The sequence below is a fragment of the Salvelinus fontinalis genome, chromosome 32, assembly GCF_029448725.1.
Source record: "Salvelinus fontinalis isolate EN_2023a chromosome 32, ASM2944872v1, whole genome shotgun sequence".
Taxonomy (NCBI): domain Eukaryota; kingdom Metazoa; phylum Chordata; class Actinopteri; order Salmoniformes; family Salmonidae; genus Salvelinus; species Salvelinus fontinalis.
Window position 1 is genome coordinate 18758492 of NC_074696.1, and position 144179 is coordinate 18902670.

The following is a 144179-nucleotide window of genomic DNA, read 5'->3' on the forward strand; positions in this document are numbered from 1 at the left end:
TCATGGACTCTGGGGAAAATGTGATGCCATGTGTTGGTACGGAAACAGCCATGCTCCAGAGCACTCAGTCAGAATATGTTTGGTTTAGTCAGCATCCCAAATAGCACCCTATTCCCTTTGTAGTGCCCTACTTTTAACCAGGGTTGATAGGGCTCTGGTCAAAAGTAGTGCACTATATAGGGAATATGGTGCCATTTAAGACATTCCCAGAGACTGACACCAAAAATTTCCAGCTGGTGGGCAAAGGTCAGAAAATGTACTTCTCTCATAGGAGGATTTAATTAGATTTTTTATTATATCAGTCACCTCAACATGACAAAACTTCTTGATTCCCTTTTGGTGCATAATTCAGAGGGATGTATGAGTGAAATGCATGATGAAGGGATGAAAGAAAGAAGAGGGGTGCTGCTGCTTACTCATTTACAGTTAATATGGGTGGAAGGTGGAAGTCTGTAAAACGTTGCCTTGGATCCCCACCCAGTGGCTGTTCAGGATCCAGCCCCTGCTGCCAAGCTATCAGGTCATGCTGAATGAAGGTCCTAACAGACCTAGGACCGGATCCATCCACAGATAGAGTAGTTAGAAGTAATAGACTCTGGTATAACTCTGTTAATAGACTATGTTAATTATGGATACTAATATACTAGGAACACAGTCTACATGGAGCTACTGGGCGGTTTACTTTCTCAAGCATATACTGGATGTGTCCGAAATGGCACCCTATTCCCTATATAGTGCACTCCTTTTGACAAGAGTCCTTGGGTTTTGGTCAAAAGTTGTGCACTATACAGGGAATAGGGTGCCATTTGGGATGTACTTCCTTTTCTTTGCCAAGGGCAGCTGTAACGGGTGTAATTCTGCCACTAGGAGGCGCCTAAAGTTCTGTAACCTAAGTCCCCATGTCATCCTCAAACTTGAGTAATCTTTTAGCTTCCAGCACTTTCAATTATATTATTTATAGAACACATGATTAATTGGTATACATGCAATCACTTTTATGAAAAATACTAATGTTTTGTTATTTAAATGTATATAGAACGACAAGTAATATTATGGTAGCTGAAAATTGCCTTAGAACAACAGGCTAGGCTTATACACTACGTAAGGTATAGAGCTAAAGGGTCTGACAACAACTGGACTGATTAACACATGGATCTCATGGTTCTGTATATAAAAGTCATTTAATTAAAACAGTGAATTAATTACTAGTAAATTGCCCTACCTAATGTCCTGTGACTAGTACAGTGGCCTCAAGTACTCTTATGTCAGTCAAATCTCTTATAATCAGCACCATTCAAACGTAATAGGTTCCATTGTAATAGAAAATAAACCACCATGTCTATTACAGAGATGGACAGCTTTTAATGGCTTTTGCTGGAGATTTTATCTCACAACAAAGCGACAAAAAACAGGGATACATTGTGATACATGTGATTAAACTTAACAAGCTTGTCTGAAATACGTCTTAGTTTATTTGACAAAAGCAAGGAGTGCAAACTCCAAAGTATCAATTTGCATACAGAAACTCTGTGGGAACATTTTAATTCCTTCTAAATCCTTTTTAATGCTTATTACGTTTCTAGTCCATGGTTTTCTATTGGATTTTCTGACCCTTTCAAGTTAGGGTTCATGTCAAAACAACAAAATAAATCTAAATTGTCATGTCACGTTATTGTATAATGGATGGGAATGTACCTGCAGGTGTGTCAGTATCACATATTACATTGATGTTGTAACGGCTCTCGTTGGTGGAAGGAAGAGTTGACCAAAGCGCAGCGTGGAAAGTGTTCATGATTCCTTTTATTCAAAAAACACTTCAACAAAATAACGAAAGCGAAAACGAAAGTGAACAGTTCTGTCAGGCACAGACACTAAACAGAAAACAAGATCCCACAAAACCCAAAAAGAAAATGACAACTTATATATGATCCCCAATCAGAGACAACGATAGACAGCTGCCTCTGATTGGGAACCACACTCGGACAAAAACAAAGAAATAGAAAACATAGACTTTCCCACCCGAGTCACACCCTGACCTAACCAAACATAGAGAATAATAAGGATCCCTAAGGTCAGGGTGTGACAGATGTGTTGACTTTGTGACCACAGTCATAAACCCTGCCTATTTCTACAATTTCTCTTCTTAAAATGTGATATTAAACCTACCACTAACCACACTGCTAACCTTATGACTAACCCTAACCTTAAATTAAGACCAAAAAGTGCATTTTTGTTCTCATTAATTGTCCGCCTCCTTCCCAACGCTAGCATCCTGTGACCCCATCTAAGGACAGGGAGATAGCCACAGCCAGATAGATTGATAGGCCTACTTATGACATCCTTTCTGATACCACGTCCTCAGCAATGGATGGTTTACCCTGGAGTCCTAATAGAGAACCAGCCCAACAGGTTTTACACTATTTATATCCCAACTGAATGGGATAGCAGTTTACCTTTGATGACTTCCATCAATATTTATTGATGCAGAATCAGTGCGCAACTATTATTTTTTGGAATGGTTGAATCATGTGGTTGAAAAATGCTATTTTGCTTCCGAGTGGCGCAGCGGTATAAGGCACTGCATCTCAGTGCAAGAGGCATCACTACAGTCCCTGGTTCAAATCCAGGCTGAATCACATCCGGCCGTGATTGGGAGTCCCATAGGGCAGAGCACAATTGGTCCAGGTTTAGCCGGGGTAGGCCGTCATTATAAATAATAATTTGTTCTTAACTGACTTGCCTAGTTAAATCAAAAAATTGAAAAAATTGAAAAAGCACAAGATGGGTAAAACGGAGTGTATGACAAAAAAATGCTCCTAGGTATAGTTTTAGGAGACACAACACCGAAATCAAGAAAAATATGCCTGTTTAGTCAGTGCATGACTTGGTCTGAAATTGGTGCCGGTACTCATTTTGTGTGCCGGTACTGTTTATACTGTATTTAGGTGCAGGAACTCTGCAATAGTTTTACGCCAATATGCTATTGGAAGCAGTAGACATTTTGAGGTGCCAGTACTCAGTTCCGGTGAGCTCCTGACCAAGTAAAGCACTGTGTATACTGATTATGCTGCCAAAACTAATATTTCCAGATACAATAAATTGTATGAGAGTTAACAAAACAGGTTATTACTTTTCTATTCTGAGTTTGTTTCAAACCAAAACTTTCAAGTTAGGGTTCATGTCAAAACAAAGAAATAAATCTGAATTGTCATGTCATGTTATTGTATAATGGACGGGAATGTACCTGCAGGTGTGTCAGTATGTATCACATATTAAATTGATGTGTTGACTTTGTGACCACAGTCATAAACCCTGCCTATTTCTACAATTTCTCTTCTTAAAATGTGATATTAAACCTACCACTAACCACACTGCTAACCTTATGACTAACCCTAACCTTAAATTAAGACCAAAAACGGCATTTTTGTTCTCATAAATTTGTATGATAATAGCCAATTTTGACCTTGTGGCTGTGCTATCACCTGGAAACCCAGATGAGAAGGGACAAGGTGATGATGCAAGCATATCTAACCAAAGAGGATCCAGAGGAAAATAAACATGTCATTTAATTTTTTTTAACTAGGCAAGTCAGTTAAGAACAAATACAGAATAAGTATTGATACACATTCAGTTCTTATTCCTGCTTAATAACAAGACTATCCAGACAAGGCAAAGTTAAATGATATCCAAAATATGCCATTGTGCGAAAACTTCATATAAAGCTAACCAAAGGTTTTTGTTGAAATACACTATGTTAAAAACACAAAATACTAAAAATACATTCATTATTTTGCTAACAAAAATGAAATGCTATATTGTGTGATAGCTGCCATGGTAAATGTATTCTACAATACACCGTCTTGAGAAAGGTACACAGCAAAAATACTGCTGGTGTAGGTTGATTCCAATTCGAGTGGTTGGATGCTATTTTCAACAGTGCATCACAGTTAACATCTATAGAAAAGGCAGTGCAAGTAGCTAGTTACTTCTGGTGCAGGAAAAAACATACAAATCAACATTTCAATGTCTATTCATTTACAGTCAATCCATGTGTCTCTTTGAATAAAAATCACTGAATCAAATTGTTGACCATTTAATACCGTTATTAGACTTTATTCTAATGCGTTTTTTGGTGGTTGTTCTCTTCATGCCTGTTCTTCTGGGTTTCCATGGTTTCCCAGCTGGAACCAAGAAAATGACATATCGTCATACAGGTTATTATTCAGTTGTACAACTGACTATGTATCCCCCTCTCCCTTTCCCTTATTAAGTCACAGTAAGGCGCAGAACGTTCGGTTTGCCTGCTGTGGGGGGGGGGGGGGGGGGGGGCAGTTGTAGTACTGCACCACTACTACAACTCAGCTTCCTGGACGTGTGAGCAGTTCTTCTATTCAGTATCCCCAGTCACATCATGACCTAAAACACAGCTACATGTAACTTCTACCTGTCTATAATCTGCCACATTTAAAGTATTACTGAGATAGAAAAAATATACTCAGTGTGTTAGCTTTCGCTAACGAGAAGCCTTGTAGCCATTACTGCAATTATGGGGAACATGCAAATGGTTGCTGGGCTGACAAATGTAATAAGTCTGTTGTTCACTATTTTCAACAACACCACCTTCCTCCCTTACCTCCCAGATCTATCTTCAGATAAACAAAAAATAGAGAATACTGGGTGTGCGTGCACGTCTGTGGGTGGGTGAGTGTGTGCGTGCACGTCTGTGGGTGGGTGAGTGTGTGCGTGCACGTCTGTGGGTGGGTGAGTGTGTGCGTGCGTGCACGTCTGTGGGTGGGTGGGTGTGTGCGTGCACGTCTGTACATGCGTACGTGTGTCATGACCATTATTATACCTTTAGCACAGACGTCCATGCAGCTTTGCCTGGATATAAAGTTGTTGCTGCCTCCTCCACAGCCTGAATAGATGAACCGCTCACACATCCTGGAAGCTGAGTTGTAGTAATACCGCAGAATAGACGCAGCACAGCCTCCTTTATCCAGGGGATCCAGGCAGAGCACAGGAGTAGCTGTCAATCACACAAAACAACTATAAGAACTCTGAAAGAGAAGGCTACTCTTCAGCTAACATTATCTCGTTTTAAACCAAGAAGCTCATTGCTGGTGTCTTAATTACATTAGTAGATGTAAAATTGAGCGAGGGCACTGGATGGAATCATTTCGGAATAATGGAGTCTAAAGAAAGGACAATAAGTACTCTGTAAATGTAGTCTACTCTACAGCTAGCATTGTCTAATTTTAGATCAAGAGATTTAGATCTCCAGCTTCTGTACATGAACAGATGCACAACTGAGAGAAGGCTGTATAGAGGGCCATTTGGAATCATTTCAGGGCAATTTTTGAGGAAAATTAAGGCACTCGCAAACTGTGAGACCCTTGAGTATCGTACTGATAGAGCAGGCTGTTAGAGTCAGGGTTGGTATTTTTGTACTGCTGTTCCTTCTATCTTGTTGAATTTCCTGATTACTTACAGATGTATGATCTTAATTTGAGCCAGCAGGAAAAAAATCCTACAGCAACAGGAAATGTCAATTATGGTATAGATTATAATTTAAGATGCAATATTTCACTTTTTGCGCGACCCAACTAAATTCACATAGAAATTTTAGTTATAAATCTGTTATAAATCTTCTCATTGAAAGCAAGTCTAAGAACCGGTAGATCTGTTTTATGCGCGCTAATTATATGCTTCTTAAGTTAGATTTTTGCTTATTTTACTTTCGGTTTTGTGCACCAGCTTCAAACAGCTGAAAATACAACATTTTTGGTTATGGAAAATATATTTCGCAGTGGTTTAGATAGTACAATGATTCTCTACACTATAATTTCTTATTTTGTCACATATCCTGAAATTAGGCAATCTATCTGAATTTTAGCAGCCAGGAAATGGTGGAGCGATTTCTGCATAGTGCACCTTTAATGGAAATGTTTGTAGGGGTTAATACATTTCGTAAAGGGAAAATCAAGTCTAAAATTTTAAAGTGGGAATTACAAACTTCAGAAGCCTTTTTAAACGTCAAATACACTACAAGTTTAAAAATTCTGGATGTGGGTGTTTACAATCAAATTGCCTAGCCGATTTCATGAAAGAGGTTCCTCTAATCTTGTTTCTACATACTTCTTCATGTAATTCTTGTGAGCAAAGTTAAATATGTTTCCGCAAAATTAATACAAAGTTAACAACACAACAGAGTGAGCACAGTAGAACACAGTAGAATATGGGTCTAACTAGCATTGTTCACGTGGAATGAGCCTATGTGCTCAACACCGATGTGTTTACGTGGAATGAGCCTATGTGCTCAACACTGATGTGTTTACGTGGAAATGTTTTCTCTATTGTGCAGTACAGCTGATAGAAAACAGCCTGACTGTTGACTTTGACCATTCTCCACATACTTTTGTGTGGTCTACAGTACTCCATGCAAGACATCTGGTTCTGGAAGCGGTTCTCGTTGCCCTGACAGCCGCCATAGACAAACTGCTCACACTGCATGGTGGTCATGTTGAAGAAGTAGCGCCAGTGCATGGCACGGCAGGGACCCTCCTCCTTCTGGAACCTGCAGATCTGGGGGATCTCTGGTGGGTGGAGAATGTGCAAAGACACACATTCTTATAAGAACTATTGAAAAATGAAACGTGTCATGGTGTATTGCCATTTTCCCTAAATAAATTGATATGTCCATTTGAAATCTTTAGTGCTTTAATAGGCCAGATTTCCACAAACATCATGATTTCAATGGTTACAATAGTTTTGATGGCATATCAAATAAATAAATAAATACATTATTTAAAACAGCAAACTTTTTAATGCAAAGGAAAATGACTGCAATTGCTAAACAAATACAGTCTTTCATTAAAATGCAAATAAACTTACTTGGTATCCTAAAACATGCTTTCTTACATTCCATAAAACTCATGAAGTTGTTGCCATTCCCTTGGCAGCCTCCATAGCTGAACACCTCACAGTGTTGAGTGATAGTATTGTAGTAGTAACGCTGGATATCTCCTCTGCAAGGCCCCTCGTCTACTTGAAGAAGACACACCTCTGGAATGAGAAGAAACACACAACATCAACACTATTGCTGGCTATGTAATTAGGGTCTCTATTCAATCTGTATCGCTGAAGCGTTACAGATAACACGCTTGACATGTAAAGGTAAATTCCTGTTAAACCGGCAGCGTTTACCATAATGAGGGAACGTTGCCTTTAACTGTCAATCAAACTGTAACGCTGAAATTCCACGATACGGTTTAAATTATGCCCCCTAGGTAAAGACATCTCTGCTGAAGTACAGATTCATGTCAACAACAACTTTATCACTACTAGAAAGGCTTGAGCCAACGCCCATTATATTGATTATCATGGGGTTGAACGGTATTTTGGTGCTTAACTCTCATAACGAATAAAATCAACAGTCACGGTAATCAAATGTTTCTTTACCTTGTTTCGGTGACAACGCAAAAACGTAACAAAGGGAGCATGAAAGGATCAGGAAAATCAATAAACTGAACTCCATTGTTGTAGATCGACTCTAAATTCAACTATCCTTCTCATTTTACGCACGAGATGTGCAGCCATTTATACTACTGTAAAGGTTTTCCCAAGGGGGCGGAGGGGCGGGCTATAGCTGATGACTCATTTGTAATTTTCATAAAAAATCGTAGTAGATCTTAAAACGACTGATTAATGTGATGATTTGAATCATAGACAATGTCACATTTATAGACAGCTAAAGTATTTATGCAAGACACCCATCTTGGGTAATAGCTATGGTCTAATCATTGCTGTGAAAATACACCAGAATAGATGTAGGCTAGTCTGGGAACGGAACTACTAGGGTAGTGATGATTAATAAATCATCTGTATCATGAAAATAATGATTTGTTAACAGGTTTATGACCATATGTGTCATGTTGTGGACTGCTGTCTTCGGAGTAGTTTAATTACATGATAATGTAGATTATTGTTGTTTCTTACATGTTTTAAGTGGTTTCTCTATATATATTCCAAAATCCGGCATTCTCCACATAAGAGATGTGTTTCCAACATATTATTATTATTATTTTTTTACTTGTTGAGGATAAAAGGCTGTGCGTGATTACGAAGTGCACATAAACATAACTTTTGCGGTTAAATTCACGTATCGGATAAAAATTACAATTTAAATGTGTTTCCATTACATTTTCAACTCTACTGATGGTTTTGTCACAATTTTTGGGGGAGTTACATAGAGAATATGCCCACTCTGGTATAAGCACGTGCGCTCTAGCCAACAACTCGCAACTACAGTGACAGTATAGCCTATTACTACATTATGAGATTGTTATGGACAAAATAGCGAGATTATTTTTATTTGTCAAACAGCAAAGCATCGATCATCATGTCACCAGAATAACGTCCTCGATATTTTTGGGAAATGAGCATTAAACTCATCACCATGCACTTTTACCACCCTGTGAAATTCATAATATATTTAATCTGTAGCCAATAAACGACATGCTTTCCCGCGTTGTAGTGGGAGGGACCACACAACATGTCATCACATGACTCCAAGTTTATTTCTATATGATGGTTATTAAATCAATATTTGTGCATAAAAGCGTTTCCACCGCAATTTCTTACATAATACATTTTACTGACACAAAAAGATCCCAATTTTTGTAGCATATTTTGTGCACATTTATAAAGTTTACTGACAAATTGCCTCTTTCCATCAGGCCTGTCATGATATTTTTTATCCGACAGGTACTTTACTCACACACAAAGTTTGCATTTGAAACCTAGTTGTTGTAGAGCACCAAACATGTTTCCAATTAATTTGCAGTGGAGATTCTTTTCGTTTCAAACTGGTCACCCTGTTTTGTTCTGTGCCTGAATCCAAAACATACAGGCAGCACAATTCAAATGTAGGCTAGACTCAGTGCTTGACCTGTATTTGATTGAATATTGAATAGGAGCCTTGGTCTAAGAAAAGAAAGGCTTATTTCGCAATCTCAATACATTTCAATTACATAGGTGGAAAGCTAGTAGAGGACATGAACCCCTGACTGTCCTCTTAATTAAACCTTGATTCCATCTCTCTCAGTATATTGTAGAGGAGGCTGTCATCCATTCCATAGAAATGACCTTCTCCACCCCATTCTAAACATGGGACAATACTCTTTCTCCCTTGACAGGAGGCTGTCATTCATTCCATAGAAATTACCTTCTCCAACCCATTCTCAACATGGGACAATACTCTTTCTCCCTTGACAGGATAATGTCTGACCAGTGACCACTATACTCCCACACACTTTTTCTCTCTGCACCTTTTCTCTGCACTGACATGAAACCTTTCTACATCTGAAAGGCACAGAACATGTAGGCTAATAGACACATAGGAACCCATCTCATGGATGCACCAGTTGCAGTATCGTTCCTACATCTACACTCTACACTGAAAAGACGTTATCTTGCTTCGTCCCAAAGCCATAGAAAATGTGACTTATAGTTACTTAGACAATACTAGCCTACACAGCTCATGGATGCAGCTATCGCAGTACCTCTATAATCTCAGTTCAAGCTCATCAATCCTTTATATCTCCTGGAGAACTGCTATAGTTGTCATATTCATAAATCAAATCAAATCTTATTTGTCACATGCTTCGTAAACAACAGGTTTAAACTAACAGTGAAATGCTTACTTTCAGGTCCTTTTCCAACAATGCAGATGGTCCTAATGATGATGTATCCTTCACCATGACATGTTGAAGGTAAATACAGATTAGCCTTCTTATCATGCTAACATGAACTGCTAACATGTCATTCCCCTTGACCCATATCTGCATTGGAACAGTGAAGAGAACCACAGGCAAAATATTGTACGTATCCACGTATTATTCATATTCTTCCACTCTCAATGCCATTTTTAGACATCTCAACAACACAACTTCCAACGTAACACCTGTACTTTGGAGAGTGGCCCTTTGCCCTCTGCTATGATTCTACAGTGTTGGAATAAAGGGCCTCGTTTTAATCAGATTAAGAGATTAGGATGTTTATGCAGATTACTTTATAACCTGGATTGCGGGAGAGGAGAGGGATTTCTCTGGCAGTTTTCAGGGGTGGAAGACTGGTCCTTAAAAGACGAGGTAAGTAATTTTGTTCCTTGTCTTTTATGAATTAATATATATTTGATGAATTAATATTATTCAATTCATTAATCTAGCAATCATAGGGAAGGGATCATCTAAATGTAGGATTGGGGACTATTTAAAAAATATAATATACCAATGAATATTCACAACCCCAATCAACAAAACAATTAATGAAGTACCACCTAATGTATGCAATTATGATTATCAAGCTTCTACGAGGCACATTTTAAAATATTTTTTGTGAGTGTGGCTCTACTTTAAGAATAATGTTTACCTTCCCTTCGGCAACAATGTATTTATTTTCTTTGACAGACAATGCCTGGGGTGATAAATATGGACGAGTTGACAGACGTGGATAAGGCTAAAATGGAAAGAGACCAAAAGAAGATTGAAGTCAAGCTTGAGAGATGGCTGGTAAATTCGACCAGCTTACTTTAATTGATAATTTTTCCAATTGTAAAAGTAATATCTACGTAGAAACAATAAGAGATCTGGATTGGTCATCAAATGAGACTGTAATGGCATTCTTGATATTAAAGTTGTGTGTGTTACCGGTAGACTATTCTTTTGTACGACAGACGTCTAAGTGCTGTACTGAGTTTATGGAGGCCGTTCAGGCCGGTGTAAAAGATGACACCCTGGTCAAAGGTATTGCAGAGGACAAGAACCCATTCAAGGAGTTGAAAGGTGGATGTGTCGTCTGCTGAAGAGGACAGGAAGAACAGATTAGACCTTCTCTAGTGCCCAAGGACATTCCCCCTACCCAGGAAACATTGTTGGATCACCATTAACCAACCAAGAAGAAACAAAAAACAAAAAAAACAAATGTACATTCCTGAATATATATATAAACCTCATGAACCCATGTAAATGAATCTCCCTGAATTGATGCAGTAAATAAGAGTAGTTTTTGGCAATGATTGTCAGAGCTTTGTTGGATGGTTTATTTGTCAGTAAAGTGCTTGTCTCCCACGTCTCTGAGTGTGCACCATCTGTTTCGTTATTAGATGAAACCACAGTCATTAAATGAGCTTGTTTACAACTACAAGTCACCCGGGCTGTTTTCTAAGATTAAATAGCTGTTGAGCTCATATATTGTAACTAATATACAGTAACAGTCAAAAGTTTGGACACACCTACTCATTACAGGGTTTCTCTTTATATTGACTATTTTCTACATTGTAGAATAATAGTGACGAAATTAAAACTATGAAATAACACATATGGAATCATTCAGTAACCAAAAAAGTGTTAAACAAATCAAAATATATTTTAGATTCTTCAAAGTAGCCACCCCTGGCCTTGATGACAGCTTTGCACACGCTTGGCATTCTCTCAACCAGCTTCAACTGGAATGGTTTTCCAACAGTCTTGAAGGAGTTCCCACAAATGCTGAGCACTTATTGGCTGCTTTTCCTTCACGCTGCGGTCCAACTCATCCCAAACCATCTCAATTGGGTTGAGGTTGGGTGATTGTGGAGGCCAGGTCATCTGATGCAGCACTCCATCACTCTCCTTCTTGGTCAAATAGCTCTTACACAGCCTGGAGGTGTGTTGGGTCATTGTCCTGTTGAAAAACAAATGACGGCCCCACTAAGCGCAAACCAGATGGGATGGAGTATCACTGCAGAATGCTGTGGTAGCCATGTTGGTTAAGTGTGCCTTGAATTCTAAATAAATCTCAGACAGTGTCACAAGTAAAGCACCCCTACATCATCACACCTCCTCCTCCATGCTTCAAGGTGGGAACCACACATGCAGAGATCATACGCTCACCTACTCTATGTCTCACAAAGAACACGGTGGTTGGAACCAAAAATCTCAAATTTGGACTCATCAGACCAAAGGACACATTTCCACCAATCTAATGTCCATTGCTTGTGTTTCTTGGCCCAAGCAAGTCTCTTCTTATTATTGGTGTCCTTTAGTAGTGGTTCCTTTGCAGCAATTCGACCATGAAGGCCTGATTCACACAGTCTCCTCTGAACAGTTGATGTTGAGATGTGTCTGTTACTTGAACTCTGTTGAAGCATTTATTTGGGCTGCAATTTCTGAGGCTGGTAACTCTAATGAACTTATCCTCTGCAGAAGAGGTAGCTCTGGGTCTTCCTTTCCTGTGGCGGTCCTCATGAGAGCCAGTTTCATCATAGCGCTTGAAGGTTTTATGCGACTGCACTTGAAGAAACTTTAAAAGTTCTTGAAATATTACGGATTTACTGAGCTTTATGTCATAAAGTAATGATGGACTGTTGTTTCTCTTTGTTTATTTGAGCTGTTCTTGCCAGAATATGGACTTGGTCTTTTACCAAATAGGGCTATCTTCTGTGTACCAACCCTATGTTGTCACAACACAACTGATTGTTTCAAACGCATTAAGGAAAGAAGTTCCACAAAAATGCATTCCAGGTGACTACCTCATGAAGCTGGTTGAGAGAATTCCGAGAGTGTACAAAGTTGTCATCAAGGCAAAGGGTGGCTACTTTGAATAATCTGTTTTGGTTACAACATGATTCCATAAGTGTTATTTCATAGTTTTAATGTCTTCACTATTATTCTACAATGTAGAAAATAGTAAAAATAAAGAAAAACCCTGTAATAAGTAGGTGTGTCCAAACTTTTCACTGGTACTGTATGTTGTAAAGGGATAGGCTAATATGAATTATTTAATGATGGTACTGAGACAGACAGCTTGTAGCACAGATACCTCTAAAGCAAACATTCAAACTTATCCATTGTTTGTTTTTTCAATGGAAAAATGTCAAAGGAAAAATAAGCAGCAAGTATGTTTTAGTCACCACCTGCCATTATAAAGTTCACCCTTGGTACACTACGCCTTGATACTTTGCCTGTCATGACCTATGCCAACTGCAATGATACCTGACACGACCATTGCGCATGAGCGAATCCTAGACGCACACACAACTGTCACTTGTACCAGAAATGGCTCTGATTGACGGAGCTCTGCGACTGAACTTGGCAGGTGGCCGTAATTTCTACAAATTAACCTTGGCTAGCAGTACAAGGAAGCTGATTGGAAATGTGTCATCTAAATCCAAAGCCGCCAGTGGTTCACAGACAACGGCTGATCATTTAAAGACTCTATAGACTAGAACATTTTGCACTAAAGGTGTCTCTCAAAAGCTATGAACGAGTGCTAGCCTAGCTAGCTATCAGAGCATAGCATGACAACAATGAAACACAGAAACAGAATACATAAATCATGATTCAATTTCACAAAGAAAGTTAACTAATATAGCTTTTGTGGATATGAATATTTGTGACATAACTCGCAAATGATAGTAACACTACATAAGTAGATGAAAGGTCACTAGCATAAAGGCCAATTCAGCTCGAGCTGTCCATAAACATGACGTTTTTTTATGTTGACAGAAACGACTCAGGTTCTATTCGTATTGTATGAATGACGTTTCAGTTATGTCCTACGACAATATTTCCCAATATTACAAGCTGCTCAACCTTAACAGAACTGCAAAAGCCTCACATTGTTTTGATACAGCCTTGTGGGAGAAAAAAATATCTACTGGCTGTCACGTGACATCTGTCTTGAACTTGAAGTGATACTTTTGCAAGATGGTAACATTCTACATCATCAATTTGATATAGATACTTTGTATTTGGTTAATGCAGTCGTTACTACACATATAATTAAGGAACAACTAGCAAATTGCCTGTACTTTACTCCCTGAGAAGAGAAAACAGTATAGCAATAATCTGCTTGATAAACCTGCTCTTCATATTAATCAGGCTTATTGTAAGCAACCCTGGTCCTGGTACTGAGGTGTTTGAGTTATAGTAAAGATTATCTATTATTGACAAGATAGTCGAGTGACCGCTCTAACAATGGAAATACATGTCCTCAAAGATGGAAGGCAGGCGAGAGGAGGCGAGAGCCCAACCATTATGAAACTTCAATTCGATTGAATAAGCATCATGTTCTATTCGATCGAATAAGCATCATGTTCTATTCGATCAAATAAGCCTGACGTAGCACATTAGCAATGACATTTTTTGTTAACATAATTTAACACACATTGACCTCCACTTCTTAGCCTTATTTTTGTGGACAGATTTTGGGCAGAGTATACCCTCTCGCTTCTTCTCTGGTTATATAGAGCCCACACTTTTAGCTTTAGACCTGGGAGACCAGTAAGTGGAATCCTGCCAATCATTCATGTTTATCATTAGTGACTCTTTAAATGACGAGTCAGGTGTGGGATACTGTACCTAGTTGGAGCAAGGCATAAGCTAAACCCTACAGTAGGCTACCTGCAGCCCTTCAAGGCTACATATTGCTAGACTAGACAGTCGCCGGGGGCAACAATCTCAAACTACAAACAGAGACCCTATAAAAAGAAACAAACAAAGACTGAGCGGTAAATGGAATACATTTTTTTTGTGACTCAAACCCCAAAGGATGCAGGGAGGTTGAAAATAAACAGACATGCAAAAGAATAGGAAGGATATTAAAGCAAAAAGGAAATGAGGAACAATATGAATACAACGCACCAGTGGGGAATATTGGAACTTCCGTTTATTAAAAGAATACAGTTGAAGGTTCCGTGCATTGTAAACTTGGTAATGGCACACAAAAGGGTTACGAGAAATTGTTGCGTGACTACAATGTCATAATCACATTGCATATCCAATCAGAGTGATTCAGACCTATCCCACCAGAATGTTCTAACCTCACTTAATTTTAGAGTAAAGTAGAACTTCTGAGTTTACTCAATTCCAAAACCTCAGCTCAATCATACCTAGCCTATGTTATATTTGTACAGCTCTATGCACAAGGACTACTTTGAACAATGTCCACAGAAAATTTGACAAAAATACATTGACTTGAAGAACAGTGCAGATACAAAATTTGGTAAAATAATGACGGTTATGTCTGCGATGTTAACATGCTAACCAGACCGGACACGTCGCGTGCGCGAGCGTCGCAAAATAAATGTAGAAATCCATGTTATTCAATTATTGCACCCACACTGCTCGCATGTGCCAACGAGCGTCTGCGATGCCAAAGGCTAAAATAGAACTCCTTTCTATTTCTGACGAACTGAAAGTCCTGCCTCTCCCATCTCCTCATTGGTTTATAGAAGCAGGTACCCACGTGCCGTCTTCTCATTGGTTATACCCACGTGGGTGATTGAAAGACGAACTGTTTTGCCGGTCGTCGTGGTAATACTATGAAAGTTTAGATGCCGATCACCATATAAGTTCAAAGATGAAAAAGCCTGGAAGGAGGAGAGATGACTAGAAAGGATTCGGTTGGCCATTTTATGTGTGGATTAATTGTCGTAGATGTGTGGATTAATTGGAGTAGAGGACCTTGTGCATTTCAGGTAAAATAACAACTCAATGTTTATATCCCAGGACAAATTAGCTAGCAACAGCAAGCTAGCTAAATAGGACAAATTAGCTAGCAAGTGCAAGCTAACTAGCTAAATTGCCATACATGTTTAATTCTTTTTGAACCTGTCCCCAAATTAATGTCATTGGCTCAGAGTTTGTTTTGATATTTTAACCTGCGTGTCGTGATCGCGTTTGGTGTAGGGGGACAAAATACATTTATGCACGATAGCGCACGATGGCGCACACGTGCAGCCGGTTTGGGTTCCGTGTTAGTGCTGTTTGTGCTGTCATTCTGTTACCAAATTGGACATTTTTAAAAGTAGTCCTTGTGCATAGAGTTGTATTGTTTGTTTCAATTTTCAATCATTGGTTTTTGTTTGACATACATTTTAAAGTGAACATTCTGAGTCTCAACTTCATTCTGTTACTGTGTAATTGCTCAGATGTTACAGCTAGGTGTGAAACACAACCGTGTCAGGGGAAAGTAGTGTTCTTGACAGTGCTCTTGACCCCGACTCACAATTCACAGCTCTGCGGTGTAAAATTGTTCTGGTATGCAACACTACCAGTTAACAATAATCATTGTACAGTGCATTGCATTGAGAAAGTATTCAGACCCCTTGACTTTCTCCCCATTTTGTTACGTTTTTCTAAAATAGACTGAATAAAAAATGTGCCTCATCAATTTACACACAATGCACCATAATGACAAAGCAAAAACAGGTTCTAGAAAAAAAACATAAAAACATTATTTACATAAGTTTTCAGACCCTTTGCTTTGAGACTCGAAATTTAGCTCAGGTGCATCCTGTTTCCATTGATCATCCTTGAAATTTGATTGGAGTCCATCTGTGGTAAATTCAATTGATTGGACATGATTCGGAAAGGCACACACCTGTCTCTATAAGGCACCACAGTTGACACTGCATGTCAGAGAAAAAAACCAAGCCATGAGGTCGAAGGAATTGTCCGTAGAGCTCCGAGACAGGATTGTGTTGAAGCCTAAATCTGGGGAAGGGTACCAAAAAATTTCTGCAGCATTGAAGGTCCCCAAAAACACAGCGGCCTCCTTTTTCTCCCCAATTTCGTGGTATCCAATTGGTAGATACAGTCTTGTCCCATCGCTGCAACTCCCGTACGGACTGGGTAGAGGCGAAGGTCGAGAGACATACATCCTCCGCAACACAACCCAGTCGCACAGCTTCTTGACAAAAGGCCCGCTTAACCCAGAAGCCAGCCGCACCAATGTGTCGGAGGAAACACTGTGCACCTGCAACCGTGTCAGTGTGCATTGCGCCCCCCCCTAACCCGGACGACGCTGGGCTAATTGTGTGCCGCCCCATTGGTCTTCCAGTCGCAGCCGGCTGCAACAGAGCCTGGACTCGAACCAGGATCTCTAGTGACACAGCTAGCACTGCAATGCAGTGCCTTAATCCACTGCGCCACTCAGGAGGCCCGCCATCATTCTTAAATGGAAGAAGCTTGGAACCACCAAGACTCTTCCTAGACCGGGCCGCCCAGGCAAACTGATCAATCGGGGGAGAAGGGGCTTGGTCAGGGAGGTGTCCAAGAACCCAATGGTCACTCTGACAGAGCTCCAGAGTTCTTCTGTGGAGATGGGAGAACCTTCCAGAAGGACAACCATCTCTGCAGCACTCCACCAATTAGGCCTTTATGGTAGAGTGGTCAAACGGAGGCCACTCCTCAGTAAAAGACACATGACAGCCTGCTTGGAGTTTGCCAAAATGCACCTAAAGGACTCTCAGACCATGAGAAACAAGATTCTCTGGTCTGATGAACCCAAGATTGAACTCTTAGGCCTGAATGCCAAGCGTCACGCCTGGAGGAAACCTGGCACCATCCCTACGGTGAAGCATGGTGGTGGCAGCATCATGTTGTGGGTATGTTTTTCAGCGGCAGGGACTGGAAGACTAGTCAGGATCAAGGGAAAGATGAGCGGAGCAAAGTACAGAGAGATCCTTGATAAAAACCTGCTCCAGAGCGCTCAGGACCACAGACTGGGGCGAAGGTTCACCTTCCAACAGGACAACGACCCTAAGCACACAGCCAAGACAAAGCAGGAGTGGCTTCTGGACAAGTCTCTGAATGTCCTTGAGTGGCCTAGCCAGAGGCCGAACTTGATCTAATAGTTCTGGAGACCTGAAAATAGCTGTGAACCTGATCGAACACCTCTGGGAAGACCAGAAAATAGCTGTGCAGCAACGCTCCCCATCCAACCTGACAGAGCTTGAGAGGATCTGCAGAGAAGAATGGGAGAAAATACCCAAATACAGGTGTTCCAAGCTTATAGCGTCATACCCAAGAAGACTCAAGGCTGTAATCACTGCCAAAGGTGCTTCAACAAATTACTGAGTAAAGGGTCTGAATACTTATTTAAATGTAATATTTCAGTTTTTATTAAACCTGGGGTATTGTGTGTAGGTTGATGAGAACAAAAACAACTATTTAATCAATTTCAGAATAAAGCTGTAACGTAACAAAATGTGGAAAAAGTCAAGGGGTCTGAATACTTTCCGAATACACTGTATATGATTTAGGGTCCCAGTAAAGATAAGCATTTCCCTTTCCAAGACCTAGCAGATCCTCCCATTTGCCTTCCTGAGGATTTGAACTTTTGGGAAATGAAGCATTTTTTGCAGCGGAAGAGGAGGACCAGTACTCTGCTCATAGCTGCTGTTTGTGATTTTGATTCGCCTATATTGTGTTTTATATCTGACAGGTTTATAACTCATGCGTCCTCTGAAGTGAGTGGAATGTGTTTAGTGTTATTGTTCTGAAGTCCAGAAAGAAAATGTGTAAATCTGGTTGTCCTGTTCTCGCAGGTTATACACCTTTGTTTTTTGGCTGGTAGAGGAGCCGTTACTGTGTATGTTGGAAAGTAAGAAGTTCAGATCCTATGGTCTTATAAAATAAGTGGTGTGCAGAACTTGGACGGAATCACGGAATTCAGACATTAAAACGGGATTCAACAACATTCAAAAATGTATTGAGCATACTGGGGAATCGAGTAAATGTATTTCAAATTAATTAATTTGCCCAAGTTTATCATATATGAACAGAATGCATCAGGGATTCGTATTTTCTGCAACTTTCTTAAGAGGCCATGAGAATGTCCCTGTCCATGTGTGTGCGGGGCACACGTCTACCACTTTGTGTAGCTGTTAGCGAATATGCTAGCTAATGAAAACAGTCTTCTGGAAGATGGAAAGGCTTCCTCAAAAACATTCTCAATTAAAGCTGCAATATGTCGCATTTTGGGCGACCTGACCAAATTCACCTAGAAATGTGAGTTATAGATCTGTCACTCTCATTGAAAGCAAGTCTAAGAAGTGGTAAATCTGTTCAATGTGCGCTATTTCTATGCTTCTCATTCTCAAGTTTCATTTTTGCGTCTTTTACTTTTGGTTTTGTACACCAGCTTCAAACAGCTGAAAATACAATATTTTTGTCACGTTCCTGACCTGTTTTCTGTTATTTTTGTAAGTGTTTAGTTGGTCAGGGCGTGAGTTGGGTGGGCATTCTATGTTTTGTGTTTCTATGTTTAGGTCATTGGTAATTAGCCTTATATGGTTCTCAATCAGGGACAGGTGTTTGACGTTTCCTCTGATTGAGAACCATAATAAGGTAGGCTGTTCACACTGTTTGTTTGTGGGTGATTGTCTTCCGTGTCTGTGTCTGTGCACCACACGGGACTGTTTCGTTTGTTCGTTCGTTTGTGTAGTCTGTACCTGTTCATGCGTTCTTCGTGTTATGTAAGTTCTCTCGTTCAGGTCTGTCTACATCGTTCATTTGTTTTGGAGTTTGTTGAAGTATTTTCGTGTTTCGTTTTTACTTTAATAAATTTCATTATGTCATATCACAACGCTGCGCTTTGGTCCAATCCCTACTCCTCGTCTTCGGACGAAGAACCGTTACAATTTTGGGTTATGGAAAATATATTTCACAAAGGTTTAGATGGTACAATGATTCTCTAAACTATACTTGCTTGTTTTGTCACATAAACTGAAATTAGGCTAACTATTATAATTTTAGTAACCAGGAACTGGCGGAGCGATTTCTGCATAGTGCACCTTTAAATGCTAACTACAAACTTCAGGATGTAATTGCATAATTTCACAAGGCTCTGCTTGCCTGTCAGTGGGTATTTGTTTTGCAAACTCTGACATCACATGTGCGCTACAAAAACACAGCTTAACAACAGCCTCTTGCTACAGTAGGTGTGTGCTTCAATTAGCAGGCCTGGACAAGTCCAGGGGGCTTGATTGGTGTCACACGTTTGCCCCAGCTAACACACCTGCCTCCAATAATGAACTAATCATGATCTTCAGTTAAAAATGCAATTATTTAAAATAAGCTGTGTTTGCTAGGGATGGGGGAAAAGTGTGACACCAATCAGGCCCCCGAGGACTGGAACTGCCCAGGTCTGACTGGTAACTACACCCAAAAATCTACATTTATCACATTTTTCTCAGACCTCAAAAGTGGTCTCCTGATGTGATTTAAGCATTATTGTGTTCTTAGAACATCCAAACGTAGTTGTTTTTCAATTAAAGAAGTGTGATTTAGAGAGTAAAAACCTGAAAAAACTGGGAATTTTTTTTAACCTGGAAAAATTAAATGGAAGAAGCTGTATTTGGGAAAAAACTAAATGGAATCAGGCAAAAAATGTAACAGTCTTTATAGGGCCCTAGTATTCCTTCTTGCACAATCTTTCGGAAATCTGGAAATAACTTTTTGGGGTGCATTTACCACTTGACAGGTTTTTTATTTGTCTTGAAATGCCTTCCAACACACACGGAAAGCCAGATCCTGTGCTTTCCTTTGGTTATGAACTTAATCAAATTGAATAAGTCTGAATTTCAAGAATGTATTACAAGCTCCATTATGAACAGTGACTCATGACCCCTGACAGTGGCTTATGCACTGAAGGAAGTTACATGAGATTAAATTTGTAATTTTCCCCCATTAACTTCATAATTATGGTGCTTTTAATTGCTTTTAATTTTCTCTACCACACAGCAATGCTTGAAAGCAGATTAATAGACGGGTTTGTCAAGGGTCTGTGGACTCTTTTGGACATTAAAAGTGACAGTGCATTTAAACACTGTGTTCTCTATACTAACTACTGTAATAGAATTAGGAGGAAGCACAGGTAATTGCATAAACTCTAGCTATTTTGCGAAGGCAGTATTCATTATTTAGAACATTTCCCCCCAAATGGACACCTATTTGTATGAGGACGTATGAGGATCTAGACGAAGCAAAACATCCATTTTCAACCTGAGTTTCAGGTGGCTTGTTGAAACCAATCACACATTGTAAATTAAATGCAGATAGGTTCAACACTTAAAGCTTATAATAGTTATACTTTAAGGCTCGAATCTCTTGTTTTTGTACTGTACTTTATGCACCTTTGAAAAAGAACACCATCCATCTCATCATGTTGTTTGTCATTGCCAATGAGGTCAGCATCTAAGCATGTAGGCAAATCATCTTCCCTGAAGAAGCTGTTGAGTTACCAGAGAAATGTGGGGTATTGGTAGTATCTTTTTAAGTAGTTTTCCAGCTGAAGACTATTTGGAAGAACAAATCAAAATTGTTCCTGGGTTACATCCCAAGTAGCACCATATTCCCTATATACTGCACTACTTTTGACCAGAGCCCCATGGGACCTAGACAAACATAGTGCACTATGTAGGGAATAGGGTGCCATTTGGGAGGGACCCGTGGTACCAAGGCTCTGTTGGAGCTCCCATTTCTCAAGAACGGGAGTGTTCCACTCCTCATCCCTTCACTCCCTAAGAAAAGTCTTCATTCATGATGCAAATATATTACTGTCGCTCTATTTGGAGGGTCTAATGTTGTGAACCGCTTCCATCTCATGCTACTCAATGCCTGCACAAATATCTGTACTGTATGTCCATGTAGCTGGTATACTCCAACTGGTACAGTTTGTATTAGGGTGACTCCATTGGGAAATTAGAATTTATGTTTGGCTAACATTGTTAGATGCAAACATAGGCTTGTTATTCTCAAACTATATGATTGTTGCTCTATTTGTCCGGAATGACAAGAATTTGGATTGGGTTTGGTGGAGCTAGGCTATATGCTCAGAGGCTTAACCTGTCTCTATCTGCAGTCTTGTGAAACTGCAATATTTCATAAAGGCTTGTTGACAGTGGAGAAAAAGCCTATTCATATTTTGAATGGTCTTTTATTCACCTGACTGTAATAAATATGTGGGAAGTAGCACGCACAAAACAGTTACAGAGTTTAATGGCTGTGATAGGAGAAAACTGGGGATGGATCAACAACATTGTAATTACTCCACAATACTAACCTAAATGACAGAGTGAAAATAAGGAAGCCTGTACAGAATACAAATATTCCAAAACATGCATCCTGTTTACATCAAGGCACTAAAGTAAAACTGCAGAAAATGTGGCAAAGCAATTCACTTTTTGTCCTGAATACAAAATGTTATGTTTGGAGCAAATCCAATAGATCACATTACTGAGTACCACTCTCCATATTTTCAAGCATAGTGGTGGCTGCAACACGTTATGGGTATGCTTGTAATCGTTAAGGATCGGAGAGTTTTTCAGGATAAAAAAATAAACGGAATGGAGCTAAGCACAGTGAAAATCCTAGAGGAAACCTGGTTCAGTCTGCTTTCCACCAGACACTGGGAGATGAAGTCACCTTTCAGCATGACAATAACCTAAAACATAGGGTAAAATCTACACTGGAGTTACTTACCAAGAAGAAAGTGAATGTTCCTGTGTGGACAAGTTACAGTTTTGACTTAAATCTACATGAAAATCTATAGCAAAACCTGAAAATGGTTACCTAGCAATGATCAACAACCAATGACAGAGCTTGAAGAATTTTGAAAATAATAATGGGCAAATGTTGCACAATTCTATGTCCATGTGTATGTCACCTTTCTCTCTTTCCTTGTCTGTGTCATAAATCATCGACCAGGAGATCAACCCCTATGTGGACCAATGGGTAGCATTGCCCACAAAGTCTTCAAACTCCTCGGAAAAGCCGGGTTTCTGGGTGTCAACAAACCAGTTGGTACAAACTACACACTTCCCTTTTTTCTCCCAATTTTTTCCTCTTCTCCTGTAATTACTCATTAAACATTTCTGGGTTCTGAGTTATTTCTTTGCCTGATTCTGATTAATTTATGGAAAATTATGCTTAACCTATTTCACCGTCTCGTTCCTTAAAAACGTTGTCAGTTAAATGCACTTCCATTTGAAGAGAAGAGGATGACTCATTTCAGACTACGTAGATGGTTTAATTAATTTTGTGTTTTCATGAACAATCACCGGAATCGGAGTGAGACAAGGAGCAACGGAAGTCTATTGTGCTTCTGTATGGTGAAGCCTCGTTCCCCGTGAAAGGATCTTGATAGATAGAGCAGTAGCAATCGATAATGGGTTCCTCATAGACCCCTGAGTGCCTGATGTGTCAAACTATGCACTGCTCTTCATCGGAAGTCAACAAAAGAAGCTCTCAAGGTCTAGCGTGAGAAAATTAAGTTTAGGAATTATTTCATTGCATACCAGACTCAAGATGAAATAGGCCTAAGATTACTCTTCATTTTCATAAAAAAAGTTAAAGGTGCACTATGCAGAAATCGCTCTGCCATTTCCCGCATTTTCATAAAATTGTAATAGTTCGCCTAATTTCAGTTTATGTGACAAAACAAGCAAGTATTGAGTCATTGTACCATCTAAACCGCTGTGAAATATATTTTCCATAACCCAAAATATTTTCAGCTGTTTGAAGCAGGTGTACAAAATCAAAAGTAAAAGACGCCAAAGGAAAAATAGAAATAACGCACATACAACAGATTTACCACTTCTTTCAATGAGAGTGATAGATCTATACCTCCCATTTCTATGTGAATTTGATCAGGTCACCCAAAAACGTACACATTACAGCTTTAAGGAGTGCTTAACATGTATTTCTGGCTTTGGCCCACTCCAATGAATATGTGAAAGTGAGAAGCTGCCATATTGTGGTATATACTGTATATATACTGTATATATTTTCCAACTGTAAATGTGTGTAGTCACATCCCACAACAGCATCTAGAATGGAGATGTCAGTCGCATCTCCATTCTAGATCCTGTCCTCTACCGCCTGCAGTGTCACTGAGAAAAAAAGATGAGACTGTTGGGACAACTTTGATTCAAATTTGTATGCATACTGAACAAAATATAAACGCAACAAGCAACAATTTCAAAGATTTTACTGAGTTACAGTTCACATAAGGAAATCAGTCAATTAAAATACATTAATTAGGCCCTAATCTATGGATATTAAATGACTGGGCAGGGATGCGACCATGTGTGGGCCTTGGAGGGCATAGGCCACACACTGTGGCCAGGCCCACACACTGGGGAGCCACGTCCTGTCACGTTCCTGACCTGTTTTCTGTTAGTTTTGTATGTGTTAGTTGGTCAGGACGTGAGTTTGGGTGGGCAGTCTATGTTGTCTGTTTCTATGTTTGTTTAAGGGTTGCCTGGTATGGCTCTCAATTAGAGGCAGGTGTTTGGCGTTTCCTCTAATTGAGAGTCATATTAAGGTAGGTTGTTTCACAGTGTTTGTTGTGGGTGGTTGTCTCCTGTGTTTGTGTATGTCGTTGCGCCACACGGGACTGTTTTCGGTTTGTTTCTATGTTCGTTCTTTTATGTAGTCAGTTTTCCCTGTTCATGCGTTCTTCGTGCTTCATGTAAGTTCGTCGTCCAGGTCTGTCTACGTCGTTTATTTGTTTTGTAAAACTTCAAGTGTTCGTTCATGTTTTCTGTTTTGTTTATTAAACATCATGTCATATTCAAACGCTGCGTTTTGGTCGAATCCCTGCTCCTCCTCTTCGGATGAAGAGGAGGAGGAGAACCGTTACACGCCCAGCCAATCAGAATGTTTTTCCCCACAAATTGGCTTTATTATAGACAGAAATTTCTCTTCAGCACCCAACCACCCAACCTCTCAGACAGTCCCGCAGATGAAGAAGACGGATGTGGAGGTCCTGGGCTGGCGTGGTTACACGTGGTCTGCGGTTGTACGTACTGCCAAATTCTCTAAAACGACATTGGAGGCAGCTTATGGTAGAGAAATTCTCTGGCAACAGCTCTGGTGGACATTCCTGCAGTCAGCATGCCAATTGCACGCTCCCTCAAAACTTGAAACATCTGTGGCATTGTGTTGTGTGACAAAACTGAACATTTTAGTGGCCTTTTATTTTTCCCAGCACAAGGAGCACCTGTGTAATGATCATGCTGATTAATCAGCTTCTTGATATACCACACCTGTCAGGTGGGTGGATTATATTGACAAAGGAAAAATGCTAACTAACAGGGATGTGAACAAATTTGTGCACAACATTTGAGAGAAATAAGCTTTTTGTGCAAATTGAACTTTTCTGGGATTTTGGATTTCAGCTCATGAAACACAGGTCCAACACTTTACATGTTGCGTTTATAATTTTGTTCAGTGTATATGATATGTATAAGACGTTTGAGGATTTAAAGTGATGATTCATTCCAAGATTTGCCAAGATGTTTTCAGACCTCAAAAGTGGGCGAGATTGGTTCAAGTCTCACTACACACCAATCTCTATCCAAATACAGTATATAATACACCAAATTAATAGAAACGAGAACTCATCTCGACATTAGTCGCACTAGATGTCAAAACATCTAACAAACGTTGATTTTGAAGTCATGGGCCCTGTGGGGAAATTGGCTCATAAATCTAGCTAGGTCAGAGGAGAGTGTTGACTACAAAGCCCTTCAGCATTAACAGCTGGATTAGAAAGAATGGGGACTAGGAAGGCTGTCCCAGACACACCATATTACCAGATGGTATATTAGATAACCCCTTTGTGGTTTAGCCTACACTGTAAGAGACACTGCTGAGATAAGACATATATTGCTAATAGCCCAAATGTGGCACTGGTAGGGATAAACAATACCACTGTTAGGCCTATTTGTGCTATTATTATAGCTATACAGTACCAGTCAAAAGTGTGGACACGCCTACTCATTCAAGGGTTTCTCTTTATTTGGACTATTTTCTACATTGTAGAATATTAGTGAAGAAACTATGAAATAACACATATGGAATCATGTAGTAACCAAAAAAGTGTTAAAACAAATCAAAATATATTTTAGATTTGAGATTATTTTAAAAGGTAAGAATGCCAAAACACTGTAGCCTAAGTGGTTAGTCAGTTTTATCTCTGTAGTTTTCCTCAGAATACTAAATTGTAAAATGTTGGTCTCCCGAAATGTGCCTCCAGACATTTGTCTGGTATGTATCGCCTAATCTACTCTAATGTAATAATTTCCAAATAGTTAGTAGTATCTTCTGTGTTACCCTGAATGGCTGTACAATAGAGATCAGGTCTGTCCCCAATATAAAGCTTGTCTATGCTAAAACATTTACTAAAGCGGCAAGCTCTCAAAGTGTGCTGTTATGAGTCTGGTTAGATTGATTGGAATGGAACTGCTGGGATGGAGAAATACCAGGTAGACTGGGAATGGTTTTCACAGAAGAGATAGCCACTGAGGGATTTAAAATGTCAAATACAGATGACACATCCTTATCTTCAGATGACGGCAAAGACTTAGCTGAGAACGATGAGGGACGTAGAGTGCACAAGTAATTTGGAATGCAAACATGACTGTGGTGAGAATGTGGAGTGTTACTACTCTGGGAGTCACCCAATGGAATGAGAGTTCTAGTGCTCAAAGGCAATACCAAGCTGGCAAGCTCCGACCTTAAAGCAGCTCCAACTATTTCAAAGCTTTTCATTTCTTGGAACATCTCTTGGAGCTGTAATACAGTACAAAACAAAACCTTGGCAGAAAGTATCAACGTATGAAACAATCACATTTCGGCTACTTATCTACCCAGCGGGCACGGCCCACTCTAGTTTTTATAAATGATATCCAAGTTTGGAAGCACAAAGCCAACCTTCACATTTCATAAGCTTAATTTTCTTCCATAAGGACATAAGGAAAGGCGGGATAACAGTGAAACGCTAGAACCAGAACAGGAAGTGTTGCACAGGCAACGGGGAGCAGAACATGGGTGACCTCTACCTCCCTGTGTGTGTGTGTGTGTGTGTGTGTGTGTGTGTGTGTGTGTGTGTGTGTGTGTGTGTGTGTGTGTGTGTGTGTGTGTGTGTGTGTGTGTGTGTGTGTGTGTGTGTGTGTGTGTGTGTGTGTGTGTGTTCATGATGTTATTCCACCCTCAGACAGGACAGTGGGATCCAAAATTCAGCCTCTGACATTGGCCAGTCTCCGACCAGACTGATGAGGCTTGGCAACCCGGCTGGGTTTTCCACTGACCAGCATTTTTCTGATAGTTCTGTTATGATTGTCCAATGTTATGTTACCCTGACTTTAGCTACTGTATCACTCCTCAGTGCCCTCTACTCTCTCTCTCAGTCATTTAGTAATAATATAATAATATTACACATACTATACCGGTAACTCGTTATTCTTATCCTAAATTAAGTAATTTTGAGCACACTTACTTTTTGGGAATCTAATTTACTTACTATAGCATTCTCATTGAAAGTCATGGGAACACTCTGGAGTCGCGGCCAATTAAACGGTTAGATTTGTTACATCTCTCTAACGCCACTCTAACATTGTTACTGCTCATTTTCCTGAAGAGGGGCTTATGATGCAGTTATGTATACCTTATGAAGGGCTTATGTAGACCTTATAAAGGGCTTATGAAGGCTTCATTAAGCCTTTAAAGTTGTTGTTTGTTGTAAGTGGGTCATTGTTGTGCTATAGTGGAATCCCGTCCTGTAACGACACACATGTAAGGGATATCTACGGCTGACATTGTTTGCTTTCCGTTGCTCCACTACCACGCCCAGCTATTTTGATAAAACTCTGTCGAACCTTCTGCATTTCCAACTGTCAATATTATCCTCAACGGGGTTCCAGGCCTGTCACACATTTATCTCCACACAGTTTTTCCCCTGACTGCAACATTCTGAAAGACATTTGGCAGGTGAATCTGACCATTCTGGCTGGAGAGGAGAGGATAAAACTCTCTGGTGTCAAAATGTTCTTGTAGTTATTCATCTTCGTCATCATTAGTGTCTTTTTGTGTCTTTTTATCTCGCGTCTGATGTTTAGTTGGGGTTTGTGATGTTATGAAATCACCTTATAGCTGTACTCAATGTGGGAAGAGTTTTAGCCATTCTAACAGGTGTCAGACTGTTGTCATTTTCCCATTGAATTACTGTCTGGTTCCATTCGGCAGATTAGAGCTAGTTGATTCATGTAAATTTCCCAATTTGATATTGTTTTTCTTTTTTTACATTAACGCATTTTGTTCAGATAGCTTGACAAATATATGGGCATCAGATCAGAACTGCAGAGAAATTCTCTATTGAAACATAAAATGGGTGCATTAACATAGATTAACTTTACTGAACATTTAAAAGATTGCTAGTTGGGCCTCCCGGGTGGCGCAGTGGTCTAGGGCACTGCATCGCAGTGCTAACTGCGCCAACAGAGTCTCTGGGTTCGCGCCCAGGCTCTGTCGCAGCCGGCCGCGACCGGGAGGTCCGTGGGGCTACGCACAATTGGCATAGAGTCGTCCGGGGTAGGGAGGGTTTGGCCGGTAGGGATATCCTTGTCTCATCGCGCTCCAGCGACTCCTGTGGCTGGCCGGGCGCAGTGCACGCCAGCCAAGGGGGCCAGGTACACGGTGTTTCCTCCGACACATTGGTGCGGCTGGCTTCCGGGTTGGAGGCGCGCTGTGTTAAGAAGCAGTACGGCTGGTTGGGTTGTGCTTCGGAGGACGCATGGCTTTCGACCTTCGTCTCTCCCGAGCCCGTACGGGAGTTGTAGCGAAGAGACAAGGTAGTAATTACTAGCGATTGGATACCACGAAAATTGGGGAGAAAATGGGATAAAAAAATAATAATAATAAATAAATAAAAAAAGATTGCTAGTTGGCCTTCAGCGCTCTCTGTCTTGTGTGGAAAGTGCCCACTCCTTTTAAGCTGTGTTAGGTAACAGATAATGAAGAGAAAAGAAAGGGGGAGGTGTGGAGTTCCCTCTGTGAGATAACCGACAGTTAGATGCTTTAACAAGGTGCAATATGCAGAAATTGCTCTGCCATTTCCTGGTTGCTAAAGTTCTAATAGTTTGCCTAATTTCCATTTACAGTGGGGAGAACAAGTATTTGATACACAGCCGATTTTGCAGGTTTTCCTACTTACAAAGCATGTAGAGGTCTGTCATTTTTATCATAGGTACACTTCAACTGTGAGAGACGGAATCCAAAACAAAAATCCAGAAAATCAGATTGTATGATTTTTAAGTAATTCATTTTAATTTTATTGCATGACATAAGTATTTGATCACCTACCAACCAGTAAGAATTCCGGCTCTCACAGACCTGTTAGTTTTTCTTTAAGAAGCCCTCCTGTTCTCCACTCATTACTTGTATTAACTGCACCTGTTTGAACTCGTTACATGTATAAAAGACACCTGTCCACACACTCAATCAAACAGACTCCAACCTCTCCACAATGGCCAAGACCAGAGAGCTGTGTAAGGACATCAGGGATAAAATTGTAGACCTGCACAAGGCTGGGATGGGCTACAGGACAATAGGCAAGCAGCTTGGTGAGAAGGCAACAACTGTTGGCACAATTATTAGAAAATGGAAGAAGTTCAAGATGACGGTCAATCACCCTCGGTCTGGGGCTCCATGCAAGATCTCACCTCATGGGGCATCAATGATCATGAGGAAGGTGAGGGATCAGCCCAGAACTACACGGCAGGACCTGGTCAATGACCTGAAAAGAGCTGGGACCACAGTCTCAAAGAAAACCATTAGTAACACACTACGCCATCATGGATTAAAATCCTGCAACGCACGCAAGGTCCCCCTGCTCAAGCCAGCGCATGTCCAGGCCCGTCTGAAGTTTGCCAATGACCATCTGGATGATCCAGAGGAGGAATGGGAGAAGGTCATGTGGTCTGATGAGACAAAAATAGAGCTTTTTGGTCTAAACTCCACTCGCCGTGTTTGGAGGAAGAAGAAGGATGAGTACAACCCCAAGAACACCATCCCAACCGTGAAGCATGGAGGTGGAAACATCATTCTTTGGGGATGCTTTTCTGCAAAGGGGACAGGACGACTGCACCGTATTGAGGGGAGGATGGAAGGGGCTATGTATCGTGAGATCTTGGCCAACAACCTCCTTCCCTCAGTAAGAGCATTGAAGATGGGTCGTGGCTGGGTGTTCCAGCATGACAACGACCCGAAACACACAGCCAGGGCAACTAAGGAGTGGCTCCGTAAGAAGCATCTCAAGGTCCTGGAGTGGCCTAGCCAGTCTCCAGACCTGAACCCAATAGAAAATCTTTGGAGGGAGCTGAAAGTCCGTATTGCCCAGCGACAGCCCCGAAACCTGAAGGATCTGGAGAAGGTCTGTATGGAGGAGTGGGCCAAAATCCCTGCTGCAGTGTGTGCAAACCTGGTCAAGAACTACAGGAAACGTATGATCTCTGTAATTGCAAACAAAGGTTTCTGTACCAAATATTAAGTTCTGCTTTTCTGATGTATCAAATACTTATGTCATGCAATAAAATGCAAATTATTTACTTAAAAATCATACAATGTGATTTTCTGGATTTTTGTTTTAGATTCCGTCTCTCACAGTTGAAGTGTACCTATGATAAAAATGACAGATCTCTACATGCTTTGTAAGTAGGAAAACCTGCAAAATCGGCAGTGTATCAAATACTTCTTCTCCCCACTGTATGTGACAAAACAAGCAATGTATAGTGTAGAGGATCATTGTACCATCTAAACCGCTATTAAATATATTTTCAATAACTAAAATATTGCATGTTCGGCAGTTTGAAGCTGGTGTACAAAACCTAAGGTAAAAGACAATTTTTTTAAACTTAAGAATGGGAAGCATAGAAAAAGCGTACATAGAACAGATCTACCGCTTCTTAGACTTGCCTTCAATGACATGACTCAATGACTCACATAGTGATGTGAATGTGAATTTGGTCAGAATCTTTAAAGCCCCGATGTTTTACCTGAAAGGGCAATTTACATAACTGTCATGATACACCAATGATCTTATACTATTCAAGAAAAACAGAAATCATTTTGAATGTATTCTATTTTCTGCGTCACTTTACAGCTACTTTCATTGAATATGTTCACATTTAAATACATTCCAAGCCTTGCTTATTAGGTTGCCGGTCACCCAGGTTACTAGGATATGCTAAAGTATATTTCATTGTTTGCATAGTGCAATTAAGTTACTTTAAGGTGATTTGGACAAGAAGCACGAAATATGCTAATTTAGCATTGGATTTGTGCCGCAAATGCTCAAATGTTAGCATTTGGAGACAGTGGCTCGGTGAACTAAAAGCAGGGCTTGCTGTCTTACAATGTCCATAGACTGCTTACAGGGTAAAGACAACAAATATGTATTTTCTAATGTGGGTGAACTATCCCTTTAAGAGGGTGTTTGTATGTTATGTGTCCTGGGTGAACGATCCCTTTAAGAGGGTGTTTGTGTATTATGTGTCCTGGGTGAACGATCCCTTTAAGAAGGTGTTTGTGTTTATGTGTGCTGTGCAGAGTATGGAGGCCTAGGCCTGGACTTCAGCTACAGTATTGCCGTGTCAGATAAGCTGTGCAACATCCGCCGTGGAGGCATCCCCATGGCCATCGGAGTCCAGACTGATATGGCCACACCTGCCCTGGCTGGGTAAGGTATATACTGCACCCATCTGGCACATAGGCATGCTGTTTTCTTTATGAGCAAATGAAGAATGTTTATTTTAATCTCTATGGTAATTAGCCTCTATTTATTACACACACATAAACATATATAAAGTCAAGCTTTTGTGAAGACACTATTACAGACGACCTACTCATCTGAGTTTCAACATGCAACACCAACAATCCAAAACTAGGGCTCAGTGACTTCTAGAAGTATTCTAATACAGATGTTTAAATACATAGATCATGTTATTCATAATGAGTCAATCAGCTATTCATTGTACATAGCAAAATAAGCTTAAAGGGATAGTGGGAGATTTTGGCAATTAAGCCCGCTTTTTACTAAGATAAACTAATGAATTCCATTTGTATATCTCCACGTGCAGTTTGAAGAAGTTGAAGGTAGTTTGTGAGCTACTGCGTTAGAGCAATGACTGGAAGTCTACCGGAACAGTTACTTGAACAGCTCTTCAACACCACTGTCTCTGTGTGTTGTGGTACTGTAGGTTTGGCTCTGAAGAGCTGAAGAAGGAGTTTCTGCTGCCCTCCATAATGGGAGACAAAGTGGCCTGTCTGGGAGTGAGTGAAGTGGGAGCCGGTTCCGATGTTGCTAGTAAATTGCCTTAATTTACTATCCCACTAGTCTTTTATTATGGTCTGACTTCCGCTTCCCCTAAAGCGGATTCTCAGTAAGAACTCAACCACTCAGGTCGGAAATGTTAGGAGCGTATAAGGAGGCGAAGTCAGGTGCAGGAAAGCAGAGTGAAATAAATAGGCGCACTTTAATTCCGTTCCATAAATGACATACATGAAAAATCTACGTGCCAAAATAACACGGAAACAATAATAAAGTATAGCGCCAGACAAAACACCATCTAACAATAAACAATTACACACAAAGACAAGTAGGGGAACAGAGGACTAAATACATTCAGTATGATTAGGGAATGTAAACCAGGTGTGTATGGAACAAGACAAAACAAATGGAAAGATGAAAAATGGAGCGGTGGTGGCTAGAAAGCCGGTGACGTCGATCGCCGAACGTCACCCGAACAAGGAGAGGAGCCGACTTTGGCGGAAGTCGTGACAGGAAAAGTGGGTGGATCACAGTTGTTTGGAAAAGGTTATTCTACAGAACTTGGCGTCATATTGGGTTTAGATCATACAGTGTCATGGATCCAAGATTATCTGTTTCAAATATTCTCTGTTTTTAAACTGTGGCTCCATGGATCAGGATAAAACTGGAACTGACAAACTGGAATCAGAATTACATCTATTAAGAGTACAGTCCAAAAGCAGTCTCTCTCTCTCTCTCTCTCTCTCTCTCTCTCTCTCTCTCTCTCTCTCTCTCTCTCTCTCTCTCTCTCTCTCTCTCTATCACAATTGAATCCATTTTAAATTCAAGGTATACCACAAGTGTCAACTGTGTGCGCAATTGGTTAACTGAAGTCAGGTGCAGGAGAGCAGAGATGAGTGAACAGGCACACTTTATTTGGCAGAAGGAAAACAGTCGGACTCAACTGCGTAACGACACTCCCGCCAAAGGCAAAAGCGAATAGCGCACGCGTCACAAAAATAATGTACAGCATATAATACCACGGGTTCCAAACAAGACCCGGCGAAAACCAGCATGAAGCGTCACACATGACACGTAACGAACAATTACACACACAGACATGGGGGGAACAGAGGGTAATATACACGTAGAGTGATGACGGCATGTAAAACAGGTGTGAGGAAAAACAAGACAAAACAAATGGAAAATGAAAGGTGCAGCGGCGATGGCTAGAAGACCGGTGACGTCGACTGCCGCCCGAACAAGGAGAGGAACCGACTTCGGCGGGAGTCGTGACAGTACCCTCTCCCTGAGCGCGCCGACACCGGCCTCGGGGACGACCCGGAGGGCGAGGTGCAGGGCGATCCGGCTGGAGACGGTGGAACTCCCACAGCATTGAAGGGTCCAACACGTCCTCCACTGGAACCCAGTACCTCTGCTCCGGACTGTACCCCTTCCACTCCACGAGGTACTGAAGGCCCCTCGCCTGATGCCTCGAATCCAGTATGGAACGAACGGAGTACGCCGGGGAACCATCCCGCACCTCAGACTCCTGGAGCGGGCCAGCCACCACCGGCCTGAGGAGAGACACATGGAACGAGAGGATAATACGGTAATCGGGAGGAAGCTGTAACCTGTAACTAACCTCGTTCACTCTCCTCAGGACTTTAAATGGCCCCACAAACCACGGACCCAGCTTCCGGCAGTGCAGGCGGAGGGGCAGGTTTCGGGTCAAGAGCCATATCCGGTCCCCCGGTGCGAACACCGGGGTATCACTGCAGTGGCGGTCTGCGCTGGTTTTCTGGCGCAGCACGGCCCGCTGGAGGTGAACATGGGCGGCCTCCAGTCGTCTACCGCAGGAGCCTCAGTCGGACTCTGATGCCAAGGCGCCAGAACCAGCTGGTACCCAGTACGCACTGGAAGGGGGAGAGGTTAGTGGAGGAGTGGCGGAGCAAGTTCTGAGCCATCTCGGCCCAGGGCACGAACGCCGCCCACTCCCCTGGCCGGTCCTGGCAATAGGACAGCAGAAACCTGCCCACAGGTTCACTGCCCACTGTTTCACTCTCTCCACCTGCCCATCACTCTCGGGTTGAAACCCCGAGGTAAGGCTGATCGAGACCCCCAGACGTTCCATGAACGCCTTCCAGACCCTCGAAGTGAACTGGGAACCTCGATCAGACACTATATCCTCAGGTACCCCGTAGTGCCGGAAGACGTGCGTAGACAAGGCCTCCGCAGTCTGTAGGGTCGTAGGGAGACCGGGCAGAGGGAGGAGACGGCAGGACTTAGAGAACCGATCCACAACGACCAGGATCGTGGTGTTTCCCGGTGAGGGGGGAGATCGGTAAGAAAATCCACCGACAGGTGCGACCAAGGCCGTTGTGGAACGGGTAAGGGGTATAGCTTCCCTCTGGGCGGGTGCCTAGGAGCCTTACACTGGGCGCACACCGAGCAGGAGGAGACATAAACCCTCACGTCCTTGGCCAAGGTAGGCCACCAGTACTTCCCACTCAAACAGCTCACCGTCCGATCGATCCCAGGATATCCAGAGGAGGGTGACGTGTGGGCCCAGTAGATCAACCGGTCACGGACAGTAGATGGAACGAACAGACGCCCAGCGGGACACTGGAGGGGAGCGGGCTCTGCACGTAACGCCTGCTCAATGTCCGCGTCCAGCTCCCACACTACCGGCGCTACCAGGCAGGAGGCCGGGAGTATGGGAGTATGATCCATGGGCCGCTCCTCTGTGTCATACAGCCGGGACAGTGCGTCTGCCTTCACATTTTGGGAACCTGGTTTATAGGAAAGAGTGAAAACAAAGCAGGTAAAAAACATGGCTCACCTTGCCTGACGAGGATTCAGTCTCCTCGCTGCCCGAATGTACTCCAGGTTGCAGTGGTTAGTCCAGATGAGAAAAGGGTGTTTATCCCCCTCAAGCCAATGTCTCCACGCCTTCAAAGCCTTGACCACAGCCAACAGCTCCCGGTCCCCCACATCATAGTTTCGCTCCGCCGGGCTGAGCTTCCTCAAGAAGAAGGCACAGGGGCGGAGCTTCGGTGGCGTACCCGAGCACTAAGAGAGCACGGCTCCTATCCCAGCCTCGGACGCGTCCACCTCCACTATGAACGCCAAAGAGGGATCCGGATGGGCCAGCACGGGAGCCAAGATAAACAGAGCTCTTAGGTGACCAAAAGCCCTGTCCGCCTCAACCTACCACCGCAAACGTACCGGTCCCCCCTTCAGCAGTGAGGTAATCGGAGCCGCTACCTGACCAAAACCCCGGATAAACCTCCGGTAGTAATTGGCAAACCCTAGAAACTGCTGCATCTCCTTTACTGTGGTGGGAGTCGGCCAATTACGCACGGCTGAAATGCAGTCACTCTCTATCTCCACCCCTGAGGTGGAAATGCGGTACCCTAGGAAGGAGACGGACTGATGGAAGACCAGGCATTTCTCAGGCTTGACGTGCAGGTCATGCTCCAACAGATTACATATTACCCTGCGCACCAGGGACACATGCTCGGCGCGTGTAGCAGAGTATATCAGAATGTCATCAATATACACCACTACACCCTGCCCGTGTAGCTGCCTGAAAATCTCGTCTACAAAGGCTTGGAAGACTGATGGAGCATTCATCAACCCATACGGCATGACAAGGTAATCATAATGGCCTGAGGTAGTACTGAAAGCCGTCTTCCACTCGTCTCCCTCCCGGATGCGCACCAGGTTGTAAGCGCTCCTGAGATCTAGTTTGGTGAAGAAGCGCGCCCCGTGCATTGGCTCAATCGCTGTGGCCATGAGAGGTAGCGGGTAACTCTACAGTGATCTGGTTTAGACCTCGATAGTCAATACACGGGCGCAGACCTCCCTCCCTCTTCTTCACAAAAAAAACAATTTGAGGAGGCGGGTGAGGCGCAGGACCGAATGTATCCCTGACGCAGGGATTCGGAGCAACATGTTTCCATAGCCGCCGTCTCCGCCTGTGACAGGGGATACACGTGACTCCTGGGAAGTGTGGCGTCTACCAGGAGATTTATCGCACAATCCCCCCGTCAATGGGGTGGTAATTGAGTCGCCTTCTTTTTGGAGAAGGCGAGAGCCAAATCGGCATATTCAGGGGGGATGCGCATGGTGGAGACCTGGTCTGGACTTTCCACCGCAGTAGCACCAACGGAAACCCCTAAACACCTCCCCAAGCACTCCCGCGACCACCCCGTGAGAGCCCTCTGTTGCCATGAAATGGTGGGGTCATGACGAGCTAACCAGGGAAGGCCAAGTACCACGGGAAATGCAGGAGAGACAATGAGGAAGAGACTGATTCTCTCCTCGTGACCCCCCTGCGTCACCATACCCAGGGGAGTGGTGGCCTCCCTAATCAACGAGGACCCTAATGGTCGACTGTCCAGAGCGTGAACTGGGAAGGGCCTAACCACTGGAACAATGGGGATCCCTAAACTATGGGCGAATGCTCTGTCAATAAAATTCCCAGCCGCACCTGAATCGACGAGCGCCTTATGCTGGGAATGCAGGGAAAACTCTTTTTACATGCACAAACAGGTGTACACTAGAGGGCTCTGGATGAAAGTGGTGCAGGCTCACCTGGGGTGACGCCAGAGTGCCCTGCCTGCTGCCTCGACCCCCAGAGGAACCAACCCGGCACCGACTGGCAGTGTGACCTCTGCGGCCACAGATGGTGCACGTGAAGGCCCCTCCTCCGGCCTCCCTGAGCGCAGCACATCCCAGCTCCATAGGCACCGGAGCGGTGGTGCTGGGACAGAGAACCAGCAGAGCCCTCTCTGGACGTCCGTGGGTGACCAGCAGGTTATCCAACCGAATTAACAGGTCCACCAGCTGGTCGAAGGTGAGGGTGGTATCCCTGCATCTTCGCGCAGGCTGCAGCGGTAGTGGTCGATAAGGGCCCTGTCATTCCATCCATCGACGGCGGCCAGGGTCCGAAATTCCAGGATGAACTCCTGGGCGCTCCTCGTCCCATGCCTCAGGTGGAAGAGGCGTTCACCATTCAGACATGGAGGGAACAGAGGATAATATACATGTAGAGTGATGAGGGGATGTAAAACAAGTGTGCGGAAAAACAAGACAAAACAAATGGAAAATGAAAGGTGGAGCGGCGATGGCTAGAAGACCGATGACGTCGACCGCCGAGCACCGCCCAAACAAGGAGAGGAGCCGACTTCGGCGTAAGTCGTGACAACAAGAAAATGTGGAATTACATTTTTGTAATATAGTACGTCTGTTTACTCCAATTTTCAGTGCTCTTGGCAGATGCCAGTGTCCTAAAACCAAGGGTTTACATTGTCATTTAACTCTGCTGTGTTATTCCATTAGGGAGCTAGCGCATAGCCTCTGGTGTCCCATCCAAGACCCACATGATGATGCTCCGTCTCTCTCTTCGTTATTTCCCTCGCAGGGGTTCACATCGCCCGCAAGATCGACAAGATGGGGATGTCTTCCGACACAGCCGAAGTCTTCTTCGATGACGTGCACGTGCCCTGCAAGAACCTCATTGGTCAGGAGGGGATGGGCTTCACATATCAGATGCTGCAGTTCCAGGAAGAGAGACTTTGGGCGGTGGGCAATAGTAAGCAAACCTCTCCAATTCAGTCCTGTTTCTTTCCTCCCTCCCCCACTCTGCCTCTCTCTCTGCTTCCTACCAATACTCTACTCTGTCTTTCCGTCTGTGGGGGTTTTCCGGTATTCCTTAAAGTGTTTCTAGTTCAAGGAGAGACGTTGTCAATTTGAAACTTAATCCAAACGTAATTTTTCATAATGGGTTCAAAGGGTTTCCGCATGTCAGCTAGTGTGACAAAAGAAGGAAGTTCATAGCCAGGGTAAACCAGTTCAGAAACATCAGAGTCAATACAGTTACACAACATTTGTTTTTTCACTGCAAAGTTGACTTACAGTTCATTCCACGAACATTCTGGACATTCAGATTGGTAATTTTGCTCAGGAAATGAAATCTAATTCATTTAGGTATCTAATCGGAAAAGAGTTCCCATTGTCGCACTTCATAGACGAAATACATGTGGTTTCCATGGTTTTTAAGAATGTGGCCAAGGTAATAACTGTAATTGAATGATCCCAGTGTTATTTGTCGATTTGCGCTTTTCTGTTTTCTTTTTAATACGCGTGACATCAGGTTACTGTCTACTAGAGGAGGCGCTGATGAGGGGCGGCAGGTACTGTAGCCTAGTGGTTAGAGCTTTGGGCCAGTAACTGAAAGGTTCGAATCCCAGAGTGAAAAGTTAGAATCCCAAGGTGAAAAATCTGTGCCCTTGAACAAGACACTTAACCCTAATTGCTCCTAGGTTGCATTGAATGGCGGATCCTGTCCATGACCCCGCTCTCCGACAGTGTCTCAGGGAGAGTGGGATGTGGAAAAAACACAATTCCAATTCACACATGCATATTAAACCACACTTGTATATGTGCGAAATAGGACAAATATAAGCACCCACCAAATTACTATTATTATTTAGACTGGGCTTGATAACAATCAGTCTGAGTAGCTTCTTATCCTTCTATTCATTGACTGTTACACTAAACACACACACACACACACACACACACACACACACACACACACACACACACACACACACACACACACACACACACACACACACACACACACACACACACACACACACACACACACACACACACACACACACAAACATATAGACACACACACACACAAACATATAGACACACAAACACACACACATATAGACTGACAGTTATATCTGTATATGCTCGTTGATTTGTAACATCCACCCACTTCTAAGTTAAAACTAGTTTCACACAAAGAGGGGAAAAAATAGGACATGAACTTCCTCACACACCAACTTAATCACAACCTCTGCGTGCTCCACCCTCTGTAATACAATTGACAAACAACATATATATAGACCCGTTTCCCGGCCGCATCATGAAAAATAGTGCGCGCAGTTTGGAATCAGAAAGCTCTTTGTTTACCTAGGAGTGGATACGATCACATGCAACTTCAAATGCAGCTCATGCAAGTTAACAAACATGTAATCAAACAGGTAATCATCGCAGATGTCATCAAAGCACTCAAATCTGTCCTCTAGGACCTCCAGACTTTCACAATTTTGTATTAGCCCTGAACTACTGTAGCTCACCTGATTAATCTAATCAGGGGTTTGATGATTAGTTGTCAAGTTGAATCAGGTGTGCTCGCTCTGGAATAGATCAAATCCATAGAATGGCTGGGGGTCCGCGCGGAGAGGATTGAGAACCACTGCATCAGAGGTTGATTACCTAGCAAGCTAGCAAGTAGTGCTGAGCAAATCACGTTGTTTGATTTCGATATTTTTAAAAAACATTAAATGCGCTATGCATTATTTGGGTTGAATGATGTAACAACACAGAATAAAACAATTAATAAAAGTCCCATGATGGCAGTGACTGCCCATTGCTGCTTATCACTTATTAACCACAGTTTATTCACAACTTTAAACTAATAAAATATTTCAGTTGTTGCGTATGTTACATTTGTTTTATTTGATGACTTTATTATTTAATTCTAAGTTATCATCTCTATAGAGCTGCTGTCTGACAAAATCAGGTTCATTAGTTCTTTAAAAAATGAAAAAAGGTCAAACGTCACTAACAGAGCTAGGTAAAGCCAGAATAATATACTTGTTGAACATAGCTATAAAGGGGAAAGGGGGATACTTAGTCAGTTGTACAACTGAATGCTTTCAACTGAAATGTGTCATCCCCATTTACCCCAACCCCTTCAGTCTTGTGCGTTTTCGTGGTCATCACTCACTCATTGTTAAGTTTGTCAAGGTCCTGACTTTAGCGTTAGCTATCCTGCTACAGAGCTTGTTGGTGCGGGAATGCACACATTAAGTTTCAAATTGTATTAGTCTTGTATACGGGATACACATGGTATACACCATTCAACGAAATGCTTACTTGCAGGTTGCTTCTCAACAATGCAACAACAATAAGAAATAATAAAATATAAGAATATGAACATAAAGTAAATGTCTCAGTTGAATAAACATTTTAGCACAAGTATAATACAAGGAGTCACAATTTATAGTCCAATATTTACACTTCTTTTGGGGAAGGGTGTTTAAATTGTGCAGTATTTAGCAATTATTTATCAATTCTGGTAGCAGCAGTTGTGATGTGTGTGTTTGTGTTTGTGTGTGTGTGTGTGTGTGTGTGTGTGTGTGTGTGTGTGTGTGTGTGTGTGTGTGTGTGTGTGTGTGTGTGTGTGTGTGTGTGTGTGTGTGTGTGTGTGTGTGTGTGTTAAGGTGCAGAGAATCAGAGCAGCTGGTCAGTCCAGTTCAAGTGTTCAGGAGTCTCATGGCTTGTATACTGAATAAAATGGAAGAAGTTCAAGATGACGGTCAATCACCCTTGGTCTGGGGCTCCATGCAAGATTTCACCTCATGGGGCATCAATGATCATGAGGAAGGTGAGGGATCAGCCCAGAACTACACGGCAGGACCTGGTCAATGACCTGAAAAGAGCTGGGACCACAGTCTCAAAGAAAACCATTAGTAACACATTACGCCATCATGGATTAAAATCCTGCAGCGCACGCAAGGTCCCCCTGCTCAAGCCAGCGCATGTCCAGGCCCGTCTGAAGTTTGCCAATGACCATCTGGATGATCCAGAGGATGAATGGGAGAAGGTCATGTGGTCTGATGAGACAAAAATAGAGCTTTTTGGTCTAAACTCCACTCGCCGTGTTTGGAGGAAGAAGAAGGATGAGTACAACCCCAAGAACACCATCCCAACCGTGAAGCACGAGGTGGAAACATCATTCTTTGGGGATGCTTTTCTGCAAAGGGGACAGGACGACTGCACCGTATTGAGGGGAGGATGGAAGGGGCTATGTATCGTGAGATCTTGGCCAACAACCTCCTTCCCTCAGTAAGAGCATTGAAGATGGGTCGTGGCTGGGTGTTCCAGCATGACAACGACCCGAAACACACAGCCAGGGCAACTAAGGAGTGGCTCCGTAAGAAGCATCTCAAGGTCCTGGAGTGGCCTAGCCAGTCTCCAGACCTGAACCCAATAGAAAATCTTTGGAGGGAGCTGAAAGTCCGTATTGCCCAGCGACAGCCCCGAAACCTGAAGGATCTGGAGAAGGTCTGTATGGAGGAGTGGGCCAAAATCCCTGCTGCAGTGTGTGCAAACCTGGTCAAGAACTACAGGAAACGTATGATCTCTGTAATTGCAAACAAAGGTTTCTGTACCAAATATTAAGTTCTGCTTTTCTGATGTATCAAATACTTATGTCATGCAATAAAATGCAAATTAATTACTTAAAAATCATACAATGTGATTTTCTGGATTTTTGTTTTAGATTCCGTCTCTCACAGTTGAAGTGTACCTATGATAAAAATGACAGATCTCTACATGCTTTGTAAGTAGGAAAACCTGCAAAATCGGCAGTGTATCAAATACTTCTTCTCCCCACTGTATGTGACAAAACAAGCAATGTATAGTGTAGAGGATCATTGTACCATCTAAACCACTATTAAATATATTTTCAATAACTAAAATATTGCATGTTCGGCAGTTTGAAGCTGGTGTACAAAACCTAAGGTAAAAGACAATTTTATTAAACTTAAGAACGGGAAGCATAGAAAAAGCGTACATAGAACAGATCTACCGCTTCTTAGACTCACATTGTGATGTGAATGTGAATTTGGTCAGAATCTTTAAAGCCCTGATGTTTTACCTGAAAGGGCAATTTACATAACTGTCATGATACACCAATGATCTTATACTCTTCAAGAAAAACAGAAATCCTTTTGAATGTATTCTATTTTCTGCATCACTTTACAGCTACTTTCATTGAATATGTTCACATTTAAATACATTCCAAGCCTTGCTTATTAGGTTGCCGGTCACCCAGGTTACTAGGATATGCTAAAGTATATTTCATTGTTTGCATAGTGCAATTAAGTTACTTTAAGGTGATTTGGACAAGAAACACGAAATATGCTAATCTAGCATTGGATTTGTGCCGCAAATGCTCAAATGTTAGCATTTGGAGACAGTGGCTCGGTGAACTAAAAGCAGGGCTTGCTGTCTTACAATGTCCATAGACTGCTTACAGGGTAAAGACAACAAATATGTATTTTCTAATGTGGGTGAACTATCCCTTTAAGAGGGTGTTTGTATGTTATGTGTCCTGGGTGAACGATCCCTTTAAGAGGGTGTTTGTGTGTTATGTGTCCTGGGTGAACGATCCCTTTAAGAGGGTGTTTGTGTTTATGTGTCCTGGGTGAACGATCCCTTTAAGAGGGTGTTTGTGTGTTATGTGTCCTGGGTGAACGATCCCTTTAAGAGGGTGTTTGTGTGTTATGTGTCCTGGGTGAACAATCCCTTTAAGAGGGTGTTTGTATGTTATGTGTCCGGGCTGAACTATTCCTATAAGAGGGTGTTTGTGTTTATGTGTGCTGTGCAGAGTATGGAGGCCTAGGCCTGTATATACTGCACCCATCTGGCACATAGGCATGCTGTTTTCTTTATGAGCAAATGAAGAATGTTTATTTTAATCTCTATGGTAATTAGCCTCTATTTATTACACACACATAAACATATATAAAGTCAAGCTTTTGTGAAGACAATATTACAGACGACCTACTCATCTGAGTTTCAACATGCAACACCAACAATCCAAAACTAGGGCTCAGTGACTTCTAGAAGTATTCTAATACAGATGTTTAAATACATAGATCATGTTATTCATAATGAGTCAATCAGCTATTCATTGTACATAGCAAAATAAGCTTAAAGGGATAGTGGGAGATTTTGGCAATTAAGCCCGCTTTTTACTAAGATAAACTAATGAATTCCATTTGTATATCTCCACGTGCAGTTTGAAGAAGTTGAAGGTAGTTTGTGAGATTCTGCATTAGAGCAATGACTGGAAGTCTACCGGAACAGTTACTTGAACAGCTCTTCAACACCACTGTCTCTGTGTGTTGTGGTACTGTAGGTTTGGCTCTGAAGAGCTGAAGAAGGAGTTTCTGCTGCCCTCCATAATGGGAGACAAAGTGGCCTGTCTGGGAGTGAGTGAAGTGGGAGCCGGTTCCGATGTTGCTAGTAAATTGCCTTAATTTACTATCCCACTAGTCTTTTATTATGGCCTGACTTCCGCTTCCCCTAAAGCGGATTCTCAGTAAGAACTCAACCACTCAGGTCGGAAATGTTAGGAGCGTATAAGGAGGCGAAGTCAGGTGCAGGAAAGCAGAGTCAAATAAATAGGCGCACTTTAATTCCATTCCATAAATGACATACATGAAAAATCTACGTGCCAAAATAACACGGAAACAATAATAAAGTATAGCGCCAGACAAAACACCATCTAACAATAAACAATTACAAACAAAGACAAGTAGGGGAACAGAGGACTAAATACATTCAGTATGATTAGGGAATGTAAACCAGGTGTGTATGGAACAAGACAAAACAAATGGAAAGATGAAAAATGGAGCGGTGGTGGCTAGAAAGCCGGTGACGTCGATCGCCGAACGTCACCCGAACAAGGAGAGGAGCCGACTTTGGCGGAAGTCGTGACAGGAAAAGTGGGTGGATCACAGTTGTTTGGAAAAGGTTATTCTATAGAACTTGGCGTCATATTGGGTTTAGATCATACAGTGTCATGGATCCAAGATGATCTGTTTCTAATATTCTCTGTTTTTAAACTGTGGCTCCATGGATCAGGATAAAACTGGAACTGACAAACTGGAATTAGAATTACATCTATTAAGAGTACAGTCCAAAAGCAGCCTATTGATTAACAGATTAGCCATCTCCCATGGTGCTCTCTCTCTCTCTCTCTCTCTCTCTCTCTCTCTCTCTCTCTCTCTCTCTCTCTCTCTCTCTCTCAGGCCAGTGACCAACAAAATCACAATTGAATCCATTTTAAATTCAAGGTATACCACAAGTGTCAACAGTGTGCGCAATTGGTTAACTGAAGTCAGGTGCAGGAGAGCAGAGATGAGTGAACAGGCACACTTTATTTGGCAGAAGGAAAACAGTCGGACTCAACTGCGTAACGACACTCCCGCCAAAGGCAAAAGCAGGCCCCTCGCATGCCCCTCGCCTGATGCCTCGAATCCAGTATGGAGCGAACGGAGTACGCCGGGGAACCTCCCGCACCTCAGACTCCTGGAGCGGGCCAGCCACCACCGGCCTGAGGAGAGACACATGAAACGAGAGGATAATACGGTAATCGGGAGGAAGCTGTAACCTGTAACTAACCTCGTTCACTCTCCTCAGGACTTTAAATGGCCCCACAAACCACGGACCCAGCTTCCGGCAGTGCAGGCGGAGGGGCAGGTTTCGGGTCAAGAGCCATATCCGGTCCCCCGGTGCGAACACCGGGGTATCACTGCGGTGGCGGTCTGCGCTGGTTTTCGTGGTGTTTCCCGGTGAGGGGGGAGATCGGTAAGAAAATCCACCGACAGGTGCGACCAAGGCCGTTGTGGAACGGGTAAGGGGTATAGCTTCCCTCTGGGCGGGTGCCTAGGAGCCTTACACTGGGCGCACACCGAGCAGGAGGAGACATAAACCCTCACGTCCTTGGCCAAGGTAGGCCACCAGTACTTCCCACTCAAACAGCTCACCGTCCGACCGATCCCAGGATATCCAGAGGAGGGTGACGTGTGGGCCCAGTAGATCAACCGGTCACGGACAGTAGATGGAACGAACAGACGCCCAGCGGGACACTGGAGGGGAGCGGGCTCTGCACGTAACGCCTGCTCAATGTCCGCGTCCAGCTCCCACACTACCGGCGCTACCAGGCAGGAGGCCGGGAGTATGGGAGTATGATCCATGGGCCGCTCCTCTGTGTCATACAGCCGGGACAGTGCGTCTGCCTTCACATTTTGGGAACCTGGTCTGTAGGAAAGAGTGAAAACAAAGCAGGTAAAAAAACATGGCTCACCTTGCCTGACGAGGATTCAGTCTCCTCGCTGCCCGAATGTACTCCAGGTTGCAGTGGTTAGTCCAGATGAGAAAAGGGTGTTTAGCCCCCTCAAGCCAATGTCTCCACGCCTTCAAAGCCTTGACCACAGCCAACAGCTCCCGATCCCCCACATCATAGTTTCGCTCCGCCGGGCTAAGCTTCCTCAAGAAGAAGGCACAGGGGCGGAGCTTCGGTGGCGTGCCTGTGTGCTGAGAGAGCACGGCTCCTATCCCAGCCTCGGACACGTCCACCTCCACTATGAACGCCAAAGAGGGATCCGGATGGGCCAGCACGGGAGCCAAGATAAACAGAGCTCTTAGGTGACCAAAAGCCCTGTCCGCCTCAACCTACCACCGCAAACGTACCGGTCCCCCCTTCAGCAGTGAGGTAATCGGAGCCGCTACCTGACCAAAACCCCGGATAAACCTCCGGTAGTAATTGGCAAACCCTAGAAACTGCTGCATCTCCTTTACCATGGTGGGAGTCGGCCAATTACGCATGGCTGAAATGCAGTCACTCTCTATGTCCACCCCTGAGGTGGAAATGCGGTACCCTAGAAAGGAGACGGACTGATGGAAGACCAGGCATTTCTCAGGCTTGACGTGCAGGTCATGCTCCAACAGATTACCAATTACCCTGCGCACCAGGGACACATGCTCGGCGCGTGTAGCAGAGTATATCAGAATGTCATCAATATACACCACTACACCCTGCCCGTGTAGCTGCCTGAAAATCTCGTCTACAAAGGCTTGGAAGACTGATGGAGCATTCATCAACCCATACGGCATGACAAGGTAATCATAATGGCCTGAGGTAGTACTGAAAGCCGTCTTCCACTCGTCTCCCTCCCGGATGCGCACCAGGTTGTAAGCGCTCCTGAGATCTAGTTTGGTGAAGAAGCGCGCCCCGTGCATTGGCTCAATCGCTGTGGCTATGAGAGGTAGCGGGTAACTCTACAGTGATCTGGTTTAGACCTCGATAGTCAATACACGGGCGCAGACCTTCCTCCTTCTTCTTCACAAAAAAAAATATTTGAGGAGGCGGGTGAAGCGGAGGACCGAACGTATCCCTGACGCAGGGATTCGGAGACACATGTTTCCATAGCCGCCGTCTCCGCCTGGGGATACAGGGGATACACGTGACTCCTGGGAAGTGTGGCGTCTACCAGGAGATTTATCGCACAATCCCCCCGTCAATGGGGTGGTAATTGAGTCGCCTTCTTTTTGGAGAAGGCGGGAGCCAAATCGGCTTATTCAAGGGGGATGCGCATGGTGGAGACCAGGTCTGGACTTTCCACCGCAGTAGCACCAACGGAAACCCCTAAACACCTCCCCAAGCACTCCCGCGACCACTTCGTGAGAGCCCTCTGTTGCCATGAAATGGTGGGGTCATGACGAGCTAACCAGGGAAGGCCAAGTACCACGGGAAACGCAGGAGAGACAATGAGGAAGAGACTGATTCTCTCCTCGTGACCCCCCTGTGTCACCATACCCAGGGGAGTGGTGGCCTCCCTAATCAACCAGGACCCTAATGGTCGACTGTCCAGAGCGTGAACTGGGAAGGGCCTAACCACTGGAACAATGGGGATCCCTAAACTATGGGCGAATGCTCTGTCAATAAAATTCCCAGTCGCACCTGAATCGACGAGCGCCTTGTGCTGGGAATGCAGGGAAAACTCAGGAAATTTTACATGCACAAACAGGTGTACAACAGAGGGCTCTGGATGAAAGTGGTGCAGGCTCACCTGGGGTGACGCCAGAGTGCCCTGCCTGCTGCCTCGACCCCCAGAGGAACCAACCCGGCACCGACTGGCAGTGTGACATTGTCATTTAACTCTGCTGTGTTATTCCATTAGGGAGCTAGCGCATAGCTTCTGGTGTCCCATCCAAGACCCACATGATGATGCTCCGTCTCTCTCTTCGTTATTTCCCTCGCAGGGGTTCACATCGCCCGCAAGATCGACAAGATGGGGATGTCTTCCGACACAGCTGAAGTCTTCTTCGATGACGTGCACGTGCCCTGCAAGAACCTCATTGGTCAGGAGGGGATGGGCTTCACATATCAGATGCTGCAGTTCCAGGAAGAGAGACTTTGGGCGGTGGGCAATAGTAAGCAAACCTCTCCAATTCAGTCCTGTTTCTTTCCTCCCTCCCCCACTCTGCCTCTCTCTCTGCTTCCTACCAATACTCTACTCTGTCTTTCCGTCTGTGGGGGTTTTCCGGTATTCCTTAAAGTGTTTCTAGTTCAAGGAGAGACGTTGTCAATTTGAAACTTAATCCAAACGTAATTTTTCATAATGGGTTCAAAGGGTTTCCGCATGTCAGCTAGTGTGACAAAAGAAGGAAGTTCATAGCCAGGGTAAACCAGTTCAGAAACATCAGAGTCAATACAGTTACACAACATTTGTTTTTTCACTGCAAAGTTGACTTACAGTTCATTCCACGAACATTCTGGACATTCAGATTGGTAATTTTGCTCAGGAAATGAAATCTAATTCATTTAGGTATCTAATCGGAAAAGAGTTCCCATTGTCGCACTTCATAGACGAAATACATGTGGTTTCCATGGTTTTTAAGAATGTGGCCAAGGTAATAACTGTAATTGAATGATCCCAGTGTTATTTGTCGATTTGCGCTTTTCTGTTTTCTTTTTAATACGCGTGACATCAGGTTACTGTCTACTAGAGGAGGCGCTGATGAGGGGCGGCAGGTACTGTAGCCTAGTGGTTAGAGCTTTGGGCCAGTAACTGAAAGGTTCGAATCCCAGAGTGAAAAGTTAGAATCCCAAGGTGAAAAATCTGTGCCCTTGAACAAGACACTTAACCCTAATTGCTCCTAGGTTGCATTGAATGGCGGATCCTGTCCATGACCCCGCTCTCCGACAGTGTCTCAGGGAGAGTGGGATGTGGAAAAAACACAATTCCAATTCACACATGCATATTAAACCACACTTGTATATGTGCGAAATAGGACAAATATAAGCACCCACCAAATTACTATTATTATTTAGACTGGGCTTGATAACAATCAGTCTGAGTAGCTTCTTATCCTTCTATTCATTGACTGTTACACTAAACACACACACACACACACACACACACACACACACACACACACACACACACACACACACACACACACACACACACACACACACACACACACACACACACACACACACACACACACACACACACACACACACACACACACACACACACAAACATATAGACACACACACACACAAACATATAGACACACAAACACACACACATATAGACTGACAGTTATATCTGTATATGCTCGTTGATTTGTAACATCCACCCACTTCTAAGTTAAAACTAGTTTCACACAAAGAGGGGAAAAAATAGGACATGAACTTCCTCACACACCAACTTAATCACAACCTCTGCGTGCTCCACCCTCTGTAATACAATTGACAAACAACATATATATAGACCCGTTTCCCGGCCGCATCATGAAAAATAGTGCGCGCAGTTTGGAATCAGAAAGCTCTTTGTTTACCTAGGAGTGGATACGATCACATGCAACTTCAAATGCAGCTCATGCAAGTTAACAAACATGTAATCAAACAGGTAATCATCGCAGATGTCATCAAAGCACTCAAATCTGTCCTCTAGGACCTCCAGACTTTCACAATTTTGTATTAGCCCTGAACTACTGTAGCTCACCTGATTAATCTAATCAGGGGTTTGATGATTAGTTGTCAAGTTGAATCAGGTGTGCTCGCTCTGGAATAGATCAAATCCATAGAATGGCTGGGGGTCCGCGCGGAGAGGATTGAGAACCACTGCATCAGAGGTTGATTACCTAGCAAGCTAGCAAGTAGTGCTGAGCAAATCACGTTGTTTGATTTCGATATTTTTAAAAAACATTAAATGCGCTATGCATTATTTGGGTTGAATGATGTAACAACACAGAATAAAACAATTAATAAAAGTCCCATGATGGCAGTGACTGCCCATTGCTGCTTATCACTTATTAACCACAGTTTATTCACAACTTTAAACTAATAAAATATTTCAGTTGTTGCGTATGTTACATTTGTTTTATTTGATGACTTTATTATTTAATTCTAAGTTATCATCTCTATAGAGCTGCTGTCTGACAAAATCAGGTTCATTAGTTCTTTAAAAAATGAAAAAACGTCAAACGTCACTAACAGAGCTAGGTAAAGCCAGAATAATATACTTGTTGAACATAGCTATAAAGGGGAAAGGGGGATACTTAGTCAGTTGTACAACTGAATGCTTTCAACTGAAATGTGTCATCCCCATTTACCCCAACCCCTTCAGTCTTGTGCGTTTTCGTGGTCATCACTCACTCATTGTTAAGTTTGTCAAGGTCCTGACTTTAGCGTTAGCTATCCTGCTACAGAGCTTGTTGGTGCGGGAATGCACACATTAAGTTTCAAATTGTATTAGTCTTGTATACGGGATACACATGGTATACACCATTCAACGAAATGCTTACTTGCAGGTTGCTTCTCAACAATGCAACAACAATAAGAAATAATAAAATATAAGAATATGAACATAAAGTAAATGTCTCAGTTGAATAAACATTTTAGCACAAGTATAATACAAGGAGTCACAATTTATAGTCCAATATTTACACTTCTTTTGGGGAAGGGTGTTTAAATTGTGCAGTATTTAGCAATTATTTATCAATTCTGGTAGCAGCAGTTGTGGTGTTTGTGTTTGTGTTTGTGTGTGTGTGTGTGTGTGTGTGTGTGTGTGTGTGTGTGTGTGTGTGTGTGTGTGTGTGTGTGTGTGTGTGTGTGTGTGTATGTGTGTTAAGGTGCAGAGAATCAGAGCAGCTGGTCAGTCCAGTTCAAGTGTTCAGGAGTCTCATGGCTTGTATACTGAATAAAAATATGAATGCAACATTCAACAATTTCAAAGATTTTACTGAGTTACAGTTCATATAAGGAAATCAGCCAATTGAAATAAATAAATTAGGCCCTAATCTACTGATTTCACTTGGAATACAGACATGCATGTGTGGTTCACAGATACCTAAAACTAAAAAGGTAGGGGTGTGGATAAGAAAACCAGTCAGTATCTGGTGTGACCACCATTTGCCTCATCTCTTTCGCATAGAGTTGATCAGGCCTGTGGAATGTTGTCCCAATCCTATTAATTGACCTTGCGAAGTAGCTGGCTATTGGCGGAACTGGAATACGCTGTCGTACACGTCAATCCAGAGCATTTCAAACATACTCAATGGGTGACATGTCTGGTGAGTATGCTGAGCATGTCTGGTGAGCATGGCTTGAATATTTTCCAGGTATTTTACATGTTCCATCCCGAGAATAAATCATTTTCTCCCAGGTAACCCGGTATTTCCCTCCAAAACCGGAAGTGTCATTCAAAAGCTTATAAAGCATATAAATAGGCCTGTGTCTGTATTTGAATAGAGGTTTGATCGAAAATTCAAGCCTGATGCTACCTGAGTCTGATCATCCGTACATTAAATACATTTTACGAGTCCTACATTAAATACATTTAATGAGCCCAAGCCCAAATTATTGTGCCATTATCCAATAGGATAGAATAAATGATACAGGTTACATATGACAGAAAAACATAAAAGTTCATAGATGTAGCTAACTATATGCTCGGGTAAATAAATGAAACTAGCTCCAATAGGCTAATCTTTTTGAGTGTGAACTGTATTACTGAACTATATTGTATCATACTGTATTATATGGACTGGAATTAAGCACATCATTCAGACCATGATAAAGCGAGATGTCACATACGATTCTGGTGCAGCAGATGTGCAAAGCTGTCATCAAGGCAAAGGATGGATACTTTGAAGAATCTCAAATATAAAATACATGTTGATTTGTTTAACACTTTTTTGGTTAATACATGATTCCATATGTGTTCCTTCATAGTGTTAGAAAAACCCTGGAATGAGTAGGTGTGTCCAAACTTTTAACTGGTACCGTATGTCTATATATCAATCTAGAACAGGATGATCTATTTTGGATGCAATTTGAATGGAGTTGAGAGAGAGAGACAAAGACTGCGAGAGAGTGCACTGATTTAAAGCAACGTTAATCAAGTGATTAAAACAAAACAAAAGATTTTCTTTACAAATAAAGTCAGATGGAGATGGGTAAATTAGACACGCATTCTGTCTTTATATTACTGTAGCATAGGCCTACCTGTCACAAGAAAAAAGTGACCATGATAAGATGACAGACATTGTGAATTGTGCTCCATACTGAGATGGGCTTTCTGTCTCCACCCTGAGCGTTGAGGATTCATCATGCAGAGGCCATATAGAAACCAGATTTAGACATTGCATATAATTTAACAGTTCCATTTCACGCCATGCTATTCATATAAATCATTTATTATAATTTACCGGTTTCTCGTGGTTATTTATTTAAAAGGGAGTGATTTTGGGAGGTAAATCCCGGGAAATCTTGGTAACCAGGTTTCCGCCATTCAACCGTGGTATGCAAGCCATGGAAGAACTGGGACATTTTTAGCTTCCAGGAATTGTGTACAGATCCTTGCGACTTGGGGCTGTGCATTATCATGCTGAAACATGAGGTGATGGCGGTGGATGAATGGCACAACAATGGGCCTCAGGATCTCGTCACAGTATCTCTGTGCATTCAAATTGCCATAGCTAAAATACAATTGGGTTCATTTTCCGTATCTTGTCTGCCCATACCATATCCGCACCGCCACCATGGAGCACTCTGTTCACAAAATTGACATCTGCCATTTGCCTGGTACAGTTGAAACCGGGATTCATCCGTGAAGAGCACACTTCTTCAGAGTGCCAGTCGCCATCGAAGGTGAGCATTTGCCCACTGAAGCTGGTTACGACACCTAACTGCAGTCAGGTCAAGACCCTGGTGAAGACGGTTTCTGACAGTTTGTGCAGAAATTCTTTGGTTGTGCAAACCCACAGTTTCATCAGCTGTCCGGGTGGCTGGTCTCAGATGATCCCGCAGGTGAAGAAGCCAGATGTGGAGGTCCTGGACTGCAGTTTTTACATGTGGTCTGCGGTTGTGAGGCCAGTTGGACGTACTGCCAAATTCTCTAAAACGACGTTGAAGGCGGCTTATGGTAGAGAAATTAACATTCAATTCTAAGGCAACAGCTCTGGTGGACATTCCTGCAGTCAGCATGCCAATTACATGCACCCTCAAAACTTGAGTCATCTTTGGCATTGTGTTGTGTGACAAAACTGCACATTTTAGAGTGGCCTTTTATTTTCCCCAGCACAAGTTGCACCTGTGTAATGATCATGCTGTTTAATCAGATTCTTGATATGCCACGTCTGTCAGGTGGATGGATTATCTTGGCAAAGGAGAAATGCTCACTAACAAGGATGTAAGCAAATTTGTGCACACAATTTGTGAGAAATAAGCTTTTTGTTCAGTGTAGATAGAAACTGTCTCTGAGCCTGTTGGTATCAGACCTCATGCTCTGATACCATCTGCCCGACAGTAAGAGAGAGAACAGCTCGTGGCTGGGATGTGTGTTTTGTCCTTCATGATGCTGTGGGCCTTCTTCAGGCATTGTTTCGAGAACATTTCCTGAATAGGTGGGAGCATGGTCCCAGTGATGTACTGGGACGTATTAACCACCCGCTGGAGGGCCTTGCAGTCATAGACGGACCAATTCCCGTACCAGGTCGTGATGCAACTGTAATCCTCTCAAACCTGACGTTTGCTTGTAAACAAAAAATGTCTCTATTTTACTGTTCATTTCCCCTTCAGTTGTAACCATGAGGGACAACATCATCCAGGACACCATTCAGTACACCAGACAGAGGAAGATCTGCAAGATGTCTGTTCTCTACCACCAGTCAGTCCACTTCAGACTGGCTGAGCTGGAGACAGAGATCGAGCTGCTGCGTTCCCTCCTCCATCGCTCCACAGGTGGGTCTATTCAAGATAAGGTAATGACTACATCTCTAATGGCACCTCATTCCCTATGTAGTGCACTACTTTTGACCAGGACCCATAGGGCTATGGTCAAATGTAGTGCACTACATAGGGAAATTGTGAAATGTAGTGCACTACATAGGGAATAGGGTGCTATTTTGGACTATGACTGATTTCCATGGGGAAATTTTGTTTGCGGTTGGGCCTTTTAATGCATACACACAGATTGTCACAAACCAGATAAATATATTCACAAGTGCAGGGTATATACGATTCAAAATGATGTAAGCCAAGGTTCATCAACTAGATCCCGGCGCGGGATGATTTTTTCTTGAGCGGATGGTCAGGGGGCCGGAACATAATTACAAATAATTAGTAGACTGCAAATTGACCACATGAAGCCCAAACAGATATAATATTTGACTAAAACATAATAATTTCAAACCTTGATTACATTTGTATATGATCACATATATTTCTCTATTATGCGTGGGAATACTTTGGAACAGATTTCCAAAATTAAAATCACTTGGAGCTGATTTGCTGGTGTTTTTAGTCTTTTATGTCCAACAACTAAAACTTGGGGGGCCAAATACATTCACCCGTGGACCAAATTCAGCTCGTGGGTCGCCAGTTGGGGAACCCTGTCGTAAGCTGTAAACTTTAGGCTAGCTGGACCTACTAGTGTTTGCAATGGTTCAGTAACACAACACGTAATCTAATGGTCAAGAGACTGGACACATAGAGTACTGTTAGGGCCATGGCCTTTGGTGGGGTTTGAATAATGCGCAACCAATTTTGCAGACAGTAGTTTCAATGCACTAGTGCAGCTGTTAATTGCCTCATCGGGTATAGAAATCACTGTTGAGTCAGAGGCATCTGTTTGGCAGACACAGACTGAGGCCATTGGCCACGTACCGATTCTCCTATTCCGTCCGTCTACACTGATCTGACAGGCCTCGATTGGTGAGGGTGAGCACTAAGGACTTAGGAAAGGAAACCACCAAAGATGTTAGATACAGCCACAAACTTACAGCAACATCAATGAATTACAACTACATGTACAAGCTGCATTTTTGGCACCAACCTCTCCTTGTCTCCCCCCAGCTCTGTACATCAAGGGCAACGATGTGACTAAGCTGGCGTCCATGGCTAAGCGGAAGGCAGGCCATCTGTCCAGGTAGGTGGGGGACAGCTGCCTGCAGTACTGGGGAGGAATGGGCTTCACCAGCAATGTCCTCGTCAGCAGGTTTTACAGGTGAGCGGAGAAGAAGAAAATCTAAAAGAAGGTTCAGGACGGCAGCTTAATTCCCTGACGCATTTTGGAGCAAACTCTTTGTCAAAGAACTGAATAAACTCTGCGACACTTTATGTGGAGGTTACAAGTTCTGCTTATAAACCTGTCATAAGCCATTACTAAATGTTTTGTTTGCTAACCATTCATGAAGTTCATATTATTTATATTATATAATTTGTTCATGGATGTATTAACAAGTGCTACATGCATAAACTATGATAAGTTGTTTATTAGCTGATATGCAAATTAAGTGTTAGCAAACTCCAAAAGGGTTTTATGGAGCCACTGTCGAATGCTGTTCTTTCATTGGTCAGATGATGCAGTAAAGGTCTGTTTACTTCTCACAGTAGTCCACTACTGTATCGTTGTTACTACTGTACACTGATGTGGCAAATCAAGGCAATGAGACATGGGCTGTGTTTCAGAGCTTAGATGTTGCTAACGCCTGGATAGGTACTTTAAGTATAAACTAACCACATCTATGTTATAGCAATTTGTCAGTCGATGACAGTCGATTACGTGGCACGCAACCCTATAGGCCCTGGTAAAAAGTAGTGCACTAGGTAATAGTGTGCCATTTGAGACATTCAATGATAGGCATCTGGGGGTCAAGGGTCACTGTCACTGTTAGTTGAAAAGATCTCCGTTTCATCACTTCCACAAAACCTTTCTATGTACAAACACTGTTCATGTGCAATATGCAGATAGATAATGTACGGAGGAAATTCATATTTGGGCTAAACCAGTTGAGCAACCAACTCTCTGTTATTATCTATGCATTGTCACTTTAATAACTCTACCTACATGTACATATTACCTCAATTACCTCAACACCGGTGCCCCTGCACATTGACTCTGTACCAGAACCCCCTGTATATAGCCCCGCTATTGTTATTTACTGGTGCTCTTTAATTATTTGTTATTCTTATTTCTTACTTTTTTTTGGTGGTATTTTCTTAAAACTGCATTGTTGGTTAAGGGCTTGTAAGTAAGCATTTCACTGTAAGGTCTACTACACCTGTTGTATTCGGCGCATGTGACAAATACAATTTGATTTGATTTTTTTTTTTTGTCAATACAGTTACGCATCAGTGATGTTGACTTTACTACAGTAGTTCATTCCATGAACATTCTGGGTCGGATTGGTAATTTTGCTCAGGAAATGAAACTTTAATAATTTAAGCATCTAATCAGAAATAGTCCCCATTGTCGTACTTCATGGACAAAACTAGTACGTGGTTTCCATGTTTTTTAAGAATGTGGCCGAGGCTATAACTGTCATTGAACGACCCCAGTGTTAATTTGTTTTTCTTTTCTTTTTTATTCGCAGAGATGCCAGGTTATTGTTCATTGGAGGAGGTGCTGATGAGGTAATGCTGTCAATCATCTGCAAGTACATGGACACCCAACCCAAGGGCCCAGCCAAGAATTGATGTCACAGTGCCAGTGTCTCTTTCCCTTGTGCTACACGTCAATCCAGAACATTAGGCAGATTGGATTATGCTGAGCCGCTGGGCACAAGTCTATGGCCCGTGACATAAACGGGCAAAAGCAGTGAGGGAGGAGCACTCTTCTCAAATTGAACAGTAATCTCCCCCACTCTGTCATTTTGACAACAAGGCAGCATGGTACGTTGTCCAGAAACATCTCTTTCCATTAAATAAATGTTAGAATTTTCAAACAAGGCAGATAAAGTGTTTTTATCAACAGCAATCACTTTTGCATGTGAAAACACAGAATCCTACTCATTACTCCACGTGGTAATTACGTGGCTTTTGTTTCGAGCCGACTTCGCCGTGGGCTTTGAAACCGGGCACCTGGCTCACGCCGGGAGGCAGCCCGGTTCCAAAACGAATGGAATCAACTTTCACCCAGTGTAAAACACACCTACCCAGGACAGATGAATCAAATCCCCTCATTGTTCCTTTTCTTTCACTTATCTATAATGACTGGATAGGTGGTAGCGATACCTCAACTTAGTTTACGCCATTTTACTTACACCTATCCAGTCCGTGAAGGGGAGTGAACAAGGTCAGAAGGAACATAAACATTTTCTGGAATTTAATGCAGCCTTGGAAATCAAAGAACTGAAGGGCAATTCATAAACTCTTAAGTTAATCCATTTAACCACTCGTCACGGCTATTGGGCAGTTTTGCATTTACCATATGATAATGCATGTACTGGACTACAGGGCCAGCCAGAAACATTTTTTTAAATATCTCCTCCATAGTTCCATCCTGGGGAAAGATGCATAAGATTCTTTAGTATAACTTCGGTTCCATTCATTGCCTTACAACAATTGAAAACAGCCCATCCTACAGTAGATGTGAATTTATAATTATTGTGTGTTCTTTTCAATGTAAAGTGGAAAGGATTTGTAATCCATGTCAAAATCAACTTTTGTCAGCACAGATTCTGTCCAATTTTTGTAGATAGTCTCAGGAATGCAATGAATAGTATGTACCGTTATTTGTATAAAATAAACTAAACACTGCACCTCAACTGAGCCTGAATATGTTGACTTCTACAAAATGAAAGTGGGGAACTGAATCTTACTCGCTGGGTCAAATTCAAAACACACATCTTGTTTATTTACATATAAAACACATTTACATGAATGTTGTTCATGGGAGAACAGTGTGTCGTGGTGGAGATGAATGTTCGCTGTAGACCGGATAAGAAACGTTTTGAAGGGAGAGTGTACCCTTAAAATTTATTCCTCAAAACAAATATACAAGGTGTGTTTTTATAGTGGAACTCTACAGTTGAGCACTATTGATCAACTGTCAAGTGTCACACTGGATCAAGCAGTCTCTTCGAGATCATGACATCGATCACACTTGCATACAAATAGCATTATGAATCATGCACTGGAGAGTTCCTCAGTGACTCAGCCTAGAGAGCTTAGTCGCATTTATATATACAGTGCATTCATAAAGTATTCAGAACCCTTGACTTTTCCCACTGTGTAATGTTACAGCCTTAATCTAAAATGGCTTAAATTATTTTTTCCCCCTCATCAATCTATACACAATACCCATAATGACAAAGTGAAAATACATTTTTGCTAATTTATTACAAATTAAAAACAGAAAAAACTTATTTATTCAGACCTTCTGCTATGAGGCTCAAAATTGAGCTCAGGTGCATCCTGTTTCCATTGATCATCAAGATGTTTCTACAACTTGATTGGAGTCCACCTGTGGTAAATTCAATTGATTGGACATGATTCTGGAAAGGCACACACTTGTCTATATAAGGTCCCACAGTTGACAGTGCATGTTAGAGCAAAAAGCAAGGAAGGAATTGTCCTTATAGCTCTGAGACAGGATTGTTTCAAGGCACAGATCCTGGGAATGGTACCAAAAAAATGTCTGCAGCATTGAATGTCCAAGAACACAATGGCCTCCATCATTCTTAAATAGAAGAAGTTCCAACCACCAAGACTCTTCTTAGAGCTGGCAGCCTGGTCAAACTGAGCAATTATGGGAGTGGGGCCTTGGTCAGGGAGGTGATGAAGAACTCAATGGTCACTGACAGAGCTCCAGAGTTTCTCTGTGGAGATGGGGGAACCTTCCAGAAGAACCACCATCTCTGCAGCACCCCACCAATCAGGCCTTTATGGTAGAGTGGCCAGACGAAAACCACAACTCAGTAAAACGCACAAGACAGCCCACTTGGAGTTTGCCAAAAAGCACCTAAAGGACTCTGACCACGAAACAAGATGTTCTGGTCTGATGAACCCAAGATTGAACTGTTTGGCCTGAATGCCAAGCATCACATCTGGAGAAAACCCTGGCAGCAGCAGGGACTGGGAGACTAGTCAGGATTGAGGGTAAGATGAACAGAAGAGAACCTTGATGAAAACCTGCTCAGGATCTCAGACTGGGGCAAAGGTACACAGCCTAGACAACGCAGGAGTGGCTTCGGGACAAGTCTCTGAATGTCCTTGAGTGGCCTAGCCAGAGGCCGAACTTGATCTAATAGTTCTGGAGACCTGAAAATAGCTGTGCAGCGTTGCTCCCCATTCAACCTGACAAGAGATTGAGAGGATCTGCAGAGAAGAATGTGAGAAACTCCCCAAATACAGGTGTGCCAAGCTTGTAGAGTCATACCAAGGAAGACTCCAAGCTGTAATCACTGCCAAAGGTGCTTCAACAAAGTACTGAGTAAAGGGTCTGAATATGTAAATGTAATCTGTTTTTATTGAATTTGCAAAGATTTCTAAACCTGTTGTTTCTTTGTCAGTATGGGATAGTGTTTAGATTGATGAAAAACAATTGAATCTATTTTAGAATGCTGTAATGTAACAATGTGGAAAAGGTCAAGGGGTCTGAATACTTTCCCAAATGCACTGTATGTTACTGCTTAGCCTTACCAGATCGCTGATGAACTAGATCACTCAGTTACAAATTAACCTAGAATATACCTCATCGTTAATGGACATCGTTACAATCATGAGCTTATGGCGGTGTCTATTCATTCCATCAGGGCTGTCTAAAATGAATGACAGCCATGCATTATTACCCCCTATTGTCACACTGTTAGTTAAGGGCTCCTAAGTAAGCATTTGACGGTAAGGTCTACACTTGTATTCGGCACGTGTGACAATTTGATTTTAACATTTGATTTGATCATCATCATCCTGGTCTTCTGATCCAGTGGCGGACTTATGGCACAGACAGTGGAAGGAGGCAGGGAGGGAAAAGCTGGGGCATCCTGTAACGTATCACCTCAGTTTGATAAACCAGTAGAGGATGGTAAAGACGAAGAGGCAGAAGAGCAGCATGTAGCACAGGAGCTTGGTCTGGCTTCCCCTGGAAAGCTGCTTCACTCTCCCTATGGTGGCCCCCAGCAAACCACCTGTTGAGTCAAAGTCTGAGTCCTGTCAGCAGAAAAAGAACAAACCAATAAATCCAGTGATATGTTTTGCCGTCCTGATATGAATTGCACTGTGAAATAGCCGATCTGTTGTGCAATATCGTGAAATGATGCCAACTCAACTTATTTTTTCATTTGTGCAATCTGGCAGAAGAGGGTACAGAAAGTGAGATGTGTGTGAATAGGTCTTGAGCTGTTGTGTAGTTATGCAGAGTAGTCATTGTCTGTCTCACTTCCTTACCATATCATCCAACATTTTGTTCTGGTACTTCACTTCGGTTCCAATATCTATTGACAGCTGTAGGACAAACATGGAATAGGTTAATCAGAGGACTTGATAACAATATGAGATAGCCAGACCTCTAAACCCCATATTATATAATTTCCTGGAGCCCTGCCCACATTGACATGCTTACATGTTTCAAGGCGCTGACTTTGGCTCTCAGACCCTCTTGTAAGTGTTCATTTTCCTCTTCATACGCGCTGTACCCGCTGGCCACATAATTTCCAGGTCCTCCTTCGCCTGTTTGACATGATGTACAAAACCATTGATCTACGTTAGCTAAATAAACTAGAAATAGCTAGCTAACGTTACCTATGAAGGCCTGTCAGGTAGCATCAGTGTGGGTAACTGTGTTAAGTACGTACACACGCTTACGCAATAAAATGTAACTTAAACGTTAAGTAGGTAAAAGACAGTTCACTAGTTAACTATAATGCAACCATGATAACAATTACCAAAACAAGTTGGTCAGTAAGTGTAGTAGCTAGCTAGCCCGTTATTTATACATACGTGAACTAGCCAGCCTGCTAACTAGCCCGAATGAGCGTTCTCCATTGAAAACGATAGACTAAAACAGAAACTTACCCAAACCTGCGCGTCTCATTTTGATATATTCTATCAAAGATATCCTATCTTTAAGGTGATAGCTAATGTCAGAGATTTTATCCGAGCAGCTGTAGCTATTTTTGTTGGTAGCTGACAAGCTAACACTAATTCAGCAAGATAGGAAACGCCACGACATCGTACGGAAGCCGATAAGGCAAATACTAAAATCACATCGCAGAGGATTCAATTATATTTTCACTTCATCACCGCACCCGAGTGCAATAATACCGAATTGAAATTAATTGCCCTCAATTAACAGTCACAGGGAGTGCAATGGATGTCATGACATAAACAAATGGATACATTAGAGAATAAATGTCAAATCTACAATGGGGAATTTTATTTTAGGAGTCTACAAAACCCAAAAAGTAATTGATAATCTGTGCAACCATGATGATTATAATCTGTGGATTGACTGCATTGTTTGAATGGAATGTTGGCACATTGGCAGTTAAAAAACATTTATGGAATCATTCTTCTAAAACTGGTTGGCTAGCTAGCTAACAAACATACATTGTAGATAAATTCTTGAAATTCATTATTTTACCCAATATTTTATCACAACACTGGTAAACCATGGCTGACCAACTCCCTGACCAAAATTGCTGACCTTTATCCCATCAAGAAGGTTCTACTATTCTTCTAAATCATACATCTTTGGGGCAGCAATATCAAAGAGGGTAGGAAACTATGTTAAGTTTTTTGGCAATATGATCTGTTACTGTTCACATCGATCACACCAACAACATCATTGCATTTTGGTACATCAGAAGTACATTCCTATCCAATGGAACGTTGTGTTTGTCTTGCAGCATTGCATTGCAGAGGCAGTTGCAGTGCGTTCTGTGTGGTGCATATGTTGGATTTATCGAACGTACAGTATGTGTCAAAACTATATGCATAGACGGCTTGACAGAAATAGTAGCAGAAGGTGAATGTTGAACTTTTGTTGCACACATTTCCAGATGATGCTGCGTACAATTTAGCTCTAACACTAAAGGTGTGATCGAGGCCTAACGCCTTGATCACACCAATAGTGTCCTTGCACAAAATAGTATCTGGGCGTGATGATGCCGCAACATGATATGCAACTGAAGTGTTAGTCATGATGACGCAGCTATATTATCTGTAATTGAGGTGTAAGGTTTGATGACTGATGAGGAAGAAATTGACCAGATTAGTGAGTCATAGTGGTTTAACCTCTCATTCGCTCCTATAATCTTCTCTTCATTAATGTCACATTTTGAGTTTCACTATCCAATTATGGGGCTCCCCCTTTCGTTAGTAAGGGATGACAGGAGTTAGAGAGTGTGCATGTCATGGAGGTAACCTTAAAGGGAGAGATGGCACTCATTAGGCCAGATGTACACTGAGTATACAAAACATTAGCAATACCTTCCTAATATTGACTTGCACCCTCCACTTTTGCCTTCAGAACAGCCTCAATTCATCAGTGCATGGACTCTACAAGGTGTCGAAAGCGTTCCACACGTATGCCGGCCCATGTTGACTCCAATGCTTCCCACAGTTGTGTCAAGTTGGCTGGATGTCCTTTGGGTGGTGGACCATTCTTGATACACACAGGAAACAGTTGAGCGTGAAAAACCCAGCAGTGTTGCAGTTCTTCACACACACAAACCGGTGCGCCTGGCACCTACTATCATACCCCGTTCAAAGGCACCCATTCACCTTCTGAATGGCACACATACGCAATCCATGTCTCAATTGTCTGAAGGCTTAAGAGTCCTTCATTAACCTGTCTCCTCCCCTTCGTCTACACTAATTGAAGGGGATTTAATAAGTGACATCAATCATAGCTTTCATCTGGAGTCACCGGGTCAGTCTATGTCATGGAAAGAGCAGGTGTTCCTAATGTTTTGTATTCTCACTGTATATTAAGGACAATTAGGGCTGATGAAGAAGACAGTTATCTTTCCTCATTATAGGCCTTTTATCCAGAGTATTGAGGTAGTGAATTAGTGATGTAAAAGTTGCTTCCACTAGACTTATGCTATGTTGTGAAGAGTACAGTGGCGATTTTAGTATATACACCTTGGTGGGAAACTCAACATTTGTTTTTTAGATGCATGCCAGCAAAGCCACAACACAAAACTAAACATTACATTAATTGCACTATAACGATGACAAATGGTGCCCACAAACTGTTAGAGCCTACATGAAGCTGTCCCAACAGCAGAGCTTTCTTTTCAGCACCATGGAGTGAATCTCATGGAAACCCTCAATTATGCAAAAAAAAAGGATTCTAGGTGTAGAGATGAAAATAATGTTTAATAGGTTGATCACTGTTGCAGATGTGGAGATTTCCTAAGCCTACGAATGCCAATCACTGTTGGAGATGTGGAGATTTCCTAAGCCTACGAATGCCAATCACTGTTGCAGATGTGGAGGTTTCCTAAGCCTACGAATGCCAATCACTGTTGCAGATGTGGAGATTTCCTAAGCCTACGAATGCCAATCACTGTTGCAGATGTGGAGATTTCCTAAGCCTACGAATGCCAATCACTGTTGGAGATGTGGAGATTTCCTAAGTCTACGAATGCCAATCACTTTTGGAGATGTGGAGGTTTCCTAAGCCTACGAATGCCAATCACTGTTGCAGGTGTGGAGGTTTCCTAAGCCTACGAATGCCAATCACTTTTGGAGATGTGGAGGTTTCCTAAGCCTACGAATGCCAATCACTGTTGCAGATGTGGAGGTTTCCTAAGCCTATGAATGCCAATCACTGTTGGAGACGTGGAGGTTTCCTAAGCCTATGAATGCCAATCACTGTTGGAGACGTGGAGGTTTCCTAAGCCTATGAATGCCAATCACTGTTGGAGACGTGGAGGTTTCCTAAGCCTATGAATGCCAATCACTGTTGGAGACGTGGAGGTTTCCTAAGCCTATGAATGCCAATCACTGTTGGAGACGTGGAGGTTTCCTAAGCCTATGAATGCCAATCACTGTTGCAGATGTGGAGGTTGTGGGATGTAGCGTATGTGAGGCGATGAACAGGGAGCTTGTGGGGGAAGTTATTATAATGAGATACAGACAGTAGTGTTACATCCTGAAGGTTCTAATTAGGCCCAGGAGCTGACAGAGGAGATGGGAAGTGCTGGTGAAAGAGGTTTAGAGAACCTACGTGACTCAAATGACAGACCTATCCATTAAAACATAGCTATTTCACTATAAATTCAATTTAAAAAAAAATCTGCATTGATGGTGTTTGTCAATGGCTTGAATGAAGATATTAACTTCCATTACCTTTCAGTAAGTTGGTTAACGTGACATGATCACATCAAACTGACGACAAATTGATGACCGACACCCCCTGTTTATATGATCGGCGTTGTAATATTGAATGCTCACAGACAGGGGCCCTCTCATGGTCTTGCTGCAAGAGCTTGAAATGGAACCTGACAATAGCAGCATGGACCGACTCTATACTACTCCTCATTAACACAGTAAGAATACACTATTCCTTTATACACAATTATTACTACACTATTACAGAAAGCTGTACCTCACAAGTGTATTCACTCACTCTCATTAATAGTTTGGAAGCTGCTTGCCAAGAGTTGTAGAGACTACAGACTACACTTCACATAAGGAGTTCCCAGAAAGAGGCATTTTGGGGGTGCAGTCGTTTTGAAGTGTCAAAGGTATTATATTCTTTACTTCTTCTATTGGTTTAGCAGGTGGGCTAACTAACAGAAAATGTGTTTCTCAGTGTGTGACATGCAGGATGAGCCTGAGATTTGTGATATCTCTAAACTTTAATGTTCTCATATTCATATTTTCAAACATCTCCTTCAATGAGATTCTAGACACTGTTTCATCATCCATTACCTATTCCATCTCCTAATAATCCACCATAAATAATTTCTCAGCCTTACCGTTGTCAATATCACTGGAGACAGGTTATGATATTCATTTATTCAAATGCAATGGCTAATAAATACATCTTAAATCTAATTTTAAGGGGCGGCAGGGTAGGCTAGTGGTTAGCGCATTGGACTAGTAACCGAAAGGTTGCAAGTTCGGATCCCCGAGCTGACAAGGTACAAATCTGTCGTTCTGCCCCTGAACAAGGCAGTTAACCCAGGCCATCATTGAAAATAAGAATTTGTTCTTAACTGACTTGCCTAGTAAAATAAAAAATAATGCATTTTAATTGCCATCCACATAGCTCCTCTTTTGCCACACTATGCCTATAGAGTCAGAGGGAGGGAAGAGCCCATTCATTTAACTGTGTATGCGTTCTCATTATATTTATGGATCTGATTAGATTAGCCCCATCTGAAGCATTTTACAAAGCCCCTTTCAACTCTTGGCCTCTAAAAGCTGTCAGGACAGAGGACACTGTTAATCTCCGCAGCATCTCTTCTCTCGCTTCGGGTGAATTGATTGACTGGTGGTCACACATCTTTTAGCTATATGGATCAGAGCAAACTATTCCCTAAGGGGGAGATTATAGAAGCTTTTTAAAAAGTCTGAAATCTTTTGGGACCAACGTTGATTTGTGTTTGTTTCATGTCCTTAGATGTGTCAATCGGTTCCCTACCACCAGTAGATGCTTGCCTATTTTTGCTAACGCTTGCATATATTTAGTAGGTTACATGCAAAAAAACAAGAATATTAAAATCTGTTGAATATGTAAATACTTTAGCCATCTCAGTTTTTCTCTGGCTGCTCAGGATGTTACAGTTTATTATCTGATTCATCCTGGTTAGCCTCATTTATTTTTGGAATGGAGAGATCTCTCATGAATCAGTCAGAGAACAGCGAGAAGAGATGAAAAGAAAGTATGCCAGAGGACGAGGACGAAAAGGAAGGTATTCTACTGAACTCTTTTTAAAGAATTCCCCCAGCCCCTCAGTGATACTAAAAATCAATTTGACTGCAAATTAGTCCTTTTTAAAAAGTTAAATCCAGCTGGTCGGGGGAGATTTATGTCTCTGAGTGGCTAGAGAGTCTTAACAATACTCCCTGTTCTTTACCTGGGGAGATTCTTGTGATTTCATTTCAACATGTTTTTGTTGTGTTAAAAAGGGATAGATGGAACAGGTTGCACCATTTAACAGTGTTAGCTTGATGTTAGCACATTCCTTTAGATCTACAAACTGGATGATAACTGCTGTTAGTGTCTGTCTGTTTGGGAAATCATTTGAATTGACTGAGAGACTGCCCAAAAACCTCCCTACATCATCCATCTAAAAGCCTCTGTCTCTGTGGTCATGAATACCTTCAGGGTACCAAGTCAGTCCTAATTAAAGGAGTCATTACTCAAGCTGAAATAAGTTCTCTGAGTTTTGGGCTAGGTTTCAGCAGGGAAACACATATCATGATTCCTCTGTGTGACTGCTGCACTCCCCTAGAGCCTCACTCCTACGCCAAGCAAACCTTCTCCATCTCAAAACGACCCAACAGAACTTTGCCTGTTTCCTCCACATAGATTGATGTGTTTTTTAGGATGTGTCAATAGAATCGTTGCTGTCAGTTAAATTAAGCCTTGACTTGTATACTCATCTGACAGACAGGACCCATGAGGCTATTCAGGTATCTGTATTGATTAATTATTTGTTTGTACAGGTGAGGGGATCCCACTGTGATCTCTTTTTTATGGGGGATCTGTTCAGATCTCGAATCTGGATTCAAAATGCATGAACAGCAAGCCGAGGAGCACGTATGGCCGATCATGATACTCATTTGAAATTTGCTTGATATTAGTTTAGCTTAATCAGAGCCAACATAGTTAAATAAAGGTTCAATAAATAAACAGGCTGTATGTCCGTGGTGTCCTGGACAAACTCTAAACAGGCTGTATGTCCGTGGTGTCCTGGACAAACTCTAAACAGGAGAACATTAGATGAGGATTATTCACCTCATGTAGCGGTGTTGTATTAGTGTTGTTTCTAATACAGATTCTGAGAAATGTCATAGGCGGTCTATTAGACGTACTTTGCCTTGGAAACAGTGGCTTGCGTCAATGACTGAATGAAAGAAAACTCTTAATAAATATTCCAACAAACACAGACTAACTATTGGTATGGCAAGATGGAAAGTCAGTGAGTAGACCTGCTGAGATCATTGAATTATTACAGGGTTGTTATAGAGGCTGTCCTCTATTTGACTTTGGGGTATACCTGCCTGCCTGCCTGCCTGTCTCTCTCTCTCTCTCTCTCTATCTCTCTCTCTCTCTCTCTCTCTCTCTCTCTCTCTCTCTCTCTCTCTCTCTCTCTCTCTCTCTCTCTCTCTCTCTCTCTCTCTCTCTCTCTCTCTCTCTCTCTCTCTCTCTCTCTCTCTCTTTCTCTCTCTCTCTCTCTCTCTCTCTCTCTCGCACCCTATTCCCTTCATAGTGCACACTACTTTTGAATTTCTCTCTCTCTCTCTCTCTCACTCTCTCTCTCTCTCTCTCTCTCTCTCTCTCTCTCTCTCTCTCTCTCTCTCGCACCCTATTCCCTTCATAGTGCACACTACTTTTGACCAGATCCCATAGGGTGGTCTACCAGGTGGACTGGTAGAGATGGTTGTCCTTGATGGTGTTTCACAAGGTGTTCAGTAATCCAAGTCCGTTTGCTGCTTTGAATTAAAGCGTCTGCTAAATTGCATATATTAATAACCTACCTATAGAACTACCTAGTGACCCAGTGACCATTTGAAGGATCCTTATCGGTCATTCGATGGTATCTCCCCAAATGGCCCCCTATTCCCTTTTTAGGGCTCTGGTCAACGGTAGTGCACTGTAAAAGCTAACATATATCATTGTTTTAAGATGATCATTTAGCTATTTGATTTTGAATTTTAGGACCACTTTAGGTATAAAACAAATATATTGAAAACTTATTTTATAAATATTGAATTTCGCCTTTACTACTATAGCCCATAGAAATTCATTGAATAACACATTCATAAATGTCAAAAAAGAGGAATAAGGTTTTGAAGTGTCCTATTTCTATGAGATATAAGAATGCTTTTTTTTTTACACATATTTAAGTACTTTACACAACTGGTCTCAATTCACTGAATCTGCCTATTTCGGCCTTCCGCATCTGCAGTGGAAAGTGACTAACCTACAGCAGTGTTTGTCAGACCATGAGACATCACGAAAATCTGACTTCTCACGAAAACGTCTGTAGCGCTCGAACGGTTTGGCTTTTAAACTAATATGACCCCTCTATGGAAATATGAGATGCCCACGAACACGATGGTGTAACGGGACTCATACAAATGAATAACCCATACAAATGAATGGAAGTGGGGGTATCTATACTCTACTATTTATATTTTTGACAACTTTTACTTTAATTTCACTACATTCCTAAAGAAAATAATGTACTTTTTACTCCATCCATTTTCCCTGACTGTCACGTCCTGGCCATAGAGAGCCCTTATTTTCTATGGTAGAGTAGGTCGGGCGTGACTGGGGGTTAGTCTAGTTTATTATTCTATGTACGGTTCTAGTTTTGTTTTTCTATGTTGGTGATTGGTATGATTCCCAATTAGAGGCAGCTGGTAATCGTTGTCTCTAATTGGGGATCATATTTAAGTAGCATTTTTTCCACATGTGTTTGTGGGATATTGTTTAGAGTTAGTGCACGTAGCACCTATGTAGTCACGGTTCATTGTTTATTTGTTTTTGTCTTTGCTAAGTTTCACTTTATCATTAAATATGTGAAAACTATATCACACTGCACCTTGGTCTGATGATTATTCCAGCGACTGTGACACTGACACCCAAAAGTACTCATTTTGAATGCTTAGCAGGACAGGAAAATGGTCCAATTCACACACTTACAGTATCAAGAGAACATCTCTGGTCATCCCTACTTCCTCTGATCTGGCAGACTCACTAAACACACATGCGTCCTTTGTAAATTATGTCTGAGTGTTGCAGTGTGCCCCCTGACTATCCTTAAATTTAAAAAACTAGAAAATGGTGCCATCTGATTTGCCTAATATAATGAATTTGAAACAATTTATACTTTTACTTTTGATACTTTAGTATATTTAAAACCAAAATTTTACTGAAGTAGTATTTTACTGGGCGACTTTCACTTCTACTTGAGTCATTTTCTATTCATGTATCTTTACTTTTACTCAAGTATGACCATTTGCTTAAACTGACAGATTTCGATGGGGATGTGTTTATTATGTTCCTTAGATTGACGCACGCATCAATAGAATCTTAAGAATTAAACATGAAGGAAAAACGTTGTGAGGTGAAAAAATAGCATCGCTGATGAGTCACTGTATAAGCCCCTGACAAAGTTATCTATACCTAGGTTAATGAATAATGATGGAAATGAATTAGGTAGTTGTGTGGGTTGTCTTGGTGATCATCTTGAACCAGGACTTCCAAGGTCTCAAAGTCTGACTACCATAATAGTGGAAGCCTGTTTTGACATTGCATCTGCCCTGATTCTGACAAGTGTTATGGAAGAGTGGGAGTGACTGAACACTGACCAAACAAATAAGATTGATGTCCTCGTCTTGATCTTTGAATGTGTTAACTGGAGAATTTGCATGCATCATCACATCTTAGTTATAGACATCAGTGTTTTATCTGGTTGCTTTTCTTATTACACAGCCACCAGACACAATCCATTCTGAGGTAAAGACCTCTTTTTGCACTCATACACGTGTGCATTAAATTCACAATTGTATGCATTGATGCAGCCTTGTTTTTTTATTATCCTTGGAAGGCAGTTCGGTGTGTCGTGCTCTGCATGCTTTAGTCCTGTATAATTGAGTATTACTACGGCTCAATTCCATTCGCCTCTAACTGCTGGTTCTCTGCGTGACAGGCTTTGACAAGTAATTTATAGTGTGCTGAATAGAGTAAATAGCCTGGGTTAACCCCCCTTGGGTAGCAGCCAACAGCACAGCGATGGACCGCACGTTCCGTAACAGGTGTAAGTGCTTGTCAATTCAACACGATACCAGTTAGACAGCCTTTTCCTGTTTCCTTTATTCACGCCTTGCTTGGCATAGACGGGGGCCCAGACTGTATTTGGAGAATGTATTTCCCCCAGAGAAACTGACTGTCAATCAGAGGATTTGAGCACAAGAGAAGTGGCCATCTGGTAAACATAATCAAGCTTGTTTCTTAGTTCATATTGTGAGGGAATGCCTGTTTGCAAAACTCAGGCATCACATATAACTCAATTATTTGTGTAGTCAGAACTACAGTACCAGTCAAAAGTTTGGACACACCTACTCTTTCTTTTTTCTTTCTTTTTACTATTTTCTACATTGTAGAATAATGGTGAAGACATCAAAACTATGAAACAACACATATGGAATCATGTACAGAAGTAACCAAAAAAGTGTAAAACAAATCAAAAGGTAGACACGCTTTGCCTTCATGATAGCTTTACACACTTTTGGCATTCTCTCAACCAGCTTCATGAGGTAGTCACCTGAAATGCATTTCAATTAACAGGTGTGTCTTGTTAAAAGTTAATTTGTGGAATTTCTTTCCTCCTTAATGCGTTTGAGCCAATCAGTTTTGTTGTGACAAGATAGGAGGGTATACAGAAGATAGCCCTATTTAGTAAAAGACCAAGTCCATATTATGTCAAAACAGCTCAAATAAGCAAAGAGTAACAACAGTCCATCATTACTTTATGACATGAAGGTCAGTCAATCCAGAAAATGTCAAGAACTTTTAAAGTTTCTTCAAGTGCAGTCGCAAAAAACATCAAGCACTATGATGAAACTGGCTCTCATGAGGACCACCACAGGAAAGGAAGACCCAGAGTTACCTCTGCTGCAGAGGATAAGTTCACTAGAGTTACCAGCCTCAGAAATTGCAAGCCAAATAAATGCTTCACAGAGTTCAAGTAACAGACACATCTCAACATCAACTGTTCAGAGGAGACTGCGCAAATCAGGCCTTCATGGTCGAATTTCTGCAAAGAAACCACTACTAAAGGACACTAATAAGAATAAGATACTTGCTTGGGCCAAGAAACATAAGCAATGGACATTAGACCTGTGGAAATGTGTCCTTTAGTCTGATGAGTCCAAATTGAAGATTTTTTTGTTCCAACCGTTGTGTCTTTGTGGTGAACGGATGATCTCCGCATGTGTGGTTCCCACCGTGAAGCATGCAGAAGGAGGTGATGGTGTGGGGTGCTTTGCTGGTGACACTGTCAGTGATTTATTTAAAATTCAAGACACACTTAACCAGCATGTCTACCACAGCATTCTGCAGCGATACGCCATCCCATCTGGTTTGCACTTAGTGGGACTATCATTTGTTTTTCAACAGGACAATGACCCAACATACCTCCAGGCTGTGTAAGAGCTATTTGACCAAGATGGAGAGTGATGGAGTGCTGCATCAGATGACCTGGCCTCCACAATCACCAAACCTAAACCCAATTGAGATGGTTTGGGATGAGTTGGACCGCAGAGTGAAGGAAAAGCAGTCAACAAGTGCTCAGCATATGTGGGAACTCCTTCAAGACTGTTGGAAAAGCATTTCAGGTGAAGCTGGTTGAGAGAATGCCAAGAGTGTGCAAAGTTGTCCTCAAGGCAAAGGGTGGCTCCTTTGAAGAATCTAAAATCAAAAATATATTTAGATTTGTTTAACAGTTTTTGGGTTACTACATGATTCCATATGTGTTATTTCATAGTTGTGATGTCTTCACTATTATTCTACAATGTAGAAAATAGTAAAAATAAAGAGAAACCCTTGAATGAGTAGGTGTGTCCAAACGTTTGACTGGTATTGTATTTGTGGAGGTAATTTCAATTTTTGTAATTTCCTTGAAATCTATGTATTCATTCTTTATATTCATAATTTCATCTGTTCTAGCCACAGATTTTGCAACATTCAAAAGAAAATAGATTGATTGTCATATTTTGCAACATTCAAATGAAAATAGATTGATTGTCAGATTTCGCAACATTCAAATTAAATAGATTGATTGTCAGTGGCAAATATCAATTGAAAAGGTGGAATCTGACTTAAATGTCAGCGTTAAGCAAGTGGAATGAAAAGGGAAGCCCACCCACCTCTCACCATATAGCCTACAGCTTAAGCTATAGGTATATATTTGCAGAGATCAACACACAAGTGTCACGCCCTGACCATAGAGAGCTTTTTATTCTCTATGTTGGTTAGGTCGGTGTGTGACTAGGGTGGGTTATCTAGGTGATTATAATTCTATGTTGGCCTGGTATGGTTCCAAATCAGAGGCAGCTGTTTATCGTTGTCTCTGATTGGGGATCACATTTAGGCAGCCATTTCCCCATTGTGCTTTGTGTGATCATGACTATGTATAGTTGCCTGTGAGCACTATAGCAGCTTCACGTTTCATTTTGCATTTATTGTTTTCTTTGTGTTTCACTTCATAATAAAGAGGATGAAACCATACCACGCTGCATCTTGGTCCATTCATTATAATGACCGTGACAACAAGCCTCACAGAGAATGTTTGATGAGAGGACAACTTCATTAACGTTCTTAAGTAAACCCAGCAGGGATCTTGATGAGTTTTTTGTATACAATGAATCATCGTTGCAAATCCCCCTGGAAATCTTCTTGATACTTAGTATGAGTTGTAGTGTTTCGTGAAGTTATCCATAGGTCACTGTCAACTTGGGCACACATCGATAGCCTCTCTCTGGCCATCCCGTGTCTTGACTTAGAGAAGGACCTAGTGAGGGTGTGAAGGATCCCTGTACTTTTTAAAAGATTTGAACCCCATCCTAGATGTCTGTCAAAAGGACAAAGCCAAAACCCTAATTGTCACGCCCTGACCTTAGAGAGCCTTTTTATTCTCTATTTTGGTTAGGTCAGGTTGTGTGCTCTCAACAGATACTCTTTCTCTTTGCATCATCTGACGGCGGTAGAAATGCCCTGTGGTCAATGAACGCCCATGAGTTATTATAACGAGTGCAATTATTTACAGCCATTAGTCATGTGATGGCATCTTATACATACGTAGTATGATTAGCTAGTTATTTTACCAGTTTAAAGGTCCAATGCAGCCATTTTTGATCTCAATATCAAATCATTTCTGGGTCACAACCTTACTGTGACTGTTTTCAATTACAATGGTTAAAAAATAAACAGAAATAGCATCTTAGCAAAGAGCAATTTCTAAAGCAAGAATTTTGGTCTGAGTGGGGAGGGGAAAGGTGAAAATTAGCTGGTTTTGGCTAAGAGGTTTAGAACTCTCTTTCTTATTGCTCTATTAACTCATTTAATGCCTGGTGATGTCATCCCACCAAAACAGGCTGAAATTTCAGGCGGTCTTTTCAAACAGCTCTTAGACTAAAGGGACTTTATCATCATTTTCACAATGTCATTCCAACCTCGACACTGGAAAATCACCTTTTTTAATTTTCTGAGCCTTGAAGCATCTCGATTCATTTCACTGGTTCTATTACTTTCTCATTTGTATTAAGACATAATATTCCGTCTCTACTGTGAGAAGAGCAACAGTGCCATCTAGTCCAGATTCTTGGGACAAGCCTCTATGCTCCCCACATATCTTGATGAAAATCCTGGCTCCAATATCTACTCCCCAGCCTATAAAGACTGGCTGTGGCTATGTTCCCAGATAATGAAATTGAGTTTTGTATTAAGTAAAAAATTGTCTCAGTTTTAAAAGTGCATACTGTAAGTGATTATACAAAGGACATCAGTGCATTTTTGCAACAATGGAAACCTCATCTTTACTAAAATTCAATAGTCTGTGAAGTGTTTTAAGAATTGGTCTGCGGTGCAAACTCAAAAGGGCTCATTTTTTAAACTTTTAATTCTAATTTACACTACATCTTCATTGATCTTTTCTGAGGTGAAAATTATGTTTCTCATGGTGGATAAAATGGCGCCGGATGAAATGGCAGCAGTTTTACAGGCACTCAACCAATTGTGCTATTATGTGTTTTTTTTTGCATTATTTGTAACTTATTTTGTACATAATGTTTCTGCCAAAAAAACTTCTGGATATCAGGACAGCGATCACTCACCTCGGATTAGACAAAGATTTTTTCTACAACAAGCAGGAAGAACAGGACATTCTCCAAACACCCCACAGGGCCGACATCCCCGTTATTTGCAAGAGGAAGCAACGCACGTACAGAGGACAAAGAGCCGGATGCCTGGTCAGGACCCGGAGAAGGCGAGTGGGAAAGCTGCCGTTACCGTCAATATTACTCGCCAACGTGCAATCATTGGACAATAAATTAGATGAGGTACGATCACGAATATCCTACCAACGGGACAACAAAAACTGTAACATCCTATGTTTCACGGAATCGTGGCTGAATGCGACATGGATATTCAGCTAGCGGGATATACGCTGCACCGGTCTGTGCATATTTGTAAACAACAGCTGGTGCACGAAATCTAAGGAAGTCTCTAGATTTTGCTCGCCTGAAGTTGAGTATATTGTGATAAATTGCAGGCCACACTACTTGCCTAGAGAGTTTTCAGCAATACTTTTCTTGGCTGTTTATTTCCCACCACAGACAGATGCTGGCACTAAGACCACACTCAGTCAGCTGTATAAGGGAAAACTCTAACAGGAAACCACTCACCCAGAGGCGGCGCTCCTAGTGGCCAGAGACTTTAATGCAATGAAACTTAAATCAGTTCTACCAAATTTCTATCAACATGTTAAATGTGCAATCAGAGGGAAAGAAATTCTAGATCACCTGTACTCCACACACAGAGACGCGTTCAAAGCTCTCCCTCGCCCTCCATTTGGTAAAGCCGACCACAACTCTATCCTCCTTATTCCTGGTTACAAGCAAAAATGAAAGCAGGAAGCAGTGACTCGGTCTATAAAAAAGTGGTCAGATGAAGCAGATGCTAAACTACAAGACTGTTTTGCTATCACAGACTGGAACATGTTCCGGGATTCTTCAGATGGCATTGAGGAGTACACCACATCAGTCACTGGCTTTATCAATAAGTGCATTGAGGACATCGTCCCCACAGTGACTGTACGTACATACCCCAACCAGAAGCCATGGATTACAGGCAACATTCGCACTGAACTAAATGGGAGAGCTGCCACTTTCAAGGTGCGGGACTCTAACCCGGAAGCTTACAAGAAATCTTGTTGGACCCTGCAACGAACCATCAAACAGGAAAAGCGTCAATACAGGTCTAAGATTGAATCATACTACACCGGCTCCGACGCTCGTCTTGTGTGGCAGGGCTTGCAAACTATTACAGACTACAGAGGGAAGCACAGCCACAAGCTGCCCAGTGACACGAGCCTAGCAGACGATCTAAATCACTTCTATGCTCGCTTCGATGCAAGCAACACTGAGACATGCATGAGAGCATCAGCTGTTCCGGACGACTGTGTGATCACGCTCTCCGTAGCCGACGTGAGTAAGATCTTTAAACAGGTCAACATACACAAGGCTGCGGGGCCAGACGGATTACCAGGACGTGTGCTCCGGGCATGTGCTGACCAACTGGCAGGTGTCTTCACTGACATTTTCAACATGTCCCAGATTGAGTCTGTAATACCAACATGTTTCAGGCAGACCACAATAGTCCCTGTGGGGGCAACCTGCCTAAATGACTACAGACCCGTAGCACTCACGTCCGTAGCCATGAAGCGCTTTGAAAGGCTGGTAATGGCTCACATCAACACCATTATCCCAGAAAACCTAGACCCACTCCAATTTGCATACCACCCAAACAGATCTACAGATGATGCAATCTCTATTGCACTCCACACTACCCTTTCCCACCTGGACAAAAGGAACACTTATGTGAGAATGTTATTCATTGACTACAGCTCAGCATTCAACACCATATTACTCTCAAAGCTCATCACTAAGCTAAGGATCCTGGGACTAAACACCTTCCTCTGCAACTGGATTCTGGACTTCCTGACGGGCTGCCCCCAGATGGTGAGGGTAGGTAGCAACACATCTGCCACGCTGATCCTCAACACTGGAGCTCTCCAGGGGTGCGTGCACAATCCCCTCCTGTACTCCCTGTTCACCCGCGACTGCATGGCCAGGCACGACTCCAACACCATCATTAAGTTTGCAGACGACACAACAGTGGTAGGCCTGATCACCGACAACGACGAGGCAGCCTATAGGGAGGAGGTCAGAGACCTGGCCGGGTGGTGCCAGAATAACAATCTATCCCTCAATGTAACCAAGACTAAGGAGATGATTGTGGACTACAGGAAAAGTAGGACCGAGTACGCCCCATTCTCATCGACGGGGCTGTAGTGGAGCAGGTTGAGAGCTTCAAGTTCCTTGGTGTCCACATCACCAACAAACTAGAATGGTCCAAACACACCAAGACAGTCGTGAAGAGGGCACGACAAAGCCTATTCCCCCTCAGGAAACTAAAACGATTTGGCATGCGTCCTGAGATCCTCAAAAGGTTCTACAACTGCAACATAGAGAGCATCCTGACTGGTTGCATCACTGCCTGGTACGGCAATTGCTCGGCCTCCAACCGCAAGGCACTAGAGATGGTAGTGTGTACGGCCCAGTACATCACTGGGGCTAAGCTGCCTGCCATCCAGGACTTCTGTCAGAGGAAGGCCCTAAAAATTGTCAAAGACCTCAGCCGCCCCAGTCATAGACTGTTCTCTCTGCTACCGCATGGCAAGCGGTACCGGAGTGCCAAGTCTAGGTCAAAAAGGCTTCTCAACAGTTTTTAATCCCAAGCCATAAGACTCCTGAACAGGTAATCAAATGGTTACCCGGACTATTTGCATTGTGTGACCCCTCCCCAATCCCCTCTTTTACGCTGCTGCTACGCTCTGTTTATCATATATGCATAGTCACTTTAACTATACATTCATGTACATAATACCTCAATTGGGCCGACCAACCAGTGCTCCCGCACATTGGCTAACCGGGCTATCTGCATCGTGTCCCACCCACCACCCGCCAACCCCTCTTTTACACTACTGCTACTCTCTGTTCATCATATATGCATAGTCACTTTAACCATATCTACATGTACATACTACCTCAATCAGCCTGACTAACCAGTGTCTGTATGTAGCCTCACTGCTTTTACAGCCTCGCTACTGTTATTTTTCACTGTCTTTTTACTGTTGTTTTATTTCTTTACTTACCTATTGTTCACCTAATACCTTTTTTGCACTATTGGTTAGAGCCTGTAAGTAAGCATTTCACTGTAAGGTGTTGTATTCGGAGCATGTGACAAATAAACTAATTTGATTTGATTTGATATATGTACAGCAAGTGTTCCAACATTTATAACCTACCTCACTTCAATAATTACTTCTGTATATGTACTGTGTGTACACATGTGGCAGAGACAAGTGTTGATATTTGTTAAATTGCTTTCATTGGCAAGATAAAAAAGTATTATGAATTGTAAACTGAGTGGTTCGAGCCCTGAATGCTGATTGGCTGAAAGCCGGGGTATAGCAGACCTTATACCACAGGTATGACAAAACATTGATTTGTACTGCTCTAATTACGTTGGTAACCAGTTTCTAATAGCAATAAGGCACTTCGGGTGTTTGTGGTATATTACCAATATACCACGGCTAAGGGCTGTATCCAGGCACTCTTAGCCGTGGTATATTGGCTATACACCACACCCCCTCGGGCCTTATTACTTAAATAAACAACCCTGTATGTATGATCTTGTATGATCACAAATCCGGTCACCAAAATGAATACAGACTGCAGACAACGTTTGTTCTTGAGGATAGAGAAACCATTTGTCTACAAAAGAGCAGCACTGTCATTGTCATTCAAGACAATCATCAACCTGTCTCTTTGGAAATTAAAATGGACATGGAAATATATTTCCGTCTAGCCCCGAGTCTGACTAAAGCTTTTTCAATTGAATCTCCTTCCCTGTGTTTTTTAAATGTCTCTCAAGGCTGCCTCTTCTGTACTCCTCAATATTATCTCTCTGAAAGGTGTCAAGGGTCAATCGTTTTGCATCCCATGGTTTCCGATTTCTGACTGATATGTCGCAGACGAAAATCAGAAGTTCAAACCCTTATATTATATAACTGTGTCACTTTGAAGAGTTTAGAGACCAAAATCTTCCCAAAGTCGTCCTGTCAGTCTGTCTGAAAGCCATTTAAAAGCTCTTCAAACCCATTTAAAAGCTCACAGATTAAGCTAAACAGTATACGTTAAACCAGGCCATAATTGTGCATCTTTAGCCTGAGTGATTATATTAGGGTGGTGTGTATGCGTGCATTTGTGCGGGCATGTTTGCTGGTGTACGTGTCTGTGCATGTTTTCGTGCCTGCGTGGGTATGTGTGTGTATGCCTGCGGGGGTATGTGTGTGTATGCCTGCGGGGGTATGTGTGTGTATGCCTGCGTGGGTATGTGTGTGTATGCCTGCGGGGGTATGTGTGTGCGTGCCTGCGTGGGTATGTGTGTGCGTGCCTGCGTGGGTATGTGTGTGCGTGCCTGCGTGGGTATGTGTGTGCGTGCCTGCGTGCGTATGTGTGTGCATGCCTGCGTGCGTGCGTATGTGTGTGCATGCGTGCGTGCGTATGTGTGTGCATGCGTGCGTGCGTATGTGTGTGCATGCGTGCGTGCGTATGTGTGTGCATGCCTGCGTGCGTATGTGTGTGCATGCCTGCGTGCGTATGTGTGTGCATGCCTGCGTGCGTGCGTATGTGTGTGCATGCCTGCGTGCGTATGTGTGTGCATGCCTGCGTGGGTAGCTGGGTTGGTTTGTGCGTGCTTGAGATACCGAAAGAGGAGGATGTCCAACTGTTGTTTACTTACTGGTGGAGAAAGAAACTGAAAGAGATATTAAAGAGACCATTTTGTTAACTTCTGGACACGATAGTAACTGATACTTGAGCGGATCTTCACAGCACTGGAATCTGGTGTGAGACACTTCAATCTTCACAGATAAAATGTCAACCATTAGTGCCAAAGGGGAATATAATTTTTACTGTGTCCCCCCCCCTCACAGTTCAAACTAAGATTGCCTCATTTCTACACAGACACGGATGTCTCTGCCTGACCTTGTCCCCAGGCTCCACTGCTACTACATGAGAAAGAGCCGGCTGGGTGGACCAGATTACTCTGTACCTCATCCTGAAGCCCAGGTCTTCTGTGGACCAGATTACTCTGTACCTCATCCTGAAGCCCAGGTCTTTTGTGGACCAGATTACTCTGTACCTCATCCTGAAACCCAGGTCTTTTGTGGACCAGATTACTCTGTACCTCATCCTGAAGCCCGGGTCTTTTGTGGACCAGATTACTCTGTACCTCATCCTGAAGCCCAGGTCTTCTGTGGACCAGATTACTCTGTACCTCATCCTGAAGCCCAGGTCTTCTGTGGACCAGATTTCTCTGTACCTCATCCTGAAGCCCAGGTCTTCTGTGGACCAGATTACTCTGTACCTCATCCTGAAGCCCAGGTCTTCTGTGGACCAGATTACTCTGTACCTCATCCTGAAGTCCAGGTCTTTTGTGGACCAGATTTCTCTGTACCTCATCCTGAAGCCCAGGTCTTCTGTGGACCAGATTTCTCTGTACCTCATCCTGAAGCCCAGGTCTTCTGTGGACCAGATTACTCTGTACCTCATCCTGAAGCCCAGGTCTTCTGTGGACTAGATTACTCTGTACCTCATCCTGAAGCCCAGGTCTTCTGTGGACCAGATTACTCTGTACCTCATCCTGAAGCCCATGTCTTCTGTCGACCAGATTAGTCTGTACCTCATCCTGAAGCCCAGGTCTTCTGTGGACCAGATTACTCTGTACCTCATCCTGAAACCCAGGTCTTTTGTGGACCAGATTACTCTGTACCTCATCCTGGAGCCCAGGTCTTCTGTGGACCAGATTACTCTGTACCTCATCCTGAAGCCCATGTCTTCTGTGGACCAGATTAGTCTGTACCTCATCCTGAAGCCCAGGTCTCCTGTGGACCAGATTACTCTGTACCTCATCCTGAAGCCCATGTCTTCTGTCGACCAGATTAGTCTGTACCTCATCCTGAAGCCCAGGTCTTCTGTGGACCAGATTTCTCTGTACCTCATCCTGAAGCCCAGGTCTTCTGTCGACCAGATTTCTCTGTACCTCATCCTGAAGCCCAGGTCTTCTGTCGACCAGATTAGTCTGTACCTCATCCTGAAGCCCATGTCTTCTGTCGACCAGATTAGTCTGTACCTCATCCTGAAGGTCTTTTCTGGTACCGGTGGTAGAGTACTGGTAATCTCTTTAGAGCTAGAGCTCTAAAGACGAACAAATCAACCCTGTTGATTAAGTTTGAACTTCGATTCATTTGTCAGCCCACTGCCCTTGTGTTTGTGTGTGTTTGTGTGTGTCTGTCTCCATTTCCATTCCTAGTGGTTCTGGATAGCAACACACTCACCCCGGCCAAACCCAACAGGCCTAATAATGCTTTACACAACCTTTAATTACCGTTCAGAAAATCTGCTTATATTTCAGCAAGAGTGATTAAAAGGTGCACTGGTTCTCAGGAAGGAGATCCTATTGATTAACAGATTAGCCATCTCCCATGGTGCTCTCTCATTCTCTCGCTCTCGCTCTCTATCTCTCTCAACCTCTCTCTCTCTCATTCTCTCTCTCTCTCTCTCTTTCTCTCTCATTCTCTCTCTCTCTCATTCTCTCTCTCTCATTCTCTCTCATTCTCTCTCATTCTCTCTCATTCTCTCTCTCTCATTCTCTCTCTCTCTTTTCCTCTCTCTCTTTTCCTCTCTCTCTTTTCCTCTCTCTCTTTTCCTCTCTCTCTCTCTCTCTCTCTCTCTCTCTCTCTCTCTCTCTCTCTCTCTCTCTCTTTCTCTCTCTCTCTTTCTCGCTGTTGTTGCTCCAAAAGATACATGAGTGGAACATCTGAAAGATGAACGTGTTGATAGAAGTAGCCTCTAGTCATACAGGCCGGCTATCTGTGTTTCAAAACCCTGATCAAGGCTAAGGGCCCAAACACACTTTTATCAACTTCCACTGTCCTCCAAGAGTTTCTCAATTTCCTGTTAAGTCTGTGCATGATGTCCATTAGTTAGATCATCTGTAGATAACACAGGACTGAAGGCTGTTTGTTCTAGGCTCAAGAAAAGGAGCAAACATGTTGAATACAATTCATGATGACTTTGTATCAATCAATGTCAGGTGTAGGGGGTTGAATCTGTTGGGTACATTTAGTAAACTTCCACAAAACAATGGAATGTTGTCATCGCACAAAACATAAAGATGTTCACCGTAGGATCCTCAGTTGAGCATTTCACTTGTTTGATGTTTTTTGGTGTTGTTTCTCCTTTGTTATTACATTGTGAACTGAAATTTTTCACAAGAAAATAACTAGTTGGAGGCAGTAAACACTGAAAATGGCTTCAGTGTACCTCCCATCCTTCTAAACCCATAGGGTTCCCTGTGTTGCTGTCTGTCAATGTCATTTCAATGATTCTGAAATTATTCTGTATTCCAGAACCATGGGAAGTGCTTGTACTGCCATATTTCAAATACTTCAACTGTACTTGCCTACTTATTAAGCTTGCCTGGTGGAATGTAACCAATGGAATAGTCCCAAAAGTGCAAACATCACCCATCTCACCCAAATGCTCAAAGTATTTGAAAGAAAACAAAAACTATTTGAACCCCAGAACTGCCTGATGTTGTTGTGTGGTCAGAGAGGCAAAATTGGCGTGACGGTTACTCCTTCAAGCAGAGTACTGGTGTGTGAGACAGTTGAACAGTTGAATCCCAGGGCTCCTGCGTATATCATCACTGCTGTGCCTGGATCCAATGTGATTCCTCTTCTCTGCAGGGGGTTCAGTCGGTGAGTTGTCCTTCTAATGCGTACACAATCCGTCCTTTGATGTTAAATCTTCTCCACAGTCAACGTTGAAAAGGACAAAAGACATGAGAAGAAACCGTAGCAACACATCGTTTATATTCTAAATGCTACCCTATTTCTATTCTGACTTGCCTAGTTAAATTAAAGGTTAAATAAATTCCATATTTATTCCCATAGGGCTCTGGTCAAAAGTAGTGCACTTTATAGGGAATAGGTTGCCATTTGGGACGCATCCATATATATCTCCCAAACATACAAATTCAACGTGACAGCTATTACTCTGCCGAAAGCTATTTTAGACTAGCTAGACGGACAAAGGGATCGTCTCCTGGGATTTACAGATTTATCCTCCCTTTCTTCATATAGGAACAGAGATACTGGAGATGCTCGAGTCAGTTTCATCTGTTGTGAGGCTTACTTATGCACTAGCTTGAATCTAACCCATTTGGGGTTGATTCCTTATGGTATGTAAATGTTTTATTATCCATCATGAATGAGGAGAGACAGGGGATGACAGACAGAATCATGTAGAGGTTGTCAGGGGGAAGTTGATGAGGAAATTAGTTGAATTAACTGAATCAGTGAGGATCAATTGTTGTATTTAAATTAACAGGATAGTTCACTCAAAAACTGTCTTTAGTATTTTGTTCATTAGTCCACTGTTAACACAATCCGCCAAAAATGTGAGTGAACTATCCCTTTAAGCACTTACACATAGGGTAGTAGCATGGCAGGCTGAACCGAGGACTGAATGAGTGAGGCCCCAATTATTGCATTTAATGTAAATACATTTAATGTACTTACAAAGGATAGCCTATATAAACCTTAGTATATGTTTTACTAGCTGTCTACAGCAATACTTGTTATGGACTGATGCTTGTCTGATAAAAGACACAACTCTATTCAACCACTGATGCTTCAATTTGTCTCCTCTTTTTCTAGTTTTGAACCACTTTTGTAGTTATCTAAAGGTGGCTGTGATTTTCTTCCCACTAATAACGTCTGTGGTTCCAGGAACCCATCCTACAAAAGACATTACCGTCCATGTGCGTTAGACTTCGTCCCAAATGGTAGCTTAAAGGGCCCTTTAAGTAGTGAGTGCACTTCAGATGTCGGATCTTAATTTGAGCCAGTTTACTACAACAGAAAAATAATCCTGCAGCAACAGCAAATGTGAATTATTATGTGGATTATAATTAATTGATTTGTTTTTGTAGGGGTTTCGTTAGGACAAATCAAATCAAATCTGACATTTTAAAGTGGAAATTACAAACTTTAAAAGCCATTTTAAACTTTGAATACACTACAAGTTTGCATTGCTTGCTGTGCAGAAAAATTCTCAGCAACAAAAGATGTGAACAAATTATCTATATAACGTGAATAAGGTGACATTTGGGACAAGGACCATGTGCTTTATTCTAGCACATGCTGCTGGACAATTCCACACGAGTGATGGCTAGAAGACCGGCGGTCGACATCACCGGTCTTCTAGCCATCACCGATCCACCTTTAATTTTCCATTTGTTTTGTCTTGTTTTCCCACACACCTGGTTTTACATTCCCTCATTACGTGACGTGTATATAACCCTCTGTTCCCCCCATGTCTGTGTGTGGAATTGTTTGTTGTAAAGTGTATGTGCATTTCTAACTGGTTTGCAACGGGTATTTTAACACGTATTTTGTTGTTTCTGGATGCAGTTTGTTTTGCCTAAATAAACTGCTCCGGTTGTTACCTATGTCTGCTCTCCTGCGCCTGACTTTCCTGCAGCCAGTTACGCACCTCTTACAGGTAACACTTTATTTGGATAGTCCATCTGTAGATGCTCTATAAACTATCTACAGACTATCAGTAACATGTCAACTGCATGTCTGTTGACTTTCAACAAGAAAGTGTCTGTAGTCCATCTATAGATGCTCAACAAACTGTCTGCAGCATTTCAACAGCATGTCTTTAGCCTGTCAGTAATATTTCAACAGTTTATCTGTAGCCTTTCAGTAATATTTCCAAAGCATGTCTTTAGCCTGTCAGTAATATTTCAACAGTTTATCTGGAGCCTTTCAGTAATATTTCCAAAGCATGTCTTTAGCCTGTCAGTAATATTTCAACAGTATATGTGTAGTCTGTCAGTAATATTTCAACAGCATATCTATCAGATATGAAGGTAAGACCTAGATGCAGACAATGTCGACTTAACAATGGTTTAATAATCCAACAGGGGCAGGAAATAGACAGGTCAAGGCAGGCAGGGGTATGTAAACCAGGGGGGGGGGGGGGGGGGGGGGGCAACGGTACCGGACAGCAGGCAGGCTCATGGTCAGGGTAGGCAGAGGTCAATAATCCATAGGTGGGGCAAAGGTACAGGTCGGCAGGCAGGCTCAGGGTCAGGGTCAGGGTCAGGGTCAGGGTCAGGGTCAGGGGCAGGCAGAGTGGCCAGGCAGGCGGGCTCAGAGTCAGGACAGGCAAGGGTCTAAACCAGGATGGCGAGAAAAAGAGAGACTGGGTAAAGCAGGAGCTGAGACACAAACATGCTGGTTGACTTGACAAACAAGACGAACTGGCAACAGGCAAACAGAGAACACAGGTATAAATTCACAGGAGATAATGGGGAAGATGGGCTACACCTGGAGGAGGGTGGAGACAATCACAAAGACAGGTGAAACAGATCAGGGTGTGCCAATATCTATAGCCTGTCAGTAATATTTCAACAGTATATCTGTAGCCTGTCAGTAATATTTCAACAGTATATCTGTAGCCTGTCAGTAATATTTCAACAGTATATCTGTAGCCTGTCAGTAATATTTCAACAGTATATCTGTAGCCTTTCAGTAATATTTCAACAGTATATCTGTAGCCTGTCAGTAATATTTCAACAGCATATTTGTAGCCTTTCAGTAATATTTCAACAGCATATTTGTAGCCTGTCAGTAATATTTCAACAGTTTATTTGTAGCCTTTCAGTAATATTTCAACAGTATATCTGCTAATAGTCTCCTGATCATTGGTTGATCATCTATAGATGGATAAAAGACTACCTTGTTGGAAATTATGAGATATACTGCTGCTATGCTTTTGAAAAGCTAAAGACATGCTGTTGACATGTTAGTGGTAGTCTGTAGATAGTTTGTAGAGCATCTACAGATGGACTATCCAAATAAAGTGTTTTTCAATAAACAAATTCATTATTACCATATGCGTGATCGCCATCTTTATTTATGAGGACTCACTGTCATGTGCACCTGTCATATGTGTGCATACCTCAGCTCTTCCCTCAGCTTAGGTCCGGTTTAACAATCTTTCAAGTGCATTCATCTGTGTGGCTGCCTCCGCTCCCCGGAACCTGTCTATGGACATATTCATACAGATTACATACTTTTATTTCCACGTGGGAGCCTCATGGGATGAGAGCTTTCAAAGACTGGCTCTATTCAATAAAACTTGAAAATAGGAGTTTGCCGTGTCCTGGTTTGACTGCATTTCATGTAGGAAGATAGTGTTGGAATAGATCTCTCTCACAGCTGCAGAGCTCTGAGTCTGGCCAAGGAGACTAGTGTTAGGCTAGGTGAATATTGTGGAGGTAACACCAAGACGTGTTCAACTGAGGACAAAGAAAAAGCACATGTCTTGAAGCAGGATTGTGTAACTGACAGAGGGTCTTGATGCACCAAGGGCATCTAATAAAAAGGAGCTCAGAGTCAAAGAATCACCCATGGCCTTAACACGCCTCAATCAAGGTGGCATTTCACAATAAACTAATGTCAGTCAATGTCCACCTTTGATGCACATGCACACACACCCACGCCATGCACACACACACACACACACACACACACACACACACACACACACACACACACACACACACACACACACACACACACACACACACACACACACACACACACACACACACACACACAGGGTTGGGTGGGTTACTTTCTAAATGTAATCCATTAGTTACTAGTTACCTGTCCAAAATTGTAATCACTGATGTAACTTTTGGATTATCCAAACTTTCAGTTACTTTTGAATTACTTTCCCCTTAAGAGGCATTATAAGAATGCAAAAATAATCCATCAAACACATTTGGTGTGTCATCATATAGTGGTCTCTGACTTGTGGTCAGACTCGCTTAGGTGGAACAAAGCTTTTTTCAATACTTAATTTAATGTCATTTAGAAAAACAGAAAGGTGTCATAATGCATTTAATCATTTGTTTAAAAAACATTGTAAACATCCTTTCTGAATTTCAAAGTAATTCTAGTTTTTCAAAAGTATATATGATTACAATATGTTTGCTGGTAAGGTAACTGATTACAGTTACAGTTTTTTTGTATTTGTATACACACACACACACACACACACACACACACACACACACACACACACACACACACACACACACACACACACACACACACACACACACACACACACACACACACACACACACACACACACACACACATACACACACATACACCGGACCAAAGGCAACTTCTGCAGAGAAAAACACCTTTTACAAATGTAGGGATACGTCTTTAATTGTAATTTTATATTTCACCTTTTATTTTGACAGGGAAGAAATATTATGACTTTTCCAAAGGCACCCTGTATAACACAATATAAAAAACACATTATACACAATATATATATGTAGATATTTATATATATATATATATTTATATTAGAACACCTACTCATTCAGGGGTTTTTCTTTATTTTTACTATTTTCTACATTGTACAATAACAGTGAAGACATCAAAACTATGAAATCACACATATGGAATCATATAGTAACCAAAAAAAGTGTTAATCAAAATATATTTGAGATTTGAGATTCTTCAAAATAGACACCCTTTGCCTTGATGACAGCTTTGCACACTCTTGGCATTCTATCAACCAGCGTCATGCATTTCAATTAACAGGTGAGCATTGTTAAATGTTAATTTGTGGAATTTCTTTCCTTCTTAATGCGTTTGAGCCAATCAGTTGTGTTGTGACAAGGTAGGGTTGGCATACAGAAGATAGCCCTATTTGGTAAAAGACCAAGTCCATATTATGACAAGAACAGCTCAAATGAGCAAAGAGAAACGAAAGGTCCATCATTACTTTAAGACATGAAGGTCAGTCAATACGGAACATTTCAAGAACTTTAAAGTTTCTTCAAAAACCATCAGGCGCTATGATGAAACTGTCACTCATGACGACCACCATAGGAAAGGAGGACCCAGAATTACCTCTGCTGCAGAGGATAAGTTCATTTGAGTTACCATCCTTAGACATGGGCAATTAACTCTACCTCAGATTGCAGCCCAAATAAATGCTTCAGAGTTCAAGCAACAGACACATCTCAACATCAACTGTTCAGAGGAGACTGTGTGAATCAGGCATTCATGGTCAAATTGCTGCAAATAAAGCACCACTAAAGGACACCAATAATAAGAAGAGACTTGCTTGGGCCAATAAACACGAGCAATGGACATTAGACCGGTGGAAATCTGAGATTTTTGGTTCTAACCGCTGTGTCTTTGTGAGACGCAGAGTAGGTGAACAGATGACCTCCGCATGTGTGGTTCCCACCGTGAAGCGTGGAGGAGGAGGTATGATAGTGTGAGGGTTCTTTGCTGTTGACACTGTCAGTGATTTATTTAGAATTCAAGGCACACTTAACCAGCATGGCCACCACAGCATTCTGCAACGATACACCATCCCATCTGGTTTGCGCTTAGTGGGGCTATCATTTGTTTTTCAACAGGACAATGACCCATAACACACCTCCAGTGCGAGTCGGGAAGCAAGTTCAGGGAGTGAATACATTTAATAAATAAACAAAACAAGAAACACATAAAGCGCACCGACATTTAAACAGAAACAGAAACAATGACGACTGAGGAAGAAACTAAAGGGTATCACGACTTCCGCCGAAGTTGTTCCCTTTCCTTTTTCGGGTGGCGTTTGGCGGTCGACGTCACCGGTTTTCTAGCCGCAACCGATCCACTTTTCATTTTCCATTTGTTTTGTCTTCATTGTACACACCTGGTTTCCATTCCCACAATTATATGTTCCTTATTTAACCCTCTGGTTCCCCCATAGTTTTGTGCGTGTTTGTTCGTTGTCAGTTGGTCTGTATTTGTGAGCTTGATTATTTTTCCTTCTTGGAATATTTGTTGTTTTGAGTAAAGTTACGTGAATTACTCATCTCTGTGTCCTGCGCCTGACTCCGCCTTACCTGCTACACCTAGACGCCTTACATAAGGAGTGTGACATATAAAGGGGAGGTGATCAAGGAGGTGATGGAGTCCAGGTGAGTTTCATTATGTGCAAATGCACGCAACGCTGGTGACAGGTGTGCGCCATAAACGAGCAGCCTGGTGACCTAGAGGCCGGAGAGGGAGCGCACGTGACATCCAGGCTGTGTAAGGGCTATTTGACCAAGAAGGAGAGTGATGGAGTGCTGCATCAAATGACCTGGCCCCACAATCACCTGACCTCAACCCAATTGAGATGGTTTGGGATGTGTTGGAACGCAGAGTGAAGGAAAAGCAGCCCACAAGTGCTCAGCATATGTGGGAACTCCTTCAAGACTGTTGGAAAATCATTCCAGTTGAGTATCTCATGAAGCTGGTTGAGAGAATGCCAAGAGTGTCTAAAGCTGTCATCAAGGTAAATGGGTGGCTTCTTTGAAGAATATAAAATATATTTGGATTTGTTTAATACTTTTTGGTTACTACATGATTCAATATGTGTTATTTCATAGTGTCTTCACTATTATTATCATTCACTTCACTAGCCCAATCCAACATCTCTGGATTGACCTGAAGATAGCTGTGCAGCGAAATTCCCCATCCAACCTGACAGAGTTTGAGAGGTTTTGCGGAGAAGAATGGGAGAAACTCCCCAAATACAGGTGTGCCAAGCTTGTAGCATCATACCCAAGAAGACTCATGGGTGAAATCACTGCCAAAGGTTCTTCAACAAAGTACTGAGTAAAGGGTCTGAATACTTATGTAAATGGGTCTGGATACTTTCTTAATGCACTGCATAAACATAGTCATGCTAAACACAAATAAAACATCACAAATCAACCAGAAAATTACATTCCTCCACAATGAATCCCAAATCAGTACTTTAAATGGCCGAACGTAACCCGAATGTCAAGATTAAATGTATTTTGAATTTTGTTCCAGCAATACGTTGCATTAAAACAAAAATCAGATTTACCTAGCTCAGTGGAGACCCTAGGAACCTCAAGAGTTAACCAATCCTGTGAACAGTTTAGGCAACACAACACATGTCTATACTTCAAAATCAAAGTTAGATAAGACGGAAATTTATGAGGTAGGGACTTGTAAACAAAAAGGAGTAATGTAGCGATCTACGGATCTTTAGCGGAGTCCAGCCAACCTTTTGATACAGGATACAGTGATGAGTATCAAAACTGTCGCTTGTAACAAAACGAAGAACATTATGGGAGATGGCATTTAAAGGTTTAACAGGAGTAGCAGCTGCACTTTGATAAATAATATCACCATAATCAAGAACAGATAAAAAGATTGACTGAATAATCTGCTTCCTACTGCTTAGAGAAAGACACCATCTGTTTCTGTAGAAAAAGGCAACTTTAAAACGATTGGAGAACCATCTAATGAGTGAAAACATACACAGACACACACACACAGTTCTGCAGTGTGGAGTTTTAAGCGAGGCAAACTCCTCCTGACATTTCGTTCTTCTTTTCTCTCCTCTGTTTTATTAAGCTATCGCTTACAAGCAGTTCTGGCTCATAGGCCTCTTTGAATAAAGCCAGAGTGACACTTTATCAGTGGGTCGTATAATCTCCTATATAACTAGGCAAGTCAGTTAAGAACAAATTCTTATTTAGAATGACGGTCTAGTAGGCTAATGTTAACTAATGTTAACTAGCTGGTCTGGCGCATCGTTGCCCATGAAAGGAAGTCAGGCTAGCGAGCAAACATTTTAGCCAGGTAGCCTAGGACAACAAAAGTTAAAAGTGTGTACTGTTTGACAGTCATAGATTGTTTAGGCAACATGAAAGAGGAGGATGTCATCGGTGTTTCTCTACAAGTAGGGTGAGTCAATATGTTTTTTCTACTTGCACGCACACATGCAAATACACACACACACACACACACACACACACACACACACACACACACACACACACACACACACACACACACACACACACACACACACACACACACACACACACACACACACACACACACACACACACACACACACACACACACACAAATCAATACCATGGACAGCCACATCATATTTATATAGCTTATGTTGATTGGACTAAATCGTTTTTTGTATATTTTAGTTGTCACTGTATTAGACTAAGCAGAGGTGATTAGATGATGTTGAAATGTTGAATTTGAAATGGTACTGGAATAATGGAGGCAGCTCCTCGTTTCTTTGTGACTTGCAGTAACTCTCCGTGGTTTTAAATCAATAGTTGTTTAACTTGCTTGACCCTGCTGTAGGAAATGTAACTGTTTGTTAAATGCTGGACAGAGGTTGCTCTGTGGTTTTGAGATTAAACAAAGGTGTGGTTCAATATATTCTGCCACTGTGTCTTCTTATTATCTCGGCGTTGGGCCTATATATCACGGTCTCAAGGCTTATGAACTAACAGGTTATAAAGCAAACAACGCACTTTCTAACAAGTTATAATATGTTTTTTTTAATTTGGCTTTGCTTCCCCAGTGATTTTACCCACGCACTGCTACTGGGTCCATGTCTGCAGTATATACAGTGCATTCGGAAAGTATTCAGACCCCTTGACTTTTTCCACATGTTGTTACTTTACAGCATTAATTAAAAATGTATTTAAAAATATATATACTCATCAATCGAGTCTTTGTTTCAACAGACCAGACAAAATTGTTTCATCATGGTCTGAGAGCTCTTTAGGTGCCTTTAGGCAAACTCCAAGCGGGCTGTCATGTGTCTTTTACTGAAGAATGGCTTCCGTCTGGTCACTACCATAAAGGCCTAATTGGTGGAGTGCTGCAGAGATAGATGGTTGTCCTTCTGGAAGGTTCTCCCATATCCACAGAGGAACTCTGGAGCTATGTCAGAGTGACCATATGGTTCTTGGCCAACTCCCTGACCAAAACCCTTCTCCCCCAATTGCTCAATTTGGCCGGGCAGCCAGCTCTAAGAAGAGTCTTGATACAACTTCCTGTTGAATCTGCAGACGTGTTGCTGTGCGTTTTGTTGCTGTGCGTTTTGCTGCCAACTTTACTTTACTTTGCTAGCTGACAACTTTACGTTTTGTGCGTTTTGTTGCTGTGCGTTTTGCTGCCAACTTTACTTTACTTTGCTAGCTGACAACTTTACGTTTTTTGTTTTGTTTCTGTTTTTAATTACCGTTTATATTTTTAGTTTTTCCATCGCAACTTTTTTCCCTCATTCAACTTTTTCACTCCGGACGCTTTATCTGGACATGGTTCGTCAACACCTTCAACAGCCGAAGCTAAGTAGTAACATTAACATGATGTCTTCTAATTGCAGTCGCTGTACTCATAATATACAGGAGAACGATCGCCTTACGGCGAAAATAGCAGTGCTGCAAGCCCAGCTTCAGACGCAATCGTTAGGCAAGGGTAATTTCAGTGTAGGAAAGGAAGAAACAGCGTCTGTGCCACCAGTAAGTACAGATAGTAACGTTAGTATAAATCCCCCCGCACAGTCCCCGCAGCCGGACAACTTTCTCATGGCTTCTGGAGGGAAATGCTGTTGGAATGCTCAACCGGTGTCGCTCATTCAGCCGACATAAACTTTCAACCGGTTTTCCCCATTATGTAGCGAGTCGGAGTCTGAGTCTGAGTCTTCTCTTGTCTCTACTCCTCCCGTTACGGGGTCTGAGACGCCGAAGGCTCCCACCGTTAGCTCTGACAAATTGAAAACCCTAGTCATTGGCGACTCCATTACCCGCAGTATTAGACTTAAAACGAATCACCCAGCGATCATACACTGTTTACCAGGGGGCAGGGCTACCGACGTTAAGGCTAATCTTAAGATGGTGCTGGCTAAAGCTAAATCTGGCGAGTGTAGAGAGTATAGAGATATTGTTATCCACGTCGGCACCAACGATGTTAGGATGAAACAGTCAGAGGTCACCAAGTGCAACATAGCTTCAGCGTGTAAATCAGCTAGAAAGATGTGTCGGCATCGAGTAATTGTCTCTGGCCCCCTCCCAGTTAGGGGGAGTGACGAGCTCTACAGCAGAGTCTCAGCACTCAATCGCTGGTTGAAAACTGTTTTCTGCCCCTCCCAAAAGATAGAATTTGTAGATAATTGGCCCTCTTTCTGGGACTCACCCACAAACAGGACCAAGCCTGACCTGCTAAGGAGTGACGGACTCCATCCTACCTGGAGGGGTGCTCTCATCTTATCTACCAACATAGATAGGGCTCTAACTCCTTTAGCCCCACAATGAAATAGGGTGCAGGCCAGGCAGCAGGCTGTTAGCCAACCTGCCAGCTTAGTGGAGTCTGCCAATAGCACAGTCAGTGTAGTCAGCTCAGCCATACCCATTGAGACTGTGTCTGTGCCTCGACCTAGGTTGGGCAAAACTAAACATGGCGGTGTTCGCCTTAGCAATCTTATTAGGATAAAGACCTCCTCCATTCCTGCCATTATTGAAAGAGATCGTGATACCTCACATCTCAAAAGGGGGTTACTTAATGTTAGATCCCTCACTTCAAAGGCAGTCATGGTCAATGAACTAATCACTGATCATAATCTTGATGTGATTGGCCTGACTGAAACATGGCTTAAGCCTGATGAATTTACTGTGTTAAATGAGGCCTCACCTCCTGGTTACACTAGTGACCATATCCCCCGTGCATCCCGCAAAGGCGGAGGTGTTGCTAACATCTACGATAGCAAATTTCAATTTACAAAAAAAAAAATGGCGTTTTCGTCTTTTGAGCTTCTAGTCATGAAATCTATGCAGCCTACTCAATCACTTTTTATAGCTACTGTTTACAGGCCTCCTGGGCCATATACAGCGTTCCTCTCTGAGTTTCCTGAATTCCTATCAGACCTTGTAGTCATAGCAGATCATATTCTAATTTTTGGTGATTTTAATATTCACATGGAGAAGTCCACAGACCCACTCCAAAAGTCTTTCGGAGCCATCATCGACTCAGTGGGTTTTGTCCAACATGTCTCTGGACCTACTCACTGCCACAGTCATACTCTGGACCTAGTTTTGTCCCATGGAATAAATGTTGTAGATCTTAATGTTTTTCCACATAATCCTGGACTATCGGACCACCATTTTATTACGTTTGCAATCGCAACAAATAATCTGCTCAGACCCCAACCAAGGAGCATCAAAAGTCGTGCTATAAATTCTCAGACAACACAAAAATTCCTTGATGCCCTTCCAGACTCCTTCTGCCTACCCAAGGACGTCAGAGGACAAAAATCAGTTAACCACTTAACTGAGGAACTCAATTTAACCTTGCGCAATACCCTAGATGCAGTTGCACCCCTAAAAACGAAAAACATTTGTCATAAGAAACTAGCTCCCTGGTATACAGAAAATACCCGAGCTTTGAAGCAAGCTTCCAGGAAATTGGAACGGAAATGGCGCCACACAAAACTGGAAGTCTTCCGACTAGCTTGGAAAGACAGTACCGTGCAGTACCGAAGAGCCCTCACTGCTGCTCGATCATCCTACTTTTCCAACTTAATCGAGGAAAATAAGAACAATCCAAAATTTCTTTTTGATACTGTTGCAAAGCTAACTAAAAAGCAGCATTCCCCAAGAGAGGATGGCTTTCACTTCAGCAGTAATAAATTCATGAACTTCTTTGAGGAAAAGATCATGACCATTAGAAAGCAAATTACGGACTCCTCTTTGAATCTGCGTATTCCTCCAGGGCTTAGCTGTCCTGGATCTGCACAGCTCTGCGAGGGCCTGGGATCGGGAGAGACACTTAAGTGTTTTAGTACTATATCTCTTGACACAATGATGAAAATAATCATGGCCTCTAAACCTTCAAGCTGCATACTGGATCCTATTCCTACTAAACTGCTGAAGGAGCTGCTTCCTGTGCTTGGCCCTCCTATGTTGAACATAATAAACAGCTCTCTATCCACCGGATGTGTACCAAACTCACTAAAAGTGGCAGTGATAAAGCCTCTCTTGAAAAAGCCAAACCTTGACCCGGAAAATATAAAAAACTATCGGCCTATATCGAATCTTCCATTCCTCTCAAAAATTTTAGAAAAAGCTGTTGCGCAGCAACTCACTGCCTTTCTGAAGACAAACAATGTATACGAAATGCTTCAGTCTGGTTTTAGACCCCATCATAGCACTGAGACTGCACTTGTGAAGGTGGTAAATGACCTTTTAATGGCGTCAGACCGAGGCTCTGCATCTGTCCTCGTGCTACTAGACCTTAGTGCTGCCTTTGACACCATCGATCACCACATTCTTATGGAGAGACTGGAAACCCAAATTGGTCTACACGGACAAGTTCTGGCCTGGTTTAGATCTTACCTGTCGGAAAGATATCAGTTTGTCTCTGTGAATGGTCTGTCCTCTGACAAATCAACTGTACATTTCGGTGTTCCTCAAGGTTCCGTTTTAGGACCACTATTGTTTTCACTATATATTTTACCTCTTGGGGATGTTATTCGAAAACATAATGTTAACTTTCACTGCTATGCGGATGACACACAGCTGTACATTTCAATGAAACATGGTGAAGCCCCAAAATTGCCCTCGCTAGAAGCCTGTGTTTCAGACATAAGGAAGTGGATGGCTGAAAACTTTCTACTTTTAAACTCGGACAAAACAGAGATGCTTGTTCTAGGTCCCAAGAAACAAAGAGATCTTCTGTTAAATCTGACAATTCATCTTGATGGTTGTAAAGTCGTCTCAAATAAAACTGTGAAGGACCTCGGCGTTACTCTTGACCCTGATCTCTCTTTTGACGAACATATCAAGACTGTTTCAAGGACAGCTTTTTTCCATCTACGTAACATTGCAAAAATCAGAAATTTTCTGTCCAAAAATGATGCTGAAAAATTAATCCATGCATTTGTTACTTCTAGGTTAGACTACTGCAATGCTCTACTTTCCGGCTACCCGGATAAAGCACTAAATAAACTTCAGTTAGTGCTAAATACGGCTGCTCGAATCCTGACTAGAACCAAGAAATTTGATCATATTACTCCAGTGCTAGCTTCCCTACACTGGCTTCCCGTTAAGGCAAGGGCTGATTTCAAGGTTTTACTGTTAACCTATAAAGCGTTACATGGGCTTGCTCCTACCTATCTTTCCGAGTTGGTCCTGCCGTACATACCTACACGTACGCTACGGTCACAAGACGCAGGCCTCCTAATTGTCCCTAAAATTTCTAAGCAAACAGCTGGAGGCAGGGCTTTCTCCTATAGATCTCCATTTTTATGGAACAGTCTGCCTACCCATGTGAGAGACGCAGACTCGGTCTCAACCTTTAAGTCTTTACTGAAGACTTATCTCTTCAGTAGGTCATATGATTGAGTGTAGTCTGGCCCAGGAGTGTGAAGGTGAACGGAAAGGCTCTGGAGCAACGAACCGCCCTTGCTGTCTCTCCAGGGCCGGTTCCCCTCTCTCCACTGGGATTCTCTGCCTCTAACCCTGTTACTGGGGCTGAGTCACTGGCTTGCTGGTGCTCTTTCATGCCGTCCCTAGGAGGGGTGCGTCACTTGAGTGGGTTGAGTTACTGACGTGAACTTCCTGTCTGGGTTGGCGCCCCCCCTTGGTTGTGCTGTGGTGGAGACCTTTGTGGGCTATACTCGGCCTTGTCTCAGGATTGTAAGTTGGTGGTTGAGGATTTCCCTCTAGTGGTGTGGGGGCTGTGCTTTGGCAGAGTGGGTGGGGTTATATCCTTCCTGTTTGGCCCTGTCCGGGGGTTTCTTCGGATGGGGCCACAGTGTCTCCTGACCGCTCCTGTCTCAGCCTCCAGTATTTATGCTGCAGTAGTTTATGTGTCGGGGGGCTAGGGTCAGTTGGTTATACCTGGAGTACTTCTCCTGTCTTATCCAGTGTCCTGTGTGAATTTAAGTATGCTCTCTCTAATTCTCTCGCTCTCTCTTTCTCTCAGAGAACCTGAGCCCTAGGACCATACGTCAGGACTACCGGGCATGCTGACACCTTGCTGTCCCCAGTCCGCCTGGCCTTGCTGCTATTCCAGTTTCAACTCTTCTGCCTGCGGTTATGGAACCACTACCTGTCCCAGACCTGCTGTTTTCAACTCTTAATGATCGGCTATGAAAAGCCAACTGAGATTTATTCCTGATTATTATTTGACCATGCTTGTCATTTATGAACATTTTGAAAATCTTGGCTCTCTCTAATTTTCTCCTTCTCTCTTTCTCTCGGAGGACCTGAGCCCTAGGACCATACGTCGGGACTACCGGCCGTGGTGACTCCTTGCTGCCCCCAGTCCGCCTGGCCTTGCTGCTATTCCAGTTTCAACTCTTCTGCCTGCGGTTATGGAACCACTACCTGTCCCAGACCTGTTGTTTTCAACTCTTAATGATCGGCTATGAAAAGCCAACTGAGATTTATTCCTGATTATTATTTGACCATGCTTGTCATTTATGAACATTTTGAAAATCTTGGCTCTCTCTAATTTTCTCCTTCTCTCTTTCTTTCTCTCGGAGGACCTGGGCCCTAGGACCATGCGTCGGGACTGCCGCCCGTGGTGACTCCTTGCTGTCCCCAGTCCGCCTGGCCTTGCTGCTATTCCAGTTTCAGCTGTTCTGCCTGCGGTTATGGAAACGCCACCTGTCCCAGACCTGTTGTTTTTCAACTCTTAATGATCAGCTATGAAAAGCCAACTGAAAATTATTAATGATTATTATTTGACCATGCTTGTCACTTATGAACATTTTTGAACATCTTGGCATAGTTCTGTTATAATCTCCACCCGGCACAGCCAGAAGAGGACTGGCCACCCCTCATAGCCTGGTTCCTCTCTAGGTTTCTTCCTAGGTTTTGGCCTTTCTAGGGAGTTTTTCCTAGCCACCGTGCTTCTACACCTGCATTCTAGCTGTTTGGGGTTTTAGGCTGGGTTTCTGTACAGCACTTCGAGATATTATCTGATGTACGAAGGGCTATATAAAATAAAATTGATTGATTGATTGATTGGTGGTTCCAAACTTCTTCCATTTAAGAATGATGGAGGCCACCGTGTTCTTGGGGACCTTCAATGCTGCAGACATTTTTTGGTACCCTTCACCAGATCTGTGCCTCGACACAATCTTGTCTCGGAGCTCTAGGACAATTCCTTTGTCTTCATGGCTTGTTTTTTGCTCTGACATGCACTATCAACTGTTGGACCTTATATAGACAGGTGTGTGCCTTTCCAAATCATGTCAAATCAATTGAATTTAGCACAGGTGGACTCCAATCAAATTGTAGAAACATCTCAAGGATGATCAATGGAAACAGGATGCACCTGAGCTCAATTTTGAGTTTCATAGCAAAGGGTCTGAACACTTATGTAAATAAGGTATTGATGTTTTTTATTTTGTGGGGGGACTGAATACTTTCCGAATGCACTGTATAGTGCGGCGATTAGAAATGCCAGACGGGCTAATTTTTCTAACTTGATCACTATTATTCCAAATAATTCAAGAGTGCTCTTTACGACCATTGATGGCCTGATAAATCCTACCAGCACAAACCTATGTGAAATTTCCTCCACATCTGAATCTGATGAGTTTGCGGCATATTTCAGAGATAAGATAACCAACATTAGGCTGGGTATTAGTCAAGCAAGACCTGATGACAAGTTTGATGATTGTGTGCCCTAGTCCACCACGCAAAGGCACTATGGATTTATGTTCCTTGGTTGACCACCTTCTTCAAAACAGTTTTTAATTGCATATCTGAAGAAGTGCAAGCTATTGTTCATCACTCTCTGTTCACAGGCACTTTCCCCACTGCACTAAAAACTGCTATGGTAAAACCCCTTCTGAAGAAAAATAATCTAGATTCCCACCACAGCACGGAGATACCCTTCGTTAAGGTGTTAAATGATCTTAGAGCCAACACAGATGCCAAACAGCTCTCTGTCCTTGTACTCTTAGATTGAAGTGCTGCATTCGACACTGTTGACCATGATGTGCTTCTGGACAGACTGGAGAGGTAGATTGACCTCTCCAGTCCAGTTCTAAATAGGTTTAGGGTCTATTTAACCAGTCTAGAGGTTTTTGTCACCCTTGGTGAACATAACTCATAGAAAATACATATCACGTGGCGTTCCACAAAGTTCAATTCTGTTTTTTATTTTTATTACAATAATAATTTTAAAAAACAGTTTTTGCTTCGTCATTATGGAGTATTGTGTGTTGATTGATGAGGAAAACATTTTATTTAATCAATTTTAGAATACGGCTGTAACGTAACAAAATTTTGAAAATGTCAAGGGGTCTGAATACTTTCCAAATGCACTGTATACAAACACACACACAGATGTGTTTTGTGTGTTTGGGTCCGTTTCTGGAGGATATATAAAGACATCAGCCAACTGAACTTCACAGCGGGATCGTAGAATAGCCAACAGGATCATCCAGATTCTTCAGGTCAAAGGTCAAAAGGTCATTTGTAGGTTATACACTAGGATGTTGATAGTACTTGCCTTACTGTAGCCACACTGACTAATACATCACTAAGGGCATTCTGAGGTGAAGTTAGATAGGGCTGTATTGCTATGTCACAGGATATGGAGAGAACAAGGCAAACGATCTGTGTTGATACCAAACATTCAAAATCCTTGAATTATCTGCCAACTCTTGTCAGTTGACTGGGCAGCTTTCTGAGACGTTAGATAAAGACGGGTCAGCTTTCTCTTGCCATACTCCTTTCCATTTTTACCAGTACCAGAGCCTGTTCCAGGGAATGGTGTTAGCGGTCGTGTAGCGCCACCGAGTGGAACATAATATGCTGCTGACGCGTCTTCAAAAGTCCATCTCCATCATCACCATGACAATCTAAACTTCAATGTGGAGAGTGGTTTCAGAAAGTAGACAGAAACACAGGATACAAACGATAAGTAAATTAGGGTTCAACTTACTTTGATTACTCATCAACATGATATTGGTTCTTCTGTTGTGTTTATCGAAAATAGATTTGGACGGACACTTACTTGACTGAAATTTGACTGAGATCAATTGGACTTCTGTCATTCCCCTCCACACACAGTAAATATATAACAAAATACAACTTGCTCAAAGAATGGAGATCATTCTGCTGTGTTTTCTTCTTTCTCTTGTTTATTGTTTTTTTTTACCAGAAGAGGAGGCTGCTCTCTCACTCATAGAGTCTGAGATACAGAGACCAGTCACTCTCAGAGGACTGGAGTTCACAGCGCTGCCTGCCTGCCTGGCCCTGGCTCTGCCTACCTGGCCCTGCCTGCCTCGCCCTGGCTCTATCTACCTGGCTCTTCCTACCTGGCTCTGTCTACCTGGCTTGACCTACCTGGCTCTACCTACCTGGCTCTGCCTACTTGGCTCTGCCTACCTGGCCTTGCCTGCCTGCCTGGCTCTGCCTACCTGGCTCTGCCTACCTGGTCATTTCTACCTGGATCTTCTACCCTGCTCTCCCTGCCTGGCTCTGCCTGCCTGCCTGGCTCTGCCTACATGGTCCTGTTTACCTGGATCTGCCTACCTGGTCCTGCCTGCTTGCCTGGCTCTGCCTACCTGGCTCTGCCTACCTGGCTCTCCCTGCATGGCCCTGCCTACCTGGCCCTGCATGCCTGCCTGCCTGGCTCTGCCTACCTGGTCCTGCCTACTGGCTCTGCCTACCTGGCTCTGCCTGCCTGGCTCTGCCTACCTGGTCCTGCCTACTGGCTCTGCCCACCTGGCTCTGCCTGCCTGGCTCTGCCTACCTGGCTCTGCCTACCTGGCTCTGTCTACCTGGTCCTGCCTGCTTGCCTGGCTCTGCCTACCTGGCTCTGCCTACCTGGCTCTCCCTGCATGGCCCTGCCTACCTGGCCCTGCATGCCTGCCTGCCTGGCTCTGCCTACCTGGTCCTGCCTACTGGCTCTGCCTACCTGGCTCTGCCTGCCTGGCTCTGCCTACCTGGTCCTGCCTACTGGCTCTGCCTACCTGGCTCTGCCTGCCTGGCTCTGTCTACCTGGTCCTGCCTACTGGCTCTGCCTACCTGGCTCTGTCTACCTGGCTCTGTCTACCTGGCTCTGCCTACCTGGCTCTGTCTACCTGGCTCTGTCTACCTGGTGCTGCCTACCTGGCTCTGCCTACCTGGCTCTGAATACCTGGTCCTGCCTTGCCCTATCTGCCTCCTGACACAAAACCTTTCACCTTGCTGCTCTGCCTGGCTGGAATCACAGTTCTGGATTGGAGAAGGGACTAAGTAAACAACACAGTCAACACACACACAAATACACACAGCTACTGTTTATTCCTAAGGTTGTAGCTATAGGTCTTAAGGTTTTGTTTTAGTTACACAACGGGCAAAGCCAACTTATCATTTGAGGAAGAACTTCAAATGGAAGTGCTGCGCAAGTACTATAATAGTCTAGCACAAAGCCCTTTGTTGACAGAGTAATGTCAAATGTCTTTGTTTCTCACTCTTCTGAGTCACTGTTTGGTGATTTTCTTTCATTTTTTCTGTAATTTTCTACCTCTTATCCTCTCTGTTTAAAGAAACTGTTCACTTTTTCCCCATCTCTTTTTTTTTATCTGATGAAATCGTTTGGGACGGCTCACGAATAAGTGGTGGATTTGAGAATGCTTCACGTTTCTCAGACTGGTGCCAAAGGCTTGAGGTGAAACGTTAACGCTTTTACCTCCAGATAGGTTTTTAGTCATAAGCAGTGTGCGTACTGTTTAGATGTCTGCAACCTTAGTTGTAGCATTCTTTCGGACAGATATCAGTCTAGATATTGTACTGTATTTACTAAGCTTCTGTTGCTAAGATTCTGTTGCTAAGATTCTGTTGTTTTTCACTGCTGAGTATGTTTTTCCAAAATGGCTGCACTTGCGTACAACCATACCCAGGTTTAAGCATGCTTTAGGTTAGGTTCCATTCCACCATGTTTTCATGACCCTAGAAAAGATTTACAAGTATTATTGTATATTTGACATAAATTAAAAAATACTTGCTGAAAGTTTTCTCTGAGTTGCTTTCATGCAGGCACATGCACAGATAGAGCTCAACCGCTGACCTCTGCAGAGCACATGCACAGATAGGGCTCAACCGCTGACCTCTGCAGAGCACATGCACAGATAGTGCTCAACCGCTGACCTCTGCAGAGCACATGCACAGATAGGGCTCAACCGCTGACCTCTGCAGAGCACATGCACAGATAGGGCTCAACCGCTGACCTCTGCAGAGCACATGCCTCATTGCCCTTTTATTCCCTAAAGTACCCTTTTGTTTTGGGTAAAAACATTGAAGTCGTTGTTAAATTATTGTTCAATACGTGTAATTGGCCATTAAGATATGGCCATCTATTGCTTCTATGGAACTAAATAAAGTCTAATAAAAGTCAGAATTGCCCAACGAGTCTGTGACCACGTTTACGTAAAAATATTTTTGGGGTTCCCTTTTTTTGAGTACCTGCCTCCCAAAAGGTCTGTGCACGGCCCCGCTTTCATATATTTCTTCATAGGTGCTGAAGAATTCCTTGAACTTTCCCTTTTCAGGGGTCATTAGCACAACACATTGAAGAGCATGCTGCAATAGATAGTTACGCAGAGCAGATTCATTTAAGAATGGAAAGAAAGAAAGGATGAAGCTGTCCCCTCAGGCTTACTGATGTTGACAGGCAATATCTCAGCGCTCTTAGGTGAGCAAATCACACAAAAATGCACCATGTTTCATAAGCTGAATCTATTTATTTGCACAGAGAAAGTGCAACATATGATTAAACAAAAGAGCAGAATACAGGTGAGCTAAGAAACTCTAATGGTTCTCAAACACTAAAGATTAGGATAGTAAAAGTATAGTTTTATTGTGACTTAAAAGAAATGCCATAAAATAGGTCACCTCTAAACATTTGAGCTATTTGGTAAAAATAAAATATTGGATATTTTATCCAAGCAGGTACTTAAATATATTATGTGACCTGCAGAAGCCTTCAGGCCATTGCTATGTTTCTGACTGCACAGGCCAGAGTATGTAGACAAGTTTGAACAAAACAGCAACCATATTGTACGAAGAAAAACCAGCCATAATGGAAGGCAGTGGAAAAGATTGGCCATACTGTACATGCACAATCATTTCACATACATGCTGTATGCATTTCCCAATTTAGATTTGTTCACAACATATAGTAGGTGCATTGTTATATGTGTCAGAGCTCGCGTGAAAGAGGTCTTCTGATCTCAATGTGAGATCCTAGTTATATAAAGGTTAAATCACCACACAAAAACGCTATTTGTACTATTTTGGGATGCATTTGCTGCATGGTTTCTGTTTTTGTTGGTGGCCCAGTCAGGGATGGTGTGCATGTACATCTTACAGAGTATGAGTATATCAACTATTTAAATGTCTCTTTAGAGAGAATGTGAAGACTCGATATGGGAACAAGTGAAGGTGCCATTTTACCTTGTAGAAGTCTCATATGACAGTGAAGCAAGGAGTCGAAGGACCTGTGACTATAGTCTAGTAAAATGTTTTCCAACCCCGGTCCTCGAGTATCCCGAACTCTGGACAAGCACCCTGATTCAACTTGTCATCTAATCATCAAGCCCTCAATGAGCTGAATCAGGTGTGTTTGTCAAAGGCTACAGCTACTGTTGGGGGTACTGGAGGACCAGGGCTGGGCTGTTGGGGGTACTGGGGGACCAGGGCTGTTGGGGGTACTGGGGGACCAGGGCTGTTGGGGGTACTGGGGGACCAGGGCTGTTGGGGGTACTGGGGGACCAGGGCTGTTGGGGGTACTGGAGGACCAGGGCTGTTGGGGGTACTGGGGGACCAGGGCTGTTGGGGGTACTGGAGGACCAGGGCTGTTGGGGGTACTGGGGGACCAGGGCTGTTGGGGGTACTGGAGGACCAGGGCTGTTGGGGGTACTGGAGGACCAGGGCTGTTGGGGGTACTGGAGGACTGGAGTTGGGCTGTTGGGGGTACTGGAGGACTGGAGTTGGGCTGTTGGGGGTACTGGAGGACTGGAGTTGGGCTGTTGGGGGTACTGGAGGACTGGAGTTGGGCTGTTGGGGGTACTGGAGGACCAGGGCTGGGCTGTTGGGGGTACTGGAGGACCAGGGCTGTTGGGGGTACTGGACGACCAGGGCTGGGCTGTTGGGGGTACTGGAGGACCAGGGCTGTTGGGGGTACTGGACGACCAGGGCTGGGCTGTTGTGGGTACTGGAGGACCAGGGCTGGGAAACACTGGTCTAGTACACACAGCAAAAGAGAGATGTGTGTGACTTTAATTTCTTTATCAAAGTTGTGTCACTCCAGTAGGGCAGTTTGACCGTAGGTCCTGTCAGTGACCTTCATGCAGCCGGAGCACTGTGGTTTCCAAGATGGCATTTAAGTTGTACTGCACACAGGAAACAACTCAGTTACACTGACCCTCCCTTCATCCCTGCAACAACCACATCATACGCCTCCCTCTGCAGCAAGGGATGAACTACACAGAAGGGCTGGACTACACAGCAAGGTATGGAATACACAGAATGGCTGGACTACACAGCAAGGGATGGACTACACAGAAGGGCTGGACTACACAGAAGAGCTGGACTACACAGCCAGGAATGGACTACACAGAAGGGCTGGACTACACAGAAGGGCTGGACTACACAGCAAGGGATGGACTACACAGAAGGGCTGGACTACACAGAAGGGCTGGACTACACAGAAGGTCTGGACTACACAGCAAGGACTGGACTACACAGAAGGGCTGGACTATACAGCAAGTGCTGGACTACACAAAATACTGGACTACACAGAAGGGCTGGACTACACAAAAGACTGGACTACACAGAAGTGCTGGACTACACAGAAGACTGGACTACACAGAAGACTGGACTACACAGAAGCGCTGGACTACACAGAAGACTGGACTACACAGACGACTGGACTACGCAGAAGACTGGACTACACAGAAGGGCTGGACTACACAGCAAGGGAGTGGGAAACGAAGAAGACAAACTCTGAGGGAAACAGGGAGCGAGAGAATGAGGAGGCAGAAAAGAGAGAGAGACACGGAGGAGAGTGAGAGTAAGAGAGACAACGTGGCTAGATGTTTTTTCAGTGTAGTCTTTGGAGAGGGTGAGAGGATGGTGGGGTTATGTGAGGTAGTGGAGGAGCGTTGTGTACATGTACAGTATAATCACCTCGAATAGACCTCGAATAGGCAGTGTAGGCCTGCTGTATTTACACAGCTTTTAGACTCTGACATAGTAATCATAGGTGTATTTATATAGGCTATTGTATTCAGTACTCTTTCCTACTCGTTATGCATATATTATGTTAATCTGTATGTTATTATATGCTATTTAATACTGTAACATGTCTTTCAAGGTATGTTTTCTTTCGAGAGTAAGTATTCTGAATGATTGACTTTAAGCCAGTATATATGATGATTCAATCATAGAATTACATTTACTAGAATGTTAATTCTGATTATATAGCTCCAATGCTATTGTCTGCACAGCAGAGGTGTTTATGTGTGCTAATGAACCCAGCTCTACTGAACTGACTAGACCTCTCTGGTGGTTAGTCTTTACAGCCTGAATATATCACTGCTCTGCTTGCCCATGCCTGCATACCTGCCTGCCAAGCAGAGTTTCCTGTTTACGGACAAATAAGTGGCCTTGTGGCTATAGTGTCTGCCCTGAGATTAAAAGGTTGGGGGTTCAATCCCTAGTCGAGTCATACTAAAGACTGTAAAAATGGCCCCCCATGCCTCGCTGCTTTGAACTCGTAAAGGAGAAGACAGAAATAGACTTCTCCTCAACCAACCTTCCAATGTTCATGTTTATTACCACAAACATGGTGGGGTTCTCTCAGCATGCAATTATGTCTCACGTGCCCATAAATAGCAGGTCAGCCACACTCTCGCTCAAGATGTGTAATTTACAGGTGTGCCGGGTCCAGAACAGAACTGGGTCTTTGAATCATCTAGTCTACCCTAGGGGGCATGGCAACACTGTGACTCTAGTGACAAATACGTCTGCTTTAAAAAATTGAGTCTATCAGTATTTTGAAAGTGTTGTTACAGCTTTATTAATCCAAACCACTTTTAGGGAACGCTCTCCTCCTCTCTTTCAATGTATGTTACGTTTTCCCACCTACTAAATGTAATACAGTATGTACATGTCACACGTAATATTAGATGTTCTGTACTTCCTTATCTTTGAAATGTTGGAGATATATGAGATTTCAGAAGAAGCCAATAGGGTCAAGATTTCAACCAGGAAACCTCTCTTCCAATGGCGTTGAGCTTTAATCATATTTTCTGAGAGGTGGGGAAAGGAGAGAAAGTGCAAGAGAAAGAAGGATGGGGTGGAAATAGGAGGAGTGTTATAGGCCGTAGGAGAAGGAGGAGTATGGAAGGGTGGGAGAGGAGAGGAGAGAGAGGGGTATGGAAGGGTGGGAGAGGAGAGGAGAGAGAGGGGTATGGAAGGGTGGGAGGGGAGAAGAGTATGGAAGGGTGGGAGAGGAGAGGAGGGATATGAAAGGGTGGGAGAGGAGAGGAGTATGGAAGGGTGGGAGAGGAGAGGAGTATGGAAGTGGGAGAGGTGAGGAGGGATATGAAAGGGTGGGAGAGGAGAGGAGTATGGAAGGGTGGGAGAGGAGAGGGAGGGATATGGAAGGGTGGGAGAGGAGAGGAGGGATATGGAAGGGTGGGAGAGGAGAGGAGTATGGAAGGGTGGGAGAGGAGAGGGAGGGATATGAAAGGGTGGGAGAGGAGAGGAGTATGAAAGGGTGGGAGAGGAGAGGAGTATGGAAGGTTGGGAGAGGAGAGGGAGGGATATGAAAGGGTGGGAGAGGAGAGGAGTATGAAAGGGTGGGAGAGGAGAGGAGTATGAAAGGGTGGGAGAGGAGAGGAGTATGAAAGGGTGGGAGAGGAGAGGAGTATGAAAGGGTGGGAGAGGAGAGGAGTATGGAAGGGTGGAAGAGGAGAGGGAGGGATATGGAAGGGTGGGAGAGGGGAGGAATATGGAAGAGTGGGAGAGGAGAGGGAGGGATATGGAAGGGTGGGAGAGGAGAAGAGAGGAGTATGGAAGGGCAGGAGAGGGAGGGAGGGAGAACTGAAGAAGGGTGGAAGAGAGATTGTAGACTAGAGGTGTAAGAGATACCAAAGTCTTCCACTCCCTTCGTTTCGTCAGTGAAATTAATTCACCCATGAAACAGAAGCCATTTCTCCACCCCCTCCGTCTCCATCACTTTCCTCTGCAATGGGTTTTCCCCCAGGCCAGGGATAGGCTCCTATAAACCCCTATAAACCCCTCTAACATCGCCCAAGTAGTTCAGTCCTCAGCCTCCAGCCTGGACTCTGACCACAGGGGTAGAGACCATGGGGAGAGGATGGGGGATGAGGGGAGGAGAGGAGTCACAACCAGGATCTTCTCTTCTTACATCCAGGCCACGGGATTCAATTCCTCTCCATTTCTTTACTCTGCTCTGTTTTTTCCAGAGGCTGACATGCAGCAGGCTGATACAGTCCAGGAGGGGTGGAAGCGATCGCTCTGAGGGTGGGGGAGAGGGTGTCGAGGTAGAGGTGATAGGGGAGGGGAGGCCTTTTTTGGGCTTTTAGATGTCTGTGGAAAATGAATCACAGAGGCCTGCATAGGGGGAACGAGGAGAGAAGTAGAAACACATCTGGCCCTGAAAAAAAAAGAAAATAATAGAAATAGGAGAGCTTTGGATTTGTTATTTTCCTAAGTCTGTATACTGTAGGGCTCAGTCACATCTGTATACTGTAGGGCTCAGTCACATCTGTATACTGTAGGGCTCAGTCACATCTGTATACTGTAGGGCTCATTCACATCTGTATATTGTAGGGCTCAGTCACATCTGTATATTGTAGGGCTCAGACACATCTGTATATTGTAGGGCTCAGACACATCTGTATATTGTAGGGCTCAGTCACATCTGTATATTGTAGGGCTCAGTCACATCTGTATACTGTAGGGCTCAGTCACATCCGTATATTGTAGGGCTCAGTCACATCTGTATACTGTAGGGCTCAGACACATCTGTATACTGTAGGGCTCAGACACATCTGTATATTGTAGGGCTCAGACACATCTGTATACTGTAGGGCTCAGTCACATCTGTATATTGTAGGGCTCAGTCACATCTGTATACTGTAGGGCTCAGTCACATCCGTATACTGTAGGGCTCAGTCACATCTGTATACTGTAGGGATCAGGCAGGTCTGTATAGTGTAGGGCTCAGACAAGTCTGTATACTCTAGGGCTCAGACACATCTGTATACTGTAGGGCTCAGTCACATCCGTATATTGTAGGGCTCAGTCACATCTGTATATTGTAGGGCTCATTCACATCTGTATAGTGTAGGGCTCAGACACATCTGTATACTGTAGTGCTCAGACAAGTCTGTATACTGTAGGGCTCATTCACATCTGTATATTGTAGGGCTCAGTCACATCTGTATACTGTAGGGCTCAGTCACATCCGTATACTGTAGGGCTCAGTCACATCTGTATACTGTAGGGATCAGGCAGGTCTGTATAGTGTAGGGCTCAGACAAGTCTGTATACTGTAGGGCTCAGTCACATCTGTATACTGTAGGGCTCAGTCACATCTGTATACTGTAGGGCTCAGTCACATCTGTATAGTGTAGGGCTCAGGCAGGTCTGTATAGTGTAGGGCTCAGACACATCTGTATACTGTAGTTCTCAGGCAGGTCTGTATAGTGTAGGGCTCAGGCAGGTCTGTATACTGTAGGGCTCAGACACATCTGTATACTGTAGTTCTCAGGCAGGTCTGTATAGTGTAGGGCTCAGGCAGGTCTGTATACTGTAGGGCTCACACACATCTGTATACTGTAGGGCTCATGCAGGTCTGTATACTGTAGGGCTCAGGCAGGTCTGTATAGTGTAGAGGATAGAGCAGGTCTGTATAGTGTAGGGCTCAGTCACATCTGTATACTGTAGGGCTCAGTCACATCTGTATGCTGTAGGGCAGACACATCTGTATACTGTAGGGCTCAGACACATCTGTATACTGTAGGGCTCAGACACGTCAAATGTTGAAGGAGGTTTAGGTGTTCTCTATTGTCAGGTGTGTGTGGGAGCTCTCTTCCCCTTATTGTCCACCCACATAACCTGCAAAATCTATAGCACTACGTGGAACAAAACAGAGAGAGTGTGAGACAGGGAAAGAGAGAGGGAGAGAGAGACAGAGAGGGAGAGAGAGAGAGAGAGAGAGAGAGAGAGAGAGAGAGAGAGAGAGAGAGAGAGAGAGAGAGAGAGAGAGAGAGAGAGAGAGAAAGAGAGCGACAGGGAGAGGGAGAGAAAGAGAGAGACAGAGAGAGAGAGAGAGAGGGAGAGAAAGAGAGAGACAGAGAGACAGAGAGAGAGAGGGAGAGGGAGAGGGAGAGGGAGAGAGAGAGAGAGGGAGAGAATAAAAGGAAGGATACCATATCCACTGTCATCCTTGGTCTATAATGCTATGTTATTCTAGGCTTGAGACAGCTCTCTCTAAATACTGATCCTTTTCCACAAAACCCGAGGAAGAGGTGGAGGGAGACGGAAATGCAATCTACAGCTGCCAGGTTCCAATCCATTCTGGCTAGCCGAGCTTGTCATTATCATTTTTCCCTTTTCTTTCTGGAATGGTTTGGAGGGACTTGCTACAGACCTTGTTTTAACCGAGCCACGTCATCTAACAGCCTTTGTGAACAGAGAAATCCTCCTGAGTTTCTTTTGTTTTTGTAATAACTTTTAAAATCATATTAATACTATTACATGCATGACAAAATACTCAGTGTCATATGTATATTATCACAAACTTGATTAAAGAAGAGGCAGTGAACCTTTCCCATGTGGTTTCAATGTGGCTTCTTATACGGTACTTACCTATAATTAAATAGAAGTTGAGATTATTTGCAATGAATAGCATGTGAAGTGCAGTCAGGACTTTTTGTTTTTCAAAAAGGGGTATTTTTCATACTTTACTTTTGACAGCAGACAGTGTGTTAAAGGTAGACTCAGCAATATGACATAGATGCAGAAAGTAGAGTATAGAGGGACAATTTTCGCAACAACTAAGAGCTTCTCAGCTGTTTTGGTCCTGTGGCTACCACGCTGTGAACTGTGTGAAGTGAACCCTTGCACATACGCTGATACTGTGTGTGACTGTGTGAGAGAGAAGTTTTGCATCTTGCTCATCTCAATATAGCCGCGGGAAGTAGGGGTGCTGAGGGTGCTGCAGCACCCCCTGATAAATCACAATAAATAAATAAATGTGTATAAAAATGTTTGTCATGTTTCACAAATTGAGTGAACTAGGCTTGTATGAGCGGACAGCAATACCGTATCTCTATCTGTGGTGCAGCTCTTGGCAACATCACCAAGTCAACCTTTAAGAGAGGAAGTGGATTAAAGATAGCTGAATAAGGTGACACGTGACAGATAAAGAAATGGAGGACAGAGAGAAGAAGAGAGAGTGAACGGGAGAGGGAAAGAAGGAGGGAGCATTCCAAACATAGAATTAGGAATTAGAAGACTAGTCATTTAAAAGGATCTCTATGAAACTAGGCAGAACTTTGCTACTGCTGAATTTCAGTTGATTTTTGAGTTCAAAACACTTGGAGCTCTCTCTCTCTCTCTCTCTCTCTCTCTCTCTCTCCCCCACCCTCTTTCTCTCTCTCTCTCTCTCCCTCTCTCTCTCTCTCTCTCTTTCTCAATTTCAATTCAATTCAATTCAATTGACTTTATTGACATGGCAAGTTCGTTATTACTTACATTGTCAAAGTATACATATCGAAAAATAAAAATCAAATATATATGTATATATATACAAAATATATATATATTTATATATAAATAAATGGTGGGACCAACAGCAATAATAACAGTAGTAGTGGACATGGGATTACCATTAACAACAACTAAAACAACAATATTAATCAGAACAACAATAAATTAAAGCAACAGTAGTAGACCAGTGTCAATATGACTTGAGAAGACATATGACCTGGTATGAAAGACAAAACAAAACTAAGCTAAATGGGAAATATTATCAACATTACTTTGCATTTTTCACTGGCTGTCCCTCAGGTTGTGGCAGGAGGACACATATTTGGCTGCCAAAACTGCACATTTTGGCTTTTCACCCAATAAATATTAGATTTTTTCTTCATCTTTTATAGTTTCAAATTCTTTGTATTGAGTTATAATTTTGGGAAAGAAATATGCTCTTAGGTCTGAGTATTTGTCACAGTGTAGTAGGAAATGCACCTCTGTCTCTACCTCTCCTCTGGAGCAGAGTGAGCACAGCCTGTCCTCTCTGGGCAGCCAGGTTTGTCTGTGACGACCGGTCTCTATAGCCAGTGTAACGGATGTGAAATGGCTAGCTAGTTAGCGGGTGCGCGCTAGTAGCATTTCAATCAGTTACGTCACTTGCTCTGAGACTTAAGTAGTGTTGCCCCTTGCTTTGCAAGGGCCTCGGCCTTTGTGGAGCGATGGGTAACGACCGTGCTTCGTGGGCAACCGTTGTTGATGTGTGCAGAGGGTCCCTGGTTCGCGCCCGGGTCGGGGCGAGGGGACGGTTTAAAGTTATACTGTTACATTGATGCTGTTGACCCGGATCACTGGTTGCTGCGGAAAAGGAGGAGGTTGAAAGGGGGGTGAGTGTAACGGATGTGAAATGGCTAGCTAGTTAGCGGGTGCGCGCTAGTAGCATTTCAATCAGTTACGTCACTTGCTCTGAGACTTAAGTAGTGTTGCCCCTTGCTTTGCAAGGGCCGCGGCTTTTGTGGAGCGATGGGTAACGACCGTGCTTCGTGGGCGACCGTTGTCGATGTGTGCAGAGGGTCCCTGGTTCGCGCCCGTGTCGGGGCGAGGGGACGGTTTAAAGTTATACTGTTACACCAGACGGTGCTCACTGAGTCTGTACCTAGTCAATGTTTTCCTCAGTTTTCTATCAGTCACAGTGGTCAGATAGTCTGCCACCATGTACTGTCTGTTTAGAGCCAAATAGCATTGAAGTTTACTTTGATTTTTTGTGGTGTCTTTCCAATAGGTTATATATTTTTCTTTTTGTTTTGTGATGATTTGGTTGGGACAGATTTTCTGAGGGCTGTCCCGAGGCTCTATGGGGTTGGTTTGGGTTGGTTAACTGAGCCTCAGAACCAGCTGGCTGAGGGGACTCTTCTCTGGTTTCATCTCTTGACATTGTAGAGCTGTGTGATGGAATGTTTTAGGGTCACTTGTTTTTAGATGGTTGTAAAATTTGATGGCTCTTTTTTCTATTCGAATGAGGAGGGGGTATTGGCCCAATTCTGCCCTACATGCGTTATTTGGAGTTTTTCTTTGTACTTGCAATACAGTCTTGCAAAACTCTACATGCAATATTTCAGTTGGATGTTTGTCCCATTTAGTAAATTCATTATTAGAGAGTGGACCCCATACTTCACTGCCATATAGAGCAATTGGTTCTATAATTGATTGAAAAATTTTGAGCCAGATTCTAATTGGAATTTCAATTTTGATGTTCCTTTTAATGGCATAGAATGCTCTTCTTGCTTTGTCTCTCAGCTCATTCACAGCCATGTGAAAGCTACCTGTGTTGCTCATATTTAGTCCTAGATATGTGTAGTTTTTGGTGTGTTCTAATAGAACTGTGTCCAAATAGAATTTATATTTGTCATCCTTATTTCCCGACCTTTTTTGGAATATCATTATATTTGGTTTTTTTTTAGGTTAACGGTCAGAGCCCAGGTCTGACAGAACCTGTGAAGACGATCTAGGTGCTGCTGTAACCCCTCTTTAGTGGGAGACAGCAGCACCAGGTCATCTGCGTACAGCAGACACTTGATTTCAGTGTTGTGTAGGGTGATACCAGGTGCTGCCGATTCTTCTAATGTTTTTGCCAATTCATTAATGTAGATGTTAAATAATGTTGGACTTATTGGGCAGCCCTGTTTCACTCCCCGCCCCTGAGAGAAGAAGTCTGTTTGCTTGTTGCCAATTTTAACCGCACATTTGTTTTTAGTGTACATTGAGTTAATAAAATCATATGTTTTCCCTCCAATACCACTTTCTATTAGTTTATAAAAAATACCTTCGTGCCAAATTGAATCAAATGCTTTCTTGAAATCTACAAAACACGAGTAGATTTTGCCTTTGTTTTGATTAACTTGTTTATCAATTAGAGTGTGGAGGGTGTAAATGTGGTCTGTTGTACGATTATTTTTTAGAAATCCAATCTGGCTTCTGCTCAGGACGTTGTGTTCGTCAAGGAAATTATGTAGTCTGCTATTTATAATACTGCAGAGAATTTTCCCCAAGTTGCTGTTAACGCAAATTCCTCTGTAATTATTTGGGTCAAATTTGTCTCCATTTTTATAGATTGGTGTGATCAATCCCTGGTTCCAAATATCGGAGAAAATACCTGCAGTGAGGATAATGTTGAAGAGTTTGAGTATTGCCAATTTGAATTTGTGGTCTGTATATTTGATCATTTCATTTAAAATACCATCAGCACCACAGGCCTTTTTGGGTTGGAGATTGCATAGTTTTTCCAATAATTCTTCTTCTGTAATTGGGGTATCTACAGGATTCTGATAGTCTTTGACTGCTAATTCAAGGATTTGTAATTTTTCTTGTATATCTTTTTGTTCTGGGCTCTTTGTTATATTGCTGTAGAGGTTTGCAAAGTGATTTCTCCACATATCCCCATTTTGGATAGCCAATTCCTCATGATGAGGTTTGTTTAATTTATTCCAATTCTCCCAGAAGTGGTTTGATTCTATGGATTCCTCAATTCCATCCAGCTGATTTCTAATGTGCTGTTCCTTTTTTGTTCTTAGGGTGCGTTTGTATTGCTTCAGTGTTTCCCCATATTGAAGGCGTATATTTTTGTTGTCTGGTTCTCTGTGTTTTTGATTAGATATATTTCTCAATGACTTTCTTAGATTTTTGCAATCATTATCAAACCATTTTTCATTATCTGTTATTTTTGGTTTGCTCTTATGCTTCTTTAGATTAGCCAAGGAGGCTAATTTGTCAAATATAAAGTTTATGTTTCTAACGGCCAAATTTACACCTTCATTGCTGAAGGAGAATGTTAAGGCTAAAAAGTTGTCAAGGAGAGATTGTATTTTTTGGCTACTAATTGCTTTTTGGTAGATGTCTGTACTGTTTGCACTCCATCTATAGGCTTGTTTAGTACCATGTAATTTATTGGGCCGTGATGCTTCATGGTTGGGTTCTGCTCTTCTCAGATACACTGTGATTTTACTGTGGTCTGAGAGAGGTGTTAGTGGGCTGACTGTGAAGGCTCTGAGAGACTCTGGGTTTAGGTCGGTGAGGAAGTAGTCTACAGTGCTGCTGCCAAGGGATGAGCTGTAGGTGTACCTACCAAAAGAGTCTCCTCTCAGCCTGCCATTGACTATGTACAGACCCAGTGTTCGACAGAGCCTCAGGAGCTGTACTCCGTTTTTGTTTTTCACTTTGTCATAGTTGTTTCTGTGGGGGTATGTGGGGAGGGAAAGGTTATTGCTTCCTGGTAGGTGTTTATCCCCATGACTGTTAATAGTGTCTTGTTCTTCTGCTGTTCTAGCATTCAGGTCTCCACAGACCAGTACGTTGCCTTGGGCCTGAAAGTGACTAATCTCTCCCTCTAGAATGGAGAAGCTCTCTTCATTGAAGTAGGGTGACTCTGAGGGGGGAATGTATGTGGCACAGAGGAAGACGTTTTTATCTGTCAAGATAGCCTCCTTGTTGATTTTTAACCAGATAAAGAATTCTCCTGTTTTGATCAATTCGATTGAATTAATTAGTTCAGATTTATACCATATTAACATTCCCCCTGAGTCTCTGCCCTGTTTGATTCCTTTTAATTTAGTGGATGGTATGACTATCTCCCTATAACCTAGTGGACAGCCAGTGGAAACATTACCTCTGCACCATGTTTCCTGTAGTACTACAATATCAACATCATCAATTTCTTTCAGGAAGTCTGGGTTTCTGCTCTTTAGCCCAAAAGCAGAGGACTTCAATCCTTGTAAATTCCAACATGCAACGTAAAAAGACTTCATAACTTTTTTTTCTCTCTTTCTTTTCTTTACCTTTCAAAATGAGACAAACATTCAGAATCCAAGAAGAACCATTAAAACAGGATTTTTCAATTAAAGTAAACTCTTATTTTGCAAATGTGATTTGTTTATCATTTAAGATGATGACACAAGAATTTGTGTCATGCCACTTGGGTGGATGTAGTGTGAGGATGGTGGTGTTCTTGTGCTCATCTTACCATGACCCTCGGCCTATCACATGTGAGCATAGTAGACTCAGCATTTGTTTAATGTCACTCATTTGGTTGGTGGGGGCTGGGCCAGTTGCTCCTCTCACAGCCTGTGCGTAGCTCTGCCTGCTGGGCTGTGGCTCCTCCAGGTGTGGGTCTGCGGTGGGGAGGAGGGGGGTGGTAGGCCTCATCTGGGTGGCTCTGAAGCTGGGCTGGGGTGGTCTGTGCTGCGCTGGCTGTGGTGGGCATTGAGGTTGGTGGTGCTGTGGTCGTGGCTGGGGGGTCCAGGGTGCTGGTCCGGGGTGTTGTCTCGGTGATCTCGGCGGGGTGGAGATTGCTCCGCTGTTCCTGGGTGGAGAGGTCGGGCTGCGGTTTAAAGCGACGTCCTTGAGAGTCTAGGCAAGGATGGGGACTGTCTCCCTGTACAGGTGAACATGGTCATAGAGACAGTCCAGATCGAGGGTGGGATGGTGGGCCAGGTGTACATTGGGTCGCAGGGCACAGTCCCGGGATAGGCTGGCGTTTATTCTTTGGATTGTGGCAGGGTGGAAGTCCCTCCTCTGTAGAAGGGTTGACACTATGATTCTTGAGTTGGGGAAGATTGCGGAGGCCTTCTCAATCACTCCCCGTAGTGAAGTCGCCACCCTCTCCTGCTGAGCACGCAGGTCGTTGCTTCCGGTATGTATAATTATGTGGCTTGGCGACCCGAGATGGGCCTTATCAAGCAGCTCCATGGCACTCTGCGTTGTTGGGCACCACACCTTTCTCGTTTTGTGCCTAGGGAAAAGTTTCTTCTCCTGGACATACTTCCCATTTGAGTCCATTAACAGGACGATGTCAGCCAGTGTTTCTTCTGGACTGGGGGGGGCAGAGTGGGGGCTGGTGGGTGTTGGAGCTGGGGTGTGACTGGTCTGTGTCGGTGCCACTGTCAGTGGGAGGCTGTTCTGTGGGTTGGGGAGGAGGGGTGCAGCAGGCAGGGCTGGGGAAGTCTGGCTGGTTGAGCTGGGCTCCTCTGCTGTGTGAGGGCAGGTCATAGGGTGGTGATCTATCTGCTCCTGCAGCCTGTCCTCTGCTCTCTTTCTCTCCTGCAGCTCCTCTCTTAGTGTGGTCAGCTCCTTATTGCTGCTCTGCCTGTCTTTTTGGAGCTCTCTCACCTCCTGTGTTAGATCAGCCAGCTCTCTCTTGAGTCCGTCTCTCTCTTGCTGAACCTCGTTCAGCTGTGTTGCAAGGCTGCTGTCCTGCTCTGTCCTCACCTTGGTTAGGAGCTCCTCTAAGGTGTGGTTGTCTGGTTGCTGCTTGCTCAAGCTCTCCCTGAGCAGGACCACCTCCCCCTCTAGTTTGGTGAACTCATCCCTCATGGCAGCCATGGTGGTGAGGAGGGCCTGAGCCTACTCTGCACTGAGGGGGTCGCTCTCCTCCTGTGGCGTGTCCTCCACTATGGTGGGAAGAGAGTTGCTGGATGTGCCTTTTTGGGTGGGGAGGGTAGGGGTGAGGGTGGTGCTGGTGGAGTTTGTCTTGTGGGAGGGCATGTCACTGGTGGTGTTCTTCTCTCTCTCCGCTCTCTCCTTAATGGTCTGAAAGTCTGTTTCAAACAGCCTGATGTTACCTTGCACCATGACAGTCCCAGTCTTGTAGAGGTTGATTGTTATCATGGTGCTGTCAGGGTCGTCTGTCTCTTTGATTTTCAGCTTCCACCCATTACAGATTCCCTCTTTCTTTATGCATGGGTAGTGAGAGCACACTGCTGAGCGCCATGCATTTGGCTGGTCAGTGAGAAAGATGAGATTACTCACGTCACCGTTTTTGTAGAGGTCTGCAAAAAGGGTTTCTGGCCTCTCCTCTAGTAGTTTCTGTTTGAAAGCTTTCCTCATTGTGTCATTTTTGGCCTTTTTTGGGTAGAGAATTGATTCTGCGCTGAGGGGGAGTGGGAACATGGTGTCTGTGCGCTCTGCTACTACCGCTGCTGCTGCGCTGTTCTGCTGCCCCGTTGCCATGGCAACCGATTTGTTCGTCTGCTGTTCGCGCTACTTTAGTTCAAAAAACAGCAAAAAGAGTGAAAAATCCTCACACAAAAAACTGAAGATATGTTTACCGTTAGTCTGTGCTCCTTTTTGGTTTTCTCACTCAGTTTGGTCGTTTGATGTAGTTGTATTAACTGCCCTTGCTAGGTTTGTTCTAGCTCGTTTCTTCTGGCTAGCTTGTTAGTCTGCTGGCTAGGTCTTTGTTGTGTAGCTAACTAGCTAGACTCAAAACGTCTTAACTTGAGGCGCAAAGTTACTTTTTTTTTCTATTCTGAATGAATAGAGTTGTTGTTCATTACTTCTTGTCTGGAATTCTTCTTCGATTAGAGTGTTTATCTCATTCTAAAAACCAACAAAAATCAAATATATCAGAGCATGTTGAGCATGACATCTCTCTCTCTCTCTTTCTCTCTCTCTCTCTCTCTCTCTCTCCCTTTATGGAGAACAACTTTAAAGAATAAAACTAGTTATGAGAGTTTTATAATATTTTATAATTGAAAATGATAGCAACATGTTGCCTGACACTGTTGTCATCATTTAGACCAGAACTAAATAATTTTTGTATGGAAATTAAATTCTAAAGCCTAAATTCTCACCTGGCTATTGAGTGTTATTCTTCTACCCACACTTCAGCTGTCCCCATAGGAGAAACCTTTGAAGAACCCTTTTTGGTTCTAGGTAGAAACCTTTTGGTTCCAGGTACTGTAGAACCCTTTTGAGTTCCATATAGAACCCTTTACACAGAGGATTCTACATGGAACCCAACAGGGTTCTACCTGGAACCCAAAATGGTTCTACCTGGAACCCAAAAGGGTTATCCTATGGGGACAGCCAAAAAAACCTTTTGGAACCCCTTTTTTGGAACCCCTAGGGAACCCCCCTTTTGGAACCCCTAAGAATGCACCTGTGCTTAAGGTCATTATATCACTGAGAACGTTCCCGTTTGTAATTGGCACCTGGGTGAGAAAAAGGGGGATATAGGAGGACCATGGTGGAGGAGAAGAGGGGAAGTCTATAGAGAGAGGCAGGTAAGAGAGACGCAAGAGGCCATGTCGGTAGGTCACAGGGGCCAGTGTCTCCCCCTTCCCCACCCTTCTTGTCAGTGGTACACAGACTGATCACAGACATAGAGGATCAGACAAAGGGAACACAGGGAGTGTGTGGTGTGAACTCCTGGCCAAAAGGCAGCGCATGAGCCTGTTTATCGTGGTACCTCTGGACACACAGAGGAAACAGTCCTGATTATCCTGGTACCTCTGGACACACAGAGGAAACAGTCCTGATTATCCTGGTACCTCTGGACACACAGAGGAAACAGTCATGATTATCTTGGTACCTCTGGGACACACAGAGGAAACAGTCCTGATTATCCTGGTACCTCTGGACACACAGAGGAAACAGTCATGATTATCTTGGTACCTCTGGACACACAGAGGAAACAGTCCCGATTATCTTGGTACCTCTGGACACACAGAGGAAACAGTCATGATTATCTTGGTACCTCTGGACACACAGAGGAAACAGTCCTGATTATCCTGGTACCTCTGGGCACACAGAGGAAACAGTCCTGATTATCTTGGTACCTCTGGACACACAGAGGAAACAGTCCTGATTATCTTGGTACCTCTGGACACACAGAGGAAACAGTCCTGATTATCTTGGTACCTCTGGGACACACAGAGGAAACAGTCCTGATTATCTTGGTACCTCTGGGACACACAGAGGAAACAGTCATGATTATCTTGGTACCTCTGGGACACACAGAGGAAACAGTCCTGATTATCTTGGTACCTCTGGGACACACAGAGGAAACAGTCCTGATTATCTTGGTACCTCTGGGACACACAGATGAAACTGTCCTGATTATCTTGGTACCTCTGGGACACACAGAGGAAACAGTCCTGATTAAGTTGTGATTCCAGCTGAGTGTGGCTTATCCTCCCCGCTGTGTGTGTGTGTGTGTGTGTGTGTGTGTGTGTGTGTGTGTGTGTGTGTGTGTGTGTGTGTGTGTGTGTGTGTGTGTGTGTGTGTGTGTGTGTGTGTGTGTGTGTGTGTGTGTGTGTGTGTGTGTGTGTGTTTAGGTGTGTGTGTGTGTGTGTGTGTGTGTGTGTTTAGGTGGGTGTGTGTGTGTGTGTGTGTGTGTGTTTAGGTGGGCCCATGTGTGTGTATGGACAAGGGGTGAATGGTACTAGGAACTCTGAGCTCTGTCTGAGTGTATGCGTTGAAATATGGACTAGAGGGTCAGTGTGCTGTAAGGGGAACATCGTGGACCAGAGGGTCAGTGTGCTGTAAGGGGAACATCGTGGACCAGAGGGTCAGTGTGCTGTAAGGGGAACATCGTGGACTAGAGGGTCAGTGTGCTGTAAGGGGGACATCGTGGACCAGAGGGTCAGTGTGCTGTAAGGGGAACATCGTGGACCAGAGGGTCAGTGTGCTGTAAGGGCAACATCGTGGACTAGAGGGTCAGTGTGCTGTAAGGGGAACATCGTGGACCAGAGGGTCAGTGTGCTGTAAGGGGAACATCGTGGACCAGAGGGTCAGTGTGCTGTAAGGGGAACATCGTGGACCAGAGGGTCAGTGTGCTGTAAGGGGAACATCGTGGACCAGAGGGTCAGTGTGCTGTAAGGAGAACATCGTGGGCCAGAGGGTCAGTGTGCTGTAAGGGGCACATCGTGGACCAGAGGGTCAGTAAGCTGTAAGGAGAACATCGTGGACCAGAGGGTCAGTGTGCTGTAAGGGGAACATCGTGGACCAGAGGGTCAGTGTGCTGTAAGGAGAACATCGTGGGCCAGAGGGTCAGTGTGCTGTAAGGGGCACATCGTGGGCCAGAGGGTCAGTGTGCTGTAAGGGGAACATCGTGGGCCAGAGGGTCAGTGTGTTGTAAGGGGCACATCGTGGGCCAGAGGGTCAGTGTGCTGTAAGGGGAACATCGTGGAACAGAGGGTCAGTATGCTGTAAGGGCAACATCGTGGACTAGAGGGTCAGTGTGCTGTAAGGGGAACATCGTGGACTAGAGGGTCAGTATGCTGTAAGGGCAACATCGTGGACCAGAGGGTCAGTGTGCTGTAAGGGGGACATCGTGGACCAGAGGGTCAGTGTGCTGTAAGGAGAACATCGTGGGCCAGAGGGTCAGTGTGCTGTACGGGGAACATCGTGGACCAGAAGGTCAGTGTGTTGTAAGGGGAACATCGTGGGCCAGAGGGTCAGTGTGCTGTAAGGAGAACATCGTGGACCAGAGGGTCAGTATGCTGTAAGGGGAACATCGTGGACCAGAGGGTCAATGTGTTGTAAGGGGCACATCGTGGACCAGAGGGTCAGTGTGCTGTAAGGGGAACGTCGTGGACCAGAGGGTCAGTGTGCTGTAAGGGGAACATCGTGGACTAGAGGGTCAGTGTGCTGTAAGGGGAACATCGTGGACTAGAGGGTCAGTGTGCTGTAAGGGGAACATCGTGGACTAGAGGGTCAGTATGCTGTAAGGGGAACATCGTGGACTAGAGGGTCAGTGTGCTGTAAGGGGAACATCGTGGACCAGAGGGTCAGTGTGCTGTAAGGGGAACATCGTGGACCAGAGGGTCAGTGTGCTGTAAGGGGAACATCGTGGGCCAGAGGGTCAGTGTGTTGTAAGGGGCACATCGTGGGCCAGAGGGTCAGTGTGCTGTAAGGGCAACATCGTGGACCAGAGGGTCAGTGTGTTGTAAGGGGAACATTGTGGACCAGAGGGTCAGTGTGCTGTAAGGGGAACATCGTGGACCAGAGGGTCAGTGTGCTGTAAGGGGAACATCGTGGACCAGAGGGTCAGTGTGCTGTAAGGCGAACATCGTGGACCAGAGGGTCAGTGTGCTGTAAGGGGAACATCGTGGGCCAGAGGGTCAGTGTGCTGTAAAGTAAACATTCACAATATGTTTGCCTCCTCGTTTCTTTGTGTCCGGTCATCACACAGTTCTAGCCAGGATTGACAGACATTTACCAAAGGGAAAACACGTAATCGCTTCTAAACTCAGCTGGGTAAAGGAGCTGGACAGAGGAGCAGATAAGTAAAACACCGAGGAATAAAACGGACATCTGAAAATTATTTATTAAACGTCCAAATGTATTCACAGACTGGGAGACAGCTATAACTTTAATTTTAATGAAAATACATTACAATTTCAAACAAACCAGTCTATGACTTATTTTCGCAATGAAGTAAGTACTTATTTCACATGACTGGGCAGGGGCTCAGCCATGGGTGGGCCTGAGAGTGCATATGCCCACCCAGTTGTGAACCATTGTGAACCAGGCCCAGCCAATCAGAATGAGTTTTTCCCCACAAAAGTTCTTTATTACAGACAGAAATACTCTTCAGTTTCATCAGCTGTCTGGTGGCTGGTCTCAGACGATTCCGGCAGGTAAAGAAGCCAGATGTGGAGGTCCTGGCCTCGCGTGGTTATATCTGGTCTGCGGTTGTGAGGCTGGTTGGACATACTGTCAAATTCTCTAAAACGACATTGGAGGAGGCTTATGGTAGAGAAATTAACATTCAATTCTCTGACAGCAGATCTGGTGGACATTCCTGAAGTCAGCATGCCATTTTTACGCTCCCTCAAAACTTGAAACATCTGTGGCATTGTGTTGTGTGACAAACTGCACATTTCAGAGTGGCCTTTAATTGTCCATGCACAAGCTACACTTGTGTAATGATCATGCTGATTAATCAGCTTCTTGATATGCCACACCTGTCAGGTGGATGGATTATCTTGTCAAAGGAGAAATGCTCACTAACAGGGATGTAAACACATTTATGTTAAAATGTGAGAGAAACAAGCTTTTTGTGTGTATGGAACATTTCTGGGATGTTTTATTTCAGCTTATTAAACATGGGATCAACACTTTACATATTGTGTTCATATTTTTGTTCAGTAGTTAGCATGACTTATTGTAATCAAGTTACTATGACTACTGTGCGTGTTTCAATAACCTCTACTCAGTTCATTTTGTGACTTACTGTAGATGGTTATGTTTAAAGTGCAGTGAATCTGGTCAAAAAGATGATCAAAGATGGTCAAACAACACCTTGGTCAAGTTTGTGACTGAGCTTTTATGGTCAAGGCTGAAATAATATGATCCTCCTCACCAGTGACCCTGCAGGGACATGTATTTCATATAACAGCAGCAAATCACAGCACATTTGAATCCCTCAACCATGTCTGGCCAGCTACATAGCCACAGCCTCACCACAGCTAGCCTGAAATTATCTCAAATGATGGACTGTGAACGAGAGATTGCTGGCAAGGAAGAGGAAGAGGGTAAGAGAAAGAGCAACGAAAGGAAAAAAGAAGGAAAGAAAGGGAGAGAGACAGAGCAGTGAGACCACTGGATCTTTTGAAGTGATGTTAGATCACAGGTTTTATACCTCTACCATCCTGGCAGGTATTACTAAAATAGTTTCAAAGTTTCTCTCCCAGTCTTTTAATTTAACAAAAATATGAAATAGTTTGGGAGCCAGAGGCAAATTGTTCGTTAACGGTATAACTCTGCATGTGGAGCTATGGTCTCTAATAATGGTCTAGCGTTTGAAGTGAGCACCGTACTTTTACTAATCTCAGAGGATTCTAATGCTGGTCCTCCATGTGGTATTATTCACACTGAAATACTGCGTTCAGTATAAACAGATGACTAGGAATTCAGGTCAAGTATGGAATGTTTCAACCTAAACTACTGATGCCACATACTGTACCCCTAGGTTTATTTGTATTTATTCTTATTTCACCCGGTAGGCTAGTTGAGAACAAGTTCTCATTTACAACTGCAGCCTGACCAAGATAAAGCAAAGCAGTGCGACAGAAACAACAACACAGAGTTACACATGGAATAAACAAGCGTACAGTCAATAACACAAAATAAAAAAAGAAAGTCTATATACAGTGTATGCAAATGGCATGAGGAGGTAAGGCAATAAATAGGCCACAGTAGCAAAGTAATTACAATTTAGCAGATTAACACTAGAGTGATAGATGAGCAGATGATGATGATCAGATGATGGTGTGTAAGTAGTGATACTGGTGCAGCAAAGTAAATAAAAACAATATGGGGATGAGGTAGGTAGATTGGGTGGGCTATTTACAGATGGGCTATGTACAGCTGCAGCGATCGGTTAGCTGCTCTGATAGCTGATGTTTAAAGTTAGTGAGAGAAATGTAAGTCTCCAGCTTCAGCAATTTTTGCAATTTGTTCCAGTCACTGGCAGCAGAGAACTGGAAGCAAAGGTGACCAAAGGACGTGTTGGCTTTGGGGATGACCAGTGAGATATACCTGCTGGAGCGCGTGCTACGGGTGGGTGTTGTTATCGTGACCAGTGAGCTGAGATAAGGCGGAGCTTAACCTAGCAAAGACTTATAGATTACCTGGAGCCAGTGGGTCTGACGACGAACATGTAGCAAGGGCCAGCCGACTAGAGCATACAGGTCGCAGTGGTGGGTGGTATAAGGCGCTTTGGTAACAAAACGGATGGCACTGTGGTAGACTGCATCCAATTTGATGAGTAGAGTGTTGGAAGCTATTTTGTAGATGACATCGCCGAAGTCGAGGATTGGTAGGATAGTCAGTTTTACTCTGGTAAGTTTGGCGGCGTGAGTGAAGGAGGCTTTGTTGCGAAATAGAAAGCCGACTCTCGATTTAATTTTGTATTGGATATGTTTGATATGAGTCTGGAAGGAGAGTTTACAGTCTAAACAGACACCTAGGTATTTGTAGTTGTCCACATATTCTAGGTCAGAACCGTCCAGAGTAGTGATGCTAGTCGGGCGGGCGGGTGCAGGCAGCGAACAGTTGAAAAGCATGCATTTGGTTTTTACTAGCGTTTAAGAGCAGTTGGAGGCCACAGAAGGAGTGTTGTATGGCATTGAAGCTCGTTTGGAGGTTAGTTAACACAGTGTCCAAAGAAGGACCAGATGTATACAGAAGGGTGTCGTATGCGTAGAGGTCGATCAGGGAAGAGCGACATCGTTGATATATACAGAGAAAAGAGTCGGCCCGAGAATTGAACCCTGTGGTACCCCCATAGAGACTGCCAGAGGTCCGGACAACAGGCCCTCCGATTTTACACATTGAACTCTGTCTGCGAAGTAGTTGGTGAACCAGGCGAGGCAGTCATTTGAGAAACCAAGGCTATTGAGTGTGCCGATAAGAACGCGGTGATTGACAGAGTCGAAAGCCTTGGCCAGGTCGATGAAGATGGCTGCACCGTACTTTCTTTTATCGATGGCGCTTATGATATTGTTTAGTACCTTGAGCGTGGCTGAGGTGCACCCGTGATCAGCTCGGAAACCGGATTGCATAGCGGAGAAGGTACGGTGGGATTCGAAATGGTCAGTGATCTGTTTATTAACTTGGCTTTCAGAGACTTTCGAAAATGCAGGGCAGGATGGATATACTTGTAGGTCTGTAATAGTTTGGGTCTAGAGTGTCACCCCCTTTGAAGAGGGGGATGACCGCGGCAGCTTTCCAATCTTAAGGGATCTCGGACGAAACGAAAGAGAGGTTGAACAGACTGGTAATAGGGGTTGCAACAATGGTGGCGGATAATTTTAGAAAGAGAGGGTCCAGATTGTGTAGCCCAGCTGATTTGTACGGGTCCACGTTTTGCAGCTCTTTCAGAACATCTGCGATCTGGATTTGGATGAAGGAGAAGCTGGGGAGGCTCGGGCAAGTAGCTGCGAGGGGTGCAGAGCTGTTGGCTGGGGTTGGGGTAGCCAGGAGGAAAGCATGGCCAGCATTAGAGAAATGCTTATTGAAATTTTTGATTATCATGGATTTATCGGTGGTGACAGTGTTGCCTAGACTCAGTGCAGTGGGCAGCTGGGAGGAGGTGCTCTTGTTCTCCATGGACTTTAGAGTGTCCCAAAACTTTTTGGAGTTGGAGCTACAGGATGCAAATTTCTGTTTGAAAAAGCTAGCCTTTGCTTTCCTGACTGACTGTGTGTATTGGTTCCTGACTTCCATGAACAGTTGCATATCGCGGGGACTATTCAATGCTATTGCAGTCCGCCACAGGATATTTTCGTGCTGGTCAAGGGCAGTGAGGTCTGGAGTGAACCAAGGGCTATATCTGTTCTTAGTTCTTTTTTATTTTATTTGGGCATGCTTATTTAAGATGGTGAGGAAATTACTTTTAAAGAACAACCAGGCATCCTCGACTGACGGAATGAGGTCAATATCCTTCTAGGATACCTGGGCCAGGTCGATTAGAAAGGCCTGCTCGCAGAAGTGTTTTAGGGAGTGATTGACAGTGATGAGGGGTGGTCGTTTGACCGCGGACCCATAGCGGATGCAGGCAATGAGGCAGTGATTGCTGAGATCCTGATTGAAAACATCAGAGGTGTATTTGGAGGGCAAGTTGGTCAGAATAATATCTATGAGGGTGCCCATGTTTATGGATTTAGGGTTGTACCTGGTGGTTTCCTTGATAATTTGTGTGAGATTGAGGGCATCTAGCTTAGATTGTAGGACTGCTGGGGTGTTAAGCATATCCCAGTTTAGGTCACCTAACAGAACGAACTCTGAACATAGATGGGAGGCAATCAATTCACATATGGTGTCCAGGGCACAGCTGGGAGCTGAGGGGGGTCAATAACAGGCGGCAACGGTGAGAGACTTATTTCTGGAGAGATTCATTTTTAAAATTAGAAGCTCGAACTGTTTGGGCATAGACCTGGAAAGTATGACATATCTTTGCAAGCTATCTCTGCAGGAGATTGCAACTCCTCCCCCTTTGGCAGTTCTATCTTGACGGAAAATGTTGTAGTTGGGTATGGAAATCTCAAAATATTTGGTGGCCAGGATTCAGACACGGCAAGGACATCAGGGTTGGCGGAGTGTGCTAAAGCAGTGAGTAAAACAAATTTAGGGAGGAGGCTTCTGATGTTAACATGCATGAAACCAAGGCTTTTTCGATTACAGAAGTCAACAAATGAGGGTGCCTGGGGACATGCAGGGCCTGGGTTTACCTCCACATCACCCGAGGAACAGAGGAGGCGTAGGATGAGAGTACGGCTAAAGGCTAGCAAAATGGTCGTCTAGTGCGTTGTAGACAGAGAATAAAAGGAGCAGATTTCTGGGAGTGGTAGAATAGATTCAGGGCATAATGTGCAGACAGGGGTATGGTGGGGTGCGGGTACAGTGGAGGTAAGCCCAGGCACTGAGTGATGATAAGAGAGGTTGCATCTCTGGACATGCTGGTTATACTGGGTGAGGTCACCGCATGTGTGGGAGGTGGGACAAAAACATTTTTTAAGGCATGTACAGTGGGACTAGGGGCTCCGCAGTAAACTAAAACAATGATAAGTATCCTAAACAACAGTATACAAGGCATATTGACATTTGAGAGAGACATAAAGCGAGGCATAAAGCAATCACAGGTGTTGATTGGGAGAGCTAGCTAAGTCAACAACAGGTAAAACAACAACAGCTAATCATCTAAGTCAACAACAACAGGTAAAATGGCGATGAATGGGCAGAGAGGGTCGGTTAACTACACACAGGGCCTGAGTTCGGGGCTGGGGCCGACAGATAAACAAAGGTAAACAAAGTGGAGTACCATGATAAATGAACAGTCCAGCAGGCATCAGCTATGTAGCCAAGTGATCATAGGGTCCAGTGTACAGCAATAGATGAAACAGGGAAGCCTCTAGGTAGTTGTTACTACGCTTGCACGTGGGAGACACAGCATTTCAAGTTAGCAGTAGAAATGTCTGCTCCGTCGTCCGGCAAAGGCCGGTTGAAGGCACAGCTGATGGAATTACGTCTGCGGACCAGTCGTGGTGGTACAGCAGGGCGCTGTGTCGACGAAGGGCCCGGGCCAAATGGCGAAAGAGGTATTGTAGTTGTGGTCATTTTGTTTGCTGGCCGGGAGATGCGCCTGGCTCAGGGCTAGCTTCGGGGCTGGGTCACTCAGTGGCAGCTAGCTAGCTGTGATGATCAATGGTCCAGGGTTTACGGCAGGAATCTGCCGTTGTAGTGGAGAAAAACAGTCCGAGGCTGGCAGGTATTATCCAGGCTAAAAGAACGGCTGGTGCCTGAGCAGAGGGTAAAGGCCGCTAGCAGTTGCTAACAATGACTAACTAGCTAGTAACTTAGCTAATTAGCTGGCTACCTTCTGATTAAAGTTTAGGCTATAGGGTCTAAAAAAATTGTGGATCTGTGTCACATTGAGTGAGGCGGGTTACCGGAAGGTATATTTAATTTAAAAATGGAAAAAGAGATTGAAAAATGAATTGGAATATATACAAAAAGAAAAGAGAAGACAACAAACCACTGCAACGCCATCTTAAATAAGACAGGGGACTCGAATTCAACATGCAAAGGAATAAGTACAATCCAGCATGCAAAGTCAAGGTACGCGGGGCAATTTTCATGAAGAAAATATTTCTAATTTCACACTGCACTCCCAATGCTGGGGTAGGAAATGGATAAGCCACAATATGTAGGTAGGAAGTCCATGTTAATATGTTTATACAGTCCATCTAAGTGTTAAAAGACAGATGAGGTGCTTTAAAGTAATTATTAATTACTTAAGGATCCCTTTGAATTTGGGGTGTTTCACTATTAACCCATAACCTGGAATGATACACCTCACACTCAAATGTCTCACGTTTCAGAAGGGCCCTCCAATATTCATTTGAAGCCAACCACAAACTTCAATTGAAATGTATAGTTCAGCAATTATACCATTTCTAAGGTTGAAAAGAAAATAATTCAGCAAAAAGGCCATGATAATCTATGAGTGAGGTTCTGAGAAAGAGATAAAGAGATGAAGAGAGAGAGAGAGAGAGAGAGAGAGAGAGAGAGAGAGAGAGAGAGAGAGAGAGAGAGAGAGAGAGAGAGAGAGAGAGAGAGAGAAACAGACACAGAGAGATGTTTTGTGAGAGCGGATACAAGAGAAGTAGAAGTGAGAGAGCAAGGGAGAAAGTGCAACGTGTGTTCCAGGCTGCAGCAGCACCAGTCAGGGCCTGTCCTATTCTCTCCACACACACTCTCCCTCTCTCTCCTCTCTCATCTCTCTCTCCTCTCTTTCACTGTCTCTCTCTCTTTCCCTCTCTCTCTCTCTCTCTCTCTCTCTCTCTCTCTCTCTCTCTCTCCTCTCTCTCTCTCTCTATCTCACTCCATGACCTGAGGCAGCTGGAGCCCATTCTCCACTGCCGTTAACCTCAGCTCTCCCAGCTTCCCGCATTCCCTCTATCCCCCCACTCTTTTCCTTTACTTACATCTTGCAGGTCTCACTTGGAAAATAGGTTTGAACATAGGAGACTTCCTGGTTTAAATAACGGTAAAAAAAATTCAGGTTTAATAACGGTTAAATATCTGTTTAAAAAAACAACACATCTGTCTGGTTCATCTGAGACAGCAGACACACACCCCACCCTGGAGATAATGAGCAAGGATTACAGTTTTATAGAAAATGAGTGTTGTGCTCTCAGTATCTCAGTCTTCATCCCCCTCAATCACATGTTGACACAGATACATCATTTATTATCATGCCAGCTGTGTTGCCGTAGGTTACCATCCAACTTCTAACTCTCTTCTTCCTTATGGCCGTATCGTAGTACGATCCAACAAAAGCGAACACTGGGTTTCCTCTGAATGCAGGCCAGTATAAGGATAACAGATGTATCCCAATGTGAATATGAGAAACAATGATAGACAGAACCCAGGGTTTTCGATTATGATAATCATATTTGCCATCAAGATGACTTCAGCACCCTTTCATTAAAACTAAACGTTCATTACTTTATTAACAGCTGGTTGAGTTATGCAGGAGTTAACCTTGGTCTGGTCTGGTGAGACAAATTGCAGTATTTTACCCCTCCTACAGTGTACAGTAATGCACACGTGGAAGAAACATAAGTTCACCAAGGTTTCTGATTCAGAGGAAAAAGAAAAGGTGGAAAATAACATAAATGTAACAGAAGCTCCGCCTCTGCAAGCACAAGCTCCGCCTCTGCATTGTGACTGGTTCCAAATCCATGTGGTCAACAATCCAAAACTTGGTGAAGTTCAGAGGACACACCCTAAATCTGGGAAGAATGAGTAGTACTCTTTGATTTGGTATGAGAGAGAGATTTAGGAAAGCATAAACGTTCACATATTGAAAGTCTTGCTTATGAAAACACTTAATTAGCAGAATGAGTTTGAGAGCGTTTAGAGGAATTCAGCGGTTTGAGAATGACTGCAGTCGGAAGACAGCGCTCCTACCTTTTTCTTCATTTCAACATAGACTAGACATGTGCCTGTATGAACAAAATAGACAGACTAGCAGAAATGTCCTTTAACGTTCATTACTCATGAATAATGACAACAACTCTTGATTACATGTGTTATTTCCACAAGCCTCAACATTAAGATGGCATTCTTTTTTGTGCAGATGAATCCCTCTGTTTCCACGTCACATCTGTTGCAATTGATATTGTCTCTGTTTGTCTTTGTTAGTGAGAGAGAGCGGAGCGGAGGAGAAAGAGAGCAGGAGATTTTAACCAGATGCAGCCACAGTTTCACTTTGGACGTCAGCCAGAAAGCATGAACTCATGCTGAAGCTATGTCATGGGCAGGACTAGGACTAACCGCTCTCTACCTCTTCTCCTCTTTCCATCACGTTTCCAGTTCTCTTCCACCCCAACTCCCTTTCTTTCCTACACAGCCGACTCAAAGGGAAAGGGGTGATGGACAGTGTCATTCAGATATAGAGTTGCCAACACTTCTTCAACCTTTTATTCGACAGCTTTATAGGTTTTGTCACAAATGACACCCTATTCCCTACATAGTGCAATACTTTTGACCAAAGGTAGTGCACTATATAGGGAATAGGGTGCCATTTGGGACACATCTCTGATCTGGTTGCTGAGCTACACCACGCTGGGGATGTTCTTCTCAACATGTTCACGGATGGCCATGTCAACCTCAGGCTGTGTGGCACTTTCCTTTCTCCATGCTACCAATCCAATTTGGAGTGAAGTGAGATGTTGCAAAGCAAATGAAAATCAATGATGGTGCTGCGTTGGTGGCAAACTGGCTGGTTCAGTGGTTAGGTGACTTTCCCCCCAATGCAGGTCTCTCTGCTAGCCTGAGTATGGTGAAATGTAGGGAGACAGTGGCAAGAGCTGCATGCAGCTCACATTTACAATGACCGTGATTTTCCACGGAGCACCCAGATGGAGAACGAAAGAGAGAGGGAGAGGGGGAGGGAGAGAGGAGGGACTAGACAAAGGAAACTGGAGGAAAAAATAAATCCGTCTGCAAGTCTCCAGTGGAATTCCTGGCATTACCAGTCAAACCTCCATATGTAACCAAAAGGGAAGGTCAACAGAGAGAAGGGAAGCGCTCCTCATAGTCTTTAATCCATGCTAGTCTATTCAAGTATAGAGGTCTCCCACTTCCAAACCGACCACCTAGCCTACTCCTTAGAGATACTTGTAGATCTGAAATTATTGGATAGGTGAAATCAATATAGCGGAAATTCCACCCAGCCAATCAGAAAGAACGGTGAGGCAATTGCCATATTGCTTGAACATATCCAATCTTTTCAGATCTACATGAGGGCTAAGAGCTAGGGACTGGGGGCTAGGGGCTGGGGGCTAGGGACTGGGGGCTTGGAACTGGGGGCTTGGAACTGGGACTGGGGGCTTGGAACTGGGGCTGGGGGCTTGGAACTGGGGGCTGGGGGCTAGGGACTGGGGGCTTGGAACTGGGGGCTAGGGGCTGGGGGCTAGGACTGGGGGCTAGGGACTGGGGGCTATGGGCTGGGGGCTAGGGGCTGGGGGCTAGGGGCTGGGGGCTAGGGGCTTGGGACTGGGGCCTAGGGACTGGGGCTTGGAACTGGGGGCTTGGAACTTGGGCTGGGGGCTAGGGACTGGGGGCTAAGGGCTAGTGATGAAACAAAATCCAGACATTATCTCAGTTAGAAACCTCCTCAGTTAGAAACCTCCAGGCAGCTAGTCTGACCAGTGATTATTAGTAATGTATCACACAGCCTTAGAAGACATCAAGAGGACCATGACAACCACAGGGGATGATATCACCAGATAAGTCCAAACACTGCGCCTACGGAGGGGTGCTCGCTCGGCTAATGACTAAAATGTGGTAAAGGCAGCTCCACACACACACACACACACACACACACACACACACACACACACACACACACACACACACACACACACACACACACACACACACACACACACACACACACATACCCCTCTTTAAGACTCAATGTGCCAACCACATGGTTCTACATGGTATAATGTGTTCCAGATGCGGTGGGAGGTGTGTTTAGGGTCCCGGGAGGGAACTTAGGACTCCTGATCTTCAACTGGGTCAGAATTTACAGGCAAATCCATGGGGTCTCCCACCCCTCACACTGGATAACCTGATGAACACTGGTCAACCATGGAGAAGCACAACAGTTGCCAATACAACACACACACATCTATACCTGTACATATTCTCACGGTACGCAGAATTCAGTTGAGACTGCATGTGAGTACACAAATGATAGAGTCCAAAATGTACCTGTAACACTGGCTATTTCCTATAGCCAGAAAAAAGGGACTTTTCACATAGGTAATAGTGAAATGTGGATTGTGTGGTAGACTCTGAGGGGTAGACATGAAAAATAAAGCTTTTCTAGCAGGCCGTTGAGTCATGCAGAGTAGCAGTAGGTTACTGGAGTGGCTGGTTACAGAGGAAAACATACATAAAGTTGGAGCAATTAGCTAATTACACCAACATAGCCTCAACATGGTGCCCCATACTGTTCCACTATTACTGTAAGACAAAAATGATTAGACCACTTAATGAACATGGCTAGTTCTGTATGGCTACTTTCTTTTCTGTTCACGTTAGGATGAGAAACCTATAAACCTATGCCATAACCAAAATGGGATAATAAAGCTATCCTATTCAAACATACAGTGCATTGGGAAAGTATTCAGACCCCTTGAATTTTTCCACATTTTGTTACATTACATGTTACATTATTCTATGTATTAAATTGTTTTTTCCCGGAAGCTACACACAATACCCAATAATGACAAAGCAAAAGCAGGTTTTAGGAATAAAATAAAAAACTGAAATCACATTTACATAAATATTCCGACCCTTTACACAATACTTTGTTGAAGCACCTTTGGCAGCGATTACAGCGTTGAGTCTTCTTGGGTATGCAGCTACTAGCTTGGCACACCTGTATTTGGGGATTTTCTCCCATTCTACTCTGCAGATCCTCTCAAGCTCTGTTGGGTTGAATGGGGAGTATCGCTGCAGAGCTATTTTCAGGTCTCTCCAAAGATGTTTGATCGGGTTCAAGTCCGGGCTCTGGCTTGGCCACTCAAGGACATTCAGAGACTTGTCCCGAAGCCACTCCTGCATTGTCTTGGTTGTGTGCTTAGTGTCGTTGTCCTGTTGGAAGGTGAACCTTCACCCCAGTCTGAGGTCCTGAGCTCTCTGGAGCAGGTTTTCATCAAGGATCTTTCTGTACTTTGTTCTGTTCATCTTTCCCTTGATCCTGACTAGTCTCCCAGTCCCTGCCGCTGAAGAACATCCCCACAACATGATGCTGCCACCACCATGCTTCACCGTAGGGATGTTGCCAAGGTTTCCTCCAGATGTGACGCTTGGCATTCAGGTCACAGAGTTCGATCTTGGTTCATCAGACCATAGAATCTTGTTTCTCATGGTCTGAGAGTCTTTAGGTGCCTTTTGGCAAACTCCAAACTCCAAGTCATGTGCCCTTTTACTGAGGAGTGGCCTCCGTCTGGCCACTCTACCATAAAGACCTGATTGGTGGAGTGCTGCAGAGATGGTTGTCCTCCTGGAAGGTTCTCCCATCTCCACAGAGGAACTTTGGAGCTCTGTCAGAGTGGCCATTGGGTTCTTGGTCACCTCCCTGACCAAAGCCCTTCTCCCCGAATGCTCAGTTTGGCCAGGCGGCCCGCTCTAGGAAGAGTCTTGGTGGTTCCAAACTTCTTCCATTTAAGATTGATGGAGGCCACTGTGTTCTTGGGGACCTTCAATGCTGCAGACATTTTTTTGTACCCTTTCCTCTACGAACAATTCCTTCGACCTCATGGCTTGGTTTTTGTTCTGACATGCACTGTCAACTGTGGGACCTTATATAGACAGGTGTGTGCCTTTCCAAATCATGCCCGATCAATTGAATTTACCACAGATGGAATCGAAGTTTTAGAAACATCTCAAGGATGATCAATGGAAACAGGATGCACCTGAGCTCAATTTCATGTCTCATAGCAAAGGGTCTGAATGCTTATGTAGATAAGGTATTTATGTTTTCACTTATGGGGAATTGTGTGTAGATTGATGAGGGGAAAAAAAGGTATTTAATCCATTTTAGAATAAGGCTTTAACGTAACAAAATGTGTAAAAAGTCAAGCGGTCTGAATACTTGCACTTGCACTCAATGCACTCTATTGACCTATGCCCTCTGGCAAAATGAAGTTATTTATTTATTTATCTATTCTATTATATACAACCAAAACCTAGAAAATCTTGGCGATTCAAATGTTTATATCGGGCAATGTCTGCTTTGAGTCCAGTGCAATGCAGTGCCATCCATCATGTCAGTCAGTACAGCAGCCAGCAGCCAGCAGCACTTACCTGTAAACCACAAGCCACCAAGGGGCTCTGGCATCTCTGCCAAGTTATACACAAAGACATCCCTGGGCAACCACTAATTTCTAAATAAATTACCCCTGTCTGTGCATTTGCCCAGCTCATAAACCTGTAATATAACACTAACCCTAACTAATAATCCCTAACCCTAACCCCTAACCCCTAATCCTAACCGATAACCCTTATCCCTAACCCTAACCCTTAATCCTTACCAATAACCCCTAACCCAAACCCCTTACCCTAACCGATAACCCCTAACCCTAACCCTAACCCTAACCCAAATCCCTAATCCTAACCCAAACCCCTAATCCTAACCCAAACCCCTAACCCTAACTCAAACCCCTAATCCTAACCCAAATCCCTAACTGCTAACCCTTAACCCTAACCCTAACCCAAACCCCTAATCCTAACCCAAACCCCTAACCCAAACCCCTAACCCAAACCCCTAACCCTAACTGATAACCCCTAACCCTAACCCTAACCCTAACCCAAGCCCCTATCCCTAACCCCAACCCAAATCCCTAATCCTAACCCAAACCCCTAATCCTAACCCAAACCCCTAACCCTAAAATAATATCTTGTACAATATTGCATAGATCTTATATTGTACGTTGTTTTGTAAGACAATAAGACTAGATGGTAACACCGGTGAATACATACCAGGGCATCAAATCAAATCTAATTAAGCTTTATTTATTCAGACACATACATTTCAGACATGGAGTGCAACGCAATGTGCTTCACAGGAAAAAAAACGAATAAAAAACAATCAAAATAAAAGCTGAAATATTTACTACACAACAAACATAAGATAAAAACGAAAGAATGACACAAATTGAACAACTTAAAAGCACCCTAAGGAAAAGCAAAGCAAAAAATATGTGTTTTAAGATCTATTTAAAAAATGGCCACAGTTTCGGCACCCGTTAAGTTCTTTGGCAGGCTATTCCAAAGGCTGGGAGCATTGTAACTAAAGGCTGCCTCTCCATGCCTCTTGGTGCTAGGCTTTGGGATAGTTAAAAGGCCAGTGCCAGAGGACCTAAGGGACCTACTGGGTACATAAAAGCATGTCTGACATGGGTGCACAATCGTGGATTGATTTAAAAACGAATAGAAGAATCTTACAAGTAATTCTAAAACTCACAGGCAGCCAGTGCAAACCCCTTCAAACCGTGTAATCTGTGCTCTCCGTCTGGTCTTGGTCAGTACGCGCGTCGCAGAATTCTGTATGTTTTGCAATTGTCCAATGGCTTTCTTGGGTAGACCAGACAGGAGAACATTACAGTAGTCAAGCCTGCTTGTAATAAAAGCATGGATGAGTCTCTCTGTATAAGCCTGAGAGAGAAACGGCCACACCTTGGCAATGTTCCTCGGGGTAAAAAGCTGTTTTTGTCACATTCCTAATGTGTGATTCAAAATTTTATTCAGAATTTAAAATAACACCTACGTTTTTTACCTGGTGTGGCTAGATGTGTGGCTAGATTCTCTCTCTGGCTCCAACAATAAGTACCTCGGTCTTGTCTTGATTTAGCTGGAGGAAGTTTTAAGCCATCCAAGTGTTTAAATCACTAGTACAGTCTAATAATTTATTAGTGGAGCTAAAATCCTCTGGTGACTAGGAAATGTAACACGGAACCCAAACCGGCTGCGCGAGTGTGCCATCATGCGCCATCATGCATAAATGTATTTTGTCGCCCCACACCAAACGCGATCGCGACACGCAGGTTAAAATATCAAAACAAACCAATTATATACATTTGGGGACAGGTCGAAAAGTATTAAACATTTATGGCAATTTAGCTAGTTAGCTTGCACTTGCTAGCTAATTTGTCCTATTTAGCTAGCTTGCTGTTGCTAGCTAATTTGTCCTGGGATATAAACATTGAGTTGTTATTTTACCTGAAATACACAAGGTCCTCTACTCCACCAATTAATCCACACATGAAACGGTCAACAGAATCGTTTCTAGTCATCTCTTCTCCTTCTAGGTTTTTTCTTCTCTTGACTTTATATTGCGATTGGCAACTTTCATAAATTAGGTGCATTACTACCACTGACCTTGTTTGTCTTTCAGTCACCCACGTGGGTATAACCAATGAGGAGATGGCAAGTGGGTACCTGCTTCTATAAACCAATGAGGAGATGGGAGAGGCGGGACTTGCAGCGTGATCTGCGTCAGAAATAGAACTGATTTCTATTTTAGCCCTTGGCAACGCAGACGTTCGTTGGCGCGTGCGAGCAGTGTGGGTGCAATAATTGAATAACATAGATTTCTAAATATATTTTGCAACGCTCGCACACGAGAGGCGAGCGGTGTGGTCAGCCTATAAGGTTGTGTATCATCTGCGTAGCAGTGGAAATCAATGCTGTGCTTTCTGATAACGCTGCCAAGGGTTAAACATATGTAAACTGAAAGTACCGGACCCAAAATCGAACTTTGTGGAATGCCACGTGATATGTATTTTCTAGGAGTTATGTTCACCATGGATGACAAAAACCTCTGGACTGGTTAAATAGACCCTAAACCCATTTAGAACTGGACTGGAGAGGTCAATCTACCTCTCCAGTCTGTCCAGAAGCACATCATGGTCAACAGTGTCGAATGCAGCACTTCAATCTAAGAGTACAAGGACAGAGAGCTGTTTGGCATCTGTGTTGACTCTAAGATCATTTATCATCTTAACGAAGGGTATCTCTGTGCTGTGGTGGGAATCTAGATTATTTTTCTTCAGAAAGGGTTTTACCATAGCAGTTTTTAGTGCAGTGGGGAAAGTGCCTGTTAACAGGGAGTGATGAACAATAGCTTGCACTTCTTCAGGTATGCAATTAAAAACTGTTTTGAAGAAGGTGGTGGGGATAGGATCGAGAAGGCAGGCAGAAGGCTTAAATTGTGATATTACTTTCCTGAGCATGTCTGTGTCAACCAGGGAACATAAATCCATAGTGCCTTTGCGTGGTGGGCTAGGGCACACAATCATCAAACTTGTCATCAGGTCTTGCTTGACTAATACCCAGCCTAATGTTGGTTATCTTATCTCTGAAATATGCCGCAAACTCATCAGATTCAGATGTGGAGGAAATTTCACATAGGTTTGTGCTGGTAGGATTTATCAGGCCATCAATGGTCATGAAGAGCACTCTCAAATTATTTGGAATAATAGTGATCAAGTTAGAAAAATTAGCCCGTCTGGCATTTCTAATCGCCGCACTATACAGTGCATTCGGAAAGTATTCAGTCCCCCCACAAAATAAAAAACATCAATACCTTATTTACATAAGTATTCAGACCCTTTGCTATGAAACTCGAAATTGAGCTCAGGTGCATCCTGTTTCCATTGATCATCCTTGAGATGTTTCTACAATTTGATTGGAGTCCATCTGTGGTAAAGTAAATTGATTTGACATGATTTGGAAAGGCACACACCGGTCTATATAAGGTCCCACAGTTGACGGTGCATGTCAGAGCGAAAACCAAGCCATGAGGTCGAAAGAATTGTCCTAGAGCTCCGAGACAGAATTGTGACGAGGCACAGATCTGGGGAAGGGTACCAAAACATTTCTGCATCATTGAAGGTCCCCAAGAACACAGTGGAAGAAGATTGGAACCACCAAGACTCTTCCTGGAGTTGGCCTCCTGGCCAAACTAAGCAATCGGGGGAAAAGGTTCTTGGTCAGAGAGGTGACCAAGAACCCAATGGCCATTCTGACAGAGCTCCAAAGTTCCTCTGTGGAGATGGGAGAACCTTCCAGAAGGACAACTCCACCAATCAGGCCTTTATGGTAGAGTGGCCAGACGAAAGCCATTCCTCAGTCAAAGGCACTTGACAGCCCGCTTGGAGTTTGCCAAAAGGCACCTCAACAAGATTCTCTGGTCTGATGAACCAAGATTGAACTCTTTGGCCTGAATGTCAAGCATCCCGTCTGGAGGAAACCTGGCACCATCCCCACAGTGAAGCATGGTGGTGGAAAATAAAAAGAAACCAGGTAGTCCAGTTGAGAACAAGTTCTCATTTACAACTGTGACCTGGACAAGATAAAGCAAAGCAGTGCGACAAAAACGACTTAGAATAACACATGGTATAAACAAATGTACAGTCAATAACACAATAGAAAAATGTATATACCGTGTGTGCAAATGTAGTAAGATTATGGAGGTAATATAATAAATAGGCCATAGTGGCGAAATAATTACAATTTAGCATTAACACTGGAGTGATAGATGTGCAGATGCAGATGATGATGATAATGACTACCTGGCCTGATGACTCCTTGCTGTCCCCAGTCCACCAGGCCGGGCTGCTGCTCCAGTTTCAACTGTTCTGCCTGCGGCTATGGAACCCTGACCTGTTCACCGGACGTGTTACCTGTCCCAGACCTGCTGTTTTCAACTCTCTAGAGACAGCAGGAGCGGTAGAGATACTCTGAATGATCGGTTATGAAAAGCCAACTGACATTTACTCCTGAGGTGCTGACCTGTCGCACCCTCGACAATTGGAGAGATTGGAGATGCTTAATTTGAGTCTGGAAGGAGAGTTTACAGTATAACCAGTCACCTAGGTATTTGTAGTTGTCCACATATTCTAAGTCAGAACCGTCCAGAGTAGTGATGCTAGTCGATCGGGCCGGTGCAGGCAGCGATCGGTTGAAGAGCATGCATTTAGTTTTACGTGCATTTAAGAGCAGTTGGAGGTCACGGAAGGAGAGTTGTATGGCATTGAAGCTCTTTTGGAGCTTTGTTAACACAGTGTCCAAAGAAGGGCCAGAAGTATACAGAAGGGTGTCGTCTGCGTAGAGGTGGATCAGAGACTCACCAGCAGCAAGAGCGACATCATTGATATATACAGAGAAAAGAGTCAGCCCGAGATTTGAACCCTTTTGCACCCCCATAGAGACTGCCAAAGGTCTGGATAACAGACCCTCTGATTTGACACACTGGACTCTATCTGAGAAGTAGTTGGTGAACCAGGCGAGGCAGTCAATTGAGAAACCTAGGCTGTTGAGTGTGCCGATAAGAATGCGGTGATTGACAGAGTCGAAAGCCTTGGCCAGGTTGATGAACACGGCTACACAGTACTGTCTTTTATCGATGGCGGTTATGATATCGTTTAGGACCTTGAGTGTGGCTGAGGTGCACCCATGACCAGCTCAGAAACCAGATTGCATAGTCGAGAAGGTACGGTGTGATTTGAAATGGTCGGTGATCTGTTTGTTAACTTGGCTTTCGAAGACTTTAGAAAGGCAGGGTAGGATAGATATAGGTCTGTAACAGTTTGGGTCTAGAGTGTCTCCCCCTTTGAAGAGGGGGATGACCGCGGCAGGATTCCAATCTTTAGGGATCTCAGACAATACGAAAGAGAGGTTGAACAGGCTAGTAATAGGGGTTGCAACAATTGTGGCGAATCATTTTAGAAAGAGAGGGTTCAGATTGTCTAGCCCAGCTGATTTGTAGAGGTCCAGATTTTGCAGCTCTTTCAGAACATCAGCTATCTGGATTTTGGTGAAGGAGAAGCAGGGGGGGTCTTGGGCAAGTTGCTGTGGGGGGTGCAGAGCTGATGGCTGGGGTAGGGGTAGCCAGGTGGAAAGCATGGCCAGCCATAGAAAAATGCTTATTGAAATTCTCAATTATCGTAGATTTAATGGTGGTGACAGTGTTTCCTAGCTTCAGTGCAGTGGGCAGCTGGGAGGAGGTGCTCTTATTCTCCATGGACTTAACAGTATCCCAAAACTTTTGTGCTAGAGTTTGTGCTACAGGATGCACATTTCTGTTTGAAAAAGCTAGCCTTTGCTTTCCTAAATGACTGTATATTGCTTCCTAACTTCCCTGAAAAGTTGCTTATCGCTGTGGCTATTCGATGCTAATGCAGTACGCCACAGGATGTTTTTGTGCTGATCAAGGGCAGTCAAGTGTGGAGTGAACCAAGGGCTATATCTGTTCTTAGTTCTACATTTTTTTAATGGGGCATGCTTATTTAAGATGGTGAGAAAATCAATAACCAGGCATCCTCTACTGACAGGATGAGATCAATATCCTTCCAGGATACCCCGGCCAGATCGATTAGAAAGGCCTGCTCACTGAAGTGTTTTAGGGAGCGTTTGACAGTGATGATGGGTGGTCGTTTGACGGCAGTCCCTTTACGGACGCAGGCAATGAGGCAGTGATCGCTGAGATCACCTGGTTGAAGACAGCGGATGTGTATTTAGAGGGCAAGTTGGTCAGGATGATATCTATGAGGGTGCCCCTGTTTACAGATTTGGGGTTGTACCTGGTAGGTTCCTTGATCATTTGTGTGAGATTGTCACGTTCTGACCTTAGTTCCTTTGTTATGTCTTTATTTTAGTTTGGTCAGGGCGTGAGTTGGGGTGGGCATTCTATGTTGTTATTCTATGTTTTGTTCTGTGTGTTATATTTCTATGTGTTTGGCCTAGTATGGTTCTCAATCAGAGGCAGGTGTCGATCGTTGTCTCTGATTGAGAATCATACTTAGGTAGCCTGTTTTCCCACTATGGGTTGTGGGTAGTTAATTTCTGTGTCTGTGTTTCACCATACAGAACTGTTTCGGTTGTTTGTTTGTGGTTTTGTTATTTTGTTCTGTGGTCATTTGATTTATTAAAAATCTATTATGGACACTTACGACGCTGCATTTAGGTCCTCCTCTCCTTCCACCAACGCAAGCCGTTACAGAGATTGAGGGCATCTAGCTTAGATTGTATGATGACTTGGGTGTTAAGCATATACCAGTTTAGGTCACCTAACAGTACGAACTCTGAAGATAAATGGGGGGCAATCAATTCACATATGGTGTCCAGGGCACAACTGGGGGCTGAGGGGGCAACAGTGAGAGACTTATTTCTGGAAAGGTGGATTTTTAAAAGTAGAAGCTCGATCTGTTTGGGCACAGACCTGGATATTATGACAGAACTCTGCAGACTATCTCTGCAGTAGAACATCACAAGGGGAAGGCACAATAGGTGGTGCAGTATTGTTCATACGCTCAACAAAATCTGTAGCAATTCAGGTAAGATAGTGTTTCTTAATAATGCGTTCAGTATTACCTTGTGGTAGTAAAAAATCTGATAAAGCAACATCAACAATAGAGGATATGTCAATAAAAAGCCCCTTGGTTATAACAAGGTCCAGATTAGTGCTGCGGTTATGGGTGGGCCTAGTAACATGTTGGATAAAGTCCATAGAGCTCAAAAGAGTCCAATTTAGTGGCCTTGGAGTCAGTCTCTTTGTCAACATGAATATTAAAATCACCCAACACAATGATTTTTGAATAGTTCAGATAAATCAGTAAAGAAAGTTAGGCAGTGCTTTGGTGGCCTATACAGGGTTATTGCCAGCACTGGTGGCTGACATTTAAACAGTGTAGCATGATGCTCAAAAGACACAAAGTTGCCAAATGAAATACAGCTTACAGCTGAGAGCATCCAGCTATGAACTCATATCTTTTACAAAATGTATTTATCTAAACTATCCCATCAAGCAAGGACAACTGTCCTGTTGTGCCACAGATCCCAAGCAAGGAGTTTAAATGGAGTTTAAATGGTAAAAGAGAACAAAAGCTGCTGCACTTTTTATTTGGGGATTATTTATTTGGGGATGCTGTAATTAGCTCACCATTTGTTTCCTCTCAAACCCAAGAGGGGAGGGACTACAGGCCCCATATCTGATTGGCCCAATACCATGTTATTTAGAGGGAAAAGCAGCAACTCTCCTTCTCTTCTTCTCTTCCCACACATGCTATATATGGATGGTACCCAAGCATGCCACGTGTTTCTGCCTTGAAACAAAGCACTGTATACTATTATTAAGTGCATCAGAGTTTAGTCTTCAATCTGCACCTCAAACTATACAGTGCAGAGGGGGGAACATACTTCTCTGCCAGTGCCTCATTCAACCTTTTTCATCCCTCTGCTAGCCTTGGTTGTTGGATGTTTTTCTCTGGAAGCCAAAATCTAACATTTGGACTGGCTCTCCAAAAGCTAAAGATTCAGACACGTTGAGCAGTAGGGAAAGAAGAAAGACAAAGGAAACGGAGAGAGGAGGATAGATGGTTATGATGTTAAACTAGCATCTTTGAGAAAGTTAAATGCTATATTTATAGGGTGAGAAAGAGAACAAGGAAATCAATGCGAGAGAGGATAGAGAAAGAGAGAGGGGGAGAGAGAGGAAGAGAGAGAGAGAGAGAGAGGGAGAGAGAGAGAGAGGGAGAGAGAGGGAGAGAGGGAGAGGGAGAGAGAGGGAGAGAGAGAGAGGGAGAGAGAGAGAGAGAGAGAGAGAGAGAGAGAGAGAGAGAGAGAGGGAGAGAGAGATAGAGAGAGCGAGAGAGAGTAAGAGAGAGGGAGAGGGAGAGAGAGAGAGGGAGAGAGAGAGAGAGAGAGAGAGAGAGAGAGAGAGAGAGGGAGAAGCAGAGAGGAGAAAAGAGAAAAGAAAGAGAAAGAAAGAGTGCTATGAGGCAGATGATAGCAGTAACCCTACATGCACCCACAGCTTCAACCCTCAACACAAACCCTCCTCTTCCATCTGGCTTACGGGCTGGAAAAAATGACAGAGCTGCAGAGCAGACACTGGTGGTAACTCCTCACAGACATCACTTCAGAGACTCTTCAGAGACTCTGATACTCAGACTACGTACAGCAATCATTAAACAGCATTAACAGTACATTAAAACACTGAAATTGAAAAAGCATTACTGATTTTTTTTTAATGCCCCACACAGTTTTTCTTCCAGCCCTATAGGTCAGGCCTCTTTTACAGAACTAAACTCATATATGCCTCCATATACAAATAAACTGTGCATTACATCTTGACTTTTAAATGGCATTGTTGACACTTGAACATGTTTTTAAACCCTACAGTACATAGTTTTCTTTCTAGGCCTGAGGGTTTTGTTTGAATGCCTCTACACTTCCTCTCCAGTCGGAGACAGAGAACAGAGATGTGAAGGATAAATAAAGAATCGCATCCTTGACTGTGAAACCAAAACGTTCAGATAAACCTGCAGGCGTAAAGACAAACTGAGACAGACAGATGGGAGCTGAACTTCCTCCTCTATTGAAACAGATGCAGATACAACCACACATGCCAAGCTTGTCTTTGGGAACAGCACATTTTCAATGGAAGAAGATTATTGTATCAAAGAAATGGGGTCACAATTACAAAGTGATCCAGTGACTTTATGAAAGCTAATGACTGAGGAGGACAACGTTTGGGATTACATGTGAACAGACTTGATCTGAGTCAAATATATTTTTTCCATACTAGGTTGAGGTAGGAGCTTTAGCTATGTACCCTGTGGGTCAGTTTCCTGGACAGAGATTACTCCTGGAATCTCCATTGAATGTGGTTTTTAGTCGAGGACTAAGATTCATCTCTGTCCAGGAAACTGCCCCTGTATGTTTACCAATCATTTAGTTATCACTATCTTGACACCAACGTACCTGTGCAAGGCATTTCTCATAAAAATATCAAACAGGTACAGTAGCTAAAAAAAAAAGCTAACAACAACTTGCATTTCATATATTTAGGAATATATTTAGCAATGCATATATTTAGCAACAGTAGCAATGCTAACAACAATACAATATTAGAAAAGGGTTCCAAAAGGGTTCTTCAACTGTCCCCATAGGAGAACCCTTTTTGGTTACAGGTAGAACCTTTTGGGGTTCCATGGTACTACACAAGTCTGCACTGGATCTGTCTAAGTGATAACTTTATCACAAGCTCAGAGATGTTTAAAACCAGAGTGTCCTCAACAAGTGCCCTCACAGGTTTTATATAGCTAGCAGGTGAGGGTTTGATTTTAAACAGGCAGAAGACGATGGAGGTTCTAGTTTCAGCCCATAACCCTGAAATGGAGGGGCAGATGCATTCCAATTAGATGGTTAACTTAACCCAACTACACTCCATATGTCATAGTAATACAACAACAATTTGTCATACAATCAGTACAGACCTGGGTTTCCCAAAACATCTGTGCCTGTTCCAAAACTGCCACTTCAGCCAGACATAAGGAGAGTGGTACTACCAGGCGTCTTTCCCATTCATATGTCTCATTCTTGAGAGGCCATTTTCTTTCCCCCATCTCCATCTTTAAACTACTCACACAGAGAGAGAGGCCTGGAGGAATCATTTACTTCCTGGAACGTAGGTGGCTACAGCAGCCTTAAAGCAGGAGGCTGGATCCTCACCCCTCGGGGAGGGACACACACAGACTGCAACAGGAAACCTGGAATTCTTAACATTAATAATAGTTAGAACATATACATATAAGATAGATTGTGTTCAAACAAATCTATGTCTGAATTCCTTTAATTGGATAAATTGGTGAATTTGTGGTGATGTTGGATATCACTCTCAGCACTTTCAGATGGAGCTGGTGGAAAAGAAGTAGAATTCTCTCAACTGTGGTCTTTCCAGTCTAAGCCACAAATTATACTTGAAGGGTGATGTGCTCCGGTCCATTTCAATGAAATCAGATCGCAACAGACAATAGAGTTTCTTCTCTGAGCCAATCAATGCAATAATGCAGTACTTGTGTTGAAAGTTGGAGAAGAAAAGTTTGACATGCTGTTAGATTGTGGGACAATTGATTAAATGACATCTGAGTGAAAAGGAAGAATTTACTCTATATGGGATTGGTTACTCAACCAAGAGAAAGAGAGAGAGAAAAAGAAAGAGGGGGAAATAGAGAGCGAGAGAGGCAGGAAGAAAGTGTAAGAAGAGGAAGTTTATTTTAGGGTCTCCACAGTCTCCACGAACCCTTCAGTTGTGAACAGGAAGTTGAAATGAAAGTCAGGCATGGAGGCGGAACATGAGCTGATGCAGGGGTTTGTTGTTGTTGTTTTTCTCATCTCTGACCTCCATAACTCTTGACGGTGACCCACCCTCTCCAGCTGTTTACATCTGGGTGCAGAGAAGAGACCTTCTGTGGGGGTGGGGAGCAGATTTGGTGTGTTTGCGTGTGCATGCTTGTGTGTGTGTGAGTGTGTGTTGGGGAGTGTGTGTGTGTGTGTGAGTGTGTGTTGGGGAGTGTGTGTGTGTGTGTGAGTGTGTGTTGGGGAGTGTGTGTGTGTGTGAGTGTGTGTTGGGGAGTGTGTGTGTGTGTGAGTGTGTTGGGGAGTGTGTGTGTGTGAGGGTGTGTTGGGGAGTGTGTGGGTGTGTGTTGGGGAGTGTGTGGGTGTGTGTTGGGGAGTGTGTGGGTGTGTGTTGGGGAGTGTGTGGGTGTGTGTTGGGGAGTGTGTGTGTGTGAGGGTGTGTTGGGGAGTGTGTGGGTGTGTGTTGGGGAGTGTGTGGGTGTGAGGGTGTGTTGGGGAGTGTGTGGGTGTGTGTTGGGGAGTGTGTGGGTGTGTGTTGGGGAGTGTGTGGGTGTGTGTTGGGGAGTGAGAAAAGATTAGGCTTTGAAAGGGGAAACACCCCTCTGCTTTCTATTTTTTTCATGAAGGTACATTTTTACCATATTCCAACATTGTCTGAAGTAAATCTGGGGCGGCAGGTAGCCTAGTGGTTAGAGCGTTGGGCCAGTAACAGAAAGGTTGCTAGATCAATTCCCTAAGCTGACAAGGTAAAAATGTGTCGTTCTGCCCCTGAGCAAGGCAATTAACCCACTATTCCCAGGGTGGTGAAGACGTGGATGTCAATTATGGCAACTGAAATGTGTCTTCTGCATTTAACCCAACCCCTCTGATTGTGTCTGTGCACCTCTGAGTCAGAGGGGTTGGGTTAAATGCAGAAGACACACTTCAGTTGAATACATTCAGGTGGACAACTGACTAGGTACCCCCCTTTCCCTAAAGGCTGAGCCTTTCCCTAAAGGCTGAGCATTTCCCTAAAGGGTGAGCCTTTCCCTAAAGGGTGAGCCTTTCCCTAAAGGCTGAGCCTTTCCCTAAAGGGTGAGCCTTTCCCTAAAGGGTCAGCAGCACTGCAGTTATAGATGAAGCAGTTGAAGTTGAGGAACGGATATTATTGTGGCATGTGTCGCTGAGACAGCAACAACATTTTCCATATTGTAAAAAATAGAGGGAAAAATACCTCAACTCCATGAAAAGTCAGCCAATGAACATCTATTCCAGACACATGAAAAGAGAGCGGAGAAACCAAGGCAACCACTTAAAGAGGGAGGAGTTATCAAAGAGAATGAATAGGAGGAGGCAAAGAGCAGGTTCTCAGATTCCCATCAACATTAATATTAATGATGATGCCATCTTTCCATCTCATGATGTTTTGCATACAGACGAAGAAGGCGGAGCCTGATGGCAACCTCCCACCTTTTACACAAGACAGCACGGTTGCTGTGACACAATCAATGAGAACAGGCCCTTATGACTCATCCTAAC

The 144179-nt window shown here is 43.4% G+C and overlaps 3 protein-coding genes and 1 pseudogene across 3 annotated transcripts; 2 read left to right on the forward strand and 2 right to left on the reverse strand.

Moving 5' to 3' along the window:
• Nucleotides 1-1780: 1780 nt before the first annotated feature.
• Nucleotides 1781-7622, reverse strand: LOC129830832 (tissue factor pathway inhibitor 2-like). The gene is made up of 5 exons (XM_055893599.1): nt 7459-7622; nt 6892-7062; nt 6414-6593; nt 4853-5026; nt 1781-4181 (listed from the first exon to the last, which is right to left on the reverse strand). Exons 1-5 carry the CDS (start codon nt 7532-7534, stop codon nt 4078-4080), a joined length of 705 nt encoding a protein of 234 aa, XP_055749574.1. The 5' UTR covers nt 7535-7622; the 3' UTR covers nt 1781-4077.
• Nucleotides 7623-10117: 2495 nt separating this feature from the next.
• Nucleotides 10118-11085, forward strand: LOC129830537 (guanine nucleotide-binding protein G(T) subunit gamma-T1-like). Its single transcript, XM_055893102.1, has 3 exons — nt 10118-10148; nt 10467-10568; nt 10733-11085. The coding sequence occupies exons 2-3, from the start codon at nt 10470-10472 to the stop codon at nt 10859-10861; spliced, it is 228 nt and encodes a 75-aa protein (XP_055749077.1). The 5' UTR covers nt 10118-10148; nt 10467-10469; the 3' UTR covers nt 10862-11085.
• Nucleotides 11086-13094: 2009 nt separating this feature from the next.
• On the forward strand, nt 13095-56630 carry LOC129830525 (probable acyl-CoA dehydrogenase 6; annotated as a pseudogene).
• Nucleotides 56631-56708: 78 nt separating this feature from the next.
• LOC129830833 (BET1 homolog) lies at nt 56709-60073 on the reverse strand. The gene is made up of 4 exons (XM_055893600.1): nt 59894-60073; nt 59442-59548; nt 59267-59323; nt 56709-59029 (listed from the first exon to the last, which is right to left on the reverse strand). The coding sequence occupies exons 1-4, from the start codon at nt 59910-59912 to the stop codon at nt 58874-58876; spliced, it is 339 nt and encodes a 112-aa protein (XP_055749575.1). The 5' UTR covers nt 59913-60073; the 3' UTR covers nt 56709-58873.
• Between the last annotated feature and the right edge of the window lie 84106 nt (nt 60074-144179).

Coding starts and splice junctions, on each gene's coding strand:
- LOC129830832 (XM_055893599.1), bottom strand. CDS start 7,534: ATGGAGTTCAGTTTATTGATTTTCCTGATCCTTTCATGCTCCCTTTGT. Junction 7,063..7,458: donor TGCGTTGTCACCGAAACAAG/GTAAAGAAACAT, acceptor TTCTCATTCCAG/AGGTGTGTCTTCTTCAAGTA. Junction 6,594..6,891: donor AGCATGTTTTAGGATACCAA/GTAAGTTTATTT, acceptor TCCACCCACCAG/AGATCCCCCAGATCTGCAGG.
- LOC129830537 (XM_055893102.1), top strand. CDS start 10,470: ATGCCTGGGGTGATAAATATGGACGAGTTGACAGACGTGGATAAGGCT. Junction 10,569..10,732: donor TCAAGCTTGAGAGATGGCTG/GTAAATTCGACC, acceptor TTTGTACGACAG/ACGTCTAAGTGCTGTACTGA.
- LOC129830833 (XM_055893600.1), bottom strand. Junction 59,324..59,441: donor AAGTCAGCGCCTTGAAACAT/GTAAGCATGTCA, acceptor TTTGTCCTACAG/CTGTCAATAGATATTGGAAC. Junction 59,030..59,266: donor ACAAAATGTTGGATGATATG/GTAAGGAAGTGA, acceptor TTCTGCTGACAG/GACTCAGACTTTGACTCAAC.